The sequence below is a fragment of the Micropterus salmoides genome, unplaced genomic scaffold, assembly GCF_014851395.1.
Source record: "Micropterus salmoides isolate LMB-PRFRI ecotype aquatic unplaced genomic scaffold, ASM1485139v1 Ms_hic_scaffold_9, whole genome shotgun sequence".
In the NCBI taxonomy this organism is placed as follows: Eukaryota; Metazoa; Chordata; class Actinopteri; order Centrarchiformes; family Centrarchidae; genus Micropterus; species Micropterus salmoides.
Genome location: NW_024044681.1, coordinates 28,572,736 through 28,716,914, shown reverse-complemented (window position 1 = coordinate 28,716,914; position 144,179 = coordinate 28,572,736). Strand labels below are relative to the sequence as shown.

General features: G+C 39.4%; 1 protein-coding gene across 2 annotated transcripts; it reads left to right on the top strand.

Annotated features, from left to right (window-relative positions):
• The first annotated feature begins 69,098 nt into the window (after positions 1 to 69,098).
• LOC119895955 (roundabout homolog 2-like) lies at positions 69,099 to 143,703 on the top strand. Of its 2 annotated transcripts, XM_038709388.1 has the most exons (28): positions 69,099 to 69,639; positions 73,242 to 73,568; positions 111,273 to 111,430; positions 111,570 to 111,690; positions 111,844 to 111,982; positions 114,211 to 114,347; positions 115,662 to 115,673; positions 116,179 to 116,303; positions 117,262 to 117,433; positions 120,556 to 120,761; positions 122,441 to 122,522; positions 122,653 to 122,818; positions 123,741 to 123,907; positions 123,986 to 124,107; positions 126,215 to 126,446; positions 131,204 to 131,328; positions 131,433 to 131,604; positions 132,553 to 132,729; positions 133,852 to 133,878; positions 134,042 to 134,081; positions 135,545 to 135,672; positions 136,304 to 136,576; positions 137,370 to 137,532; positions 138,121 to 138,378; positions 139,112 to 139,314; positions 141,110 to 141,271; positions 141,411 to 141,665; positions 142,274 to 143,703. In XM_038709388.1, coding segments are annotated over exons 1-28 (4,206 nt in total). In that variant the 5' UTR covers positions 69,099 to 69,584; the 3' UTR covers positions 142,276 to 143,703. The 2 variants fall into 2 exon arrangements, with proteins under 2 accessions (XP_038565316.1, XP_038565317.1); XM_038709389.1 differs by lacking the exon at positions 115,662 to 115,673.
• Positions 143,704 to 144,179: the final 476 nt, after the last annotated feature.

Sequence of the window (144,179 nt, the reverse complement as noted above, 5' to 3'; positions counted from 1 at the left end):
CTTTAAGAGCAGGAGGTAATGCTGAGGTGGTGACGAGCCATTGGTCGAGCTGGAACAGAGGGGACCAAGAGGGGACTGAAGTCAGCCTGACAGAGCTCCACAGAAACCAGGAAGTAGGCGGGTCTTCATTTCACAGGTAGACCTCTCTTCACCACAACGTCACACAGCCTACTTGGTATAAGTGAGGCAGAATGTGGAAATACAGAGACGACAGCAACAGCCGTGACAATAGACAAACATATTTACACTTAGATTCACATCTGTGAGCAGTTTCCAGTTCAAGTGAGCTGAATGTCTTAAAAATAAATTAGCAAAATTTAAACCTTTTTGCTGTGAACAGTGATTGATTAATGCACTGCACAAAAGTATCCTGGTTATCATCATGGCATTGGAGTAGCTTGGTTATATTTTGCACATGTCAACATGTTATCTTGTTTTCCATGTAAACCCCATATCCCAAATGTTATCAAAAGCAGGATAAGACTCAAAACCAGGATATTCCCACAGTACAGTCGAATTGTCCTTGGGCAAGATTCTGAACCCCAAATCGCTATACCACAGTAATAAATTGTGTGGGTGTATGTGTCTGGGTGAGCTTAGTTTCATCATTAGCGCTTTGGATAGGAAGCACTGTATAGACTGAGCTGTAGAAAGCTATAGACATGACAGCCTCTGCCATCAGTGTATGAATATGTGTGTGAATGGATGAATGTGATAAGTGTCGTCAGACAAGTCCATTTACCATTTAGATATATCATCATATACCGTTATTAGGCAAACAGCAATCCATAATACATATTTTCCATGTATTGTATTGCAATTATACAGTATTTTATTCATTAAGAAATTTACAAACCAGCCACACTTCACAGTTTTACCCTTTCACAATAGTGATATGCCCCTAGTTTCTTTCCCTGTTATTAGCAGCAGGATTTTTCCATAATCATCGCTCCTTCAATTATGTCCTCATTCAAGGCAAACTTTTGTGTTCTTCACTTCACTTTGCATACCACATTTGTGAAAAGTAAAAATCATTTCAGTTCATTCCTTAAACCACTGAACACAGAATAACAGGATCAGGAAACAACCAAGCCCAACCTGTCAGTGATTCTGTGTCTCCATTAAAGGATGATGATCTGTTCTATGATTCATGATGGCCATGCTAGAGAGTCATGTAATTGGAGTGTACGAAAAGCGATGGCTCTCTCTGCAGGATTTCAGCTCTGATATCAGAGCAGTTACTGTTCTAGTGTCACATCTTTTTTCCCTTTCTACTTACACATCATATACACATCAAAGTCATATGCCAGCAGTGCACTGCAGTAATGAGTACCCCACATGGCTACTGCTTAAATTTGATGAAGAGTCCTATTAAAATCTTCCTCTTTAAAAAAATAAAGTTTTTCTTCATGTCCTAATTTCATCTAGTTTCTGATAATTTAAGGTTATTATGATATTATGCCAGCTTTAAGGCTGTATTGCACCTTGTAAAAATATTAACGTATCTAATATTAATTTAGAAGACATGAAATTAAGTAAGGACTGCAAGGCAGTGACAATAATTTACTTGTAGAAATAAGAGCCAAAGAAATAGCCAAAATATGAAGGGAAATAATTATGGTAGCATTTCTGGTAGCAAAAGTTTCCTGCTCATTAGTGACCTACTCAGTGCCGAAATCATCTTCTGTTGCTTCACTTTGGAATGTGCATTATCTATGTATCAAAGCTTATTTCTCTCTCCCAAAACACTTAATTTTGTCAATAAACACACATTGAAACACTTCAATGGCACACATATTGCACTCGTTGACATGCCTGTGCACCATGACGAACATGACTTACTTTGAATCAGTCATACATTCACTGTCCTGCTGCCGTCCCACACATTTATCTTTGAGTGAAGAGTGCTAAAAAACTACAATGCCCACCTGTTTTAGGTAATGACTGAGTCTTTGTTTCAAATGTAACCACATATCCAGTTCTTTAAAATTTACATCTTCTATAGGACCCAAAGGGCATGGGCCTGAGTGCAAGAGACAGGATAGGAAAGTACTGAGATATGGACAAACCCGCTTTTCTTGTTGACAGTAAACATATAGAGAAATGCCAGCCTTATCATGTTAATTCTTGCTCCACTCAAAAAACGTGTTTTGTTTTTTGTTACACTTGACCTTTACTGTGTAGAATGATGTGTGTGCAGAGTTTGACCGTATAAGATTTTCATATTCTTCTGCTGGAGGGAAAAAGTTTTCTCTGTACTCACCTTGAATCTTAGTTTACCATGTTCATGTACAAGATTTGGAATCATGGCCTGATATGCAACTTACACAAGTGTGATGTGGAAACTTTCCACCTCCTTTGCACATACACTGAGAATGAACTTGAAGTGAAGGAGACATATTGCATCCAGAAAATCTTTTGAAATGAACAATATTTGCATATTCATGAATTCTACAATGAGGGAGAAGGAATCCTAATTTGGTAATTAAACTTTTTTGCAGAAAAACCACATCAGAAACAAATTATTACTCCAAGCATAGTATTTCTATGTCTTCAAACATCTCTGGAGGGAGTACAATACAATAATTTACAATAATGTACATGGTTTGAATTTGGCTGTGGCCCCATGGACGAAATGACTCAAAAAAAGATGAGTTCATTTTAATGAACGAGATTTGAAGATTTAAGACTGAGTCATTTATAATACTTATGTTCAGCTTAAAAAGTAAGAATCAGTAATGGAACGGGACACTGAAGACCTGGTCTGATCCGGAGAGACGGCATCCATCCCACTTGGGAAGGAGCAGCTCTCATTTCTAGAAATCTGGCCAAGTTTATTAGTGGACCAAATCCATGACAACCCAGAGTTGAGACCAGGAGGCAGAGTCGCAGTTTAACACACTTCTCTGCCCTTCTAATTATATAAAGAGCAATAGTGCAAACGAATAGGAGAGTTAAATGTGGACTCTTAAACATCAGATCTCTCTCTTCTAAAGGTGTACTAGTAAATGAACTAATATCAGATTATGATATTGATTTATTTTGTCTTACTGAAACCTGGCTGGGTGATGGAGAATATGTTAGCCTAATGAATCCACCCCTCCCAGTCATATTAATACTCACATTCCTCGAGGCACAGGCCGAGGAGGTGGAGTTGCAGCTATCTTTGACTCTAGCCTACTAATCAGCTCTAAACCTAAACTAAACTATAACTCATTTGAAAGCCTTGTTCTTAGTCTTTCACACCCTAGTTGGAAATCACTGCAACCAATTCTCTTCGTTATAGTGTACCGAGCACCTGGCCCGTATTCTGAATTTTTATCTGAATTTGCAGAGTTTTTGTCAACTTTAGTCCTTAAAAGTTATTATTGTAGGCGATTTTAATATTCATGTGGACGTTGAAAATGACAGCTTCAGTACTGCGTTTATCTCTCTGTTAGATTCCATCGGCTTCTCTCAGAGTGTTCATGAACCGACTCACTGTTTTAACCACACCCTCGACCTTGTTTTGGTGTATGGTATTGAAATTGAACATTTAATAGTGTTCCCACAAAATCCCTCTTTGTCCGACCACTGTTTGATAACTTTTGAGTTTGTATTGCTGAACTACACGCCATTGGGCAAAAATTTCTATACAAGATGTCTGTCTGATAGTGCTGTAGCTAAATTTAAGGATGCGATTCCATCAGCTCTAAATTCATTATCAAGTCACAAAGTAACGGAGGACTCCTATGCTAATTTCAGTCCCTCCCAAATCGATCATCTTGTTGATAGTGCTGCAGGCTTGCTGCGACTGACACTGGACTCTGTAGCCCCTCTAAAAAAGAAAATGCTAAAACAAAGACGGTTAGCTCCATGGTATATACTCCATATACTGAAACTTGCAAATTAAAGCAAATATTGCGGAAACTTGAGAGGAATTGGCGTTCCACCAAAGTGGAAAATTCTCGTTTAATTTGGCAAGATAGTCTTAAAACTTATAGGAAGGCCCTCCGTAATGCTAGAGCAGCGTACTACTTGTAATTAATAGAGGAAAATAGGAACAACCCCAGGTTTCTTTTCAGCACTGTAGCCAGGCTGACAGAGAGTCACAGCTCTATTGAGCAAAGTATTCACATAGCTCTCAGTAGTTACGACTTCATGAGCTTCTTTAATGATAAAATTCTAGCTATTAGAGACAAAATTCACCAAGACCTGCCCTCAACTGGCACCAACTTATCTCTTAACTCAGGAACCTTAGAAACAGCTGTAGAACCAGATATATGTTATATGTTATATGACTGTTTTGCTTCCCTCAATCTTTACCAACTAACTTCAATAATTTCTTCATCTAAACCATCAACCTGCCTCTTAGACCCCATCCCGACTAGGTTGCTTAAAGATGTTTTACCCTTAGTCGGCACTTCTATACTCGATATGATCAATCTATCTCTATCAACAGGCTATGTACCACAGTACTTTAAAGTAGCTGTAATTAAACCTCTTCTGAAAAAGCCCAAACTTGATCCGGATGTTTTAGCCAACTATAGACCTATATCTAACCTTCCATTTCTCTCTAAGATCCTGGAGAAAGCAGTTGCTAAACAGCTGTGTGACTTTCTAATAGCAATAGTTTATTTGAGGATTTTCAGTCAGGATTTAGAGCTCATCATAGCACAGAGACAGCACTGGTGAAAATTACTAACAACCTCCTTATTGCATCAGACAAAGGACTTGTCTCTGTACTGGTTTTATTAGATCTTAGTGCTGCATTTGATACCATTGACCATCAGATCCTATTGCAGAGACTGGAACATTTCATTGGCATTAAAGGAACCGCTCTAAGCTGGTTTAAGTCCTATTTATCAGATCGATTTCAGTTTGTACATGTTAACGATGAGTCCTCCATGCATGCCAAAGTTAGTCATGGAGTTCCTCAAGGATCTGTCCTCGGACCAATCCTCTTCACTTTATATATGCTTCCTTTAGGCAATATTATCAGGAAATATTCCATAAGCTTTCATTGTGCATGCAGATGATACTCAGTTATATCTATCGATCAAACCAGATGAAACTCATCAGTTAGCTAAACTTCAAATGTGCCTTCAGGATGTTAAAACCGGGATGACCTGTAATTTTCTAATGTTAAACTCAGATAAAACTGAAGTTATTGTTCTGGGGCCTAAGCACCTCCATCACGCATTATCTAAAGATATAGTTTCCCTTGATGGGATCGCCCTGGCCTCAAGCACCACTGTGCTGAATCTTGGAGTTATCTTTGATCAGGACATGTCGTTTAAGTCTTACATTAAGCAAATTTCAAGGACCGCCTTTTTTCACCTACGTAATATTGCGAAAATCAGGAACATCCTGTCTAAAAATGATGCAGAAAAGCTAGTCCATGCATTTGTTACTTCTAGGCTGGATTACTGCAATTCTTTATGATCAGGCTGCTCGAAAAAGTCCGTTAAGACTCTTCAGCTGATCCAGAATGCTGCAGCACGTGTTCTGACAGGAACCAGGAAAAGAGATCATATTTCTCCTGTCTTAGCTTCTTTGCATTGGCTTCCAGTAAAATCCAGAATAGAATTTAAAATCATTCTTCTTACCTACAAAGCTCTTAATGGTCAGGCACCATCTTATCTTAAAGAACTCATAGTACCTTACTACCCCACCAGAGCACTGCGCTCCCAGAATGCAGGGTTACTTGTGGTTCCTAGAGTCTCCAAAAGTAGACTAGGAGCCAGAGCGTTCAGCTATCAAGCTCCTCTCCTTTGGAACCAGGTTCCATTTTGGGTTCAGGAGGCAGACACCATCTCCACATTTAAGAGTAGGCTTAAGACTTTCCTCTTTGATAAAGCTTATAGTTAGGGCTGGCTCAGGTTAGGCCTGAACCATCCCTTAGTTATGCTGCTATAGGCCTAGACTGCTGGGGGATTTCCTATGATGCACTGAGCTCCTCTCTCCTCTACTTTCTCACCCTCTGTATGCAACCTCATCCCATTATTGCATGTTACTAACACAACTTCTCCCCTTTCTGGTAGTCTTGTGCTTTCTCGTCCCTCTCCTCTCTCCTCACTTCCTGCAGGTGTTTCTGGCTCTGGAGCTGTGGAGTCTGGATCTGTGGCTGCGGGTCACCTGCTGCCCTCGTGTTCCTGCTCGACACCCTCTGCTGCAACAACTATTGTTACTAGTCCTATTATTATTATTGTTATTATAATAATTAACACTACGACTGTTACCATTAACACTACTATAAATATCTGTACCAATTTTTCATTTAGTCTATAGCAACATCACCTTTACTGTCTGTACCTCTGTGTGTGTATATTGTGTAGGCTGCCTCCCTCCCCTCCCTCTCTCCTTCCATCCCTCTCTTTTTCTCTCTGTTCCTCTCCTGCCCTCTCTCTCTCTCTCCCTCTCTCTCCTTCACTCCAACCGGTCGAGGCAGATGGCCGCCCACCCTGAGCCATGGTTCTGCTCGAGGTTTCTGCCTCTTAAAAGTAAGTTTTTCCTTGCCTCTGTCGCTTAGTGCTTGCTCTTGGTGGGAACTGTTGGGCTTCTGTAAATAGCATCATAGAGTATGGTCTAGACCTGCTCTTTTATGAAATGCGCTGTGAGATAACTGTTGTTGTGATTTGGCGCTATATAAATTGAATTGAATTGAAATTGAATGGAAAGAAGTGGATATGACATGGATGGTATTGGGTGATGCATTGGACAAAATAACAAGTTCACTTGCTAATAAAAATAATGATCAAAACTGCAAGCAGAGCTGGACGGGCCTCAAACACCGCAACCCACCCCAACTTCTGCGCACAGTACAGATTGGTATGTTCTGATATATTGATGATCAGGAGGCTATATTTGGTTGTTATCATCATCACTCAGATTAATGGCAGAGTCTTGAGGATTTTCTGCTATAAGGCCTGGAAAATTCTGTGGCCTTGCACCATAAAATGTTTTAGTGTCCATCTATTATTTGTGAAACAGAAAAGAGAAATCACACTTACAAACCATGCTAGTAATGTTAATACCAACACATGTCTATTTTGCCTAGATAGTTATTTGGTTGTCAAGATATTTATTTGTTTTTAAGTTTTTTATTCCGTAAAAACTGTACATTTATGATCTTTTTATTATTGTTTATTATATTATTATATTATTTTGGTATAGCATGATTTCAGCATTATAAAGACATATTTATGAAATTAATTCAACATATATATAATGGAAACACATTATATATATCATGTTAACAATAATGAATGTTCAGAAGTGTTCAATTTCATAGCAAGCAGTCAATTTGTATTACATTAGCTAGTAAATTAGTATTACATTAGCTTAGGCAACCTTTACCATGAAGTGCCAACTCTACCATTTGGTAGAGCATGTTTTTAGAAAATTATTTGACCCATATTAGACTTATTTTTTTTGCATCAAGTTACATAATTCTGTTAAGTAAGTTCTGGAACTATAATATGTCAAAACAATATCCTAACCTTTGAAATTTCCACCAAAAAGAGTCTTCATGTCTGCAATGATTTTGACGATTTCAACTTCCTGTAAGGAGGGTATCCGAAAAGGCATGCTGCTTAAAGAAACAGTGACAACTAGTTGATTTTTTTAGCACAGCATACCTACACCGAAAGGTAGAGATGGCTTAAACAGCTTGAATTAAGTTCAGTACATTTTTCAATGAGATACAGTGACTTAAAATGTGGTCGTCCAAATGGTTGAGATGACGTTAAAGGGTTTAAAAATGATATAATATTCTTTGTGTGGTTCATCAGTGGTGATAAATGATCCCAGATCCCACGAGGTGCAGATATCTCGGCACAATACTGGCAAAACTGAGGCTCCATCTCTTCAGCAAGTGTTCTTCTGCCACTACACACATACACATTACACCCACACATGTGCACTGACTCCCCTTCCTTAAAGGATAGAGATACAATTTTGGATTTATTCATGCACTTTAAAACATTTATTAAAAGCTTCTTTCTTGTCACATTTTTATTTAAAGCATTATATGTAGAAATGTATATTTTAATAGGCAGTAAATTAACTTATTGGGAGAAAAAACACACTGTGAAAATTTCATGTAAATTGTGACTCTTTTCAAACATGTAACATTTGGTACAGATGTGAGCATGTACACTGAAATTACAACATCCTGTTTCATGGTAATTCATGGATTTTTGATGCTACACCCTCTTATTTTGAAATGCTCCATGGGGGAAATGTAGCCTGCAGAGAGCGGAATGAAACGGGCTCATAGAGAGCTGAAGCACACAAAATAACAAATTAGCAGCACGTCACGTCAAAAACATAGGGCAGGCTAAACGTTCGTGTGAGTTGACGAAGGACAAGTTGCGGCACAGCTGCTGCCTGTGTCTGTTCATCTGACGCCATTATGCTACACGTTTTCCTGCAGTTCGTTTGTTGTTGCAAAATGTACACGCCCTGTGCCCGCTCTGATTGGTGACTGGGACTGTAAAAGGAGGCGTATGGTGCTTGTGATTGGTTTGTCACATAAGGATAACAACGGAATGAATCTGTGACTGCACGACTGTTTAAAATGGGTTAGATGCCCTGTATAATTAACCTACATTTTAATCGCCGTCTTCCCAATTAGCTAATTGCGTTCTTTCAAATCGCAATTTTGATTTGAAGACGATTATTTGTTCAGCCCTAGTATGGAGTGTGTAAATGACCAAAAATGATCATTAAATTAAAGCTTTTTTGTAGGTCTGGACATGATACATGTACCACAGAAATTTCGTACGCCTGGGTGAAACCTGTTGCAGGAGCTACTTTTTAGGGGGCACTAGCGAGGCATTTTACTATGCATGAGACCCATATCAAATGTATGTTTTCACTCAGTCTGACGTATATACAACGTTTTGTGAGTTCCCTTTCGCAGGGAACTGAGGTTCGCGTTCAGGGGCGACGCGTACCAGTTCTTCCGTTCGGCCTAGCACTCTCTCCCCGCACGCATCCGCATACTGAATTATATCGACGATCTGGCTTATATTATACAGTCTCGAGATATGGCGGTTTGGCATCGAGATGTTGTCCTTGGCCACATTCAGAGTCTGGGGTTGAGACTTGGCAGGGGTGATTGAAACCATACTTTACATTTACATTACATTTACTCATTTGGCAGATGCTTTTATCCAAAGCGACTTACATTTGAGGAATAACATACAAGCATCAACAGAGCATCAACTACAGATCTACAACTGACAATACATACTAGTAAGAGCAGCAATAAATACTAGTAAGAGCTCACAGTACATATCACATGATTGGGGTAGATACCTAGGGAAGGAATTAAGAGTTAGCAAAAAGTGCAATCAATACAAGATCATTGTAGGGTATAGAAGAAGAAGAGCACAGGAAGTGCATGTTAGAGGTTAGGAGTTAGAGGTGTTATAAGAGGAAGTGTTCTCTGAAGAGATGAGTTTTCAAGAGCTTCTTGAAGTTAGAGAGGGACGCCCCGGCTCTGATGGCGTGTGGTAGCTCGTTCCACCATCGTGGTGTCACAGATGAGAATAGCCGGGACCGGGATTGCTTTGTGTGAAGGGATGGCAGAGCCAGGCGGCGTTCGTTGGAGGAGCGTAGCGGCCGAGTAGATGGGTGCAGACCCAGTAGTCACTCTGTATGCAAGCATTAGTGACTTGAATTTGATTCTGGAGGCCACGGGGAGCCAGTGGAGGTCACTCAGTAATGGAGTGACATGAGTCCTTTTAGGCTGATCAAAAACCAGACGCGCTGCTGCGTTCTGAATCATTTGTAAGGGTTTCACCGCACAAGCTGGGAGACCTGCTAGGAGGGCATTGCAATAGTCGATGCGAGAGATAACCATGGCCTGTACTAGAAGCTGGGTGGCGTACTGAGTGAGGTAGGGCCTGATTTTACTTATGTTGTATAGAGAAAAGCGGCATGACCGAGAGACAGTAGCAACATGGTCTGAAAAGGACAGCTGGTCATCAATCATGACACCCAAGTTTTTCACCACCCTGGTTGGAGTGATGGTTGCGGAGTCAATTTGTAGTTTGATGTTATGGTGGATAGATTGCTTGGCTGGAATGACCAAGAGTTCAGTCTTAGAGAGGTTTAGTTGAAGGTGGCAAGCCTTCATCCATGCAGATATGTCTGATAGACAGTCCGTGATCCGCGCCAAGACAGTGGGATCGCCTGAAGGGAAGGATAGGTAGAGTTGCGTGTCGTCTGCGTAGCAGTGGTAAGAGAAGCCGTGCGAGCGAATGATCGGCCCCAGTGAGGTGGTGTAAATTGAGAAGAGAAGGGGCCCAAGCACTGAGCCTTGGGGTACCCCTGTGGAGAGGCAGTGGGAGGAGGATAATTGTCCTTGCCACAAAACATTGTAGGAACGCCCCGAGAGGGTAGGATTCGAACCACAGGAGTGCTTTACTCGAGATGCCCATTGCTGAGAGAGCGGATAGCAGGATCCTGTGGTTGACTGTGTCAAAGGCAGCTGATAGGTCAAGCAGGATAAGAACTGAGGATTGGGCTGCAGCTTTAGCTGACCTTAGGGCTTCTGTTACAGACAGAAGAGCCGTTTCAGTAGAGTGGGCACTCTTAAAACCAGACTGATATGGATCTAGGAAGTCATTCCCTGAGAGGAATTCTGAGACCTGTTTGAATACTGCCTGTTCAATAGTTTTGGATAAAAAAAGTAGAAGAGACACTGGTCGATAGTTCTCAACTTGAGTTGGGTCAAGTGAGGGCTTTTTGAGCAAGGGTGTAACCCGAGCCCTTTTGAAAGTGGTCGGGAAGGTTCCTGAAGCCAGAGAAGTATTTATCACATGAGTGATTGTCGGGACCACAGTAGGAGATATGGCTTGGAGGAGATTCGTAGGAATCGGGTCCAGTGGGCATGTAGTTGGACGGCTATGGGTCAAGAGTTCTGATACTTCGCTCTCTGTGAGAGGAGTAAACGAGGTGAGTGAACAACCACTGCCCTGGAAGGGCAGGGGAAAAGATGTAGTAGGACTGCTACAATGGTTGAGTTTGAGTGTTTCAAATAATTGGCTAGTTATAGCCTCCACTTTGCCTGTGAAGAAGGCAGCAAAGGTATCAGCAGACAAGTTTGTGGGTGGTGGAGGTGGAGGAGGCTTTAGTAGCGCTTTAAAAGTGGAAAATAATTTCCTTGAGTCAGTGGCACTGTTTATTCTGTCATTATAGAACGCAGTTTTGGCAACACTGATGCTTGTTGAGAAGGAGGATAGGAGCAATTAATAGCCCTTAAGGTCGGCAGGGTCTTTGGTTTTTCACCATTTTCTTTCAGCCGCTCTGAGATCAGTACGGAGCCCACGGATGGTATCAGTTAGCCACAGGTGGGGCTGGTTTGGGCGAGCAGGCTTGGTGGATAGAGGACACAGGCTATCCAGGCACGAGCTTAGTGTAGAGAACAGAGATTGTGTGGTATCATTGACCTCAAGTGAGGAAAATATGTTGAGGGTGGGTAGAGCGGAAGCTACCACTGAGGCAAAGTGAGCAGGAGACAGGTTGCAGAGGTTGCGGCGGTGTGAAACCAATGGTGTTGGAAGAATGGGCTTTTCCTGTAGGCATACCATGAACTGAATGAAATAGTGGTCAGACACATGTAGAGGTGTGACTGTTAGGCACTCTGTGGCACAGTTTCGGACAAGAACGAGGTCAAGTACCTTGCCAGCTTTGTGGGTTGGGGGGCTGAGAACCCGTGTTAGATCAAAGGACTGAATCAGAGACAGGAAGTCTGCTGAGTTTGAATTGTCCAAGTGAATGTTCATGTCACCGAGGACAAGTAGGGGACAGTCATGCTCTGGGATTGAAGACAGCAGTGTGTCTAGCTCCTCTACAAAGCTACCCATTTGTCCTGGTGGACGGTATATGACAATCAAAGAGATCTTTACTGGAGCGGACACAAAGACAGCATGGTATTCGAAGGAGGCATATTGATTCGGGGGTAGCAGCTGTGTGAATTTCCATTTGTTGGAAATTAAGAACCCAGTCCCACCCCCCCTCCCAGACAGCCGGGGGGTGTGGGTGAAAGAGTAATTGGTGGACAGCGCAGCGGGGGTAGCAGAGTTTTCTGATTTGATCCAGGTCTCAGTAAGCGCCAGTAGCCCGAGATATAATGTGTTAGCATAAGCAGTGATGAAGTCAGCTTTGTTGACTGCCGACTGGCAGTTCCATGACCCAACAGACAAGTAGACAGATGTGGGTGGTGCCTGTTTTAAAGGCTTGATACCTCTTGCGTGGACCGGAGACAATAGGAATAGTGTGGTAGCACATGGCCTGAGTGTTGTTGTAGCTGGCAGCTTTAGGTGAGTAGGTGTGCCTCAGAACGGGAAGAAGCTTCTCATGTAGGTCGCCTTGCTCAGTGGACTCGCACAGGTAGACTCGCTGGTCTTTACCCAAGGAGCAGACGCTAACGCTGACACTTCAGAGGTAGGTTTCACTGGAGTACTGTGAGTCTAATTGCACACAGGTGTTGGGCATTAAGAATGATTGCACCCAGCTGAGATCACCCTCCGGATTAACAAGACAAAAGCTTGGTTTCAGTGGGTGGGACACACACCCAGTTGTTTGATCTCGCTCAGCCGGCCTTCAGATTCTAGTGGATTGCTCAGTAAAAGTGCAAAGAAATAGCACCTCAAGAGTAGGAAAGATAGAGTAAAGTATTACCTCACTGCTGCAAACTCTTACTTAGCTCTAGGGCTCCATCCACTAGGTTATTATGTGGCCTCAAGTGGAACATGTTTTCCACTTGGTGTAGGTAACGTGAGTTAGTTCCAGTGAACTGCCCGGTGGCTTCAGAGTTTCTCCAAGATCGGTTCTCTGCGGGTCTCTCCCCGTTCACACTTAAGGTGTACCTGCCAGTCATTGCGGCTTTCCATGCACCGCTGAGCGACGGGCCTTTGGGGAGGCACCGACTGGTCATACATTTTCTCCGTGGTGCGTGGAGGATGAGACCGACGACCCGGTCCAGGGTTCCCTCCTGGGACCTGGCGGTGGTTCTCGAAGGGCTGTCCTTGGCTCCCTTCGAACCCCTTCAGTCGGCTTCGCCCAGGGACCTCACGGTCAAGATGGCGTTCCTCCTGGCCGTTACCTCTATTAAGAGGGTGGGGGATCTTCAAGCCCTGGCAGTGATGCCAGCCTGCTTGGAATTTGCCCCTGGTGGAGTTAAGGCCGTCTTGCATCCGAGACCTGGCTATGTGCCTAAGGTGCCTTTGAGCGTGGCACAGTCCATTGTCCTGCAGGCGTTTCATCCTCCACCTCATGTGTCGGCAGAGGAAGAGCAGCTCCATTTGCTCTGCCCTGTCAGGGTTTTGAGGGTCTATCTTGAGAGGTCCTCTTCCTGGAGGAGGTCGGACCAACTGTTGGTGTACTTTGGGTCACCTAAGAAGGGCCGCCCCGCATCCAAACAGACCATTAGTCATTGGATTGTTCAGGCGATTTCCTCGGCCTACAAGGTGCGCGGTTTGCCCTCACCTTTGGCCGTCAAGGCCCATTCTACTAGGGACATGGCGTCCTCTAGGGCCCTCCACTTGGAAGTGCCCCTCCGGGAGATCTGTGAGGCGGCCGGTTGGGCTACCCCGCACACCTTTATCGGGTTTTATAGTCTGCACCTCCCTAGTACGCCTGCTAGTGCTCGCGTCCTGACTGGGCCCTGAGATCAGTTTCACCCTGGGCTGGTCTTTCGGGGCAAGGCCTAGTGGGCATTCGTTCCCCATAGAGTCGTTTTCAACGACGCAGTGTTGAGTTCCCTGCGAAAGGGAACGTCTCGGGTTTACGTCTGTAACCCTTGTTCCCTGAGGAGGGAAGGAGACACTGTGTCATCTTGCCATGCCCCTTGATGCCCCCGAGCACCTTGCTTCATCGTGAGGCTCCTTGCTTCATCGTGAGGCTGTTGTATGTGTGTGCCGGCGTCCTTTAATGCTTCCGGGTATGCCGTCACATGATGTGCCACAGCACGACACCAATTCTGATTGGAAGAGTTTCATTCATACTTCAGAGGCAGGCGCTCGAGGAGCTTCCCCATAGAGTCGTTTTCAACGACGCAGTGTATTGTTCCCTCCTCAGGGAACAAGGGTTACAGATGTAACCCAAGACGTTTTTGAACATGTTTTCAATGTAGTCAAAAATTTAATTAATTTGCAAAAGAAAAATTATTCCTTCAGTTCCAATAGGGTCCTCACACTTTTGTACCATAATAATTATGCCCCATAACAGGTCACTGCCCTAACACAGTAAAACAAGTGGAGGGAGTGTTAGATAGTACATGCTCCTCACCACAGATGTAGGCTTAAGATAATTAAGCTACCAACAGTGTCATGATGCTGAACCATTAATATGTTATTTTGACTGCTAAGGTCTAGGGCTGGAATGAAGTGAAAAATGTGGCAAAAAACAAAGGCTCAAGCGATGTTGCATGGAAATCTGATGTAACACCCCCAAACATAATAATAACTGTATATAGAAGCACAAATTCCTTGACCATGATGACCTCTTTAGCTTGAGTGTTAATTGAAAGAGGTAAAAAGAGAAATAAGCAAGTATAAATGAGCTGAAGCATGAATATACCTGGAGAGCACTCTGAAGCTCCACATTTAACACTTCTCTTAACTTGTCTGTTAAACCTTTCCAATAGGTCCAGTATAACTGTTTGGTTTATTTCAATATCTGAGCTGAGTTCCTCATGAACCAGTTAGCGTGTAGTCTTTAGTTAAAACATTTAGAGAACAGCTCTCAGACCTCGAGCAATGAATACAGCCTCATTTTATGTCCCTGTCATTTCCATTCAGACACAGTCCGTGACCCTGACAGCATATGATATATAATAGGTCTAAGAGTCTTTTGGTATGATCAAGAGTGAGATCAGCCAGTCATCAGTGGTTTGCTTTAATGCTTATGCTTCACTTCAGTCTGATTGCCACTTAAACGTGGAGTGCCCATGAGTCCCCCTCTTGATTCTGGTATGGGTGCAAAAAAGCTTTACTGACTTTTTCATCTCATATAAAGCAACCATATTTAGAAACGCACGATGAGCTGCTGATGCACATGAATTCATTCCATATTTGCTGGGTGAATTGGCATGTGGGTCCCACAGCAGATAGCATTAGGGGAGTCTGTGTGCCAGGGCCATATTGTGCAATACAATGCAAGCCATAATTATATTTTGCACCATTGCTGCAGTCTATGACTGAGCAGGTCCATAATATTTATTTTTCACTGAAGGGTAATTCCCAAGGTGATAAGGTTGGCGAATAGGGTTACCAAGCCATGGCTTCCGTGAGTAACCTCTGCCCACTAAGGATAAAATAAATGGGATGAAAAGTTGACACTACACACAGGTTTGGAGTTACCAGATGTCAAACCTTATGCTCACCTACAACCTTGAGCCTTATTCCCCAAGCGGCTGCATACAGCAACCAACACCTCACAGAAATGACATCTATATAGTACTAACATAATGCCAATGGGATTACAATTTTATCAAAAGACTGAGGAAATGTTTTTAATAAATATAGGTTGCAAGGTGTTCATACAGGCTGTATTTGCAAAATGTTCACTGACAATACAAAATCCAATACAATTTTCCACTGGTAGCAACTAAAGTACACAGTTATGTTGAGGCAGTGACAGCACTTGGTTAAGCTTACGGAAAAATGTTCTTAAATATTGAAGAAGTCAAAAGTGACTTGAAGCATGAGCTAGGACATTTTTACTTTATTAAGATTTAACTGAAACCACATTTTTGTTTTTGTTTCTTCCTAATCTTAACCACATGAAGGAGTCTAGATGCAAACCCTTGTCTCTGCTACCAAAATCAAAGATTTTGTGCGCCCACCATCTCTGACCTCCTTCCTACAGCTTCCTACAGTGTGTGTGAGAATCCTGAAAACCTTCAAAAAGAGAGACCTTTCTCTAATGTTAAATATATGTGTTTAATATATTACTGGGTCTAGTTACTAAAGCAAGTAGTTTGAAATGTGACTGACATTTCCATGCCATAAAAGGAAATATTTAGTTTAGTATAACCTTACACAAATGTGTTTTAAATAGTCAATAGACAAAAGTTGGATCATTTCCAATGTGTCAAGATCAAGAAGACATAAAATCATACTTGGATGATGCAGGTAGTTGTTATTGTTGTGCACACAGATTTCTTTTGTTACAAGGAATTATTGCCAAAGAAAAGTCATTTATGGTTTTACATCCAAATGATGGTGTTAATCTAATAATCTAGCTAAACCGGCTTGTTTAGAACCTGTCTGATCATTTGACAAGTTACCTGCCCCACATGTTTTAGTGATGTAACCATGTTCATACATCCCAGTGATTACTTTGGTGAGTGTAACATTATCATAGCCATTAGAAATGATAAAAACAGAAACATCACCAATTTGTAATTAACTGGAATTATCAATTAAAACCATACAAAGCTGATAACAATGTAACAAAGACCGTAACATATTGTATGTGGGGCTGTCATTTATATCAGGTTACAATGGGTTTTTTTAAATTATAATTAATAGAATTGATACAATAACAATAAAACTCAACCTGCTATTATGTTGAAATGCTCAGTTGTAGTTACTGCCCCAAATAAAAAAAAGGTAACAAAGGTTTAATAAGGTCTTATAAATATCGTCATCATTGACTTCATCATTATATGATCACAATTTTGGTCCAATGCAAGACTTCAAGTGTGCAGAGAATTTCTTTCCTCAACTTCAAACTTTTAAAAATCTCAACCATATTAAAATGTAAAGATCTGATAAAAAATGCTCACTGTGTGTTTTAGTCACTTAGACCTCATGAAATATTTCCCAGAGTGCAATGAAGCGACCAAATGAGGCGAATGGATGACTTCTTCCAGGCCTGGCCACAGCTTTCACATTAGACAGCCCATCAACAGGCACATTTGCACAGGGGGGAAAACACTGATGGTGTGATTAGGCTGGAAGTGAATCTCAAGGCCTCAGACAGCAGTTTACATCTTGGCATCCAATGACCACAGAAAATGTATTATAGTGTCCAGCTTACTATTAGGCTAGCATAAACATACCGGCGGGAAGTCATTACTTAATTATATACAAATGTCGAAAATTATATTATTTTTATTCCAACATTAGAAACTCAGGAACATTTGCAACCTAAGACTTGCATCTTGAAAGTGGAAAGAAGGCCATATGGCAAATCTTTTAATCCTTCACAATCTGGGCTGCAATGTAAACCATGGACAAAAGGATGGACGAATCCTGGTCTTCCATCTGGGTTCAAAGATCCAGTACAGCTGTAACCACTAAATCCACAACTTGTTCTTCATATTATGACAATAGAACGAGAGAATTATGGTGAGGTATAAAAAAACTATTTTATTTTTGGAAAATGATCTTGTCTTTCAGTGTTACTAGAAAAGATACATTAATTTATTTTATATTGAACTGATTCAGCTGTTTCAGTACCTCTCCAGGTCAGAAATAGGATATATTGCTGAGAATTTACTCATTACCAAGCGAATAACCTGTTTCTCAGTGAACCCGCTGTCAGTTTTTGTCAATTTTAGTGATCTCTGGTTTGATGTAATTCCTAAATACATTTCAAATACTAAAAGAACGTGACAGAAATCATATATGATTAATAGAACAACACATGTACTTTATGATTGGTTACCCAGATTAGTAAATCAATACAAAACATTTTTAAATTTAAGACATTTACTAATTTACTAGACTGTTGGCAAAACAAAACATGCATTTTGGGCTTTGGGCTTTGGTAACTTGTTATAGGTATATTTTGACACTACACAAACATCAACAGAAAAAATAAATCATTAGTCATCATTAGCTAAAAATAATCATTAGTCCCACCCTTACAACTACCATCCTGGCATTCCCAGATTACCAACATCATCACTGCTATTTTTATGTTAGTGTGTTCATTTAAGAGACACGATAGTAATAATGTAACGATAATCGTGAGGTAGTACCAATCACTAGACTGGCTTTGGTAATTCTAATGCAGGATTTTAGCACCATTGTCTAATACTGAGGTCAAAATTTACATCTGTTTTGAAAAGTATTTAATAAAACAATGTTTCTGAAGACATAGGCAAGTCATAATACAGTATTGTGTTCTAAATTATTGAGTGATAAAAGTGAGTTTCAAGATCTAGTGGTACCTTTCATTCCTTGCTGTTATGGTGATATCTTTACTTTTCTTTTGCCGGCATCATTTCCATGTGCAAAAGGCAGGTAGGTTTCCTATTGTTTGAGAATGCACGGTGCAGTGCAAAAGCTGTCGACAGCACTTTCATACAATAATAGCTGCGAGGAAGAGAAGAAATGGATGTGAGGTGCCACACATGCCTTTGTCCATTGTACTCACTTTTCACTCCCCCACAGGCCCTGAACAGTCTCTGCCATGTGGCACACGAAATGCTGGCTGGAGACAGAAACTAACTGAAGGAGAGCACTTTGATGAGAATCCAAATATTCCTAGAGAGGAATCACTTCTTGTATATTGTTTTCCAAACATCTCCTTTCACGTCAAAATGTAATGGGTGATACTGCGTGTTGAGAGCAAATTCTGTAAAAACATGTAACGTCAAAATGTCAGTCAGCCATGTATGGTGCAACAGTGGTCAGTGTTAACAAGCTTGTGATAAGAAATCTGGTCAGGAAACTGATTGAGGAGGGACTTTACCTCTGTTATCCACCATAGCTGAAATGCCAAACAGAGCATTAAACAAGGCATGGAGAAACTGCAGTAGTAGATCTGCTCTGAGGCCAACAAGACAAGGCTAGTCTTTGTACCTGGTAGCTCCCAGCTGTGAGTGTGGGTACACATAGCCTATAACATCCCCCATGGCTGCTGCTGTAAACTGGGATATATTTTTAGCACACATGCCTTGTTAAATCAGGAATAAGAATTGTAGTTTATTGAACACTGCCTCTGCACTGACAATGTAGTCAGTAAAGTTCTACAGTATCATAAAAGTGGATGCCCCTCTGCACTTGAGGCAAATTATTTTTCCTGTGTATGTAAGGCATAATAAGCACACGTTTAGTCAGCAGTCTCAAATTTGGCATAATGGAGAGTGTCACCATCCCAACATCTTGTGCTCAGCAGGAAGCAAGTTGGCTCCCTGGTGCTGGTCTTGTTTAGTTTCTATGTTGGCGTGCTAATAATGAATGATATGCTTGTAGTTTTTCCTTATGAGCAAGTATAAATGGCAAGCATATATTTGTGCAGTGAAATACGTCTACTGAGACTGTGTGGGAGGAAGAAACAGGGAGGGGAAGGGGAGAAGGGGTAATTGTTTGAGAGCTTGTTATATCATCACTGAGTAATAATTGCTGTAATTAGTGAGACTATATATTCATCTCCTTGAGATCAGCTCATGGAAAAAGGGATACATTTGACAATAGGGCAAACAGATTGTTTTGTTGCAAAGATTACTTAGAGTTTAAAATCGTATCAGATGTGGGGCAAATCTCCTCTGTATTCAAGCAGTCAGTGATAAGAGTCTCTGGCGATCCATAATGTTTGTCTGCAGTAATTAACTCGGGGTGAAGATTATGGGAGATTTCTTCTCTAGTGTGTACACATCATGCAGAATTCATATTCTGACCAAAGCCCAAAACAATGGGCCTCATTTATAGCTTCTGCTCCAGCTGATGGAGAATGGGGTTTGACAGCAATCAAAACTGCACACTAATCTACCCAGTTGGCATTTGTCATTGATACGTATTTATGGCAACCGCACGGGGCATTTTAATGCACTTTTACAGTATAAGTAAGAGAACAAAAGGAGAGATTTGTAATGTTAGTTCAAGAAGCAGGTTGACGGAAGGAGTCCATGATATTGACCACCAATATTCAGGTAATAATACTATGTCAGTGTGTCATGGTTGTCACTTCTTCACAAACTGTATGTGGTCTCAGCTGTGGATTTCTCATTGCTTTGTATGGTTTGTCTGACTTACACAAAAATAGATGAAAAAAACCCATGCAGTTCACAGTTTAGTGCTTAAAGCTGTAAATTTCACCAAAATAAAACATAGCATTTGTATTTAAACAACAAACCAAACACAAGAAAAAGCATCTACAAACAGAAAGGTCATTTGTATGTATTTTGTATGGCATTATTGTATAATTCAGAAAAATATCTCCACTGTAACATGTAGTAAATCGCACATTTTTAATTTTCTTTTGTATGCTTCCACATGTGTTCACTTGAGTTGAACCAAAGTGAGTTGGTGCCTGCACAAGTTTTATAGAGATACACAGTGAAGGAGGGATCTCATCTCTGTGGGATTGCCCCCCCCCCCCCCCCCAAAAAAAAGAACTGGCCTGAGAGTCAATTAAAGGTCATGACCTTTAACTGAGCAGTTAATTAACCAGTTCATACAGACGATGAAGGTTAAAGCTGCTAATCTTGATTGTTACCAGCTCTATTTTGCATTGATCTAAAATCCCATTTAAAAAATTGGATAGATATTATCAATCATGCTAATATATCTTTGCATGGGAATTATACGTTTTATTTAATTTGACTGAAGTTGTTTTCAAGTGAACAAATGAGCTTTTGCGTCAGATAATATTGTATATATTACACATACATGCAGTATTGCAGGTAAACATTTTTATCCATTTTGCTGCCATAAACAAAACAGAACTGCGATTGAGGTTATGAGGAAGATTCAACACAGTTCGTTCCTCTTTGAAATTTGCTTAAGCCTTCAATTTAACTGTCAAGAATCAATGTCATTATGCTGTCAGGGTAAACAAATATCCATAGGTTTTTGGAAGGGTTAACTGTAGTGCTTATTGCATCCTTAAAAATAAAGTCTATAAGTCCTGAGGAGACATTGTGATGAACAAATTATCTTGACTTGTGAAAAAGCTTCCCATGTTATTGGTGCTGGGCTGTAAGAGGTGCGCTGAATGCAGAAATGCAATGGTGCTGTTGGCCTTGCATGAATGACACTTGGATTTATATATGGAAAGCCAGGTTCTTTTATGATTGCACATTAGCAGCTTCAAGAACAATTGCAAGCTGCATGTGCCACTTTCTAGTTAATCCATTATACATCCATCACCCATTCTGCAGAAGCCACCTCTTGTGCTCGCTGAGCATTGCCCAAGCCAGGCAAAGGGTTTTGACTGCAGAAGCTCCTGCTATTAACAGAATTAACTCCAGCCAGGAGCACAACTCAGGGAGAACACACCAATTCCATTATCTCAGCTGGACGGAGGCCATTCTCTCTCTGCCACTCTGCATCCAAAGTGCTCCAAGCATGGAGCCCACCAAACCGATTGTACAGAGACACAACATGCACCAACTCTCAAATGCACTCTGTCAAAGCCTTTCTGCTTGAAATATTCATCTAGCTGGAAAACCACATTTGAATCTTTTGAAAAAAATAAAATAAAACTGTACAAATATTTAATTCGTTTTTCCTTTTACAGAGTGAGTTAAGTGAACTACAGTCAACCCAGCAATATTTGTTACACTATTCAGTATACTCTTACCCGGAACATTCTAAAAACAGCTGGCCTTACTGTTAAATAAATATAAGCAGCATAAACACATTTTCCAGTAATTTGAAAAGTGATAAAGAAGAAAATATTGAGGTAAGTAATGGCTCAGTAATAATGCAGCAATGGGGTGTTACAGGTTTAATGAGAATAATAATGAGCATATATTGGCAATTGAACGTTTTATTTTGGGAGAAAACATGAGGATAATACAAGAGAGAGTTAATCGGATTCAGGTGTAAGGTAAAACTGCAAAAATACTGTAATGAGCTCATTACAATGTCAAATGTCATATACGAATCATGTTTTCACAATAGGCATAGGGTTATTTTAGGGTAATACCTTCAGTAAACTATGGGACGACCTACCTCGCACACACTGGGGGAAAAAACTACTGTCTACTACTTTAATTGCTACAAATTGTTCAGTGCATTGCATAAAGTAATTCCTAATAAAGATGTTTATAATCCCTGCGATGGATTGGCGACCTGTCCAGGGTGTACCCCGCCTTTCGCCCGATGTCACCTGGGATTGGCTCCAGCCCCCCGTGACCCTGTACGCAGGATAAGCTGTTGACGATGCATGGATCGATGGATGGATGTTTATAATTGACTGTGTTCAGTGTCTTTCAGGTAAGTTTGTGGGAGGTGGCTGGGCTGCTTTATTCTGCAAAGCATTTCTAAATTACAAATGTTTTAAATCAAACAAAAAAAAAAGCTGAAATTTTCAACAACAAAAAAAAATGAAATCTGACTGGGGTGAAGAAAAAAACTGCTAACTCAACCTTACCAACATATTCATTTTGTTATAAAAAGAGTGAAAATATCTGGCCAGCCAATCAATGAATTCCACTTTAAAGATGCAAGTCTTATGTTGCAAGAATCAATGGATTTTGCCTTCACACTGCATGCGTTCGCAAAAAGGCTGTGGCACAGTCCCAGAAATATTCCTTCAAGACTATGAAAGGGGTCTGTGAGAGCCTATAAACTATTACATAAGGTTAAAACAACATCATTGGTTGTGTATGGTACAATGGGTGCATACCACCTTGGTTAGTGTTTTTTTAATGACAATTGACAATGTGTCAAACAGCAGACGTATCTTGCTCCAGTCATGTCTCCGAGTCTAAATTACAAAAAAATATATTCTTAAAGTAGCAGTTGGTAGGGTTCATGCAGCCCTTACAGACTTTAATTTTCACTCTAGGTTATTACTGAATCGATGGTCTAAGGATAGGTCTGCTACAGATCTGTACAGATTGGACTATATAGAAATAAAATTGATTTGAATACTGATTTCCAAGTTATTGAGCAGTTTATGATGGAAAAGAAAAAATATGAATATATAGATATCATCGGTTGATGGTTCATGTCAGTGAAGTTTAGACTTTACTTAATGCTATAATTGATGTATAGGTGATTTTTGCCATTTGATCATAAAAAGTTAATTTAATGAAGCAGCATTTCTGGATGTTAAATATATCTCTAACGTGCCTCTGTCTGCACTTTATGAATATATTTGAATTGAAATGTTAAAAGTAAAGTAGATGTGTCATGTTGAGAGCAGATATTAAGAAAGTTTATGGACTTTGCTGCTTTTATGTTTGTGGTTGCTAATGTAAGCCCCAACCTGCCCATCTTTTAAAGGTAAGCTATTCAGTCAAAGAGCTTACTTTTGCACTACATATAAACAGTGTGTCCTTAAAAAACATGCAACAGTCCATTAGCATACTTTGATAAGTACTATTAATATTCAATTTATTTTAATATTGAATTCATAGCAAATAAAGACTTGTTTACTTTTCATTCTGGCTGTTGTTAAAACACAAGCAAATGGAGATAGAAAGAATGATAGAGCCTGCAGGCATGGCAGGGAGGAAGGAGAGACCAGGTGAGGAATATGAATCTGGGCTATAATAAAGTATCATCACATATTGTCATATCATTAGTACTGGATGATTGTTTTACACAAATTTGCCTCCTGGCTGTACAGGCTTTTTAAGGAATGTTTGTGTAGTTGCCTTTCCCAACATGGCCTCCTGCATCCATTCACCATTTGCAGAAAACAAAATCCTTTTCGTATACAGCAGCAGAAATGTTTCTGTTGCACTGTGACTTGTTTACAATATCCAGTAATAAGACACATATTTATTACCATTTGTTTGACACATAGCAACTGTTGTTCTTTCTAAAACGAGGTGGAAAAATAAGCATTCTAGAGGATTCTGTGAAAAACCTCCATTCCTCCTAAGCACAAAACAGAACAAATTCACGTCTTACTGTTTTTCAATGCAGGCATCAAAGAGAGCAGCAGACACAACAAGAGTCAGGCAGCAAGAGGAAAGAACAGCTCAGACTGCACACTGTGAACTGCATTGTGATTTCATACAGCACACTCCTGTGACACTTTCTGCAACATACATGGGTAATTCATAGCAAGAGCGAGATCAAAACAATAAAATAAATTGTCGGAGAATCACATTGAGGTTGTCAATACAGGCTTCCCAGGGGAGGCAGAGGAAGATACAGAGAGAAGAAAAAGAGAGAGCATTACAGAGAAGGTAAATGACCTGGTAGCTCATATTATCAAATAGAGCATGTCATTGGTGTTTAAACATTATTTTCTGAAACTTCCTCCCCCAGGCAATCTATTCTGAGTGACAGATAATGTTGTTAGTAATGCAGTCTGATGACAAAATGTATCACTTCCAAATGATTCATATCCGGAAGCGGATGTGTGTATCCACAATGGATTAAAAAACATTGTATTTACACATTGTATTAAATGGACTGACATTCTAACTTTCACCCATGGGCATCTGGTTATCAGATTTTTAGCTCATTTTGATCTAAATTCAAATTAGCTTTATTGGCATGAATGTATAGCAACAATATTGTCAAAGCTATATATAAAGTAAATAAGGACAATTCATTTCATACATTTCATTAGATAAGGAAATAAAACAGAAAAAATTTGTGTGTGTTAATACAAAATAAAATAATAATAAATATATAAAATATTAAAATTACTATTTAGAACAGGTTTGCCTGATATGCAATAACTGTAAATCATAACAGAAATTTTGAATGTGGCAACAAAAATTTATTTAATGACGTATACCTTGCAGTGATTCACAATGGCCAGCAAACAGCCTGCAATTCTCCCTGATATCTTTTAAAATAAATATTGGGTGGTAGTCGTAGACTGTAGTTATACTGAAAACCTGCTTTCTCATGGACCGCTGATTTAAAGGATTCCAAGTTTAAGAATTTAAACTGTAAACTGTTAAAATCTTGCCTGCATGCAACACTGAGTATGTTATAAATTATATGTTTAAGAAGATTTACTTGAGAAAATGCAAAGATTTAAGAATTTTGTGCTATGTGTGAATATTCAGTACTTCTCGTGCCTGTGCCCTCTTTATTTTGTTTATTGATTAATGATAATGATGAAAGTTGCTTTTTCTTTGAAATCCCAGTGACTGGAATTAGAGTGGGAAGATAATTCTTTTAATTCTTTCAAGCTGTGCCACTGCAGTGAAAACACTCACGGCCCATTTGATTCATGATTAATTCCTGTGAATGTGGCTGATCAACCACATTTTTGGGGGCGCAGCCAGACAGAACTGAAGTAATTCCCAAAGGTTGGCTGAAAATAATTGTGTTAGTCCTGAACATTCGTTTTGTGTTAGCAAACTCATCTGCACTCTTCTGTATAGAGTAGGCTATAGTGCAACCACTGGACATAGATCTATTTACAGTTTCAGCTGAGCCATCCAATTTAATATATTATTCAATGACTCATTAATGATTATGCTTTGAGTTGAAATAAAATGTCTGTCCAAAGTGGCATGAAGGCCCCATATTGCTCATATATTACAACAATGAATATATGCTACAATTAAAATGCATGTATATAAATGAAGTACAAAAACAAGAGATTGAAGAGAAAATGCACTGCAAGTAATATATATGTTGTTAATATCTCTGTATTCAAAACTTAAACTTAATCACTAAGACACTGCTCCTGTGATTTTGATTAAAGCAGAAGGGAATGATGAATTTTGGCACTGTGTTCTGGCAATAATGAACATAATGAACACACTTGAGTGCCTGACGGGGACATACAATTTCAAGGTAAAAACAAAATAAAATACCATAACTGAAAATCCCCTTGTTTGACCTAATGGAACCAAGTGGGATAGAGCAATATTATTATAACACAAACCAGCTTTAAATGGTAACAAAGACTGACCAATATTACAGGAAAGAGTGCACAGTATTAACTTGAAAAACAGAGCTGTGGTAGTTGGACACAATATATAATATGCCATTCATACAAATATTCACTATGCTAAAAGTTAACCTTTTGCTGATCGCAACCCCATTCTGTTGAGGTGCAAAATCAGCTGGGCTGTGTAGAGATCACTCAAGGCTTCAATCTCTCCATGACCATGAGGTCGTGAGTTGAAAAGAACCCTCATGCTTTCTCGCGCAACGATTGCAGTGCGATGCATCTGCTGAGCGTGTGGGGGGCTAGCGAGTAGTTGACGGGGAGCCTAATGTATTTGTAGGCTACCCCCTGAGAGGAAAAGCCTAGAAATCCCCTGTTACTGTGTCACCTCGACATGAAATCGGCATCTTTCAGGTCGATGGCGGTGAACCAGTTGCTGGGCTGCCTTGGCTCCAGCAGTTTCTTGATCAGCAGCATGTGGAAACGCCCTTTTGTCCATTATGCTGGTTCAGGTGGCGGAGATCCAGAATGGCTCGGAAGCCTCAGTCTTTTTGGGGACCAAAAAGTACATGGAGCAAGACCTCTGTGGATGTCGTGCGCAGAGATGCCTTAAGACAGCCTGCTTCAGTAGAAGTTGCTGGATCTCGGCGGCCAGGAAGTCCACTTCCTCTTGAGAGGATAGACTAGCTTCTATTATGTCCAGGAAAACTGGTGGTATGCAGCAGAACTGAAGAGAGTAGCCTTGTCTCAGAATACTGTCCACCCAACTTGTCAGCATGCAGCGGCGTTGCCATTCTGCATGAAAATGAACAATGCATCTTCGGCACTCTCATCTTCGGGGGGGACGTGTCCCTGAATGCACCAGGGCCGGTTGCTCCCTGGTGTCTTTGAACGCACCACAGCTTGCTGCTCTGTGGTGTCCTTGAATACCCCACGGTCAGTTGATCCGTGGTGTGCTTCAACGCACCACAGCTCGCTGCTCCAATGACAGTGTCACAGTGAGCACGTCGTCAGTGGAGCAGTCAATATCAACACAGCTGCCGAGTGAAGCCGAGTCAGGACAGGGCATCCTCTTCTTCACTGCAGCGAGTTGCTGCCGGGAGAATGAGCTGCTGTTCACTGTGATAAAGTGCAACGGGCTGCACCGCTGGAAGAGACGTGATGTCTGGTTGCGTCGCTATATCTGACCAAGATTGGTGTTAGCTCGGCTCGTACCGTCACAGCTAGTAAGCTGAATTCTGCGCTGGTTCGGTTGAGCATATGTTGACAATGTGGTTGTGTGTTTTAGGATCATACACATTGGATTGCTGCATTGTGTCTCCGTCATTGCAACAGCCCTTCATTCGACTGCCAGGTGATGTAGGCGACCCGTTGGAGGAAGCCCTGGTCCTACTACCGTCTTGCTCGGATGCCACCAGGAGAGCGACGTGGGACGTGGGCTTCTGTCCCAGTGGTTTGACTAGCGCAGCAAAGACCTCCCACTGTCTCTCTCTCAGCAAGGAGAGCAGTGTGGGCCGTCAGTCACCCGGTGTTGACGTCAGCGTCAAGCTCACAGCTTCCATGTGAAGCAGTGGCAGGGTAGACAGCATCGCCTGCTGCAACAAGGCGCTACGAACCGCTTGTGGAGGAACCGAAAACAATCGAAGCAGCGAGCGATCTCTTTCGTCCCGCTATACTGAGAGAGACCTGACTTTGGCTGTCTCTCTCCGGCTATAGCGGACTAGCCTAGCTGCGCTGTGAACGCTCGATGAAAGAGATGTCGGCAGGGCAGCGTGTCTGTTTATGTAACACGCTTTCACTGTCGGTGAGCTAGCAACGCGCCCATGCAAGTCCTCGTGGGCACCACGGTAAGAACAGCTTGTTTCTGGGCTGACACGGCTAGCTCAATGAGACTGGATGCCTGGACATGGGTCACCTCGCCCCGGGTGCAAAGATAATTTTCTAGAAGTGGCAACTTCATCCGTGGAGGTGGTGAATTCAGTGAGCAGTTTGCCGTTTGCTGAAGAAAAAAGGATGCTGAGGCAGTAGGGACGCTGCTATTTATACGTTACGCACGCATCGGTGGCGACATCCTATTGGTTGGCTACGTGCATGAAAAAATTTCAGTGGGCAAGCGTGTGCGTGGAGGTAGTACCCATAAAGTCCAGTAGAGGGCGGAGCCTATGTGAGATAGAACTGCATACAACCTTAACATACAGTATAAGGTTATTATTACTGCACTCCTTATTATATATATATATATATATATATAATATATATATATAATAATATAATTTATAATTATATATATATATAATATATATATATATATATAAAAATATATATATAATAATATATATTATAATAATACACTGCTCAAAAAAATAAAGGGAACACAATGTAACTCCAAGTCAATCACACTCCTGTGAAATCAAACTGTCCACTTAGGAAGCAACACTGATTGACAATAAATTTCACATGCTGTTGTGCAAATGGAATAGACCGCTACCTCCACCTTTGTGCAAGGAGGAGCAGGAGGAGCACTGCCAGAGCCCTGCAAAATGACCTCCAGCAGGCCACAAATGTGCATGTGTCTGCGGTCAGAAACAGACCCCATGAGGGTGGTATGAGGGCCCGACGTCCACAGGTGGGGGTTGTGCTAACAGCCCAACACCGTGCAGGACGTTTGGCATTTGCCAGAGAACACCAAGATTGGCAAATTCGCCACTGGTGCCCTGTGCTCTTCACAGATGAAAGCAGGTTCACACTGAGCACATGTGACAGACGTGAGAGTCTGGAGATGCCGTGGAGAACGTTCTGCTGCCTGCAACATCCTCCAGCATGACTGGTTTGGCGTTGGGTCAGTAATGGTGTGGGGTGGCATTTCTTTGGGGGGCCGCACAGCCCTCCAAGTGCTCGCCAGAGGTAGCCTGTCTGCCATTAGGTACCAAGATGAGATCTTCAGACCCCTTGTGAGACCATATGCTGGTGCGGTTGGCCACACCTGGAGTGTGTCAGCAGTTCCTGCAAGAGGCATTGATGCTATGGACTGACCCGCCCGTTCCCCAGACCTGAATAATAAGCATCCATAGGTTTATGAATGCGGATGAAACACCGGAACGTGCACACACACTGCAGCACATGCTTTATGGTGAGCATGTGCAAAAGTGTCCTTACAATAAATTTGTTTAACAAAGGAGAAAAAAAAATATCCCCAGGTAGTTGGGATTGATTATACAATCCCCCCAATGGGAGCAGTAGCGGTTCTAGACCAATTTTATTGAGGGGGCCAGACTGGGCCAGTTGTTTTGTCAGAGGAGCACATTCAATCCGGGACAAAAGACTTAACTTACAGTTATTTGTTCCATTAACAGAATCTTTCAGTAACTTAGTTATAGTTTGATGAAATGACAGTATTCAAAAAACTTCCCAAAACATTCCTGTTAACTTTAGCTCAAGTTACAGTACATTCTTTGATGCAACACTTCTTTGTAAGGCTTAATGAACACTAGAAGCTCTAGTGTACTAGATATTCTCTGGATCCCAGTTTGTATCCTGTATCCCACTTACTAAATTTTACTAGGAAACAACAAACGCCTCCATATTCACCCCTGTTATTAATCCTGATGTGAAGTATACACAAAATTAAATACTTGATGGTAGGCCATCATCTGTGCATTATGGAATACATCTTTGGCAGACTGCATGTCCACCCTGGTAGGACCAGGCTACTGTTATTGGATTTTGTGTCTGAAAGTGCTGTTTAAATGCAATGCATTATTTAAATGTTATAATAATTTACCCTTTAAGGAGGGGGACTATTTCCAGCAATATCCAAAGGCTATCCATGCAATGTGTAACATGGATTACAAGGACAAAATATTGTCTACAATGCTGCATTCAGTTTAATGTACTTTTCGAGTCAAGTAGATATAACGTTGAGGCGAGCAATGTATTAAACTGATTAAAGCGAGCTTGATTTTACAGTATTGGCAGTTTACTTGAAAAAGGTGACAGTCTATCTAGATCTAGCTTTCAAACAGTAATATGGATGACGTGATCAACTACGTGGTCAAATATCAGGGATAACTGCCTTGGCACCAGACAGTGGTGGTTTAACGTCCTAAAGGATCCAACTAGTTGAGACACATTTGTTTGCATCAGCGCCATATAGTCGCAAGGAAGATATATTACTATGATTACTGTAGACTTTTTGTAGGGCAGTCAAAGGTCTGTGTAACAGGGGCACTGGCCCCTGTTGGCTCCCCCCCAAAACCACAGAATGGGAGTCCCACTCCTACCGACTGAACTAAACGTACACATAGGCGTCTAAGGACAGGAATAATTTGACTAAGTTTCTGGCCCGCCATGTTACTGCTTGAAAAAAAAAAAAAAATGGCCCGATGCCAGACTTATTTGCAGACTCCTGCTCTATGGTATAAAACTGTCCAATAAAGGCAGAATACAAGACTGACTAGTTCAGGTTATAACATGATATCAATGTTAAGGGTGATAACTGCAGCGCTTTATATAATGCCTTGCATATCATAAATGAAAAGTGCAGTACATCATATATATATATATATATATATATATATATATATATATATACACACACACACACACACACACTTGAGCATTTGAACACTGCAACACTGCATCAGGCTTGTTGATAACCTGCTGCCTGCACTACAGGGAGATCATCTCATCAGACTCATTAAAACCTAGTAATTAAATGTGCCTTATATGCCATCCAAGCAACTCACAAGTGGTAGGTTATAATACACTCCAGCAAGTACAACTTTAAATGATGCGGTAAGTGTTACCCTCATATCCATAATTCTTACATTGCCTCTTCTTTGTATTCAGTATTTAAGTGTTATTCCCTCTTCACAGATACATAAGAGCACATTCCTGTTCTCTTAATCTCTGTCTGAGATTGGAGGCTGCCGTGCACAGTTTTTAGGGTGTATCTTCAGTGTATACAGCTTTATAAATGAGCCCTCAGAGAGCCATGTCTATGATCTGTGATGTCACATTGATGTACAGCCCGAAGCTGTTCTTCTACTTCAATGGATGGGAAACTGACTGGGTGGATTTTTTAACCATTATTTATCCAGTGAACCTGGAGAAGCACACATGCTACTGTTCAGATTGTACTTGATTCCCAAAGTTGTCTATTTCAACCATCGTGGGATACCGTTGACCGATCAACCTCTGCACGTTACCGCTTTGGTGTTTTGAAGCAACAATTTGTCATTGAAATGTTAACAAAATCACCGACCCACTACTGAATGTCAAAAACCTCAGAACCACTCACTCACCAGTCACTTTGTCTGACAGGTCTTTTAATACCAACACAAGACAACAACTGCATCTAAATGATAAATGCCTGATGTTATAGTGATAGTATAGTTAAAGGATTGTTTGCATCAATAATATTGTAAACACTGCAGAAAAAGTTATATTGATACTTGTATGCAGTACATGTCAAACACTTCAATCAGCATGTGAAAATATCTTGAAAATAGTTTATGTTGTCAAAAAGAACTGGGCCTTTTGTGTCTTGTTATGTTGTTTTGTTGTGTATGCAACACTGAACACACTTGTAAGCCATTGGTATTCTTTCCTCAAACATCTCAATCCACCAAGTACCATTTTAAAGTGTGGACAAAGGCAACATAAGTGGGAGGAAGCATTATTTATACATTTCTTTCAGCATGTTCAGCACATGTTGGGATTCAAGCTTAGCAATTTTACAGTCTGCTTTTCCAACTGTAAGCCCATTAAGGCAGAATTTTTACCCTGCTCTTACAAGCTACAACTTCTTTTCAGTCTTATTATCTTTGTGAAATCTGTTCAAACCAGTAAGCCTACCCGTAAACATGAAACATTGTTCTGGTTATGTCACGGTTTCCTTTTCTGTCCCTTTCCAAATCAATTATGCATCAGTGTGGCATCACAGATTTGGGACTAAAACAAACTCTTCTCTGTTGTGTTGTGGCGACACAGGAGGAGACAGTGGTGAGTGTTCACTAATGCTGAATAAATTGTCCAAGGGCAAAGTGACTGCATCTCAGAATTCACAGGTGTTCCCCTGGAACGTCCAAATTTATTCAAATTCACTGGCATGGAGCTAGATTGTGGATGTTTAATAGGCAGCCGAAATCCAATAAGGCTGTGCAGATTCACCTATAAAAGCTAGAAATTATCTGTCCAGAAAGAAAGAGGAATATGCAAGTTAAATGTCACAGAACGATTTCTGCTCTTATGTAGACCAAAAGGTTAAAGGCTTTTCATCCATGAGGAAAAATGCTCTCCCCATGCATTTATTTATACTCTGACTGTTATGGCTTTTTCAAGTGTCCCTACAGGGCTGTCTGCACTTCCAGCACCTCTCCACTCTGACGCACTTCCCTGGTGGGGCTTGACTGCACTGGTGAACATGTAAAGCTCGTCTCAGAGCACTCTTCTTTCTGCCTGGGGAACGACACCCTCAAAAAACACCTACATGAAAATGCAATTAAAAGCTTCTTTCTCTGAATAGTACAGCCTGTTTTAGGGGACAGTAGCAGGAAATGTAGTGTGAGAGCAACATGGTGTGGTATGGACGCGAGGAGGATGAGGGACTGAGGTGGGGAGGAGTATGCCATCTGCATTCTCCATCTAAGCCACTCATCTTACATCCGTCATTTCAGCACTCAGTCTTAATTTAACAGGTTTTATCTGATGAAGCACACATTGCACATGCACCCTACCTATTTTTAGCAGGAGTAAACCAATATTCTTCTGCATCCACTAATATAAAATGTAGCAGTCTTATCTTTAGTACATGTGGATGGAGACATTTTCAATTGACTTCATCCAAAGACTGACCATTACAGTGCATGACAGCTTAACAATATATTTTATAAGATACATTTGAACTTACTGGTTGTAATCCTTAGATTTAAATCAGTTTTTTAAGTCATCTTAAAGGTGTAGATATTGGTTTACATGAGTAAGTCCTTCCTTTGAGAACATTCAGTGAGTGCAAGGTGGCAAGGGAAAGCAGCGTATGTGAGCCAAATATTTAATTGCACAAATGTTTCTGTTAAGGATTAGTCTGTCTCTTAAGAATTCTTGGAAGGACATTTCAACCATGTGCATTTCAACCTGTGCTGTAGTTATGGAAATATCTAACTCTTTCCCCGGAGCTCTTGGCTTTTAAATATCATACATTTACAGTGCTTCTCCATTAATCCTGCTGTTAATAAGCTAACCAATCAAACACCCCATACCTATCACCCCGTAACCTTTGTAAGTAAAGACAATGATTAAGTTGCTTCCCACCATCATTATGTCAGCTGTCGCTGTCTCCCGTGTGAATGCATGTGGTTGTTCAGGCCTCTGCAATAAGAGCATAATCTGGGTGAAAAAAAGGTTTATTTAGTGACAAGGCACCAAGCAGTACATTGTTCTCCTAGCATGTGTCCTTGTAATAGTGTGTGAAGATGTGGAATACCTTTGTGGCATATAGTGTAGAACCCACCAGATACAGTACAGCATTCAGTAGTGAAATGCTGCAGGTAAAGTCATCTCAGGAGAGTCTTGGGACAGAATGGTCCTATACTGTAGTCCTCTATGCACGCCACTTGCATATCCAGGAGGAATCCTTTAATTGGCAATAAATAGGGTACACAGAAACAACGTACTCTAACCAGCACAAGCGTTTTTGCGTCAGTGATGCCTCAGATAGATTGAGAGTGGATATCACTCGTATTCTTTGTGTTCGGTGTGTTAAAAAGAATTAAATATCTTCATGTGCTGTCTGTCTGGTCCCCAAGCATTTGATTTTAACATTGAGGCAGTGATGTAGAGATGAAATTTGTAGCTCGGAAGGCTGTTGGATTGAGGGGGCAAATGACTTTAGGCCCAAGACCCATCTAAGGTGCTGTACCAGCATTTTAACAAGGGCTCTGAAGCTGGTTAAGAAAACGCAGCGTTGTTGTAGTAACAGCTAGGTCACTTATCAAGTGTTATCTGCTCTGTTAAAGGAAAGGGATTCACATTTTCTTAAATCCGTGTTTCTGTCATGTTTTGCTTGTTGAATCAAAACAAAACAATACTCATTTTGTTGGTTTGCTATGGACTATTTGTGCACTGCAGGAAGGCCATCAAAAAAGTAATTATCGTGAAACAACATGAAATTTAGTTGTTTTTAGATTGCAGTGTGGAAAACCATGAACAAAGTTATAATTATTTGGAGATTATCATTACTGAAATCTATCCCTCTCATGGATGTATATGAAGACACCAGAAGTGGTGTGGGTGCTTGATTGTATATGTCATTAAGCACTTCATGCATTCGGTATCACTGTGTAGTGAATTCATTCATTGCAGATATGTCTAACCATTATATATAACTAAAAACAAGCCCCATGTAGTAACTTTATGTGAAATGTGCAACACGGGGAGCTTTTGAGTATTGCTATGAAATGTGTAAGTGTGGGTTGCTTTAGTTTAGTCTTTTTTCTTTCCTGCTGTGTGCACATTGCGAACAGTACCCACAAGTGAATATAGTCTTATTTGCACGGTGTGATTTGAGTGAAGGCTAAGTACACACTTTGAACCCCATTATGCTTCCAAAACAATGTCAAAGAAAATGAAAATGCTGTTAATACACAATGAGCAATAAAATCTAAAGTGTGGTGGAAATCTAGGTTTTGACCCACTAGTGCATACAATTCGTAACATTTCCCAGACACACAGAGTGCCAAATTGTAAAAGATTATTAAATGTTATTTTTCAGTGGTTCTCTTCTTTAGCACAAATGAATTGTTGTGTTCTTGGTTGCATGTCTGCATCGAGTGCGATGCAAGCATTCCACTGCACAGTATGCTTTACCCTAGGTTCAAATTGCCTGTGCTGAAAATTACCATGGGCTTCTTCTCTACTCTAATTGCTTAAGATGCTAATTGGACTGTGGAAACAACCTGAGTTTCATCAGGGATTTCCACAATCTAAATTCAAATATAAAAAGCTAAAAGGTTTTCCAATTGCCACAAGACATCTGGCATCTGCCCTGAAAGCATATTCATAATTAATACACAAAGTCTGGTTGAAGGTGGCTTTTTTTTTGACTGAAAGGTCTTTCTGCATTACCCCAGCTAAATATGAAAAGAAGATGCAAACTTGACATGCAAGAATATTCCATTTGAATTATAGCATGCAGCTCTAATTAAATTTAAAGTATAAAGGCCAGATGTAATTCTTCTGTTCACAGCCTTGTCACTGAATGTAAAGGACTAAAAGTCCTCATTACAAATTATAAACCTCATTACAAACATCAGGTTTTCTCAGACTCTCTCAAGTATCCATGGGGATGCATCTCACACCACAATTTACTCCATACTGTTTAAACCTTTTACTAAAACTAAAATGTTTACATCTTTCTATCACCTTAACATTAAGCCTACTGGAATAGGATAATGTGTCTAGTTCACATTGCAAATGTTAAGGTTTAAATTCAGAAACCATAGACAAATCAACACAACGTATTTCTTGTGTGGTTGAAGTCATTGTTGAAATTGTAAAGAATGAGCAAAGAAGGAAGGAATGGATCAGTGGTGCATTTGTTTGTGGCAAGTGGTGTAGCATCAGACATAAAGGTCATATAGTGTTGTGCTGCCATTGTTAGGTTTTGAAAAGTGTGGCAGACTGAAAGCAGTGGCTGTCTTGAATGACTATGTTACAGAAAAGGCAGTGCAGCTAATGGAGACAAGCTCTTTCCATTACAATTCCATCTGTTCCACTGAACAGTACTGCTGGCAGCTGCACACATGTTGGAGCGAGACCTAGAAACCAGACAGAAAGGTCTGAATCCCTGTGCTCTGTGACGACCTGACTGAGCCAGATATTTTATGACAAAGATCTAATTAGCTAAACTGATCAGTGGAAGTCCTTTGAATCTTCTGCATGATGTGTTTTCTGACCCTCAAAGATGATTAGCTTTTTAGATGCCCTAGTGTTGAATTGAATTGAAGGTGAGTTAACAAAGGCAGCACACATCAATTATATTGGAGCATTAATATTAGTTCTACTATAAGGATGTGATTAATCAAAGTATATGGATGATTTTAATTAAATATATCACAGATGTGGTAAAACTTGGACTAATCTAATCTCACAGTGTGCTTTAATGTGCGCGTGTGTGTGTTTGTGTGTGTGTGTGTGTGTGTGGGGGGGGGGGGTCCATACAGTGCGTTTTTGTCATTGACATACTATAAAATACATGAAAGCAATAAAATGTGGCTGTTGATTTGGTCAGAGGGATTCACCGGGAAGCCATCCTTCTATATGAAACATTTATTTCTCCTAATTCTCCTTGCAGAACCTTTGAGTGGTAATAACATGTTTCTTTCCGCTTGGCCGTGCCAGACGAGCGACAGGAAGACTGTAGGCCATAATTATCCTGTTTGTTCAGAGGCCCAGTGCTTTTTATTATTTAAATCTCCTAGGGCTGTGAAAGTGCTGAGAGGCAATTCTTTCTCCCATTTTTTTGCCATGCTGTGTTAGGCAGTGTTAATACCGCTCTGTAATTTTTTGATGTTATGTTTGCTCAGTGTTCATCAAGAATGTGAAAGATGCCTTAACCAAGGAAAAGAAGTGGCATGACAGTGTAAACAAATAACTTGGAACAAATTGCTTTATGCAGACATAAGTAGTGATGACAAAAGACATCAAATACCGGTATTATTATTAGGAATCAACTTTTCCACTGGATGTACAATGAACTGATTCCCTTCAACAGTGCAAACACTAAGGGCTTACAGAGGTAGTAGGGAGGTCTAGGCATGTTCTAATATAAATATTTCATATGTTGGCAAAACAATAATTAAACTTTTCTTTATACATTTTCTTAATCATTGAATTAAGATGAACATCGTCACACAGCATTATAACACTGTAAAGACTAATTTCACTGTGCATGGTGAGAGGTGTCATTATTTAAATTGTACACGGCATTTGGTGGCCACACTTGACATTTTCAACAGATCCTAATGATTTTCTGTCTTATATTGAACATACGTTCTGTCATTCTGTTTCAGTTAGTTGACATCATCCACAAATTGCCACGATAACAGGTATTCACTAAACTAAAACGCTCAACAAGTCCTCCAAAATTAATGTGATAATAAGTTCTTTGTCCATGCTTCTCTAGAATCACATATGGAAGTGTCTTCCGATCTGACACCCCTATCGGCAGATGAAAAAAATTAAATAGATCACTTTTATGACAACACTATGGTTAAGATTTGTTAACGTTAAGGGAAATTATTATTTGACAGCTATAGTTAGTTACTTTTCAAATTACATTTTTACATTAAAAGAAAAAAGACACATGAGCATATAAAATAAATACAAATCGTAAAGATTAAACTGGTGGTTTCCAATCGTTTTGTCGTATAGGACCCCTTACAAAAAATGTTTAGTTGGAGTCCCTTGTCACTGGATTTAGATGTCTGAGTTTTTAGCAGTTCCACCAAAACACTCCCCTTTAAAGATGTCAAGGCGCAAAGAGGTAAAATCGTTTATTATATCACAAAAAAGAATAGAGAACATTTTCAAAATATGTATACATACATAGTAGTATTTAACTCTACCAGTAAACACATATACACTGATACATTAATGTTGATGATCTCATAATGTAACTGTACTCGCACTGTACTGATGCTAAGAAGAGTCGTTTTTGCTTTTTTTAAATTCCCCATATTTTAATTACAATATTTACTATACATCACACACGCGCACACACATACAGGCTTTCTATGAAAATTAATTCAGAGCTGGGCAGTCACTCTTAGCACACAAGCCCATACAAGACAAGTGTACACAAAACAATTGGAAGAGAAAGAAGCCGGAGCCTGGGAGAGCAGAGATATTTGAGCTAGTCTGAAGAAGCCTCTGTGTTTGGAATGAGACCCCAGCAGGGCAGTACTGTATCCTCTGTTAACTCAAGTGTGTACCAGTAAGGGAGTAGGCAGTAAAAGGTGCTTTGGTTAAGCTCTCGCTGTCATTTGAAGTCATGTGTGTCTTCCTATAACTCTGAGCAGTTTTAGTCCCCTCCAGAGGACTAAGTTCTTAACAAACTGATTTCAGCACTTGTTTGACCATGAAAGGAATCTATGTTTCGTTGCCTCTCATTAAGGGCTGTTCTACTCTAGCCATTTTAATGTCAGGATCTGACCAATATCCAGTGTTGGGCAAGTAGAAAAAATTGTTCTTATTACTAGTTACTTATTACTCCTTAAAAAACTTTACTTATTACTGGGTGATAAAAGTAAGTAGTTACGTTACTAGTTATGTTACTATATTACTTTCCAGTGTTTCCAATGTGAGGGGTGGGCAGGTTTGTGCAGCGGTGTTCACGAAATAGAGAGAAAGAGAGAGAGAGAAAGATGGAGCGAGCCAGGAGGTGCTGCAGGAATATATACTCCTCAATACAGCTCCTCAATCAAAAATGATTTAAAATATGCCTAGTAAACATTTTGACACAATAATGGTAGTAGCTACTTACAGCTGTGGAAAGAACTCCTCTCCCCCTCGTTCTCCTTTCTTCATTTAGTTTTTGGCTATCAGCGACATTAACAACAAAGTCTGGTGGTGGTGAGCTGCCGCACAGTCGTGGATTTACGTCAAGGATGATGCGTTCAGTAACGAGTAACGCAGTGTTACTTGCCTTAGTAAATAGTAGCTTAATAATATTACCGTTTTAGAAAAGTAATTAGTTACACTACTTAGTTACTGGGAAAAGTAATATTAATACCGTAAGTTTCTAACCCTAACCCTAACCCTAGTAATGGCCTACTAGTAACGTGTTACTGCCCCACACTGCCAATATCGGGCTTTTAGTGTGATTTAGTGTTGCCAAGGTTCCTTAGAATATGAAAATAATAAAACCTGTAATTATTGTGGTCCCATCTAACTGTGGAAAGTTTGGAGATAAAATGCAGTTTCGGCTAATGTGGCAACAGCCACTAATTTGAGATTTTGTGTTCAGCAAACAGATTTTTTTGGTTTTGTTTTTACTTTTGGGATTTAGACGTTATTTTATTTAAGTTGCATTTACAATTTTTTCTTTTTCTTTTGTGAAATACACATTTTAACATGAAGCCTAAAAATCCTGCTTGCCCTGCTATCTAGTGCTTGCGCCGTGCAGCATTTGTCGCAACACAACTGTAGAACACCCACGTTGGGTTTGGTCACGTGTAAAATAGCAGTATGGTTGGTTATGGTATCTCACGTTTTTTCTTCAGCATGATTAGATATTAATAGCATATTTTTCAGTAGCCTTTAGGGCAGGAAATACAGGCTCAATTACTATAGCAAACCAAGAACCGAGAATCTGAAGTTAATGAATGGACTAACTCGGAATCCTCTTCTCAACAGAGGATGCCTTCTTGTCTTTTCTTCACCTGCTCCATGAAGCTGTCTCCAATATGATACCAGCCTGATATTTACAACCCTTAAAAGCCATTTGACAGCCAAGCTATAAATTAATGAGACATGTTTATTAGCAGTACCAGGCCATATCAGGCATTTTAAAGAAACAATCATCAATAGATACAGTAATCTTACATATTGAAGACTGCAGTGTCTTGATAATTGCCATCAAATAGTATGCCTTCAAACTGGAAACAATAAAAAAATATATATATATTTCAGTTTTGTTACTATTCTTCCTTCTTTGTACTATGACTCCCATGCAAATATAGTAAAATACAATTAAGCAATATTGGCATTCATATTTTCACATAACAAAGACACTGTCATGGAGCTGAAGGTTGATGTGACAATTGTGTTACTGAGATCAGTAGCAGCATTTTTCTTTACTCCTAAGACACTAACTTACAGTATGACATTAAGTATAAGACCTAAGGGTGGCACTGTCCTTTGGTAAATGCTGAGCAGGCACAATAACATCTCCTTGCTTGTTTACAGTAGACTGGGTAACAGAGTTTGGGATTTATAGGCAGTTGTGATATGAACGAGCACAAAGACATGAAAATGTCACAGTTTGCCAAATGGCTTGTGACCTGAACATAAGAGCACTGTTTACAAAGCAGCACTGTTTACAAAGCAGTGGGTCTGTACAGTGTACACTATAACATGCATGACCGTGACTAATGATTACCCCTGTATGTGAACGTGCTTTAACATAATATTTTGAAAGCTCATACACAAAGTAAATGTTGGTCTATCTTGTTCATATTCTTTATAGTTGTTATAATTAAGAATGATACACCAACATTTGCTTGGTGGATGAAGATACAGTAAAAGAATCGACAACCACCTGCACACAAGCCTTTCCTTCCAAAGTCTTTAGCGTAATTATAACTAAATGTATTGCAAGATTCGTAATTCTGCAAGACAACAGGAACACCATTTAGTCAACTGCATGCAGTGGCCATGTAAATAACCACTCGCACGAACTCCTTCACATGTAAATCATTTCTTTCATGCAAATTACTTTAATTGGGTGTCTGTGGGTGTGTGTAGATGTCATCCATTCATTTAACGGTTTACAGTATCGACATAAAAATAAAAAAACAATGATTTTGAGCAATTTGCATATGGGGTAAATACCCAATCATTATGTTCTTTGTTGCTAATGGCATATAATACATAGTTTATTCTCTCAAACGTCAATAATAGGGGCTGTGAAAGATTTCATTGTTGTTAATGTATGTCAGTAGCTGATTATATGTTTTGATGTGGGTTTAGAACCTAAATGGAAGTTCTTTGTCCACAGGTGGCCATTGCAGTAGGGAGGGCCTTCTTAATCTTCCATATTTCTGATTGTGAAATCCTGTTTCCTAATCTCTATCTGTGCAGCATGTACCTTTAAAGACCTTGTGATCACTTGACTTTCCTTGGGCCAGAGTCGGTGGAATTTGTTTTTGCAACAGCATGTTAATTAGGTTCAGCTCAGTGTCTGCAACATTGCACAGAGGCAGACACCACTGTAACATGATGGCACATTCAACATGATTCATGGGTTGATGCCTAAAGCTGCCTGTTCAATAAAGCATTGCATATAAGTGCAAAGGTATATTTCTGCAATTACTAAGATGCAGAGTTCAGGAAAGAAACTGTTGGATGTTGCAGAGACATTTGATAGAGTCCTCTTTGACTAAAAGTGTGCAACCCAACCTTTTTCTTAACGTTGCCCACAACAGAGAAAATGTTTTTACACAGTTAACAATTATAGAAAATAACATTCATATGACTAACCGTCTTAATTTCAACAATTTTATTTTAAAAACCCATAATTAAGCAAATTTTAATTTAACTGATAACTTCACATTGGTGTCATCAGTGTTCTGGCACATTTCTTAATTTTCTTGTTGTGATCCAATATTGTTAATGAATCTTGCTGAGTGGGCTGTGGGCCTTAATGACAACCAGCTGTGCAAATCTTTGGTTTTAATAGCTGATTGTTCAGATGATGGTTGGCTGACTTTGAAACATGTTGTTATTGTTGTAATTTTTGTGGTGCAAACATTCAATTAAACCATTTCTTTAACTGATTTTAATTCAATTAAATAAATGTTGGTTAAGTTGCATGTTAGATCCTAGATCATTATATACAGGGTGTGACAAGGACTTCCCTTGCAAAGTAACAATCTGAAGTACTAAACACTGCAGCAAATGTGGATCTGATTAGGTTGCATGCCAATTGGCAACATTTGTCAACTATAAAAGAGGACTGCCAAACAGCACTTTGATTTACATTTTACAACTGATAGAGCCCCAAAGAAGCTAAGCCATCTGTGGCCAACTGCAAGAATATTGGTTCACCTGTAGTGCTTAAATGAAGTATTTACGTCATTTTGTCTAATTCTGTTATTTTTATTATTTGGGTAACATTTTCTAATAGGGTTGTATTTTCAGTTGTCAGTCTGAATTGCTTTCCTCCCCCATCCCCTCATCCTTACATCCAAACCAATTACCTTATGTGACCCACATGGGTTTAAAGGCAATTAAACATCAAGAATTGTACACAAAACAACAATCAACCTCCTAGTTATGAACGGTGCACTGAAGCAAACTCCCTGTGCATTTTTTCCTGTATTCATTCCTGCTTGTCAACAGCCTTAACCAAACTCTCCTGCATTAAACAGCATTAAAGGTAAAAGCTATAGGACTGTCTAATAAGTACACAAATCCAAAGTCTCTCTCGTAGACACTGCAATATTCATTACACCCTACAATACAAAATGTTTGGATTGAATCTAACATGTTAGTGGCAGCTGGTTTGGGCTGCGTTGAATAAATATCAAGAGCTTAGCTCTACACTGATTTATTGTTACACTCAAGATAAATAATACGCACTTTAAATTTCACTAACATATCTGGAAACTGTGTTTAAGCATTTGGGTCAGCTGTATCTCAATGGACATGCTTTGCAAGGTCAGTGAGTGCACGGCAAGAAGAGTTCTATGGGCAGCAGAGGTGTTTTGTGAGGCCTTGTTGTATTTATTATGAAGGATTCTATTTATTTATTTATTTATTGAGGCTGTTTTTTCTCTTACCATGTAAATGTATCCCTACAGGTTCATCTTAAAATGTAACCTGCTAAATTTGGGAATGTATATTTTTTAGAATGCAGTTTGGCGTTCCTGATTTATAGTAATCTAGTAATCAACTTATGTAAGGATTTGGAGGTACATTTATTATTGTTAGTATGCAGAATGTTTTACTTTTCTTTCTCCATGCGTGTTATTGGAGATTGTAATATAGTAAATTGATGTTTAGTATTTATGCCTTCCTATTGCAGGTGAGGAATGTGATTGACTTGCAGACTCACTGCCACTCCCTATTTAAGATGGCTTCTCATTGTCACAAACCATTTGCCTGATTAAGGCCTATCACCGAAACGTTATATACATACATGTGGTATTACAAGTTAGATAATGTGCGGGAGATTATTTGCAACTTTTAGCAGCAGAAGTGTAAAATCAGTGTGCAAAGCTCAAAGTAGCAATGCTGCAAGGGTTGGCATCATAGCTCTGTTTAGAGTAAAACAATGAGTATAGTAACTCATTACAGCCACTTGAGCATAAGATGATCAAAATGAACAATGAGTTGGTAAAAATGCATTCATTTTCAGAAGTTTTGCCTAACAGTATGGATTTGGATGTTTGGTACAATTTTATTTTTCCAAGCAAAGTGAATTGTATTAAATGTGGCATAATGTAAAGACACATTGTAACCAGGAGATGGCAGCAGAACAAAATTATCTCTGGTGTGGGTCTGAAATGGCAGCGTGGTCTCCCCATTGTTTATCAATTTAGTGCATATTCTAAATAAAAAGTCAGTAATGACATGTTGATTGAGGATGTCTTTATAGTGACAGACAGTATTTGCATAGAAAAATGTTCAATTTTCACAGTTTACCGACAGTACAAATGATGAGTGCCTCATCATTAATTCCTTAAACTGTACTCAGACATCCCTCCACTGTAGTGTTACTTACCTCAGTACCTTTGTGACTTATCTGTTCCTACCAAATGCACACAATAAACATACAAATGAAGTCATATTCAAGCAAATCTTCATAATTTTTTTCTCTGTCCTGGTGGATCATTTCACCAACCCTTTCATGCAGGTTCAAGCTAAAAGCCTGAAAGTATGTGGCTGCTGTGCATACTGGAAGAATAACATGCTGTGAAGAATAAGACATGTATTTAGTCACGTGGAGTGACACTAATCCCAAACAACAGGATACTGCTTTTCACCACTTGATGGCAGTGTAACTGTGGGCATCTGCATTTGCTCTAATGATAAAAGTAAATCTGTTTGCTGTGGAAAATGTTACCCATGTTATAACATCAGTGAAAGTTATTTATTTAAAAATATATGAAGGGGGATACACACACACTGTATTCAGTGCACAGATGAGATAGTGCCACAAACATCATCTCAAGGGGCTGCTAAAATGTTTACTAAAACCAATTTTTTTTAAAAAGATGAAAAATGAAAAGACAACACATACAAAGTACCAGGCCCCTTGTATCTGTATCTGTGTCTTTGCCACTGTGTCATTTCATGTGTTTGTCAAGTATTCGTAGCTTAATTTGTTTCAAATCAGTGTGTCAAACAAAAAGACTTTGCTTTAAAAATGTCAGATGCTAAATTGTGTCTCTTTTCAAGCGCTCAGAATACTGTAGGACATTCAGTTTGAGTGTCTTTTCTTATACAGTAGAGCAAGAGAAGTCCAGCAGACAGCACTGTTGGAAATGGTAAACAGCATGTTGTAAGACAGTCACCATCAGTGTTATGAAGACTGGAGGCAGCCTGCTGGCCAAGTTTTAACGTTAAACAGAGCACTGTGTGTACTGTGCTAAGATGAATATTTCATTATGAATGTCATAGCATGCAGTGAGATGACCCCCCCACTGTATAAAATGACCAGCAACCTGCTACTATCTGTGCAGTGCTTTGGCAGGAATAATTACATGAATCTGTGCCCTGAAGATGTCAGGCTGTTCTGAGGTCAAAGGGGTGTCCAGTCTGGTGCAAATTAAGTGTAATATAATGTAATTATGTTCGAGTATACTACTCAGTGAATGTTTTTAGCTGTTGACATCTCTAAGTGGGCAACCCCTGGGCATCTTAAGGCCACTACCTTTTCTTCTCATGAGTAAATGTTGCTTCTCTTAGCAGGATCCCCACGCTGTGCCAGAATACATGTTATTTTGGCCTTATTTTTCATCAGTTTTTAGAGGAATAGAAATACAATGACTAAGCATAAACAATTCTCCCCAAATGGTTATCTGATATTTTTGCAAATCCAAATACTGAACCTTTTTTTTTATTCCAGACATCCCTGATTTCAATTTCGTCAAAATTTCTGCAGGTGATCTTTTCTCAAGCCCTCTGTGTCAGCTCAAGTTAGACACTATGGCGCTCATTCAGTGGGGAACATGGTGAAGTTGTACAAGGTGTGTCAGCGAGATACAGCAGCGTCAAAAGCCCAGGGCACAGTGTGTATTAAGGTTAATTTGAACTGATTAGATTAAGCAGTGGGGCTGTTGCTGTGGGGAGCAGGACCGTTGCGGTGTGTCCTGCCGTGAAGGGTACGTAGTGTGCTTTATCTCGTGCTTCTAAGTGAGCTTGTGAGGGTGCTACTTCCTCCTTTGGGATAGCAAGTCGCATGAGTTCAACTCTTTGATAGCATATATCCTGCAGCTTGTCATGCTTGATGGGAGTGAACAAGTGAAGCACTTTAGAGGAGGTGAATGCTGTTTTTTATTAATAGTACAATCCTCTTATTTTCCTATTACTGTTGTACTTGATGTTTATTATATTGAGTAGTGTTTGATATGATGTGGCCCTGCGATGGACTGGCGACCTGTCCAGCGTGTACCCCGCCTTGCGCCCGATGTCAGCTTGTCCTGTACGCAGGATAAGCAGTTGATGGATGGATGGATGGATGATATGATGTGTTCTGTCCCAGAAGAAATTGTAATTTTCCCTGTTCTCTGCCCTTTCTTATTCCCAGGTACCTATAATGCTGCCTGAGACATCACAAAGCTAAAAGCTTTGGCTATCTGCATGTACATTACAGTCACGTATGTTTGTTTTTCCTCTGTGTGATTTCTTCTCATCAGAAGCTTCAAAACGTCCTTTTTTCAAGCAAGGTCCTTCCAGTGTTCTTTGTCGTTTCTCCCTGAGCCATTTGGAAGCCCATTTTTTTCCCCACTGTACAGGATTTGTACTCTGGTACTCATGGTGGTACCAGTGGAAAAGCGTGCTGCAAGCATGGCTAAAATGTTTAGAATCCTAATACAACTGCTATTTCCACAGATGGCTTAAAATTGACCAAAAAATAAATTTCTCATCTTCCAGCCATGAGTTACTGTACTAGTGAGTAAGTGTTAGATCTGCCATATTACCCATAATAATTGTTTTATTGCACACTGGAGGAGCAAATAGGGCAAGAATGAATGAAACACTGTAACAACTCTGATGAGAATGGCTTATGATTGCTTTTCATAAAATACACATAGATGTGACTTAACTCACTTAAAGACTCATGTGTATTTTCTAACACATCGAGAGGCAAACCGTAAATAAATAAAATAAGGACATTGAAAATAAATCAAAAACTGGTTCAGAAAGTGAAATCTGCAGGAAGCTGAGAAATGAGAGAGACTGTCTACCTGGTTTACGCAGAGATACTTAAAGAAAATGATTAGCAGCTTGGTTAAGCTGACAGGTCTTAAATCTGTCTGTGCTTGGATATGCAGATTCGCTGGCTCTGAGGATGTGACAAAAACCATAGCTGATAAGAAGGATGTAAACAGCTGGTGTTAGATAAAGGAGTGACAATTAAGACACAACTAGATGTGATGCAACCGTTAAAAACGTGAGTCTGAAACTACCTGGAAATTTCAAATTGGACAAAATAATTACAAATCCTACCACTTTGCTTAGGGTTAAAATGAAAAGATTATGAATGTGCTTATTTTCCCTTTGTATTGAACCATTTGTTTAGGTGGCCTCAGTCCATGGCAGGATTAAGTTGTGCCAAGACTGTTTTAGGTGCCAGTAGTAGCGTAACTACCCAATGAACCAATCACTACAAAGTGAGCAGATGAAAGCAAGGTCTTTTAGATATTCAATGCTGGCACATGACAGAACATGCTATTGACTAGACCCACTTGAAAAGATAAAGAACTCTATAAGAACAGGACATAACTTCACATGCTCAATTTAACTTCATTTCCTGTAACTATGATTGAATTTTCTTTTCTGCCAGTGGATTGCTCATCTGCAGATTCATGGGCTGTGTGTTATTCAGTGCCGACTTCAATGTGAATTCAAATATGTATCACCTAGAGAAAGTGAAATCTCATGAAGACATGACTGGATATGGATGGTACACTTGCATTAATGTTAACATTGTTTAAAATGACATCAGCCAGGAATTAAAGTGTCTACATCTCCTTTCCAATTAAGCTCCCTTTACTACATATTAAGTGCTCAACTTAAGCTGCGGGCAGCAGAGGATGCATTTCAACACAGCTGGATTTCCTTTCATTCAGTCTAGCATACAGTATCTGTGAGGAAATTACTAAGCCTCACAAGATTTAAGTTTTTGGAGAAAAAATTACTGCAGCCAAAATGAGACTCTCTTCATCTGTAAGCTGCTTTAAGCCTCACTAACGGCTTAGCTTCCCCTTATTAGTATTGGCTGCTGTTTAGATTCAACAGACTACCCCCTTCCCCTCTCTTTGCCACCCATCTATTTACCTTTTATGCAACCATGTGCACTGATCACTTCAAGTAGACTCCTTAATCACCTTTCCTCCATCATAGACTTGCATGTTAAGAACAAAAGAGGGGTGGTTTCATGCAAGTAGATCTTACTGATTGTTTGTCCAGCATGTATGCTCTTTAAACAGCTTTCCTTCTCAAAGTCTACCTGAAAGTGCATTGAAGCAGTATGTGTTTATCCAAATTAAAACTATATGGAGCTGTCAGCTCAAGAAAGAATAATAGCAATTTTATTCCATAGATTTTTTTCATCAGAGTCTATCTTCTTCCTGAGGAACACCACATTTTATGTATATAAAAGGCACTTCTTTTTTTCTGAATAATATAAGAATAAGATGATTTTCCAGCTAGATGTGCAGTGAATAGCACCTCTCCTGGGAACTAATGCAAATGTCTTGGATGTATTCCTTTGTATCTTTGCAGTCTTGAGAGTGCCATCTATTGTATATTATGTATCGGCTTTTCTCCTGTCTGTTTGACAGCCAAAACAACAGCACTGAATGAACAAGTGCCTAGAGACTGCTGGAGATGGCTTCTGTCATTTTTACTTTTGTATACTGTTTGGAATCGAATGGATCATTTTCATGGAAATGGAAAGATATGTCTGAAATCTTTATATTATATTTAGAAACTGCAAACAAAGTCCACAAAATATTTAGTACAACTTTTTGAACACTGGGGATGAAGAAGCAACATATGTGTTTGTTTTGAGAAACAGATGTCTTTCCCACCTACTGCATTTATTTAAAAAGGCTGTCAAATTTCTCATACATGGTTTGTTTATCACAGCCCATAAGTAGGGGGCAGCAGTGTAGTACAGTTAGATGTTGTTAATTGCTGCATTAGAAAGGAGATTATCAAAACTGCAGAGGCATTCAAGGCAGATGCTTGTGGCAGAGGTCGGATAAACATACTGGAATGTTTACTATTCTGTGCAACTTAAAACTGTGAATAGTTCATAAATGTGCCAGTAGATTAACTGACTCACCATCATATTCAAAACTGGCCTTCAGAGGAAATGCTGAGCTTTGATTATAAATATGTGCCACTTTAGAAATCTAGAGGCAAGTAAAAACTATGATTTGTTCTGAACACAAAGCTGTAAAAAATACAGTAAGCCAGTGGTGACCACAAATATTTAAGTACAAACACTGCTCAGCATCCACAACTGTGACGTTCTCTTTGATGACCTCCTTGTGCATCACACAAACGTGCTTCCAGTGTTATAAACATACAGTAGCGCTTAGTAATTTATTCACGCATACTGTTTGCCAGACAGAATGAAAGGAAATCCAGCTCTGTTGAAATGCATCCTCTGCTGCCTGCAACTTAAGTTGAGCCTTTAATATGTAGTAAAGAGAGCTTAATTGGAAAGGAGATGTAGGTACTTTCATTCCTGGCTGGGGGTACCTATTGTGCTCTAAGCTATAAACATACAGTAGATAAAGAAACTGAAAACCATACAAACATATTCTCACTTTAACCAACTACGTAGTATATTAATGATGCAGGACAGCATGCTGACCATGTGCTGAACAAGATTTAGAGATGAGATCCTGAAAGCTTTTTTTTCCATGAATACATCATTAATACACTCAACTAGTGTTGTAGTACTTGAGATCGGTCGGAAGTTCTCTCAGTCTCGTCTCGGAATCGACCGCATTTCTACTTGGTCTTGTCACAGGCTCAAACATAGAGGACTCAGGATTTTATTTCAACACAACTGTGGAGATAATAATTAATAATAATTGGCTTTGCATTTGTTTGTTTGATTTGTTTGTTAAGATCGTAACTTTGATTGGATGTATGTACTGCTTCTAATGCAACCAATAACACTATTGCTATTTCAACATTTTTGTTACTGTTAACGGCTGTCACCCATCCCTGTCCCCATTCGCACGAACTCCAACAAGGTGAATGCAGTAGACAGAAGAAGTTGTGGTTGTCTGGGAGCGGGACAAAATGTCAGCAACATCTTTGTGATAAATTTGGCTACCTAAACCATAAAAAATTAATCTGTAAAACAACATCATGATAAAAACACACAGCAATCTGTCACTTCTGCAGTGCAATTCTCATGGAATCTGCTGGGACCACGTTAAAATTTTATTGCCAATCAAAAGAAAGCATAAAGAAATGTAAGCAAATGTGCAAGTGAAGTTGCTTACCTTTGTATATACTCAGGGCACTAGTTTCAGTTGCTTGCCAGCTATTTGTTAACATATTGAGGGAAGTAGTGTTACCTTTGTGAGAGATCGGGGGAAAGGGCATGTGGTGAGAACTTGTTCCTAAGTTATATTTTTGGTTGTGATAAACAATGATGAGACAGGCCACATAAAGATATGTAGCTAGCTGCATACAGCTCCTGACGTTACAGCTATGCACCGTAGTACTGCTACCTCATTTGGGTGAGGGAGCTAGCCTAGAGATGTGACAGCATAGAGTGGTGAGAGTGTTATGCACCTCCACTTATAAGAATGATTTACATATTAAATAGGTTACACTGCATGGCCATAGGCACATGGCACATTACTGCTATTTTGGAGTTTGAATAAACAGCTGCAGATCAAATATGAAGGCATAAGGAAGACAAGGGACAATGACAAACAAAAAAACAAATTGTATTGTGTTAGGTGGATGCAGTGGCGTATAGAACATTTTTACTGGGGTGGCCAAGATGGCACACAAGGCTAGTGAGGGGTGGCGATACCAGGAGAACCTTTATGAACAGCACATGATCAAAGTGTGTGAACATCACATTGCTTTGCTTCAACATTGAAACATATGTACATTACAGTTTCTAGGAGCCTCTGGTAATTTTAACATAACTTCCATTTTTAAATCAGTAGTTGTTTAGGAAAAGTTAGTTACACATTTGAGAGACATTCTCATTGGAGAGAATAAATCAATATATAACATCAGGAATGCTGCATAATCATAAAAAAAACACATGTCAAAAGTAATAATTAATATGACAATTTATTTAAATAAATAATAACAATATAAATTAGAACTGCAAGCAGTTGTAAGCGGGGTCCAAGCCTCCCAGCGCAAGCCGCCCCCCCTGGCCCCGCGGAGGGCACACGAGTCGGGCCGGGCGCCCCACCGTCGTGCCGCATAAGGTCCCCATGTTTAGTGTTGATGGGCCATTCCAAATAGAGGCAAAACATCGTGCCTTTGAAAATGCCATAGGAATTAATGGGATTTAGTGAGAGATTTCAGCTGTGCGTTTAGCGCCACCTGTTGGCCGAATTGCACCAAAATTTTCAGGTGTGATCAGGGACCCATGGGGAACAATTGCCCCAAATTTGGTATCAATCGGAGTTGTGGTTGTGGAGATGTAAAATGCATGTAAGTTTATGGGATTTTTTTGAATAGCGCCAGCTAGGGGCTAACTGTACCAAATTGTGCACAGCCCCTCAGGGGAGCATGCCACACAAAGTCGTCAAGTTTGTGTTGATCGGCCTTTCCATGCCTGAGATATGTCATACTTATGTTTTTAGCATTTTAGCAAATATTTGTGAGCTTGTAAATGGGACATTTTTTTGTCGGATCAAAATTCCCTCTACAAAATTTCTTCGGCTTGGTCCAGAGATGGTCTGTGCCAAGTTTTGTGTCGATCAGACTTGCGGCTTCGGAGGAGTTAATTAAAATAGGTTTTCAAGTTATCGCGATTTGGCAAAATGAAAACGTCATCGCACAGAGGCGTGTCCTATACCATTGGAATCAGAAGCATCCCCCAAATACGTAGACATAAGATTTATCAATGTGCAATGTAGTGAGCCGTAGTTATCCTGCAAAATGTTCTTTGGTTGAAAATCCCATTGAAATGAATGGGGTGTTCGATTATAGCGCCACCTTTTGGCCGAAGTGCACCAAATTTTTCAGGTGTCATCAGGGTCCCATGGGGAACAATTGACCCAAATTTGGTGTGAATGGGACTTGTGGTTATGGAGATATAAAATGCATGTAAGTCAATGGGATTTTTTTTGACATCTTTAATCTGCAACAACAGCGCTACCTATAGGTATATTTGGGTCAAATTTGGTGCATGTAGTAAGGGTAGCATGCTGAAGAATTCGGCACTGGTTTCATGTGAGTGTGACCTGTGGTTATAGAACAATGGAACAATTTTCTTGGATTAAATAGCGCCACCTAGGGGCGAGTTGCACCAAATTTTGCACAGGCCCTCAGGGGGGGCGTCCAAATTTGGTGTCGATCGGCCATTCTAAAGCTCATCATCATTTGCTGTTAGTAGCGTTTTTCGCAAACGTTTGCTAGCACATAGTTGGGACATTTTTTTGTCAGATCCAGATTTCCTCTACAAACTTTCATGAGCTTGGTCCAGAGATTATCCGTTAGGAGTTAATTAAAATAGGTTTTTCGGTTTTCGCGATGTAGCAAAAAAAAGTGGCCTATACCACTTTTCAGGGCGATCCCCCGAACGCATGGATATAAGGTTTTTGATATCCGCCTAGGTGGGAGTTCCAAGCCCAAACCTGTTGACCTTGCTTATAGGGCCCCCTAGAGGTGTGCGGATTTTTGTGTCTGAGTTACTTGCAGGGGCTTGTACCTACCCTATGAGTTTCGCGTCCCTAGCAGTTACCGTCTAGGCTGCAGTAGTGGAATTAGCGACGGAAGAATAAAAAAATAAAATAAAATAATAAAAACGAGAACGATTACAATAGGGTTCCGCTGGTACTGGGAACCGCGATGCCTTGTTTTCACGGGTTCCTAGCCCCATTCGGGCTTGGACCCCTAATGAAAAACAACCAACTGAGGCTTACAGTCCAAAACAGTGTCACAGGCCAAACATAAATTAAGGGTTAAATTGATTCATTCTATAAATAAAATTATGTAACTGTAAACAATTGTAACATAAACTAAACACACGTTACCTGCAAGTAAGTATTTACTGTCAATTGATGTGAGGTAATCTAACGGTAGGCAGAACCTTGGCTGTGAGAATATTCAAGCCATGGATACTGTTTATACCTGCCACTCTGGAAGCACCACTTCCTCTTACTTTGCAATGTCGGAGGAAATACTTTCAGATGAGGCTGTGTTTGACCTGCTCCTCTGGACTGTAAAATATCTGTAAATAGTAATCAAAATCAGTCCATCACTGTGAAGCTAATTGTTGCAACGTATCAGTGCATTGTTGCATCATTTTATAAGGTATGTCATATGAGCAAGAATGTTACATTACACATAAATAGCTAACTTTACTCATGTTAATACTTAAGGTACAGTCACAGAACAAATGCCCCCCTCTTCCATTTCACATACACAGGTTAGCCATATATATAACTTTAACTATTTAACATACACCTGTCAAACGCTAACCTCTGTCATTAAATCAGAAAACATGGCATTTCATATTTCATGTCTAGGCTATATAAAGATAACAATTGGCTGCTGTAGGGTCTATTAGCTTGTTCTTTAAGCTAACTGCTGTTAACATGCTACATGACAGTTCTCACATTCAGATGGAAATTCAGGATAAATTAAACATTAGATGACCATACCTCTCTATTACCAGCTTTCAGTTTCTGACTACAAATTGACATCGTTAACTCGTGGGAGAAAGACTGTAGCCAGACAGCTTCGTGCTTCTGGCCATTCTACTCCAGACCTGGCAAAGCGCCCGCTGGCCACGACTGGCCGCCCACCCTCTGTTAACCAAATATCAGCTCACATAGCATCAGCCCCACCACTACTATAATGGTCAGTAAATATTCTCTTGCTTCTTGTGTTGAACTTGATGAACTTAGGTGGCCACCGGCTGGCCAATGAGATTTCAGGGGTGGCTGAGGCCCAGGAGTGTTGAATAAAAATAGTTAAGCTCTTAAGTGATTGTGTCACATAGTGTGGGGCACTGGTCTTGATCTTGATCAACCCCTGAAAGTCTTGGTCTTGTCTTAGTCTCAATACATTCTGGTCTTGGTAATGACTTGGTCTTGGTTTGGGTGGTCTTGACTACTACACTACATGGTCTCTATTTTCTGCAATTAAGAAATTATTGGGTTTGCCGGGTTGTACTACTCAGTTGGCAATGGCAATACCATCTACCTTTCACCCACATTTATACCAAATACCAGCAACACCACCAGTATAGCTACAGCAGCATGGTTGCATGCACAAACACATGTAGATAAAGGTCAGCTGCTTCAGCTGCAAAATGTTTGTCTTTTAAATGGGTTTTGTTTTCTAAAACACCATGCACCATTATAGTACAAAACATACTTCTCACGTGTTGGTCTACAGTTAGCAAAGTACGCTAACACAGACAGAAAACAAAAACTGAAATCAGACACCACAGCACACCATGATAGGTCACCACCTTTCTATTACACATTTCCATCAAATGATCCTCACAATTAATTAATAAATATGAGGAATCTGGCCCACATTTCATTGAATTTGGACACTTCACCTCAGAATCTTTCAGTTTGGCTAGCATTAACTCGGAAGAGGCTATACCCTTAACGAGTTCGATCCAGTCCTTTTAACAAGGTGTGCTTATATTTTTCCAGTCCCTTAGTATAATCCTGGCACATGCAAGAGCTAAACCCAAAATGGGGACCCAAGTGTGTTCGGGGCGGTCCCACATGGTTGCGGACATTGCCATTTAGGGCTAACAGAATATTATTTACTTATTACAAAGTTGATAATATTCTGTTCTGCATAATTGGTGTTTGATGTCTTTCAGCAACTGAGTAGGCAAACCATTTATGATACAAATGATGGGTATCATCACGATTTTAATGATACTACTACTCTAATCGGTGCAGTCCTTTATCAGTACTCTTACTGATTTTTCACTAATAAAAATGCTGTTAAAAATATTATCTTTAAAAATAATACATAAAGAACAGGATTAAATATTTTAAATATAACTTTTATTTCTAAAGCAGCAACAGTACACATGTTTACAACAGCAATGTCACTGTATGCTATATTTGCATTGTACAGGTTTACATGTTTGTGCTTGTTGAACATATGCATTGATGAAATATTTTACAAAGGTTTTATTGCACTTACAGTAACTAGGGATGTGATTTTTCTGACCTGAAAATGTGACCCACGTGAATCATGCAGATCTGCAGCCTTTTATTGTGGCCAGCCTAAGGCACACCTGTGCAATACCCATGCTGTCTGATCAGCATCTTGATATGCCACACCTGTGAGGTGGAGGGATTATCTTGACAAAGGAGGAGGAGGAGAAGTGCTCACTAACACAGATTTTGACAGATTTGTGAACAATATTTGAGAAAAATAGGCCTTTTGTGTACATAGAGAAAGTCTTAGGTCTTGGAGTTCAGCTCATGATGAATGGGAGCAAAAACAAAAGTGTTGCATTTATAATTTTGTTCAGTGTAATTGTTTGTGTTTATGAAGTATTACTGTCACTGTACATGAGTCAAGAACTTGACTCAATTAATTAATTGGTTATCAATTTTTGGAATTTGTTGTGACTTAAATTCTGATATTTAGTATAAATATTGGTTATCGCTATAATTGGTTACTTTTTAGTCATGTTTCAAACTCTTTTAAAAAGGGGTTGTCGTGAATAAAAAACCCTCTATCCTGTTACACAAATTACACAATGGTAATATTTGGCTTCATTTATTGTACATTGACTACTTTCTGTGCCTACCGCAGAAATGCCAGCCATGTGACTTGTGATGTTATCAATCACTGTTTTAAAATGAAATAAAAAATGTAAGCGTATTCCTCAGAGTTAGCCATTGTCATTTATACCAAGCACTGTGGTTGCTTTGTTTTTCTGGTAGCTTTGCATTATCTGAATTTAACTATTAATTAGGCATAATGATAACAGCAGAACTAATCCACCTGCCAGCTCATATCATTGTCATCCCTCACAAATATATAGCTACAAATATATCATTCAGCATACAAATCAACAGTTAAGGGGAAAAAGTAATACATTCTCATTCATTACAGGAATTCACTGCCATGCCAATATTTAATCCTGTGTACAGTAATAGGGATGACATGTAACATTAATAATACTTGACAACGTTCTCTATCACCAACGCCGCCTGCCTCTGCCATTCACTTCATGCTTCTTATGACATCAGTGGATAGTGCAAGAACTATAGTTTGGATGATTTACTGGAGTGACACCTGGGGTCATCACTACAGCTAAGTCTCCTATTAGAGTTGACAAATGAAGTTATAACATTAACTAAGTTCAGAAACAAAGATATACATCACAGATTCAGTTTCCCATACCAACAGAGGTATGCATAGGTTACTGCTGTTCTGTTAAACGTCGCACATTCATGTGTATGTTCTCAGTCAAACAGCCTCACAATTACCTTTTTTTCTAAACCTAATTACTCATCGGCCAATCTAAGTTTATTATCTAATTTAGCCACAAATAGTGAGCTTCTCCTTAGACACTGATCTCTTTAATGCAGATCTACCAAGACATGTCTAATTCTTTTCAATTGTCCACAACCTTCGGGCTGTATCACAGCCTTCCTGGTTGATCTACTAGACTCCTGCCGTTTCTTCAGTTTTGGTCTCTGCTCTTTCAACCACCATGCATTTTGTATAAACTGCAAGGATCCTTTTGATGTCAGGCGCCATGGACCAGCAGGCATAGGTTAACTTTTAAATACAAGCTAGTGTTGCAAGCTTTTTTATGTTTTTTTATCCAGTGTGGTGGGGGCCAGGAGTGATGAGCTCAGTTACACTGCGGTAGAAGCTGATACATCATATCTGAGAGCTTGTAATTATAGAATTACAAGCCATCCATAAGTTAACTCATATTCAACGCGGTTTTGAATTTTAATCCATCTGAGGCTACACCACAAAATGAACATGGATTCTCCTAAAAATGTATACTAAATTCACATTTTAAAACATTGCATCCATTATGTTGTGGATCAGACTGACCCCAAACATAATGGAAGGGTTAACTGTGCTGTTTATCTATTTAAAAATGCTATACAATGTAATGAGTGACTTAAATCAGTCCTGAGATCAGATCACATAAATTAACAGGTTGTCTGACAATGTGGAGTTAGGTTATCATTATTAATAATTATTCTTTCCAAGTTTAATTATATTTTACAGTCAATGGCTTCTTTCACTTATTAGAATTTTCCTTGTGAAAAAATGAAGGTTACGATATGGTAACCCTAATTCTATAAGCACAGGCGGAGCCCTCTACTGGACTCTATGGGTTCTACCTCCTCCAATCACACACACGCACTTGCCCACTGAAATTTTATTGTGCACATAGCCGACCAATAGGACATCGCTACCGATACATGCGTGACGTATAAATAGCAGTGTCCCTACTTCCTCAGCATCCGACCGCCTCTTCAGCAGATGCCGTCGGAGCGGCAGGGCTCATTGGTAGAGGGCCTGTGCTTATTGAACTAGGGTTACCACATTGTAACCTTTGTTCTATCTCACACAGGCTCCGCCCTCTACTAGACTCTATGGGTACAGTGGGTGGAGCCCGATGACTGTCCACAAATGTGATCACACTCTGGACATCACACTTGCACATAAATGCCATTGCAAACTTTTAACCCTTGGAAGTGACATTCACCATCACCTTCTAGATTAGTTTATTTAGTGACAGAACCCCAAGTGTGCCAAGTGGACAAAAAGAGTGTTGCACTTTCTGTGCTTAATGCTCTTTTCTGCTTCTTCAACCAATTTAAATTTCAATATCCACCAGCTGAATTGTACTGTTGGGCCTGTTTCATGGGATATGAATCATTGCTGCATTAGCATAATGAGGCATATCATCATCCCCAGTTCTCTTGGAACCCAATCATTTTTGTTAAAACTAATGGTGAGATCAGAAATGACTGGGTTCAATGTTGTGGCAACATGAGTGTCTGAGTAATGTTGGGGTAGTGTAGATTTAAAAGGCTTTGTGTGAGTATAGGTCTGTTCTGCTGCCATTTGTCTCTCAGACAGCAACAATGCACAACACAGTGTCCTTGGCTGTGTAGTACACAATTTTTTCCAAGGTTGAGAGTTAGGAGTATTGAATTTTTACGCTAGGTGAGTCACCTGCAAACTAAGCTAATCTTCTATGTTCCTGTCATCACTAGGGAGATGATCAACTCTAATATATTTGCTTCACTTACAGTAATATCAGGGCTTACTGTATCTGTTGCACCAACATGCTATCTTAAAAAGACTAGCTTGAACTCAAGATTTAAAACAAATATTTGCTGATAGGTAGTATAGTGTAAGTATTCTTACATACACATATGCAGTGTTTTTAAATAAAGTTTTTTGTATAGTTTATTCTCAATTTTCTTTTAGATGCATAGAATAGTGTATTGGTATTGTGTCCTGGGTTTGCATAACAGCATAAACTTAATGAGGAAACATTAAAAGGGATGACAAATCCAAACATCTGAATTTCAACATTATTTATTTAGAACAATTTGTTGTAATACACCACAAAATAAAACACCTCCCTATACCTCCCTTTCCCCTCCAAAGAGATTGAGGGAGTTCAATCTCACTTCAATCTCATTTGTCCCTCATGGTCAAGATGGTGGCGAAGATAACAAAAAGAAGGATATGAAAGGCCAAAATGCGGCCTGCAACATACTACACTATCAAAAACAAAAAAGTGAAAAAACAGAAATATTCTGGCAGCTGGGGCGCCAGAAAAATACCGTTACATAACAGTAAATAACCAACTCGTAAAAGAACGGAAGTATTCCAGCAGCTGGGGCGCCAGAAAAATACTGTAAAATAACAGTAAATAACCCACTTGTAAAAATACGGTAATATTCCATAATGAAAAGTCTGTAACTTTAATTTTACATATAATCTTGTGCAATTTTTGGGGCTTTTATTGTTTAATTAAGAGAAAAAACAATTAATTACATTACCTTTAAATATAGTTGAACACTGCTATAATACAAATAATCAGGCTTAAAATTTATAGTAGAGTTTTATTATATAATTTCACATAAAAATCTTGTTAATGTAATCAATATATATTGAAAAAAGAATGATACAACACCTGCAAATACTAGATTTTCCTTTAATAAAAACATCAAAATACTGTACTATATACTAAAACTGGTAATCCGCTGTGTGTGTGTTCATTGGACTTTTGGACCATTCTTCTAGAAGAGCATTTATGAGGTCAGGGACAGATGTTGGATGAGAAGGCCTGGCTCGCACTCTCCGCTCTAATTCATCCCAAAGGTGTTCTATCGGGTTGGGGTCAGGACTGTGCAGACCAGTCTAGTTCTCCACACCAAACTCGCTTATCCATCTCTTTATGGACCTTGGTTTGTGCACTGGTGCGCAGTTATATTGGAACAGGAAGGGGCCATTCCCAAACTGTTTCCACAAAGCTGGGAGCATGAAATTGTCAAAAATGTTTTGGTATGCTGAAGCATTAACAGTTCCTTTCACTGGAACTAAGGGGCCAAGCCCAACCCCTGAAAAACACCCCCACACCAAACTTTACACACTTGGCACAATGCAGTCAGGCCAATACCATTCTCTTGGCAACCGCCAAACCCAGACTTATCCATCAGATTGCCAGACAGAGAAGCGTGATTCGTCACTCCAGAGAACACGTCTCCACTGCACTAGTGTTTAGTGGCGGGGTGCTTTTCTCCATGAATCTGACGCTTTGCATTGCACTTGGTGATGTAAGGCTTGCTGCTCGACCATGGAAACCCATTCCATGAAGCTCTCTACGCACTGTTCTAGAGCTATCTGAAGGCAACACGACGTTTGGAGGTCTGTAGCTCTTGATTCTGCAGAAAGTTGGCAGCTTCTACAGATGCGCCGACACCGCTCTGTGATTTTATGTGGCCTACCCATTCAAGGCTGAGTTTCTGTTGTTCCAAATCGCTTCCACTTAGTTATAATAACACTAACAGTTGACCTTGGAATATTTAGTAGTAAGGAAATTTCACAAATGGACTTATTGCACAGGTACCAAGCTTGAATTCACTGAGCTCCTGAGAGCGACCCATTCTTTCACAAATATTTGTAGAAGCAGTCCACGTGCCTAGGTCCTTGATTTTATACACCTGTGGCCATGGAAGTGATTGGAACATCTGAATTCAATGATTCGGAAGGGGTGTCCCAATACTTTTGCAATATAGTGTATACCGTCAGATCACACAGTACTATTTCTCAATGCAGTTATATTGTAAATCAAACGCTGTCAAGCTTTTTGGATGTAAGGAACGGCAAGCTAGTGTAGATCATCTGCCTTTTGCTTATTGCTCACACTTAATGGAAGAGCTGGTGGTGGAGGGGGAGTGGTCTGCTCTGTCATTTGTGCAGCCATGTAGCCACCAGACTTGAATTCTTCCCCAATTCTGTGGAGAGGGCTATGGACTAACACATCTCCAGAATGTGGTCACCATACCAATTATTAAGGGAAACTTACTTAATGTCTTGCAGACCTTGGATATATATACTGTTGATTTTGTTTGCTGTTGTTTATGTTTTCCAATTGAGCTAAGAACCCAAGTGGTTTCTTTAGGTCATCCAGAGGTTTTGTTGTGCAAAGTCAGTCGAATCTGAAAATGTACTTTTGGCTTGCATACCAAAAACTTGCAAACAAATAGATTCATTTGGACTGCCAAGAAAAACTTCACATTTGCACTTGTCTTTCTACTTGCATATATTTGCATCTTTTTTATATACCAACTTAATTTAGAAATTTTGGACTTCCCCAACTCCCGTTCACACAGTTGTGCACTGCCTTGCAAGGCCAGGTGGACCTAATTCAGCAATCAGCTGTAGCACTCCTGGGGCAGAACTAGAGGACAGAAAAGGAACAAGGATGCACAACACAGAGAAACACATACAGCCGTAACAACATTTACCAGATACAAAAACTGGCTTTAGAAAGTCATAAGATATCATATTGAAACCAGGGAAGAAGTCTTTGGATTGAGCATTAAGTTCACTGTATGTAAAACCACCATTTCCCCCTCTCCTTTGCCTTTCATGTCTCTGTACAGTCCCATCAAAGCAAAATGCCAGAAATATTTTCCAATTACTTTACAATCAGATTGCACTTTAATCTTGGAGCTGTGTCTAACAATATCCAAAATATTTTTTATGTTGACCCAATTAGGTTTCTAATGAATAGATCTAGAAATGTCGTCAATAAGGTATATAAAAACTAAACTACTTTTTTTTCAGGAGAACAATTCTTTACACTGAAATGTTTGACTTGTGTGGCTTATTTGTTGTGAGCATGGAACTGAATATATGGTCTATAAATAGTATCAGATGTGGGAATTTGTATTATGGTGGTACTCTAAAAGGCCTTTGGTGTGAGAGAACTTGTGTTCAATCCCCGACTGTGACCCATCCACATGTGATCTCAACTATAAGTTGCTTTAGATAAAAGCATCAGCCAAATGAATAAATGTTTGAGTTTGCTCAAATTAAGTACATTTAAGGAAGTCTGAAACTGTCATAAATAACCCTAGTACCAGATTACTCAAAATGGGTTTCTGGTCTCTATTATAGGATAAATGGATATATGTAAAATAATGTGAACATGTGGTAATTTTTAATTATGAAAAAACAGGATTTAAATATGTTTACTTTAGGTTTTGATAATACACCTATAGTAAGACTCTTCAATCAAGTATCTGTAAAATGGCATTCAAATTAATTTTTCATCACAAACCTGTAATTTTACAGGAAGTTTTCTTTTTTAACCCCATTAAAAGGTGTGAACGCCTGTCATTTAACAATAAATTAAATATTACCTTTCTGTAATTTTACCACTTTGGGGCAATTATATACTATGTTAATCTAACTTGTTATCTAAGAATTATAATAAAAGTCAAAAGCTGTGAAATTACAGTAATTATGGCTGTTTTCAATGATCAAAACTGTGTTTCGACCGTTTAACAATCCTTGTAGACACTATATATTGATTAAAATAACATTTATTCAATGTTTTTATTTTCCAAATATCCATAATTAAAGGAGATATTTGTCAATTAACAAGAAAATCTATGTCAAGTTACAGAACAAATGTTTTTTGTTACGGTTAACTGTTACTAATTGTACCAAGTTTAAGAAATGTTTTTACAGTATTAAACAGTTTTTTCTTTTAAATAAAAATAATATTTGTGAAAATACGGGAAATTCATGAATGTATTTTAACAGTTTGCTCACGTCAAAAAACCCCAATATTTTCTTTAAAATAACAGAAATGTTATGGTTAATCACAGCTACAGGTTTTTCATGTTATTTTACATTAGACATTCACAGTTTATTTTTGCAATTTTTGGATAAAAAAAAAACTGTGAAATAAAAAGAAATAAAACTTTAAAATTACAGATTTTTTTTACAGTGTAACTTTGTTTTTAAGCTAGCATATTTCTGGAAATGCCTTTTGCTGTGTCTTAATGTATGTCTTAATGGCGAATACTGCTGAAAAGACAATAGTTTAAGCTTTACAGTAGGCTCAGTCAACATAAATTGTGAATCACCACAACCAGGAGAGGTCTTAAAAGTGCACAAAAATATTGGGCTGTTAGGTCCAGTAGTATTAATGGGAAAAATAGTAAACTTTATTTTTAGAGCACTTATCAAACAAAGTACCAAAGTGCTTCACAGAGAGATCACAGTGAGTGATAATAATGGTCAGAATAAATTAACAATAAGATTGAGAAATAATAATATACAATATTAAATTATGCTAGATACAAAATAAACAGACAGCTCTGATAAAATCAAGATAAACTTTCCGATAAAAGTGCGTTTTTTGACATTTTAGACACTCACTCAGACAACGTAATTTCCTCAGGCAGATCATTCCAGAGCCTCGGGGACCTGATGGCAAAAGCGCTGTCCCCTTTAGTTTTCAACCTGGGCTCAAGCTAACAAAAATGTGTGGAGTTAAAGAGTTCAAATATAACCTGGAGCCAGGTCATGGAGAACCGTAAAAAGTAATCAATAACATCTTAAAATCAATCCTAAAACAAACAGGGAGCCAGTGCAAAAAGGCTAAAACAGGTGTGACATATCATCGTACGCAAGATTAACTTCGGTCAGATACACACATGCACACACGACCAAACGTATGATCTCTATCCAGGCTTACGCTTGGTGGACATAATAAGAATTCAGACTCAGATAAAGAAATAACTTTTTAGGACAGAAAAAACACTACATTTCCTACTGGGTTTGGAGATGCAAATAACAAGCAACACCAATACTAAGGTCCTTGTGGATCACTAAATACCTCACACTGTCACGCAGAGTGAAGCCATAAACCCTCTGTCACTTGTATCCACAATCTTGTTCTTTCGGTCACTAACCAGAAACCTCATGAACATCAGGGACAGGTCAGGAGACACAAAGTGATGCACAAAATCAATGGTCAAACTCTCTGTCCCCCTTACTTTAACTCACTGACACTCCTGAGTTCTTCTGCTTGGATCACAGGACCCTGTTAAAGAAGCAGTTCACCATTTATCCACAAAAAAACAATGCCTGACAGTAGTCTAAAATAAATGTATTATTCCTCACAGAAATGCAAATGTAGGCAGCAGAAGTCCTCCAAAATCTAATCAGATCATCTACCATAGCGGAGTGCACGACATGTTTCTAAGGGAAACCTTCGGTGTATGCTTTAGGTTTCTGGCATGTATTATTCTTGAGTTAATATGTTCTCAAGAGTGTGCCTACACATACAGATGCCTGATGGCATAAAATCCCACTACTCGGTAGTATGTGTATCACAAATTATAAGAACATCACTGTTAGGAATCAAAGAAAAACAATGGTGCTGATAAAATGTTACAAATTGCCATCATTCACTTCAGGTATCATTCAAAACATTTGTTTTGTCTAAATGTGGAAATGGAGGATGGATGTTCTTCATTGAAATTCAGTAAAACTATATCAACATAAACTCTCCATAATACTCCTCTAGCCTCAGTATGAGGATGTAGGTTTGGTTGATGTGCTAAGTAATATTACAATATATTATTTGATTTCAAAATGCAATTTCAATTCAAAATGACCAGATACTTGACCTTAGATGAATTAAAATGAATTATCTATTTATAATGTTCATAAAAAAAAGTAGGGCAAGCTGCTGCTTAGCATATATCCTGGTTCACATTTTTTATAAAGTCTGTGCTCCTTTGATTTTTATGTTAAAGAGTTGGATACCGGTATTACTATCAACTGTTTAGAATATAATGGGATGGAAAGTATCAGAAGCAAGGTTACAGCAACATCACAAAATATTGCAATCCAGTTGTTAGAAGAGATGCTGTGCATACATTTAGATTATTTTAATTCTGGATTTGTAGTTATATATAAAATTATGTTTACGTATAAAGATAAGATCATACTTCTTGTTTCATCTTCATAATATAGTACAAGTAACTCCATACTGTAGGTGAATTTCTTACAGTGAAACTATAGTAAATATGTTCAAATTGATTGAAAGTACCTTACTGGTGGAAGCAGTATTCAAATTGGCAACACTGACACATGCTTGCTTTTAGACTCCTTCTTAATTTTTTTCCTATTTCCTTTTAAAACCAGAGTACCAATACCATTTTAGAAACATCTAACAAGATTAAGAGTCAAGTGCCACATAACTCTCTCACCCATGACTACCCGTTTGAGACACAGAAAGAGGCCATTTCTATGGAAATGCAATGTTTACACGCATGGGAGAAGTCTATTATCTGCCATTTTGAAAATGTTAAGAGCACAGTTCTTCCCGGGTTTTCTCCCTCATATTGCTTTTAGCATTTTCTTCCTTGTTATTCTATTTTTTTTACCCTTGTGCTCATCCAGAGGAAAAACAAATGGTGTAAATGTCCTTGCGCCTGATTAAATACAAACCATTTCTTTCTCCTTCACATCTGTATCGCTAGGGATATATCTCACCAGTTTCCTCCAAAGTGCCTCTTCCACTCCAGAAGCTGAATGGGGCCTTTTTCACCTTGAAAGCATTTAAATGGAGTTGGTAGGATTGGGCCCTTCTCTCTCCACTCTAGCAAGGTTTGTCAAAAGTTCATGGTGTTTTGTGGAGCGTGAAGGTATACAGAGGAAGCAATGTGCCCACTGCAAGAGAATAAAGTGATAGTAACACATTGACAACACCACTCATCTTCAAGAAAGAAAACTACATCTCTTGAGAAGAGACACCTTGTTATGTCTAGCTTTGATTTCCAGAGTCCTTTGCACATTACTTCAAAAGTGTCTCAAGGGCTATGATGCAGTTCTTTTGTTTTTTTTTTGAGATTTTAAAGAACAGTCTCTATCCGGAAACCGTAGTAACAGTAAGAGCTCAGAGGAACCTATATTGTAGAGATAATTATTAGCATCACTATATATTTTATTTGATATAAGGCTTCACGTTAATCGCTTCCAAATACAAAACTCCCTTGCTCCCTTACTGCCATGTGATCATCAGTTTTTATGACTTGGTTCTATGTCTACTGTGTAGTTTTGTGTTGGGACTATTCAAAAAGGAAATCACCCATAGGGATTTGCTCCTTGAGCAGTCAGCTGGACCTCCGCTACCTTCACAATCAGCTTGCACTAGAGCCCGACCGATTCATCGGCCGATGTGAGCTGATTGCATTTATATCGGCATCAGCCCCCAAAAACCCAAACTGGTCAGGCTCTAGCTTGCATTACCTCTCTTTAGTTAGCCCCTGACTAACTCATGTTGCATTTGTAAGGAAGCATCGAACATGTTTCCCAAACAAACATGATCACCGTTTCCATTTTTTTCAATGGAAACGGTGGTCCCCTGAACACCCTGTCGTGTATGCAAGCGCACTGAGTCATGTAAACTTGGTATAAATGTCTTGGCAGGAGGTGGGCCTCGTAATGAAGCTCCGCCTCCAACTCTCTCTCTGTTTCTCTGCCAGTGTTAAGAGCTTCTGGGGTGTTGATTAATTGGTACTATAGATAGATAGATATATAGTGCTCACTGGACCTTATGGTCACAGTGGAACAATGTACCACGTTTCTCCTCTGCCCCGTATTTGATGTCTTTCTTCATTGAAACTAGCCTACCGTAAAACTTTGAATAATAGCCCAGGCTTTTATTTGCTAAAATCACTAGCATTGGGACAGGCCTTTAATTCCTTTTGCACAAAACTGAAACTGACCCCACGGGGTTTAAAAGGTTTCATACATACAAAGAACTTCTATAAAATCCCAGACCGGGCGTTTAATGGGGCCCTGCGTTTATTTGTCAAAATGTGTTCCCACACCAGGCCACTAAAGGAGATAGGTGGCTATTTGGGACTTGGCTATTAATTGTTTTATATAAAAATATAAATTTTTAGTATAAAAATGCACCTTTTCTCAATAAGGCAAAACTTCAAAAATATATTGTTTGATTGGATGTCTTCTACTGTGTGTCATAACATGGAAATCTGACTAGCAAGGCGAAAAATTAGCATCAAAGTTTCTATTAAAAGGTAAATGGATTATACTTTTGGATGGATTACACTTTTCTTGTCTTCCGACCACTCAAAGAGCTGTACACTTCATGTGAAAATCCCCCCGTTCGCACACATTCATACCTTGGGGTTCAACAAGGACACTTCAACGTGCAGAATGGAGGAGCCGAGAATCCAAACACCAACCTTATGACCTGCTCAACCTCCTGAGCCACAGCTGCCCTATTACACTGTTAATGCATTGTACATTAACTAAATGCAGTGCAATCATCTTGTAACTGAACCTCAAAAACTGGTTCAACAACCCGTACAGCAAAAAGCTGTACACATTGCATTATAATGTTTGGAGATAAGCCCAACCACAACAACAGTGTTCAAATATTCTAATGCTGCAATTTAAAATGCTGGATGATACAGTATAGCTTTGACAGAAGCCGTGAATACTGTTCACTGTGGCTTTTAAAATTTTTCTAGTTGTACATAACATGAAACTACTCAAATCATTGGTGTAAATTACAAGGCACTGTAAAAGGCATCCACTGGACTGAACACCCTAAGTTGTTAGACAGACGCTTGTCACTTGTATACAGGTTTGGGCTTTGTGGTCAGGACACATGTCTACTCTGTCTACTCTCACTAGGGCTGAGCATGCCTGGTGTTGAACACACTGTCACACACACCATCTGTTACCTCCAACACTCCTGGCTTGGACAAACACGGTTATGAGTAGGTAATGGTGGGGACAAAATTTGTGACCTTGACACTGTCTCCTATGTGTGATCAACAGAGAGAGAGAGAAGTAGATTAATGAGAGCCAGTAGCCGTTTTGATTTTGGTTTGTGAGAGAAAGACAGCAGAAGCCCACGTTGCCTGGAAACATGTCGGTCCCTGTGTGTGATGATGAGAGATGGAGTCTTTCGCTGCCTCTCTTATCTTATTCAACTTCAAAGATAAACATCAAATCACCTCACTCACTAAACCTACATTCTCTTGTTTTGACCTCATGCTAGACATCAAATGCCAATATGCAATTACTTATGCCACATGCCATTTTCTCCTGGATTTCTCCATTTTAATACCATTTTCTATCTCTCAGCTATATATATGAAGGTACTTTCCCCAGATGTTTCATATCTATTCTTAGAGGATGTGCTAATTTGCATCTTCTTGCCAAAAGTGAGGTAAGACTGGTTTGGTCAAAGATGCTCGTTAGTGTAACTCAGGTTCTGTGATGTATGTTATTTATTCAGAGTATTATGTTTTCCAAACCATTGTGATTTTATACATAATATTGGTGTTATGATTTCATACAATGTAAATGCAGCAAGAGAGCAAGGAGTGCTTGACAATATTTCAAATAAATTTGATTTATGCATTTTTCCTTAAGGAATGTGTGGCTTCTAAGTGGACCTTTGTGTAAGCCATTTAGAGTGTTTTATCAGCAAGACAACATTAAAACAAAATCTATGCATAATATACAATGTATTTAATGTGGTGACAAAAAGTGGAGATGTCCTCTAATCTCAACACAGTACCACCCAGTTGTGCAGATTTGAAACAATGGGTGGTCAATTGTTCAATAAATCATATATATTAAATCGCAAGTATCAGATTAAACAACAACCTGCTATATAATCACCTCTAGGCTGTCACTAAGTTAAAATGTACTGGCCTGACAGATGTAACCAAATCCTGTGTCATGTTAATGCTTTACTCTAAAACCTCTCATTTTTGTTATTTACAGTAGATGTAGTGTGTGTTGATACAATACTAGTAATAACTACCAATATCTGAGTAATTTCAGTTGAATATCGGGATTTCATGTGTTTTACCACACGCAGTACTGTTCAGACTCTCTTGAATTTCATGTCTAAAGCTCTTAACTATGTCACTGGATGATGTTCATTAATCATCACATTTTTAAACAGAATATTTGTATATTTCTCTTGCATTTAAGCATTGCATTTTACCATTTTGGCTTTCGCTCTACTGCAGTTTTCCATTATGTCTATTACGCTCTCTCCCAATTCTCTGTGGGAAGAGATATGAGATTGATTCTGAACAGTAAGTGCTTATGATGAATAGCTTAATGTGTATGAATTCATTTGGTACAATTAGCAACATGTTCTTGAATGTTTCCTTCTCAGATCATTAAAGTCCACCTTGAGTGATTTTGTGAGGGTATTAATTTCTTGAAAAGCCTATTTATGTTGTCCTTGCACTTCTGAAAGACAGGACGTGCAATGGGTCAGCCTCTGCATAAAATCTGAAAAATAAAAGTGCATTGTGTTTTTTTAGGAATGTTTTTTTCCAGCGATAATTCAGCAATTCAATTTTGTTCCTTTTTTGCAAGAGGTCTTCACAGCACCATGAACTGAGCTGAGCAGCCATCAGAACAATTTGACAGGAAAACTCTATTGACAACATAATTCTCAAATGGATGACATCTATCCAATTTAAATGATTGTCTTCACTTTACACAACCTTCATAGAGGCTCTATTGAACCAGCGTCCACAATTGTTATTCGATCTACTGCTGTGAACACAGTGCTAAAAATGGTTTAATTTCACCCTCCGGATCAATAGCACCTGATACCCATCTCATTTTAGTCTCATGGTGAGGCACTGCATTTATAATGTTATTGTCAATATTGAGCAGTATTGATGACAAGGCAGGATAAGCACCTCAGGCAGTGGGCAGTAATGAAGTGCCATTTCTTTACAGTGTTACACTTTTGTAATCTCTTTTTCACCCATGAACATGAAAATACAGTGCCAGTTAGTAAAACTGGGGGGCTATATTTGAATTCTTTGACCTTGGCACATTGTATCTTTTTGGCAGGATATTGTAGATGCATGTTTAGAATTGAAAGCATTAGGAGAAAAATACATAAATAATAATGCATCAGTTGTGTGGGATCAGATCTGCAAGACAGAGGGTGTGTTTGTTAGAGAAACAAAATGGCTCCAGTGACAAATCTACTGTATCTCAAGTTACCAAATGTTGCATACCAGAGCATTTAGCTTGGGGATGTTTCTTTTCTTTTAATTGGAATGCCATGATGTCTAAATGTGTAAAAGTAAACCTGGTAGACTGTCCTGCAGGTGTGCACACAACACAGTGTCTTGCTGCAGCATATTTAATGTTAGGAAACAAAACACAAAAACAAAAGAGGATAATTAATGATTTTTTTTGTTACTTGTAAACTGATAAGGACAGCCATGCATTTCAATACAATTAAACAATAATTACAAAAATCTAAATCCACCGGAGGCAATTGGAAAGTATTATCTTTCCAAGAAATAACTGAACAATAGGACAAATCCTGACCATTAAAATGTCTAAAGCAGCATACTTTCATTTAAATGCTGCAAAGACTGGTGAATTTATCAGCTGTGTGTGTTAAACTGTCTCCCAGGGGGGGAAAAGGGACAGAAACAGTAATGAGCATCTTTATCAGCATCAAACTGTCCAGAATCTAGAGTGCTACTGAGTTTGAGTGTTCACATCTATTGTGTATGATATATTCGCCGGTTAGTTTCTCCCAGGGCAGCGGAGTGGAGAGGAGGGGCTGTGCTGTGCTGCACCGTGCAGCTACTCACCTCTGACAGAATCCCATCTCCACCTTTCTTCTCTCAACTTGTCCCGCGTGAGGATGAATGCGTATCCCTGCGGTCGGGCCCGGTAAAGTGTCAGAAATATGCGGTCGAACGGTCGGGGAAACCATCGGTAACTGGCGTGTCTTTGGGCGTCAGTGATGTTTGCAATTGGTGACTGCAGAAATTTCCAACGTGTCGGCGAGTCGACAGACCACTGCTTACTGGTGCGCTCTTGGAGAGGAAGAATGGACATGCGAATGAGAATGATTTCTTTCCGCGGCTGAAATAACAGTTTTCTGGTTGTTTCAGCTCACTAACTTGGAGCAGCAAATTGCCACAAAGTCGCACAAGTGAAAACAGGATTGATTGATTAATTGACTGGGTTTTTTTTGCTTGAGGAGGAATTCATGTGCCGATAGCTTACGTGGCCAATATGCCAGAATGGGTCCTCTACAATGTTTATTTCTCTGTGGACTTCTGTACACCCAAACCGACGGTAAGTTTATGAATAAATCTATTACTAAATGTTATGGTTGAAATTATGTCTTGGCTCACATGTCGCTATAGGAAACACACTGAGCTGTGACCCGAAGCCTATTCGACCCATGGCCTTGACAGTTCACACAAGTGCATCAGGAAGAAAGCGAGTATGTTATCACACATCTGAATTTGTTGTTGTTCCTCTTCAGTTTGTGTTTAAAAAGATCAATGCACCACGCCAATGGCCATATCATAGTTGATTCATGCAGTCTTGATGTATGATATTCTGCCAGGGCAGTGGGTTAGGTAGACGATAGTTGCTCATTTATTTATAAGCTGCCATAATTGAACACATTTGTTAGGCTACTTGAGTACAGTGTTTGGTAACTCTAAAATTGTCTGTATTGTCGCAAGTATTGTGGTTTTAAATGTGTGTTGGCATGAAAAAAACGAGTCCACACTGAACTTTTTCTATATTCACAAAGAAATTATGCGTTTATCAATTATTTTTAATCAGTTTAACTCTCTACATATCATATGTTGTTGTCTTGCGCTTGTAAAGTCCTTCAAAAGTGTCTTCAAATTTGTTAGACTGACACTTGGGTTATATTCTGTGGCCTAATGCAAAAGGTTGTTCAGGCAGATGACGGAGCTAACTGTAATGCTGAAATTAAAGCTGAAATGTCCAATATGGTATAGTGAAGATGCTTACTCATATGGTCTGGAGATTCAACCCTGAGTGTTTGTGTTACTCATACAATACATGGACACACTGCAAATATATATAAATGCAGCTGCACCTGAGACATATCTAAGATTCTTAACAGGTAGTGTTGTCCTTATGATGAAGGGTTCATACTAACTTGCCCCTGTAGCCCATTGAACATAAATCTGTGTCAGTGGAGTAAATGAAGTGCAGGTGTGATCAAGTGGGTGTGGATTTGGGTGGTTCCAGGACATTTGAATTAATGTGTTGCCAGGTTATTTGATAAAGAGCAACCAAGCGAAAAGCAATGTGATGCAATGGTTCTGCAATTAATCTTACAGTATCTTTAAAGTAAAGTTAATAGTGATCCATTTTTTCAGGGAGGTGTTGATTGAACTCTAAGGTGATTTGGAAGGCTGTAGTTTTGTATTTGACTGCTGCTGAAAGGTGTTCCCATTGTTTTGATTAAAACCCCATTTCACATAAATGGGGGTTTAATCAAAACATCTCTGATAGTCTCAAAAAAAAAAAAAAACAAGCCTCACAAAAATAGAATTAACTGCAGGGCCATTGCAGTGGCTTGTAATCAATTCTGCAGGTAATAAACAGGTAACTCAGTGTACATTTCAGTCTTTTCGATTTAGTATTGAAACATCTGTGAAAAGGATGGACAAGTTATTGATGGTGTCTGACTATGCCCGGGGCAAAACTGTGGGTAATATGTGATTATGTTTGTCTGTCTCTTCTAGTCTTCAACAGTATTACTGATTTGAATTGGCAGGGCTCAGAGACAGAATTTGTGGTAGTGACACCTCAAACTTAATGTTCCATTGACAGAAAGAAGACAGGTGCTCTTTGCTTGACAATCAAAGGAATCTCTTATAAGCTTAAATTGAGTTCCTCCGAACTGTATTGGTGGACAGATGTCACCTCAAAGTGACTTTTATTAGAGTGGTCCCTGCTTACAAGCCTCAATGTATTCCTTTCCAGCTTTTTTACTGCAAGACCTTGAGTTTCAGCTTCAGCACCATGGATAGATCCCCATAAACAGTCCCACTGGTGGGGAAAAAAGACCTGGGTGGACACAAAGATTGAGGCTTAAGATAATCCACACTTTGGTCAAAAGGGTATTCTAAATGTATCTTTACTAAGGATCATTATTTTAAGACTCCAGCCGAATTATCATTGAATTTATAACCTGAGCAGTTATTAATGCAGGACTATTCAGCTGTTAAAATGCCAACATTTAATTCAAGCAGTCACGTAAAATAATCCATCCATCTATTCATTTTCTAACCACACTTATTCATATTCAGGGTCATGGGGTGCTGGAGCATGCACTGAGCAGAAAGCAGGCAAAACCCCTGGACGGGTTGCCAGTCCAGAGCTAACAGACTGACAGGACCCCGCAGGACCTTCTTGCTGTTAGATGACAGTACCAACCACTGACCCACTGAGCCACCCACAACTTAAATCATCTAATTTCAATTCTCTTGTCTGACAGCACAAGCCTCAAACTCTACATTAGCCACAGTGGAGAGTGGTTAATGGGACAACCAATTAAAAAAAAAGACAGTATTCCACAAAATGTGTGTTTATTTGTGTGCAGTTGTGAATCCACACAAATATTACTTACCCAAGTTACATATGTATAGGGTTTTAAAAGCATGTTACAAACGTATCGCCATGGTTTGGTGCATTGGCGCCAGCTAATGGAATGCTTTTTGTCAAAAAACCTCTTAACATTATAGACTGTCACATCAATTTTACTCACATTTGCAGCTTTATTTCGGTTGCTGTGTAGCTGCCAATCCTCATGGTTGCCTGTGCAATTTGTAAGATTTGTTACCATCGGAGGCAAAAAGACAAGAGACCGTATAACATCATTTTAATTTATTTATATCTTATTTATTTATTCGCCTTATGACAGACCAAAAAGTAAATTTTAGCGACTCAAAAATCACACTCTAGGTTTGTTTGCATGCACACAACATAAAAAGGAAGACCTTTTAACACAGATATTATAATGTGCTTATACACCATGAAAAAGATGAGAGTTGTGTTGCTGTCATGTCCGTAAACAAACACAGTGGTGCTACATTTGGGTCATTCCTCTGTGACATTTAGAAGTGGAATTTAAGAAACAGCGCTGATTTGAGCTAAGGTGTTCATAGAGCCAAATAAATGAAAAGAATTAGCAGAGTAAGGGTTGTTACGGTTACACACATAATGACGTTATTCTTATCAGGATAGTCAGGATTAGGCATTCTCTTGACATCAAAAACTCACGTTAAAATCTAAATATTATGCATGTTAATATGATAATGTAGCATTTAAGGAGGAAAGAGAATTGGAAATTTTGCATATCCACACTATTACAATACAAAGTGAAAAATCCAATGCAGCAGTCACTGTTCTACACCCACTGAGACAACATGTTTGATGATGTCAGTGTTTGATGGAACGTGTTAATGAAAAAGCTAATGAGATGTAATGACTCCTCAGCTCCTGTCTGTGAAAGTAAATATGGGAGCCTGAGTGTAGTAACACAGCATATAGTGCAGCCAGTAAGAACCTGACACTAATCAACTTTCCTTTCAAGAACCTTAAGGAAATTATTCTTAGTTTTATCCAACCAATCACATTTATAAATATGCCTACATTTATTGTGTTGTTTTTAAAAAACAGTGAAAATATAATGTTAGTGTGAGACGAAAACTATATAGACCATTTATTCAAGTTTTCTCCACATTTCTATCTGTTATGGTACAGATTATGGTAACTAGTTAACTGCATTAATCCCAAAAATACTCCCATTCTACTGCCGCAAAATTAAAATGTATTTTTTATGTAAATGTGAATATTATGACTATTTCTTTAATGGGACCTTTTACTCTCTTGTTTCTGTCTAGGGTCTCGTCTCCGCCAGGAAGACTCCCCTCCCCGCATTGTGGAGCACCCCTCTGACCTCATTGTGTCCAAAGGGGAACCAGCCACTCTCAACTGTAAGGCGGAGGGCCGTCCGACGCCCACGGTGGAATGGTATAAAGATGGGGAACGCGTTGAGACTGACCGCGACAACCCCCGCTCCCACCGTATGCTGCTGCCCAGCGGGTCCCTCTTCTTCCTACGCATCGTCCACGGACGACGGAGCAAGCCCGACGATGGCAGCTACGTGTGTGTGGCCCGAAACTACCTAGGAGAGGCCACAAGCCGGAACGCATCTCTAGAAGTAGCATGTAAGTCTGAGTTTTCATCATGTCCATCTTGGTACACAGGTAATGCCCTGGTCAAAGGAATGCCAGTGTTGCATGAGAGAAAAATAAAAAAAATGTTATGCAGTATTGAGGTTGGTAACCTTTTGTGGTGTATATGAAAATGTGACATTGTGTTAATGTTGAATCTGAAAAAGGTAGAGTTTATGTTAAATTAAGCATAACATGTTGGGGCTGTTGCGCTAAAGTTCCACATATAAAATATTATCGGTCATAATATGAGAAACGTCACCTATCCACTGAACCTACAAGTGTGTGTTTGTGTGTGTGTATGCTTAGCCGTGTGCATAGCATGTGTGCGCATATGTGTGTGAATATGTTTCCAGACTGCTAGTGAGACCTGTTTGGATGACCTGTCTGAGTAATGTATGGGTAGAGCTGTGAATCGCTCCAGGAAGGGAGAGAAAAAGGGGGCATGATTTTAACCTAGCTAACTCCCTTTCACTGTTTGGATTTGGAAAGATGCAGCCTGCTCCCAGCCAGTTCTCTCCCTGTGTGGGAGAGAGGCGCTCTGGGCTATTCACATTTCCATTATGTGCTAAACTGAGCTGATTTCTTGCCATGAACAAGATGCACACACGCTCGGACGCACACACAGATATACATGTATGCACACACAAACACCCACACTGTCTCTCCTGCTCTTCGTTTCTCACTCTCATAGAGATGTAGTACACAAACAAGAAACAAACAGGGAATTCCAGGCAAACACTATATTACAATTTGACTTTAAATTTACAAACATCTAAATGCCCACTGATGAAAGTCCTTTGAATCATACAATTGTTGATTTAATTGGACCTTATAAGTTGACTATGATGTATACTATAGTTTGTTGTAATATGAATTGGGAGAGACACTCCCTATCTGAATTATGGTATTTACTTGTGCTGATTTATCACCCACTCTGAATCTGTGTTTGGCTTTAAGGGGAAATCATAGAATAGGGGAAAAAAACTGAGACAAGAGCCCTGAACCTAATAGTGATTTAGTTGAGACATTATCTGAGATCTTTGTGTCTTTTTGCGCACAACATCCTCTCTTTGTCTTATCGCCTGTTCCACATCAAACACTTGTATTTGTATTGTATTATTTTACTGATGCAGTTTCCTCTCCTTTTCCTCCCAAATCAATAGTGGTGAACTGTCCTGGACATACTAATGCTTAAGGAGATGCTGGGTATGAGAGGACACAAATCTGCCTTTTAATAGGAATGTGTGTGTGTCTGTGTGTGTCCTGTTACAGGACACAGCATTGGCTTTTACATATAAAATGAGACATTGTGGTGTTTGATATTCTAGGTGATTACTATCTAGTGCTGAGGCTACTATAACAATATCCCTGTCTCACTGTAATCAGTGTGTTATACATCACATTTACATTGCACATCTTGAACAGTACACTTGAATTTGAAGATGAATAATTCTCTCTCATAAAGAAACTAGAGACCCAAAACTGTCGTTACAGTGTCAAGAGACAAATGTTATAGCTGCTCCACTGATTCCCTTGACTGAATAGAGGCCGACTTTATGAACACAATGACTGTGTCAGAGTGATTTTGTGGGGATTTTCTGGTCCTCCTTAAATACAATAAAGCTCATTTGTATTTTGCAGCTCAAACAGCCATTATGAATTCATTTTTCTGAGTTCATTTTGTCACATTTATTGTAAGTGTAAGAGCTGCAATTATTATTGACAAATAATTTTTTTCTATTGTTGGAAGAGAGGTACACTACTTATGCATTTGCAACAAATATGGAAGGCCAAATAACACAGTAGTGTTGCAAACATCAAGTACCAAACATAGAGAAGCAATATCTAAATAAGAAAGTAAATGGGGAATATACTTTTTAGAGCAGCTATAATGTTTGTTGAAATGCTATCATATGAGTCTTGGATGATGTATTGTAGAATATCCGCTTATTCTTGAAGCCTTGTATAGATCTATGTGAATTTTTATGTATTTTGCTATAGGTATGGCTGCACTTAAAAAAGTCTCTGTGTTCCTTATCTGCTATATGACCATGCAGACCACCCATTGGACCTAAATACGCCCATTTCCAATGTACATCAAATGTTAAGTACCTGCTGTTGGACTACTGTGAGACTCTAGGGGATAGTCAGTTGCCTAATTGTTAAGTCATCTGGATGGCAACATAATGACTGTGTAGGCTCTGGAATTTAGTTGCTTCAAATTTTAATCCTCTTTGCATTGTTTTTTTCCTTATATCTAGTGTAGAAGCTACATCCAGATATCTTGCCCACATCTTCACCCGCAAATGAAGTTATTTCAGTCTTGTTTGCCAGTTGAAATAACAGACAATAACCTATTTTGTTCTGTGTGTGTCTCCTGTTGTGCAGACAGTGTCAATAGGTTGTGTTTTCTGGAGCTTCTCTTACATAAAAGACAGTATGACCAAGGCAGCCTCTAGTCTTCTTTGTGTAATTCAGAATATCATGGCTACAGGGATGCATAATCGCATGACTCCTTCAGGGACTGCAGGATCCTGCCAGTATTGCTGCAGCCAAAGTTGTCATGCAATGCTGCGGGTGGGGGCAAGCGGGTAGATGAAAGTGCTGTGGGGATGCTCTGACAGTAAGCCTAGCTCAAAATGGTCTGTTTCCTTAGAGTCCACACACATTCTCAAATTTTCTAGAGGGCTCTAGCATTGAATCTCAACCAGTGGCTTAAAAATGTAACTAACTAGGGGGATGCTGTTCCCTTGGGTACATTTTTTGCTGTACAAGCTCAATTTTGGTGGTTTATTGTGCATTTTATGATTTTCAGTCCGACTTATTCCATGTGATTCAGCTGTTTAAGATGGTAGCAAAGCTTAAAATATGTAAATTATGCCGATATGCCAGACACAGCTGCCAGCCTGACAAAAACAAATAATATACCTCGTAACATTTGTTCGTCTTATAAATTAACCAAGCCTTAAAACCCCCCCACTTATTTCTACACAGTTGTTTTTCCCTGCATGTTGCACAGTAGCGCTCATGACAAAGAATCAATAGACAGTAGCCGAGCAAAATCATATTATATGTCTTGGGTTGGTAGTGATCTTCTAAACTGACTGTAGGTACGATGGCAAATAAGTGAAATATGTCAATATGTCAGGCAAAATACACCCCAAATAGCAGTTTTCCTTAAATTTGAAGAAATAAGTATGTTTACCACACCATGTATTGAAGCTTTTGCCTTTTTGAAGTTCTGTCTTACATTTGCTCTTGTTCTTCTTGTGCATAATCTCACTTCAGGCTCACTCCAGTAGAACCGTGATGTCCTTTAAGACAGTTGTACAGTTTTTGTTCTATCTGCATGGTTATTTCATCTTTTCTAGATCTTACAGAAGTGTGGATTGGGACATGGTTTACATTGCACAGTTTTGGTTGGAAATGACTGAACCCAACCTACGTAAGATTTCTCAGCCATGTTTTTCTCAGACTGGCAATACAAAAAACAAAAGAAAGACACTGAGGAGAAGCAAATTTGATCCAGTAGTGGAACATGTCATGTATTAGCTGAGAGACCATCACTTGGCACACATTTGGAGTATTTTCACCCTTGTTGAAATTCTATTTCCTCTATAGTCTTGTTGGGTGCATATTTGACACAAATGATAACATCAGCCATTTCACAGAGAAATGAGGCCGTGTCTATTTATTATTAGAAGGTCTTGTATTTTTGTTTGATAAACAAGAGTCACTGTGTTTCTCTTACTGTTGCAACATGTCACTTGTTTCTCACATCCAAGTATGTAATTTTAATAATCAACAATCACCTGCTGTCAGCGTGTACAATCACACATGGCCAACCACCGAGCCAGCTTTTCACATCTTCAGTCTGTTTATTCAGACGCTGCAGCTGAGCACTACTTCAGAGCAACATCAACAAACAACTGTGCGACCTCTAGGCCACCAGTGGACTGGCACTAATCATCAGAGTGAGTGGCCGTTGCTGGAATTAGAACAGCTCCCTCAAACTATTAAGAAGGGACAGATAGACATGAACAGTGATATGTCGAAGGGAGGTGTGGGCGGAGGGGCGGTGTTCAAGGGTGTTCATTAGTACGAAACTCAAGAGCAAGATGAGTCCCCCTCTGTTTAACTGTGCTAAGTGAATTAGAAGTATAGTCACTCAGCCAGACAATCATCAATTAAATCATCCCAGTTATAGGCAGCCAACAAACTAGGCAGCCACAATGCTATATAAATCTAGCGCCTGGATTCTGTTTTTTAGTGCACTATTGTAATTATTTTGTCGAGAGATTTAACACACTGGACATTTATTTGACATTTTAGTAGAATGAGTAGAATTAATGGTTGAGATAAATTCTTTGAGGTACAGTTGTGGATTCTAACCCAAGAACTACAATAAGGAGCACGTCATAAATAACACATCACTTGAGAATTTTTAACAAAGGCAGGTGTAGACGCTGGGAATGGTGTATAATTGCAGGTATAATTTTACAATGTTCTCCATCTGAGTTTAATATATTATTATATTATTTTTGTATATTATATAGACAAAGTACATCTGTAGCTGATGGCTAGTCATTAGTTTTACAGGTATGCACAAATTAAAGCCATGATGGCACAAGGTGGATGTCTGTATCTGTAGCTATTTCACAGGATAAGTAAAAACAAAAAAAGGTCAGTAATAATGAATGTCTATCATTGCAATACATGTATTAGTTGTTGCACTGCCATCCATAGAGTCATGCCACTAGCAAGCATATACAAAAGGTTTGTTTTTGTTTTTTGTAATTTGGGTGAACTAATCCTTTAAAAGGGTTCTGATTACTGAAATTGATGCAATCAGCTAAATCGTTTCATAAGAGATAAATACTCTGTTGACAACCAATCTTTTACCAGCTTGCCTAGAGTTTCATTTTGACCTTTGGCCAAGTTACTAACAAAATTAATGTTATTTAGCACAGCTGATATATTCTGCTACCAGCAACATTTGTCACTTCAGTTGGCAAAGCTGCTACCTGCTATTTTGTGCATTCTTGATTGCCAATAAAAAATAGCAAGTGAACATAAAAACAGAAATGATTAACTAATTAGATGAGTTATCATTAGCAGAAGCAAATCAGGTATTTTGCCCCTTAGACCAGGGGCCTGTTTCTCCAAATTTGCAGCATGCAAGCTATGATTGGCAAGATGAGCTTGTTTCCTCTTTCTCATTTTCACACGTTTCACTAATCAAAACAAACAGCATAATTACAACCCATGCATGAGCATGAGGGAGTCCTGTAGCACTCACAGATGTATCTGTAATTTGCGAGACAGTCATTTGTGATCTCTGGGAAGAATTGCTCACAAATCCCTTTTGTGAAATGGGCCACGGAACCTACAGCTGATCTATCATGCCCACACATATGAGCATCTCAGAGTCACCAATCCATGTCTTTTGAAATGTGAGATGTGAGAACATTTTTGCACATAAGGATAACCTGTGCTTAAAAACTGTCCATAGAAAGGGGCGGGATTGCCATTGTTACATCTGTCCCATGCTTATCTAGTCTTTCTAACTTTAGGAAGACTGTATTAGCTCTTAAGCCTAGATACATGTATCTTGTGTACTGCAAAATACCCGTGTGAAGAAGCGAAACCTGAATATATAGTGTTGTTATTAACATCATTCAATTTAGGCCAGAAAACGTTGCCAGAAAAGTATTTAAATTTGACATCAGTGTCGCTTCCCTGTTGAGAAATCATCCTCATCCTCTGCTTCCTTCATGTGTTCCCTTCAGTGATGGCTATTCCTTTTAGCTGTTCAGAACTGTAGAGTGTGCAGTAAACAGTAGCCTAATCTGCATAATTTGGGAGTCAAAGCCATGCTTACTCCAGGCATGAGATAGTGTTCTTTCTCAAAGTGCATGGAAGGAATCATTTATTCACCCCATCCATATTTCTGCTTTACAACTGGCACACACCTTGTGGCCAGTGGATTAGAAAGTATTTGTGTTTGGTCAAGCATCCAGTAGATCCAGGGCTGGGTTTTGGGAGGGATTTTTTATTTATTTATATCAGAAATGAGGTTATCAGCCATTAATATTGTCAAGCAGCTAGTCAATACGAGTGGTGAGATTCTGAAAATGTAGTACACCACTTACAGTAGGTTCAGTAGTATTTCTATTGGGAGGCACTCTGCTGTTTTGGAAAGTGGAAAGTTGCCATTAATCATGCATTTCACTCTTACCCATTGACAAAATCCAAAGTTAGTGCCTGCCAGCCCTGTGTGTTCCCAGGCAGACTGTCAATGTTTTCTGTGAGTAGATAGGTTGGCCACATTGCACCATCTGTTGCCAACAGTCCAACAGCCCTCCTGTGTACTTATCCCCTGTTTGCCTTCCTCTGCCTTGCTCTCGTTAAGCTGGTACAGAGTACCATAGTTTTGTGAACCCAGATGATTAGAACTGATCCTTCTCAGCTGTTGAAGATAAGTTTGTGTTCTGTCATTACTATGCCTTCACTTTCATTTTCTAATATTGTGAAATTATATGATATATAAAGTGATTGACTTAAGTTAAACATTTAAATTAAAAATAATTAGATATTGTCTTGGGCTTCTGCTCTGGTCAGTGTGTTCTGATGAATGAAATTATTCACTAAAAGCTAAATAATGGTGATACTGTGCGTCCCCTTGGGCCAAATAAGTGAAATTTTAGAGATGCTGCAATAAAAATACTTTGATGTTTATTCCATGTATTTTCATTTCATATTCTTTGAATGATGGGTATCTTGTTGAAGGCTGTCAATATACCTGCTCTACAAGAGCATTATTCTTTAAAAGCCTTAAGTGGTGATCACTCTGAAAAAAGTGAGGCACTTTGCAATCCTTTCTACCCCTATATCTCTGATCCCAATCACATTGAGGCCTTTTTTTGAAGGAGGAGCATTTTGCTGTAGTTAGGCAGCGCGTAAGCAGCTTTCAATTTCTTGATTTGCCAGCGAGCTACACATAACTATTTAAGGCAGCTATGTTAAGGCAATCAAAAACACAGCAGTAACTGAAACACAAATCTAAAATTTTACCCGGAAGGTTCAAGAGCCCCACTAATGTTCCTGTAAGCTTGATGTGTGTTGTTTATGTCATGGCAAGTTTTGTCCGTTTAATCAGATACTGTAGCTCCGGGTGGTCAGTAATAAGCACTACTAGCCCTTTTCTCAATTTCTGTTGTTGACAGTGCTGTCGGGAAGGACAACCCCTGAGCTCTTTTGATTGGGCAGCAGAGAAAAAGCTGCCGTGCCCCAGAGTGATGCTCAGAGTTGAATGTTTTCCCAATAAGGTCACTCAGAGCCTTCGTTGTGTATCACACAGAATTCATAAGACACACACAAAATGCTTTTAACACTTTGGAATTAATTAGAAAAATTCCAGCGCTAATAATATGTCTGATGTAACTGCTGTTATAAGGTTCTTGCTTTCAATGTGGTCACACAGGAAGTCAAATATATGTATAATACTAATAATGTATAGTTGATCTGTCATCTGTGTTCTCACTCTAGTTAGATAAGTAAAACATCCATGGACTATTTGCATGCTATGCATACTTGCTGTCCAGTGCAGAGGTTGATTAAAATAAAATGTTTGCCTGTAATACTTATGATGAAATGGCCCCACAACCTTTTAAATAACATGTCTCATCGTGTTTTATTTGGTCTTTGTGTCAGTGTAAGAAAATAATAAAACAATGCCATTGGGTTTCATACAGCTTTAAAGCCATACAGCAGATTTATTTGTTTCTATTTAATGTGGTCTAATGCTTATAACAGTGCAAATACAGAGGTGGTCAAAGCAGGCAAGAGGAACTAATTTATGCATATTTTTTGGCTGAAGACAGTGAGATAAGGGGCTAGCATCTGGTGCTAACTGGACCATGCTCACTCCTTGGAGGTCTGTGCATTATGAGGTTCGGTAAGTTAGCTAAGGGCTAGCATCTGGTGTTAATTGGACCATGCAAACACCTTTAAGAGCTTTGGTGCACTTTCTTACAGTTGGTTGAAAGAAACATATGCCTGGTGTGAAGAAGCATACTAACTGGATTTAATGTGTTGAAGCTTGTTGTAACTTTCTAATTCTTTTAAGAAGCAAATGTATGTATGTATATGGCCACTTTATATACTTTATACTTTATATGTTCAGTCTAATGCAATCCAATACAAATGTTCTGCCATAGAGTCTACTTTTATGATACCTATAATGTTCAGGTTTTTTTGACATGGTCATTAAAGTGTTAAATTATATGTTTTAGCAATGAGGTTATTGGTGGTGGTGTACTGGACTGCATTATACTGAGGGGTGTTTCTAATATTCTGACCCACTCATGTATGTAAATGGAAAGGACAAAAAATCACACATTTCTGACAACGTCTCCAAAAACAATAACATTGCTTTTTAAAGACAGATGTTGGTGGGACTTTTGAGTTTTTTCATTTGCTCTCATACAGTAAATGATTAAAGCTTCAAATACTGTTTTATTGAATACATCTTCAAGTTTAGGGCTATTTGGTTTTCTTCAAAAGACCTAGTACCTTGCTGCATGAGCTCATGAATTAGTACATCCTGACAACATTAATTCAAATGGCTAAAACTACACCAGGCTGTATTCACTGCAAGGCGCAGTCTAATGACAGCAGCAGTCAGTGCCATCCATTAGTATAACAGTGGTTGTGTTTAGGATGTCAGTGGAAAAACTCTGGTTAAGGTCATATTAGGTCAAGCTGCTCTATGACAGCCTGTGACTGAGGATCCCTGTTATGAATAAACCAAACATTCCTGTCTGCCTGAGGTGTCCTGGCCACAGATTGAAAATCCTCCAGCAAAACAGTGTGGAAGGGCACAGATGCCAGCTACCTATCTGACAGTGCTTCTCATACAGTGAGAAAAAAAAGATATTTACTGTCAAAGTAGCCTTGAGTCTTAATGTTAAAGTTGCACTAGAAAAGACTGAGTGAATATATATAAATAAGGATAAGCGGTTGACGATGGATGGATGGATATTCAACCATGTTATACTGTTATACATATAGAGACATTTGATCATTTGTTTGTCATTTGTATCATATTTGGGCTAGAACACACACAATCCACACAATCCATTTTCAATATGACAGATCACAAAATGATTCATTACATGCCACTGTCTGCCTTTCAAGGTAGTATATTGCGATACCATACAAAGTACATTATTGGCTATAATTTACTGCAGTCGTGTTTCAACATTTGAATATGAAATATGGCTATACATCTCCTTTTAGATGAGTTGGCGCAGGCTTAAGCTACTCCATTAGCAGACCTTGAATGAGGCCTTCACACTATTACAGATACAGCTGTAACTTATTGCTGCTGTCATCTACTGAAGCTGCAGCTGGGTGTAGCCTTCTGTTTTGTGAAAGCTACATTCAGACATGTTTCATAACCATTATATGAAGTCAGTTATCAATATTAGGATGGACAGAAGGGATTATGGTCCAACAGAAATTTAAAATCACATATTAATAATAGTAATGCTCAAACTGACCTCTAGCATGCCCATGTGCTCATATTACATATATATGTGTGCCAGTGCGTGGGCATGAGTGCCTTTACTCCTGTGTGATTGTGTGTGCATCTGAGTGTGACAAAGCTAAGTCATGTGTCTCTCAGCAAAATGATAATGGTTCATAATCGTTGCTGTGCAGTAATTGATGTGCAATCTCTGCATGAAGACTTGCCTTGGTATGTGGAAAAGCAGGCATCTTCAGGCAGATTTGTTACTAATGAAAAAACGAAAACACCCAAGGACACTGGCACATTCACAAGCAGTAGTATTATGAAGTAGGATTTTTATTATTTTCTGGTATATCATGTGGGATTGTAAGCCAGTCATTGAAGTTGTTTAAATATCTTGTCATGCCACTAATTTGAGTGAGCTTATCCACTCCTGTCAGTGGTCTCGAGCCTGGCTGCAGTGATGAGAGTAAAGAACATCACCAGCCAACCAGAGGGGCACTGCAGTTGGTTTATTATTCATGTAGCCTACCCAACATTCCACCAATCTAGGCCAAAGCGCTGTTAAAACCGCTAAGTGTCACGTTCCAGACTTCCTTTTGCCCGTTCATTCACCTCCAACACATCCGTTTGCCAAGAAATCATCAACAACTCCACCCGTCATATCCTCTGATTCACAAAAAGTGGAGAGTGCCAGGGCCAGGGCAGCATTAAGATGACATCAGACTTCCCAGTATACACCTCAGTGAGTAAAAAGGAAAGGGAATATCCGGAAGCTTGATTAATTCATGAAATCCATCGAACGTACTGTCTTTCTTTTATTCAAGCCCACACACACAAGCAAATAGGTCCTCGTGCTTTTTACCTGGGTTAGGTTATTCCATAAATAAATGTTCTATTCAAGACAGAGTGGGCACCGTTTTATGGCCTGTCACTGCCTTTTATACCAACAAATCCTGTTGGTAGTGCTGCACCCAATGTGTGTCAATTCTCAATTCTCAATTCATTCTCCACTGTTGTGCAGGATGTAATTGCAACAAGGCAGCAAATAAGATTCCATCCCATCTGACATGTGTCTGTTTGTGTAAAGCATGAAGTAGTTACTGTTTATGTTGCAAGGGCAAAGGGGTGGACTGGGTGGTTTTGGGTGATTTAGAGCCAGTGTACCAGGGGTCTAAGAGGTGGATCGGCTAATGAAACAGCTGCAATCCTGGACCGCATGCCTTTTAAACAGAACGTCACTATGCTTTACTTTCTGTCCTTATAGTGATGGAAGACTGTTTTGGTCTCTCCTTCACTTACATAGTCCTGCATTTTCTGGCTTAACAATCTTCTCAATTTACACTTTACACACTTCCCTCCCTACATTAGTGCATCATCTCCAACATCCAAAACATCATGTCATTTAGTGTCCTTGATTTTCTCAATCCACAAACCAATTGATCTGTAATTCTTTAGCTTAGATATTTAGTGCTTTACAAAACCATTTAGTTTCTAGGTTGTTAGTATGGATCTTGTGCCTTCCACTTCATGGAACTGTGTGTACTGCTGTCCCATTTATTGTATGCTGTAAGGACTCTTAAGTCCTTCACTACAGCTGTAAAAATCCCATATCGGAATTAAAAGTGATAGGAAGCACATGACGTGAGCTACAGGACCTATACTGGCTTAACTTCATACTTAAAGACACTAGTTCACAATGAATGAATTTGTTGTAGAACTGAATTTTCTTTTTGCAAAAGACATTTGAGAACATCTCTCTTTCGTTTACAACCAGTGTTTTTTAGTCTTTAGACTGACCTAGCTGCTATATGCAGTAAGAAAATGGTTATTTTTGGCGGAACTGAGAGTAATGTTTAATAGACTCGACAAGGCTAAGTGAATGTAGTGGCATTCAGTAGATAGGAGCCAGTACACTTTGCTATTTCCTCTTTTTATCTTTTCCTCGCAACAACCCTTTATACCCCAGGCTGAGTACTGGGAAAGGAAAGATGACTCAAGACAGCACAAATGCAAGGACCAATTTCATATGCATCCTGAGGAAAATCATAGCAGCAAGATCTAAACACTACACTGGAGAATGAGTCACTGTTATTGAACCAGGCTATCGGAAAAAGTATACAGGTAACATCCGTTTAATTATGCAGAAGGAAACAATGTGGAAAAGCACCCATGCTCCTGTGTAGAGGATGATGCTCTCATGGTTAGTGGGTTAGCTTGGTCTCATGCTCCAGTAGTTAATGTGCACTAGTCCATTGCTGCAGATGTTGTCCGCATGGGGACTGGAACTGAGGAGTGACCAACAGAGCTCAGCATGGGGAGGGATGGACAGTGTGTTCCAGAGCAGATGTTTCCAGCCTTTGTGCGTTTGTCATTTGGGCTTTAATCTGGTCAGTGAAGGGCATTAGAGTACATGCTGCATGCATGGGGACCCCAGCTGTCTGCACCCTTCATAAGACGACTCCCCCACCCCCATCCTAAATCCACTCCCACATCTAAGCTCCTCCCACTCAAATCCATACCCATGTACACATGCAAAACAACCAAATGGCACACGCTTAATTGGCTCAGAATTAGGGCACATGGTGTATTGTTGAACCTGTGGAGATTATGCATTATGCTTGAATCTGTGGAGATTATGCAGCGCTAGGATATTATGCCTCCATTTTCTCTGATTGCCTCTGTATTATTTCCCAGCTTGTGCTATGGTGAATAGCCCACTCATTTCATTTCCTTATTTCCTCCCCAATATTGTACCTCATTCTCTTTTCACATTCTTCTGAATTCTCTTCTGTTGTTCTGCAGCCTTTATTCCTCTCCCTCTACCATTCTCTTTTATTCGCTCCTCTTCACTCTGCCCCCTCCTCTCCATGTCTCCTCCTTCGAGCCTCTGGCTGTCTCCCCACAAGTGATGTTCTCCTGGCCAGATGATGCATGCATATCTCTTGTGTCTTCTTGATGCTAACCCACGTCGACATTTGCACGGCATTGTGGGATTATGCTCTCGGTCATATTTCATGTAATGATGAAAATGATGATGGTGATGAGGATTCAGGGAGGGGCAAGGGGGGGACGCTTCTATTTTCTGCCCTTGTCTTTTCTTCAATATCAATCAGTGCAGTGAGATAAGATGGAATATAATGAGTGTCCACAGATAGGGTAGAAGAAATAACAAGTTTTGGTTTGAGTTTGGATGGGTTCATTTTCACTTCCCATATCTCATGAGCAACACCCAGTCTGCTGCACAAACAACCAACTTTCATTACTGGTGTTAAACTGCAGCACTTTCACAGCTACAAATCCCTGGGTGGTCTGTTTCTTTCTTATATTGGATTTTTTTTTTGTTCAACTCATGGGCAACCATGTTTACATGAACACCATGTTCCAATGAAGAGGCAGGAAGTGAAAATCATCCTTAATAGAATAGCATTTTCCTTGCAAGTGCGCTAACAAGGGGAAATGTCTTCTAAGCATAAACAGAATGAGAAGGAAACAGGGAGGATAAACACATTCAGGGAAAGAGGGAGGGGTATGATTATTGGACTAACCCTGAAGGAGAGAAAGGATGGGTGGGGGCCATGGCAGAATTTTTGCCCTCCAACAGTATTTCCTCTGTGTGTGTGCAGTATGTTTGCGTGTGTCTATGAGAGAGTTAGAGCGAGATGCGGGTGGTAGTGTGCACATTTCAGGGACTTGCTGGTATGCAAAGCTGTGTCAGTGGATATAGCATCTATGGAAGAGAGATTTCTTCACAGTCTTCGCTACACCCTAATTAATCTGCTTAAACCTGTTAGGCCTGTCTCCAGCACTCTTACACATCAGAAAAGCCAGGCAGTTTTGAATCCAACCAGGATTTTCTCCATGGATGCCGGTGGAAAATCACTCCAGCCTCGCAGCTGACAGCTTTCTGTCAGAGTGTGCGGAAATGCATATAAAGTAGAGAGATACATACACCTAATAATTTTCCCTGATGGATGTTGGGTGGGAAGGAAACTGTCATAAGGGGTCATGAAACCCCTGAAACAATCAGGTTGTTGGTTCGTATTGCCTGTTTGCATCCTCTGCCTATTGGGCAAGAGACACTTGAAGCAATTTATGGTCAGAAGTGTTCTTTAAACCTTGCCCTAGGCTGTGGCTGAGATCCGGACCTTTCGCAAATACCAATGACAAAAGGGTAACAGTAATTTTTTTGTCCCTTTCACTCACTGTATCATTAGAGCTGTTGTAAACAACACTCCTGGACATAACTAATGGAGTAAATTCAAACCATACAGTGTGAAATTTAACTTAAATCCAACTTACTCACCTAACTTAACTCAGGTCTTAAAGGGTTTTTGCATAGCACAATTTCTTCAGCTGCTAATGATAGACTGCAGCGAATGGATAGAGGCTGCTGATAGCACTATAGCGCATCACTTGCAGCTGCTATCTGCCCTGTCTCTAGGTTTGATTCACAAAAGATATTGTGCTAATGATATTTCTGCGCAAACATGCCTGTAAAGTTTTGCTCCCCCTCATGCTTCTGGGTGCATGCAGAGTGGTTTTCTCTACTCTGCTCTGTGCTGGACTGTTACAGTGTTTAACCATCATCTCCGCTTCTCACAGCAGTAGATTTTGTGTTGTTTTCCAGTTTCATTCCCATTCATGTTAAATGTCAGGTATTATATTGTCTGTGTGCACATGGTGTACAGTGATGTGCTATTGCTTTGCCTGGCTATAATCACCTCTGCCATGATCATTGGAAAGTCTGGGCGTGACACCTGTTATAAATGCACTACAGTTACCATCAAATCTCTGAAGACGCTAAAAATTTCAAGCTATCTGTGTGTGGCTATTAGCAATGGTGTTTGTGAATTAAACTCCTTTTGCAGTGGGGCTCATTTGCATAGAAAAGGGCCGATGTTGCCTTGATTTATTGTGATTAAGTAAGGTTGAATTAATGAATTAAGTATATAAAACCTTTTGTGGTGATTCTGCGAATGTGGACTGTGAGTAAGAGCTTCCTGAAGGACAATAAATACGAATAGAATGTAAGTGTTTTGGATAGCAGACCTGTTCCTTTTCAATCGTAAGACAGGAATTAATCTCTTTTGACTTTTTCTGTAGTATTATACATATACATTATGGAAAATACATTTCCATTATGTATATAACTCCACTGATTTGTACACTACTTGACTACTCCTGCACTGCCCTCTACCACTTTGAGTTTACTGCACCTGGCTCCCATCTGGAATACCTAAAGCTACCCCACACATACTACCATACTACTTCACTATACAATACAATTCTACAATTTACTGTTGTCCTGCACTGCACTATTGTATCTACTGTATGCCATGTATGCTGTACCACAACTGAGAGACCAGCAGATAAGCTTTTCGTTATGCAGAATACCTGATTAACAGTATAATGATAATAAAGTTTAATTTAATTTATTTATTTGAGGCAGTTCACTTGAGCTTGCTAATCTTATATTCAGAAGAAAGAGTGGAGAGTATTTATTGAAAGGAAGAAGTTATCAACCATGTATAGAAGCAGTTTTTGCAAGTTTATATATGGAAGGAAAACAGGCATACAGTCCTTTGGGGTTTTTGACGTGATTCATTTGTATTTTAAGGTGTGCTACTAGTTGAGTGAAAAATGGATAAGAAGATTGAAAAAATGAATCCATTCATGTAATTTGCTAAGCCAAAAAGCAGTGTCTGTGTGGGTTAAAGGGATGTGTTTAGTAACCTGCTTGCTCATTGTGTTGGGAAATGCCAATAGCTAAAGGGAAGGGACAAGGACAATAAATAGTCTGAAGATGATTTTCAGGATGGGGACATGTTTCTGCTTTTGAATTTATGTCTGTGACTTGCAAGATAAATCAAATATTACTATGTCTGTGAAGAAATGGATGTGCATCTCTAAGCTTTTATGTTCAGTCAGTTGAAAATGTGCCAACATTTCCACAATTACTATATATTGTATTTCAGTAGTTTTCTATATTTTTACTAAAGGGCACAAAGCCTGTGTTTGCCAAAGTATTCGCTTGATTTGGAAGTAAGCTACCAGTTTGTTCCACATAAAACTGTGATGGGAAAGCCTCTGCTAGCTAAAATTACATGATAGACAAAATTTAATCAAGATAAGTGTGCAGTTCTCTTACTTTACATCAGGGCTAATCAAAGCTCTTCATTTTTTTAAGTTTAACAGTCCTTATTTTTCTAGGCCACCAATGTGCAAAATTGCTCTTTAGAGAGTCAAGCACATTGTGTTTTTAGTCACTAAGAACAATGGATTCCATCATTGTTTGATCAGAAATCATTTAGAGGCAATACAGCTGTATGCTGAAGTGGAAAAATAAGCTCTTGCTCAGACACTGAAGATACTCATCATCATGGTAACAATAACAAACATGTGCTTAACATGGCGAAACAGTCGCAGTTTGGTTGGATTTAGGCACCAAAACTACTTGGTTAAGTTTAGGAAAATATCATGGTTAGGGTTACGTTTGTTATGTAGGAGTGTTAAACAGCTGCAGTTAAACAGCTACAACTGCATAGGGCTTCTCGGCATAATGATTTACAACATCTGTTACAATATAAAACTCTGATGTAGGGAGAGAGGTAGGGAGACAGATAAGTGGCGATTATTTTTTATTCATCTAATTTAATGGTCACCCGCCATGTTTTAGACTTTATTTTAAGACACAAACTGAAAATGCAAATGAAACGTTTTTACGTCTGTTCGCTGCTAAATACAGCCGAGAGCCGTCATGAATCCTTACTTTCCCTTCTGTTCTGTTCGAAAAAAAAATAGATTCAACAGATAATCATGACACATCCCCATCATCAAAGAAACATTACTTTTTAAAACATAAAACATTCCATATTTATAGCCCACTGATGCATTGACATGACTCGTATAAAAAAAGCTTAGAATGTCCAGAAAAAAATGGTGAGGCTGGATTAAGTGGTAAAGATAGTATTAATCTCTTCCAGCTTGGTTCAGATTGCCTCAGATAACCAGCCTCTGTCACAACTACAAGTATATCCTTGTGCAGTCATCCACACAGGATGTTTTTCAACATCAAATATGAATTCTTTCTTGTCTGTTTTGCATATTTTATTGAATTAATTCATGTTGTCATTACATATTTAAATTTATTAAATATTGTACTTAGTTGAATGCCATGTGCCACACTGCCACAAGAAGAGAAAAGTTTGTAAATATTTAGTTCTGTTCTTAAAATTGATTCATTTATAATCTTTGTAGGCTCAGCAGGACAAGGGACAATGATAAATAACCAAAATAATTCTTATCGCTTGACATATTTAGGCGTGCTTAAATTTATTATCTCCAAAGTAAAGTGGATTATTAAGATAATTTGTGTCATTTGGTGTGACCTGAATTTACTAATAATTTCAAGGCTTTGCTAGATCAGAATAGTAGCTATTTGAACAGCCTATCAAAGCAGTCTCACTTCATCAGGCACAGCTCTCTTGTCCATTCTGAAGCCTGAAGACTAGAGGTAGAACAGGTCTTTGCCATCAGTATCCTTAAAAGAATACCTCACCTGAGGCCACTTACATGTCAGTGTTAGTTATCCTTACTTTAACCTACAAAAATATATTTTTATTTAATGTGTTAGCATCATTTTAAGTCTTATTTTTGATCTTGGAACCTTTGATTATTATTGTTACATATATTTTGGAAAGTAGCTTTGTTCATTGTCTGTTTGTTGCTACTATTCTACTCTCAGTTAATACCGTACAACGACACCTCACATAACAAGACCTAATGAACAGTGTGAAAAACAAACAAACAACATGATTCTTGACCTTGGAAAAGGCCGCTGACAAAGCAATCTCAACTGAAGGTCTACCTACATGTTTGTCTTGAAACACAGTCCTCATCAACAGTTTATGTTTTTTCAGTTCCACTAAACTGTAGAATGATGATAGAGATATAAGGCATATATGCCGTACTTTGTGTAGTACAACCATACACATGCAAACATACACATATATGCACACGTGTGCTGACAAATGCACACACAGTTACAGTGAGCAATCAATGAAATGATGTTTTAATTGGACTTAGGACGAATGATAGCAAAACAATTCCAAAACCGCCCTTCTCCTTCTGTGTTAGCTCAATTAATCCCTGATTGGCGCTAATTGCTTGTGCAAAGTCTATCTGAAACAACAGTGGATCTGAAGTAGGCTGAGAATGCTTGGCTGTGTCTCTTTAATGCAGTCTTCCTGCCAAACAAACCAAATATTTGATGTCTAATTGCCTCCTTTCTGTCCCACTTATTCTCTCCCTGCCTTTGATTAACAAGCATGGACAGGTGCATTCTATGTTGATGTGTATGGGGTTTGGATTTACATTCACACGCCGTGGTTTATACATTAACTCTGCAATAGATGTTCTCAATCACTAATTCACCATCGACCAGTCCAGTAGACGGACTCGCTGTTCTCCAACCATTAGAACACTTTGGTCTGGCTTCACTCAGGCTATTAGCAGCTGTTAAGCAGGCTGAATAAACTGTGAGCTAATGATTAGAATGCATCTGCGAAATCTGAACTCTATAGCACCACATTTAGCAACACTTAATTAATCTTAATGGATTCTGAAATAAGCAAGCCAAAAACATATCTTATCCATAAATTACTTTTCTCTGTTCCGTACAGCACATTGCCACAAAGCACTCCCCAGGGACGTTTTAACTCTTGCACATATGTGCGTGTGGTGTATATGTGTGAAAGCAGAAACACTTACAGTAGGCACCAACTTAAATAAACATCCTCTCCCCCAGAAAAGAAGTTTTTGCCACAATAATAGCTCCTTAAATCTAACTCTGTCTCATTTTTCCGTTTTGCATCATCTTCATCCCGCTCTTTGATTTTTCTAATACCATGATTCTATGTCTGTTTCCTTATGCTGCGAGGCAACAGAAATAGTTAGGTATTGCAGTAGTGCAAGCTCAGTTATTTGAAGGGATGCCATTTAAATTTAGTTTTGATGTTGAATGAATGGTTTCAGCAAGTGGTATTTGCAGGAGCATGTTTATTTGTTTGCATGTATGTGTTTGTGTGCTTGTGTGTGTGTAGTGCCTGCCACAGAGTCCTTATCACCTCCTCACACACCTGCTTCCCTCGAAGACTGAGCCTCCCCTCTTCTCATGCCTCCTCATCAAAGCCAGATCCAGCCACAGTTGTCGCTTCCCTTTCCCTGTATGCGTTCCCCTCCCCCTGTCTAGCTGGTCTGGCTCTCGTTCAACAGCCACCACTCCCCTTGTATCACTGTGTTGTCCAGACAGTAAGACCTTGCTGGTATCATACCATCCCTGGGAGGAAAATGGATGCGGCTTGGTGGATGTAAGTAGAGGTGCTGAAACTCTTGGAAGGACTATTAAAAATTTGAAAGGACTACAAACTGCTAAAAGTGCAAAGCCTAAAGTTGGTGACACTGGAAGAAAGGACATTTTCATGCAAACTACAGGTGCAAATCTGATGTTTCAGAAAGTCATTGCAAATGAATGTGCAATACCTCCTTTAAAGAACAATTAAACAAATTGACAAACTGACTGAAGTAAAAGCACATACTTTTAGAAGGATAGCCCCTATTCATTGGCTTGGGGCTTACTCTAAATTCTAGCTATACCGAGCCATCATGTGATTGTGATAAAATTTATTACCCTTGTAGGGATTACAGTACATTTACACTCCATATTATACATTATCCGTTATATCCAATTCATTATTCAATATAAAATTCATCTGTGTAGGTGACAACAATTTAAATTGTTTTCTAGCTAAACTTTGTCCTCTATACTAAACAGATTTCCTCACAAATAACAATACAGTTTGAAGGAACTTAAATTAAAGGTACAAATCTAAGGCAAACCTACAATGAGAAGAAAATCATCTCAACCAGTAAATGGCATAAATGTAAAAATGTCGAATTTTCCGCATAAAAAACAACAAAAAAGTTTTATGTGCTGAAGCCTGTCAGCCCAAACAAAAGTCAGATCGATGTCGAAAACACGGTCAGCATCGGAAAGGTGTTTCAGTCATGAGGAGACCGCTGCTTTGTTTTGGATATAAAAAAGTTGGCTTTCATGCTATTGAACTAACATTACTGCAAAGCATGTACAATATATTGTGATTTTGTGCTTTAGTGGTCTTAAGTTAGATAACATTAGCTTGCTAACACCGGCGAGTTGCTAACGTTATCCGTTGCAAAATTCTGTAGGTGTATGGCTTGGCACATTACTTAATCAGCTAATACTCGTACAAGTGTTATGTCAGTGTTTATTTTATCCTGCAAGAAATGATGTAACGGTGCAAAGCAAATGGGGAACAATTTGTTTGTAAAACCAATAGTGCTGCAAGTAAAGGCCAGTCAGCTAGATTAGCAAGGAATCTGACGTTATTTGCTTTGTACCGTTCAATTAAAATTTTTTATTTAATTTAATTAATTAGTTGCTTTTTTAACTTTGGAATAAAGCCTCTCTGGTGAAAGATACACAACATTGATGTGTCATGTCGGCTAAATGTCAATGTAATGTTATCATGCAACAAGCATGGATTAGTTGTACATCAAACAGATAAAAATATTAGTGTAGCGTTGCAGTGGGAGTTTATCTGAGTTTCCAGCATTTTGTGTGATGTTCTCTCCGGTGTGTTGGTCTCTGTTGACTCGCTCATTAGTTCAAGCATGCACAAGAGCACACGCTTAGGATGGTAGTGGTTGCAATCCAGAACCGCACCACTAGAGGCCCCGGAAAACTACTGACTACCAGTCCTAGAAAACAGGCTAATATTGAAAAATGTGAAGGTGGAACCAGACAATCTTTGGCATTTTCACTTGAAAATTACATAAATGACAGATCAATTATCAAAATTGTTGCAGATTTTCTGTAAATGACTAATCAATCGTTTCAGCTATAGTGTCCAAGTAGAGATCATTCAAGGGCACTGCAAAGAATTCACCAGTTTGCACACAGACACAGCCTGAATGTAGTCACGCAGTTAGGCTAGCAATATTTTCCTCTGCCAAGCCTTTTATTTTGCTTTGACACAGCTCGTAGTTCATTTGCCTGATTAATCTCAGTTCTGTAAAATGGCAACATGTACGCATTTTGCATAAACGTAGTTATTTTTATAGCTCTGCGTCGTCTTTCACAGAACTGACAATCTTTCAATCAACCGACCACTTAACATCTTGTAATTGCCTTCCTGTCCGCCATTACTCCACAACTCTCCATTAATTTCCCTTCTTTTTCCCTCTCATTCACTCTTTCTTTCTATAAGCTCTTCATAGTAGCGGTAAAGTATGCACATTTTTAATTAACTTTGCCAAAAGAAGAAATGCCTTTGGATTTCTAATTAACAGGGACTAAGGTTTAAGTATATTGGAAAAGTAAAATGAGAATCTCCATTTCTTTATCTCCCTTGAGGCTAGGATTTTAAGAGCAATTTTGTTATGTCTCATCGCGCATCTTGTGCAGGTTTCTCGTATCTGGTCGCTCACCATTTTCCTGATTGGTTTGCTAATAATGTGTCTGTTAAAGGATTACTTAATGCTGGGTGCTGTTTGTATCTCTTTTCGTAGTGGATGTGCATTTGTGCAATTCCTCACCTAACAGGAGCAGCATTTTTCTAGTAATTGAAATAATGCAAACCTCATCCATGCATGTAACATCAACAATCCTACCTCAGAGATTCTATGCCAGCATCTGTATGTGTGGTGTGCGTCTCTGCCTCACTGCCTGCTCTGTCCTCCCAAGAGAGCTGCAGCATTAATAACTGTAAGTGGATAATGCTCCAGCTCGAATTCCGATCAAGGTTTAATAAGAGCATGATTCAGTCAGGCCACTGGCGGCAGGAGGCACTTTGTGTGTGTGCGTGTGGGTGTGTTTGCAGGCAAATATGTTTGTGTGCCTCAACGTAAAGTCTAAGTGCATTACTGCTTCCAAGGGTTTCTGACCTTTTGCCTCACATTAACACAAATGTGGGACCTAAATGTGCATCACATGTCTCTTTTGGTGGCAGGGTCAAACTGTGGTCAGTAAAAATTAACAAGAGGATATCATCATCATCAGTGGTAATGTAATCAAGAGGGTAGAGGTAGGTTTCTGCTTATTCACCTGTCATCTTTGTAGTTACAAACAACTGCAAGGCCTTCACTCTTCATTCTGGGTAATTTTGTCACGGCTTTTTCTTGTGATTACACATTGGCTTCATGCTTGCGACTGTACATGGGGCATCTCTGTGACACTGTCGAACACCATGTACAATCAGGGCTTCATGCATAGTTTCCAGTTGTATAAATGCAGTTGTATAAATTGGAGCTTCTATATGAGCAAGCTTTCAACAGCCAGCATCTAATACAAACAGATGGGTAGGCACTGCAACACTGAATAACATAATACATAACAGCAAGAAGAACAGGGTTGTTAAAATGTACAGCAACGTCACATTAAAACAGTTAAGAATTATTAATGTTTCAATGTATTATGTAATACTAAGTTCCCTGTGGAAGCTAAAGGACAACACAGAGGGAGCATTATTCATGTTGAGAAGATGTGTGTTTTGCTGACAGTCAGAGCCATTAAACATGCTATCTGTTCTTTGCCATTAGCTCCAAATACTCAGAGAGCAAACCTGACTTTGACATCTAATCCTCTTACTCGGAAGAGTACTAATGCACGCAGAGTATGCAGTGCATCCAACAGTAATTTTTTATGTGCATATGTTGAATGGCACAGTATCGATGAGTCTTATTTTTGATGTCTCCCCAATTTCTTTTGACTCCCCGTCTCTTTCCCTGTCCCCCGCTTCCTCCATCCAACCAGATGGCCTCCCTCTAACAGAGCATTGACACCAGATGTGCAGTTCCAGTGTCGACTCAGGGACCAGCTGGGCTGAGTGTGCCAGTGGTTCTGTTAATGAAAATGGCTCTTCTCTGTGTGTGTGTGTGTGTGTGTGTGTGTGTGTGTGTGTGTGTGTGTGTGTGTGTGTGTGTGTGTGTGTGTGTGTGTGTGTGTGTGTGTGTGTGTGAGTGTTATTTACTGTGGTTCAGTGGCATGTGACAGTTGGGGAACTCTCTGCGGGTGATGGTTTCGAGAGTGAGCCACAGCGAGTTGCACTGCAGCTCAACTCAGCCATGCAGTGCTCAACAGCAAGGTTGGAACTATACAGCCACCCATCCAGAATAAACACTTTCTCTCTCTACATTGTATCCTCCTCATCATCTTGCTGTCTGGCGTTCATCTGTAGAGCTGTCTTTCACAACCCCCATCTTCCCTCATACATAATCATATATTCTTTCCTCTAACCTATTTAGCAGCAAGGGGATCGCTGGTCTTATCATTAATTCATACATACTCCTCAAACAAAGAAGTAAGAGTACAAACAGTCTAAGGTAGAATTTGTCCAGCTGAAATTGCTTACAAAGGAATATGTTATGTGCTAATTTTGATATTTCCATCGCAGATAGCAACGTGAATGCAAGGTAACACTATAATGAACGTTTCATTCTGATAAAACCTCAAGCCCCAGCTAATGAAGATGTTACTACATGCTGCGCTATGTAATTTAAGAATTTGCTCATTATTACAGATTGTTCTGCAGATCAATTAAATGATAAGGAAACAAAGAAATCCTGTTTGCTTGGCAATAACTCTGGAAGCTTCCATAGGATGAAGACAAATTAGCAAAGTGAAAATTTTCTAGTGAAAAAAGTGTTTTAAAATTGTAAAATGTAATGCAAAAATTATAGATATGGAAGCCTACACCTCTGTGATAGCCTAGTTATCTGAGCTGATTATGTTTTCCCCCTATCTCCCAGCACAGAGATTATGGGGGGGTAGTTTAATACCTACACCAAATGGCTGACGAGGTGGATGAGATTCCTCAACCTCTTATGCATGCTCTGAAAGAAGATTTTCACACTTACAGGATAAATCATAGCCTTTTGAAATGTTTGAAGGGAATGTGAAGTCCACTCACCTTTATACTGTAATATTTTTAGCATTTGTTGAGCCAGAAGTGGTGCAGTAGAGTGACACAGGAGTGAAGGCTCCCAAAGGCTTCAGTCCATTAAGCCAATGGGGGCAGAGATGTGATTCCAGATACTGAAGACTTTAAAGCTCCATAGTAATCTATCTGGCTGAACCCCAGCATGTCCATGAATAGTTCTCATCTGACTTTTACTGATAACGTTTCCTCAATTTCCGGATGCCCTGTTCATTTTCAAAGGACATTTCAAACATTGTCACCCTATAAATTAAAGCGTGATGTTTATGTGTCAACAGCCGAAGTTTCATTCCAGTACCAGTCGCATTATGACAAACAGCATAAATACAGCATACATATGTACATACAGTATATATATTAGACACATTATGTATAGTGTGACATTGATTTTCCCACATTCAGACTACCTAACTAAAATGTTTCTGCAGTCAGCTGCAGGTAAAATTGACAACAAGCTTTAAGTAACTGTTGGGACTAGCTACTGTAGGTTACATAAACCTTACCTAATCTTATTAATGATTCTCTGTGGTAACATATTGATGAAGGCTTATGGCAGTTATCTGAATCACCTGAAAACACTTTGAAATCATCTTTAACAAGAAGTATGACAACAGTTTACAGCCATACTAGTAGCTATGTGAAGCTGTATTTGGGCACAGCCTTGTACTAAATGCTTACGTCAACATGTTAACATGCTCACAATGAAAATATAAACATGCTGATGTTTAGTAGGTATGTTCACCATCTTATTTAAGAGTGTTTGCATTTTCTCATTAGCACAAAACACACAACTGAATAGGGGTGTGACGAGATCTCGCGGCGCGACGAGAATTCTCTTTAGCTAAAAAGCTGTTTCGCGAGACTCACACAAATTACATTTTTCACACGCTGTCAAGCCACACATTAATATTCTCACACAGTGAAATACAAATGGATAACTGATAAGATATACTCATGGAGCGAATAAACTCCGCCCAGCTGATTGACACCAGCGTACGCCGTGATAATAATCAACCGCACCGCTCGTGCTGTGAGTATAGACCTTTTTATATACAGTCAGTGGTCCAGGCAGCTATGACGAGTGTTAACGTAGCTGGTAGAGTTTTGCAACAGTAATGTCTAAAAAGTGAAGCGCAACTTTGCTCTGTTTGGAACTGTGAGCAGCACTTTATCAGAGCTGCTGCTGGTGAGATTTCTGCCTGATCAGAGGTTTTTCATTCGTGGGGGGGCATGATAGTCTTTCCAATAGATCCTTGAGATATTTGACCTAAAAACTAAAAAATGTATTGTATAATGTATAATGTAAGTGTCTACCTCATGGTGGCACTAGATAAAAAGTCAAGGGGTCACCATAATTAGTTGGGTTCATCCACTGGAGACCATTAATATTTGTACTATTCACTACACTAGTCAGTATACCCTAACCCTAATCCATCCAGCTAGTTAGAGATATTTCACTCTGGAGCAAAGTGGTGGACCAAAAGAAAGACAGACTGACATTGCTATCCCTAAAAGCCATATGCAGTCCAATAATGTAATAAGTGGTATTAGCAGGACAAACATAATGTGAAAGTGGCCTGCGTAGTTTGGTCTCCTACTATTAAAATTGTTCCTTTGACTGTAACTTACTGTGGTCAGAGTAAGAGGATAGAGTATTTCCCAGCACACATTGGGTGAGAGGCAGAGTTAACTCTGGACAGTTAGTCAGTCTTTCACAGGGCTAACACACATATGGACTGACAAACACATTCACACCTTCTGGCAATTTAGAGTTTACAATTCACCTAACCTGCATGTCTTTGGACCGAAGGAGGACCAGAGCACCCAGAGGAGACCTTCACAGGTACAGAGAGAACACGCAAACTTAATTCTAACCCAGGACATTCTTGCTGTTTGGTGACAATGTTAACACTTGTCTGTGCTGCCACAAAACAAAGTACACTTTCTGTGGATTTCATTCTGACATAAACTTCAATATGCATAGGTAGTTCAATATGAAATTGTTTATCTATATGTAGCCTTGTATTCAGAGAATGTGGGAAAAAAAATCATTAGTGATGCGTGTTGGCTCAAGACTTAGTGTGTCAGTCTAAAGGATGATTCCACTGCTGCAGTGTTGATAAGGTTATCTACTGAACACTTTGAATACAGCTGTGTTTACAAACATTACTGCTGCCAGGAAGAGTGAAACGTTGACATGCACATACATTTACACATGTTAATCTTCACTCCGGAAATGTTAATTATTACTTTGACTGGGAAATGAGGCACAATTTGATGTTTTTATACAAAATGAAAACAAAGGTTTTATTTTTGGCACTGACTGATTGTTCAACATATATGATGCATAGTGTATTATGACAGTATGTTATGTTATAGTGATGCATCAAATAGCATGAAAACAGCATCCAGGTAGACTCCACACATACTGTACGCCAAGTAATAAATTGCAGTGGGACTGGATGCTCCAGTGGGTGTGTTGTTCCACGGTGTCTCATCAATTACATTCCCTGAGAGAAAACACCCGGCTGTTTTCTGTTTTTTCCAATGCTGAGGTTAATGGTGCCTTTCTTCAGTGCCTCTGCCAGCCAGTAATTTGGAGCAACTTAACAATCATAAGTGCAGTCTTTATAGTGCAGGAAGCACATGATGCATACAACTTTATTAAGTATAAAAAGCCAACTTTTATTGATTGACCCCTTCTTCGATCCTCCATTTCTTTCTCGTTTCTGATCTCCTAGCATCTCGATTTTTTTCCTTCAACACCATCAACCATCTTAGTAGTAGAAAATCATCTCACATTCTAGTCCCTTTCAAGATGCCTTTGAACACATTTGGGTGCTTATTTAGACGATTAGAATATTTAACAATCAGCAATGAAAGAAAGAAAAGAATAACAAGTTGTTAATTTGCTTTGGCATTTCTAGAACTTTATGTTTTTTTTGTTGTGGTTTTTTTAAAAGTCAATTAAATAAGTGATCTAGGCCTAACTCATTTAGGCATTTTGCTGCCTGCACATAACAAGTAAGTTTGTCTAAGGCCAGCAGTGGTTTAATTAATGTCATCCCATTTTTATATGTCCATACAATTATCTGCTCATTGGCATGCACCTAACTCATACATACAGGACATACTGTAGTGTGCAGGAATTTCCTTTTTTAAGTTTTGATGCCATAATTAAAAAAAAACAATAGTTTCAATTTAATGAAGGATTTTTGAATTTCAGTGGTGAGTTGAAAGAGGACAAGCTGTGGAAGACAACTGGGTTTGTTTTGTTTGCACTATTTGTTTGTATGCTGTGGTTGATTTTCTTTATCCGGAAGATTAAGACAGGATTGTCAGTTTCCTTACGCCTTGTACCTAGAGAATATGTGTTGGCAGCCATGTCTGTGCTTGCATCTGTCTTACACTTCTGACCTTTCTTCTTACTGATACGTGACACAGATGTTGTCTTGTCTCTTTTCCTTTCTTGTTCATCTGACATGGCCATGGTACATGGCATCGTATGCAGATCAGACAGTAAAGTCAATGCAGACTGGCTCCATGTGTGTCAGCAACAGAGAAGTGCGGCACTTCATACTGCAGACTCAGCCTCTCTCAGCAGTCATTTTAGCTTGATTTAAAGGGTTATTCCAATGCATGCAGGAAAAAGAACCATGCATGTGTCGGGCACTGCGTCACTCATCACTCTGTGGTGAGTGATAGCATATCAGGTAGAGCTCTGATTGACAGGTTATGAAAACATCAATAAATATGATTTGATTTTGAGAAAATCTGATAAATCATGGGATTAGAAAATGAAATGGGTCAGATCCTTCTTTATATAGAGAGCATCTGAGCAAACTCTATTGATACATGTAGTGTGTTTGCTTGCAGAGCTGTGTACTCTTTCTGTCCGTCTTAAAACATTTTTTTATGTAATCTCAATATAAAGAGGCAAAGAAAGAGACAAAGAAAACCAGCTGAAAAATCATAGCAGTAGTTTACTTATATACTAGCAACTGCTCAGTTCTGTGCTGATGCTATGCACACATTTTAAGGTAATTAAAAATAGGCAAAATATAAACAGTATGTGTTTGCACCAACATTTTGTGCCTCAAAAAAGAAAAATAAAACAATGTACAGTATCTCATCTGTAGTTCTGCTAAATCATTGCCTTTCCTCTCTGGTTCCAACAAAACACTAAATGTGTGTTATTTTAATGAATGAAATTGCCTCCTCTGTGAGTGTGTTGCTTTCATCAGCCAGCCCTATTTTTTTTTACTAGTTTCCTGTCAGGTCAGCTGAATATAACAGATGTGATAAAAGAATTAAGTAAAAAATACATTTCAGAGTTTTGGTGTGAGATTGCAGCAGAATCAGTCGTGTTTTGTCAAAAGGCTGTATGATGTAACACAAAGACAGTGCTGTTTGGAGCTGCCCTCCAGGACCCACAGATTCACAGCTTATCATGTCTAAAAGTAAGCGTCAGGCCAGTCTGCTGCCTTTAGCCCACTTGGCAGCCTGGTGGCTATTGCTCATCTGTCCCCAAGCCAGTGTGAGCACATCACCGATCTGGACCAGGATTAAAGGACCTAATACTAACAGCTGTGCTGAGATTAGCCATGTCAGTATTTACAGTTATTTTGTCAACCGGTGCACCACACACTCTGCTCAAATAGTGAACTGCTATATTTGAATTCTTTGTCTGTTTTGCTTTACTTGGATGTTGGCTTGAAATTCACTCTGAAAAGTATTGCATACATTTTTGTCTTTAAGGAGAGATGCATGGACAGATGCAGGGGACATAGTGTCGTGGACATAGATAAGGTAGATTGTTATGGAGGAGAAGCATGTTTGGGACTTAGGTGTGTGGATAAACAGAACTCTGCAGAGTAGAAGGAAGCCACTTTCTTTGTTTCACAAAAGGTACTATAAAGGGGAGATGTTGGTTATATAATAAAATAGAGAGTATACTGACAGAGGATGAAGAGAGAGATGATTAACTTGAAACGTGAATGTCTGCAGCATAGACATGTTGAGAGATTGATCAGTTTTATCTTCTCTTTGTGTGCGAGAGAGAGAGAGATGTTGTAGGTGATTCTGTTTGCACACGTACTCCCTCTGTGTGTGTCAGTGTGTTCCTTCACCAGCAAGAGCATGAATATGCATGTGTGTGTTCACACAACGAACAACGTGCTGTCTCAGTGGAGAGTGATCACCCCATGATGGGTGATCACTGGAAGATTTTCCATACCTGTCTGGTATGGAAATAGCATATATAAAAGATGGATGCCATTTTCTGAAGTGGCACTGCAGTCTTTCTCCTGATGGATAGTGCATTTTAATCTGCTTAAATGTTCTGTGTGATGGAAGAGGTAGATATAGATCCTGAGAAGGTGTTGGAGAGCAGCAGGTCAGCGGCAGCCACCAACAGCTGCTCGCTGTGTACATACAGAATATGTGTTGGCTGGCCTTGGGTTTACCATGGGGTGTGCATAGATGTGATTAACAGAGATTTGGGGTGAATAATCTTCTAAGCTGCTCAGTGGAGCATTGGCGATGGGGGCTGTGGTGGAAGTGGGAGGAGCTTAGGGTGAGACATATATCTGGAACTCCATCCTTCCCCGCGGAAGGTGACTTATGGCTTTTAAATGCGGACCCCACAGATACATCAGCATCAAGGATAGCTGATCTTTACATATAGTGAGAAATAAATAATTATAATGTAGAAATTTATATTAAGACGTTTGAAACTGTCACTAGAGAACACTGACAATTTTGTTTTTCAACTGTAAAAGCGCGTCAAAACAAAATTTAAGGAATCCCTATAAAAAAATGTTTGTGTTTATCGGCCAATATATGATAATAAGATTTGTTAAACTTGCAAACATCAACATCCTATCTGTATTCTTAAAAGTCCAGTAGTTGTCAGACACCACTTAATTTCAGTCCAGTGTGTAACATGGTGGATAGGTGAGGTTGGTGGGGGATTATGTATGTGCCCATGCATAGCATCACCTCCAGGTTACATGAACTTTGTGTACTACACTCATATTTGATTATTTCAGTTCATTAACTCATTTAGAGAGCAAAGGTCAAATCGGTGCAATCAAAACTAGAAAGCGCACCATATTTTATCAGTTAATGTGGTAGCATGACATTACCATATTAATTAGTTTTCTTTTGTGACGAATGCCAGTAGTGGGGGTGCAGTGCCCTGCTTCATAGCACCAAGCATTTATTCAAATGCGTACATATCTATATACTATCCAAACATGCACATATTGTGGCCCATCTGTATGTACCCATACAAAGAAAGATATAACCAGGATGCGGTGCCATCTCTGGTGGCCGTCATGAGATGTGTTTGATCATGCTGCATGGTGTAGGCGCACAGATTATAGCTGACAATTTCTGCTCTCTCTAACATAATTTCTTTTCCATTAGATCCCACAAAAGTCAAGGTAATAGGAAAATCTGATATAGCTTACTATAGTGTATGTACAGTGAAAATTTCCCATAGATCATCACCAGAGGAAGAGCAAAAGTGGTTGCTGGCATTATGGGAAAGGTGTAGAAAACAGGTTAAGGTTTTTAAATCTTTAAAGGGCTGTGAGAGAATGCATTTAGCTTTTGTTTATTCATTTCATTCCATTGTGATGAGGACAACAATCATGACTGTGAAACACAGAATATTTTCAGTTGATGGAGACAGTTGCATGTAAGACAGCTCCATCTCCCTGGGTGACCGCTGCTTTAGTGAAGCAAGGCGGATAAAAAGCTATATTCTGATCCCTGACTCATTTTCCTGCTCATGTTGTCCATCTCCACAATATTGCTTTAAGGGTCTATGATACCCATGGTCTTTGAGACAAAAAAAAGTGATCGTATTTTTCAGCATTTTGCTTTCTTTCATGTTTTCTCTCTATATGCTTCACATTTCTCAGAGTTTATGAACACGGGTCATATTGAACCTTCCAGCACCATCCGATTTGGAAACATTATAATTAACAAGGATGAATTAAGCACCCTGAAATGCAAAATCATGTACTCAGTTCATGTGCAAATGTTTGCATAATGCCGTGCACACAAATGTGTGTCCAGATATACAGGTGTAAGTAGATGAGATAGTCTGGGGAGCAGGCAAGAGCAGATTTACGTAGGTTAGACTGGGAGATAGAGGAATGTGTTCTACTGAAGAAATGCTTGGAGACAGGAGTAATTAATTATAGATGTGGAAATGTGGTCTGAGGGAATGCTGTTACTGTAACTAGTGGCATGGCAAGTGAGAGATGAGGGAATAGAGACATGGGGGATGAAAGAACACTCTTTCTATACCATACATTACACAACAAGAGAATAGATGTTAATTAAACATGACAGTGGCTGGGCGTTAATCATTAACCCTTGATGGTGGCTCCTAACTCAAATGCCAGAGAATGCATAACAAATATATTTTAGTATACCCCAAAGTGTAAACTCACATTTAAATATCTCATAGGAGGAGGGGTTTTAATTAAAGTTAAATGGGTAAAATGGACCCTACGGTTGTGCGTAGTACACATTTGGGTGAATGGAAAAAGTTGAATGCCATTTTTATGTTTAACAACACAGCATTCAACATTAAATTCTGCCTCTGTTAGCTTGAATCATCCCCAGTTTATAGAAACTAAATTTCATCTTAACTCTGCTAAATTTTGTGTTGCCACAGGCGTGCTCACTTTTCACCGTGCATCTATTTCTAACCTTCATATTGATGCTAATTGGACTCGACACTAATGAGGCCAAAAAAGCAAAGCAAAGCGGTGCTAGGTTTTCTAGCTGCCTGCTTATAATTTTGGAGACTGCTGACTTCGGGTTACCATGGGCCTCCCTGTCTCACGCTACCTTTGAGATTAGATTTTATGTCGGGTTTCAAAAATGGAAATGAACTGGGGTCATTTGCTCGATATGTTGTACTAATCCCTGGTAAATATGTTTTTTTACACACAGACACACAAACACACACACACACACTCGAGCAGTGGCCAATAATACAAATTAAAGGTGGAAATTATGTCATACAGCCAGTGAGTTATTATAATGAGACTTAAAGTACTGTAATGATTCATTTTACCCAACATGACAAACCAATGCTGACTTGTGCTTTGTGCTCTTATGGTATTCTCTATAAGTACATTGGATATATGGACATCATGTCCTAAATACATGCCTACAATTAAGAAGTTTTCTATATGCGGGGTACTATATTCTAAGTGGGCCCTGATTTACTCATGTTGTGTCATGCTGTTGTGAGGGTAGAATCGTAATAGGTAATGTACGTCTGTGCGAGGCTCATAGCCTTGGGGGACATTGTGTAAACGCTCCTCATGTCCCTGCTGATCGTAGTCCTGACTGATTGCTGATGACTTTTTTAGGGCACAGACATGTTAAGTTGTTTATTTATTCAAACAATCCCCAATGAAAATAGCCCTCTCCACTCTACATCCACCACCCCACCCCCACCCCACCCCAGATTGTGTGTCGGCATATCTGTCTTGGTTTGTGTCTGCCTCTTCAACAGCAATGATATGTCGTGGTCATCAGCAAATGTTGTTATATAGGAACAGGCCAGCTGTTTTGTTTTTTTGTTTATGCGTGTGTGTGCGTGTGTGTGTGTGTGTGTGTGTGTGTGTGTGTGTGTATGCATCAGTGTGCATTTTATGCATGTGACAGATATGGGACATCCTTGACTGCCGTTGAGAAAGTGACACTCCCCTACAGGCTATCGTGTTCAAAAAGAATCTTCAGCAAACTCCAAACCACAGTTTAGCAGACCACTGTCATAAGAAATCACTGCTGTTGTAATACATTTTCTGACACTGCATCACTAACTGTATAGAACTTTACAACAATATTATAGCTACATTGGCAACACAATACCTGACAATAGGCTCAGGCGCATTGTGTATGTAGAAGTACAGTTCCGTATTAACATTTTCTATGAAAGAACACCACCTGACTGTAGTTTAAACCTGCTACGTGGCGAGCTTAGTCCACATGCAGCACATCACTTTCTTAATTGCATCTGCGATTCCCGAATGGAAATACCGCCATCTGTTACACGCAACAACTCGCAAGGTGTTAGTGTGTTTGTCTTTACTCTCTACTCATGTACTATTCTGTTTCTTTTTGCCTCTGCAGTATTGCCATATTACTTCCACGGGGTTGTTGAAAGGTGTGAGGTTATATATTCCCCCGCTAGACCACCAATCTGCTTGCACTGGCACACAAACACACAAAGGAACACACAAGCATGCACAAGCAAACAAGCCCATCACTTCAAAGTGAACAAAATGCTGCACAAGTTAATTGAGTTGTAATTTCGTCACCCATCACCATCTGTCTGTCACACCTTGTTTATTTACCATTTTGTATTATGAAGCGAATGTCTTTTTCAATTAATTAATCATCTGAACTGACTCAATTATTGCTAAATGAATAGGTCAAAAATGATTAAAAATGCAACTCCTCAGCTGCATTAGGGTTTGCATTTCCCTACTTCCCCCGTTTCTTTCATAAATGCATGCACATTAATAAACTGGGAAAAATAACTCATTTCCTATTTGTATTTTGTGTTTTTACTTTACATTTAAAATTTTATTCTAGTGACAGATCTACATGCTATAGGGCAAGCAGGTCGTCCAGGCCTACTTGGCCATATTGTATGGACTATATTGATGCATTTTATTGATTATTTTACATCAATGCACTGATACAATACCAATGCATTCTAATGGCCACTTACATTCCGGTGAGGTATGTGCATTATACACCAGACAACAAACTGTGCAAGGAAATTATAATATGGTGACAATTTCCTATGAATAACATAACCAGAAACCTGGTTGTTGTTGAACTTCAAATTGATGTCAATGAACCCCAAACAGTCACACTTAGCTGCTCACAATAAATCAGACAACGCTTGTCTACAGACCGCTAAATAGCTCTTAAGTAATGTCACTAAAAACAAACAAAAAAAACAAATCAACCTCATGGAAAGAGGAAAAGTTAGGGGATCACCAAGTAGTCAGTAGGATTCCCCCTCTGGGGTCCATGCATGGTTGTAGAGATATTAAGTAAAGTGGAGGACCGACATTGACATGCGAGAGCCATGCCACTAGTGTGGCTTAAAACAAAGATATAGTGGGTGACTGAGTGAGATATAGAGTGCCCATGACGGTCAACCAAATTTCAAATTTGTTGAATCATTTGGGGAGCTTTGCGAGCCGAGCAACATGTACCAAGATCTCAAGTGGGATCTTCATGGATTCGATGTGGTGAAATGGTGAAATGAAATTCAGTTATGGAGTGCTGCTGTAGCTGAAGAAGGTCTCAAGGAATCATGATGCTAAGATGGAATATCTAAAAATTTACAACACCCTCCTGTTAATCATATAATTTGTCTCTGTACAGTTATTTATATTCAGATACTGCCACCTTGTCACATATTTTTACCACCCATTGTGCCACGAAATGAATCCCATTTACAAATCATTCTCCTTCTGATTTGATAAACGAAACTGGTGAATGAGTGAGTACCCTGAATGGCTTTTTTGAATAATTGAGCAGTAATCAATCAGACAACATTAGGCAGTGGTGGCGGCCCCACCATCTCAAATAATTACCACCCAACAACAGACTACACATGGGCACTGCCTCCACAGGGACTCCACATTTGAGACCACTGGGTTAGAACAACGACCAACCCCCAACATATCAAATGCCTTTATGAACACACCTATAGAATCCTGCAGAGGCGAAGACAGGAAAGAAATAAGGGTACCCTCAGCAGTGGGGGGTGAGGGATAGCTGTCATTGCAGTGGGGTAATGCATACTGCCAGGACTGAACAAATTACAACCACAGAACCACCAGTGTTTATGTATTTGAACAAAGACAATATCCCTTTTCAAATCTGATGTGATACAGTGTGTCTCATAATGCAATCAGACCATCCATCAAAACCTTTTCATTTCAAAATCTGAAACATTATTAAATTCCCGTTTATTTAGACATGATTTCTTGTATACATAATCCACCATAAAACGAATGAAAACCTTTTTTTTGTGTAATTTCGCGGTGATATGCAATTCGGAAGTATCTCTGGAATTGAGACAATAAGTAACATGTACAAGAGAAATAAAGAATTTGGGAACTTAAATATAATTGCTAATTAAAATTGAGTTTTGTAAATTAGTCAAATAAATATAATTTTATACTAGTACCTGTAGCAGACAACATATTATTATTTGCCTCTTTTGCTAGTAAAGGGTTTTTAGATTAGTGTCACAGTTACTGTACATAAACTCTGTTGTACAGTTAAACTATCAGCGCCATTTAATATGAAACAACACCCATTATCTGCTTTACTTTCGCGTAATTGGGTTTTCACGTCATGTCTTGAATTATCCAGTTTTCCTGTTCTTCCTGTGTGTGTCTGAGTTTCACAGTGTCCTGAGACAAGCTTTGCTGCATCTTTAATGTGACAGTGCAGGAACAGGAAGGTAGTTGTGTGTCTGGATGAGTGGAGTGTTTTGTCTATAGAGTGCCACTAAGAGTACAGTAGCATGTGACAGCCAGCCAGGCATATGTCTGTGCCAAGGTAATGTCTGCTACTGAGACTCCAGCACAGACTAGATGTGATTGACAGCTGAGCCAAAGGGCCTTTGGCACCTTACAGATTTTCTTTTTCACTAGAGGTGTCCCATGGGACTTGGAATTCATGCAACAGTATATTAGCTTATGGTTGTAATGAGGATGAAAAGCAAACTGAACACCAAGCCAGCTTTTCTTATTTTTTTTTTTTAATTTATTTTACAGTAATAGATTAGATACGATAGTTTTACAAACGATCATTTAGTTTTATCATTTGATATACATTGGACATTTCTTGGAAAACCAGTCACACCACTGACAACATTTTATTAGCTGGTGTATATAAATAGGATAAATGAGAAGGTAAAATTCTATTAATTTAGCTGATGTTATCTACATTCAGGAAATTGTGAATTATAATTAGGTTCACCATTTTCTTTATTAATTAGTCAGTCATTATACCTGAAATCAGAAATGACATTTAGCAGCCAATTTTCAATTTGTATTTCTTTACAACCATTTTCTCTTATTTTCACTCGCTTGATTGTCACACAAGGTGCGTTATTATTTAAAATTGGACTACAGTAAGGCTTTGAACAAAAACAACATGTCATGATGTATTAATACAAAGTTACCGCATCTTATTGCAGGATTCGAATCATGATCTCTATTTTTAACTGTAATTCCAGTAATGGCTTACTGTAAAGTCCTGTAGCTACTTACAGCAGTAGCTTTTGAATTGTTGTGACAGGATTAGGAAGTTTTGAAGCTGTAACCTTTTAACTTAGCAGCAGCTCATACCTCTGTTCAAAATGCACGAGTATAGCTTTTACGGGCATTGCTTGAAAATTCTTGATGTTCTCTCTCCTTTGAACACACAAACTCAAGTACAGACATCCCTGCCGTGGATAAATTAAAATTATTGTCCAACTGTGGAATAATGCAGAGTACACTGCTCATAAATAGAATTCTTCTGAAGTAAAGGTGTGTGCGTTCAAGACAAAAAAATAATTTTAGCATATTTCACTAACCATATTTAAAGGTCCAGTGTGTAATATTTAGGAGGATCTATTGACAGAAATGCAATATAATAATATCCAAGAATATAAATAATAAATCATTTTTATTGTTTTAGAATGAGCCATTTCTATCTACATAACCGCGGGTCCGCTTACATGGAGATAAAGTGTCATACTTCAAGGCACTTTTTTTTATATTTTAGAGTTGTTGCCCCTCTTCTGGCTACAGTATTGATTAGTATCAAATAAAGAATGGCGGGTTTTCAAGATATTTTATAAAGCTAACACTGTAACTCAGGAACTTAGTGACATTTGCTGCTGTTAATGAGATGTTTTGAAACCATTTTACTCCTGGTCTTAAATGAGTTTTCTAGTAATTTCATGAAGCTTATATAAATGAGTGTTTGATTCAGACAATAGCCATGGTCATTGGTGCTTTGTCTACCTAGCTGTACATGTAGCCGTGCAGCCTCTTTTCAAGTAACCAAGGACTGACCCTGTTCAAAATGGAAGCCCATCTTCAAACCAAGGTTTCAGAATAAATCTGTCTCAGCCAAAACGGTACTTTTTATTTGTCATAGCTTTGAAAATTGGAGTCTGCACATTGACCATTATTTGCCTTTTATTTGCAGATGTCCACTAAATGTATGATTTTTTTAGAGGCCACAGTAAAGCCCATACTAATCCGATCTTACCTTTGCAATAAAATGTTTTCAGTTACCATAAGTGACATTTCTTTGTCATTGCAGAGATTACTTGCAGGGTTCTTCACTTTTATGGCTCAAAAGTACATTTAGTATTATTCATAACTGGAAAAAAAAAACATCTTTAGCATTATTAGGCTGATCTCAAACAGTTATACTCCCACCAGAAAACTCAGATACCTATACTGAGTCTAGAGTCGCTATGTTGTATTGCATTTATAGTATCCTGTTCAAAAATTTGCTGGGGCTATTCTGGGACACAGAGGATGAATTTGAATGATGATGTTGATGGACAGTAGGTATTGGCTCTATCCAACACTATTCCATGGGGAACTTTGTGTTAACAAGCCACTATAGGGCTGTAGAAACGTAGTGCTGTTTGAATTTTAATGCACAATATTAGTTCTAGACATCCCTTTTTGTGTTGTTTCTAAAGTTTTACTTAGTGTCGTTCCCATGTATATTGTACTGGTAATCCTACCTGTCTTTACACACTTACATTTAGCTACTGAGATTAAAGAAGAGCCCATAACCCCTCAGGGGGACAGCTGTATTATTAAAGACTGAGAGATTGCTGAGGTTCCTGTGAGTCTGCTTGATAAAATTGTCTTTGGACTTTCACATTAGAAAAAAGTTGAAGAGGTCAGTAAACCCAAGACAGCTCAGTCTCAGAGCAACCTTTTGGTTCACATAATGGAATCTGATGAAACTTAAAACAAATCAACTGAATGAGCAACCGTTGCAAATAAGAGTAACAACCCCTACTCCCTTTACTTTGTCTCACAGTGTTACGCGATGACTTCAGACAGAACCCACAGGATGTGGTGGTAGCAGTTGGGGAGACTGCGAGTCTCGAGTGTCAGCCTCCACGCGGGCATCCTGAACCCACCACCTTCTGGAGGAAAGATAAAGCTCGTCTTGACCTCAAAGATGACAGGATCACGGTGGGTTACTTCTCAGGGAGCACTCTTCTGCCTTTTGCATGACTCTCATACCGTGAATCACATACTCAATGATTCATCATTTACTGGAACTGTTACAATGTAAAGCATTTGAACTGTAATTACATGCATTTTTTGTCAGATTCGTGGAGCAAAGCTGACCATCTCAAATACCAAGAAGAGCGATGCAGGAATATATGTGTGCGTGGCGGCCAACATGGTTGGAGAGAGGGAAAGTGAAAAAGCTCAGCTCTCAGTGTTTGGTAAGAAGTCTGACAGACACTCTTTGCAGGGCTCAAAATGGAATAAAGCATGCCTTTTTACTCAGGTATTTACTGCATGCTAGCACAAACAGTGTTTACCACTCTTTCAAAAGTATATTTAGCAACTATGTTGTTTGTATTGCCCACATCCAGAAAGACCAGTGTTTGTGCAACGGCCTGTGAACCAGGTGGTCTTAGTTGACGAGAGTGTAGAGTTCAGGTGTCAGGTTCATGGTGACCCACCGCCTACACTGCGCTGGAAAAAGGAGGACATGGATATTCCGCGTGGCAGGTGAGGGATGTGTGTGAATGTATGTAGTGCTCATGTCTATGAATCCAAGCCTGTTTGCATGTGTAAATTTATAAAATATAAAGCATCATGGATAAATGTTGAAGCACAGCTATTAAATCCCACTAGGAAAAAGAAAAGATATAACATATTACAGAAGACTTTCATCAATGTGGCAAAGAATATTTATTAGCTGCAGGGAATCTCATTATTCATTGTTTTAAACTACTGTGCTAGCAGGAAATGAAAGTCTCCACAACCGTACGTTATACATGTACTTAAGACACTAAAAGGTCCACAGATCATCATGTATAACATAAAGCAATCCAATACAGTAGCCCTGGAAGGAATAGTACCTATGTGAAGTTTATAATGTTCAGTCAAGCCGAAAGGTGTTGACTGTTGGTTCATTTCGGCGGGCAGTTTAAAAAAATATGTTGTGGTAGTGTGATGCTGTTGCATTGAATTGCATCATATTGTAAGGTGTTCCTATGGTTTGGTTCACCCTTGTGTATCCACGTCATAAGCACATATTAATTGCACTGCAATCCCATTAGAATACCTACTTCTAAAGTCATTATGGGCCTGCCATGTGGGTCTTAATAGTTACTGCTCAGTGCTTTATATGTTTAATTACAGTGTGTCTCATAATGCAATCAGACCATCCATCAAAACCTTTTCATTTCTTTGCTGCTTCTAAGTAGTACTTATATTTGATATTTCAGAAATCTGAAACAGTGCATTTCCATATACGTTTATAATCTGTTTTTTAAAAGTTTTTTTTTCATGACTCTGAACTTTTCTCCTCCTTTGGATTAAGGGACATTTGAAAGGTGAAACTAATTCTAGACTATGTTGTATTTGTGGATATGTATTCAATTACAACTGGAATTGCTGTCAAGTAAATTAAGCATCAGTTAAATCAAATACAGTGTTTAAAACAGATTACATTTATGGAGACAACAATCAACAATCTTAAACTATTTTTATTAAGCTTTGAATAGGACTACTAAAAAATGTCTACCCTAAAGTTTGACTAACACCTGTTACAAACTATTACTGTGATATAAAAACAGAATTTATTGTGAGGAAGACTACAATAACTTCCTGTCTCTGTGTCTGCCAGGCTACCTGCATTTTGCCTTCTACCTCAGTACACCTTGACTCTAGAAACATGTCCTACTTTCAGACTTGCCTCACCTCACTTCCCTCCCTCCACTTCTTTCATTCTTCTCCTAAACCCGTCAGTCTCCTGGGAAGTCTGTATCTGGGTCAGAGATGTGCTGTGAATGGAGTCCTCACCACACTCTGGACAGACCCCACAACCCCCATCGATATTCTGCCCACACCCTTTGGAACATCTATTTCCAATGTGACTTTTTCTCACCCCTTGTGCCATTTCTCTGCCTGACTTGTCGCCCATCTCTGAATCAGTATGGCTGGCTAGACAATTTCACAGGATCTCTCACGCCAAAAGGGACCCCAGAGAGGGAGAGCCCTACTCCTTGCTTCTCTACTCATACTGTCTGTAGCTTCTCTGAGGTGCTTATCTAAACTCTAGTAGATGAGATGTTTCTCTCAGTCTAGCTGCACCACTGCCGCCTTACAGTATGCTGCACTGGTGAATACACACTGATGCATGGAACACATCTATGAATTAGTCATTTCTTACTGCTTGGCTCATTCATCAAATTCAGATTGTCAGACTGAGCCACTCCCTTACTCTCAGACTGTCTATATCTCCCTCTGTCTCTGTCTTCCTCTCTTTTGCTTGCTCTCTCCCAGACAGACACAGACACAGACACACACACACACACACACACACACATATAGCATACTGCACAGCCCACACCACAGTGGGTGGCTCGTCTTTATAAATATTGAAATAGTGGAACAGCTAGGGTTCCAGCTGAAAGCACCTTTCATTTTGCCATGCCTTCATCTCAGCATAATTGCTCCCCTTTTTCTGCCTCTGTAGCAGAGTGTGTGCTGCAGGGAGTCTTAATTGCTTTAGAAAGTCTGTCTTTATTCTATCAAAAATGACACAACCTTTATAAAAGCTTCCATCTTAAACATCACACAAGTTTAGACAACCTTGATTCAATTTCAGTGTTTGTTGATTGTATTTACTTTAATAAAACAAACATTTTAATATGCATATTTGTCACTGAGCTTCCAGTTTTGTGAGATCAACCTGAGATGTCACTGTCACTGTTTCTCTCTGACGCCAGGTATGACATCAGATATGAAAAAGAGGACTTCCTCCTGAGGATAAAGAAAGCATCAGTCAGTGATCAGGGAACCTTCGCCTGCCTAGCAGAGAACCGTGTGGGTAAAGTGGAGGCCTCTGCCTACCTGACTATAAGAGGTGGGTAACTACTTGTGGACTCACTCGTGGCAAAGCTCATAACCCATCCCTGATATTTTTTGTATCTCCCAAAGCAGGCCACAAGACAATCAGTCCTTTATTGCCCACTTTAAGAGTGTTATTGCCCCCCTGCTGAAAGGCTGCTCCTGGCCTCAGCATTTCTTTCATATAGCGGGCTGATGCAGTTGATTGTTTCAGATCTCCAGCCAGGCTCCAGATATGAACAATCCAACCAAGTGAACTGTTATGACTTCTCCTGGGGGGCTCATTCTCCAACCAGCCCGCTCACTCCATATTTACACCATATCAATGGTTGGAAGCTATTTCATAGTAAGGGTTGATGTTGTAAAAAAAAAAAAATTTCTATTTGGCAAGTTAGATCCCGTCTGCTCTCTACTCTCTACATTGTCATTATAATTGGAGTGTGAAAACAGTGTTCCTACACCTTGAGATAACACTTGACAATGTATTCTTAATACTTGAATTTATTATAGTATATAGTATATCATACATCATCATACATTCTGTACATCACAGCTATCATAACATTCATAACACTTCATTCCTTTTTTATTAAATACTTTAAACATCGGATTCTAATTATTGTTCTTTTTACTCATGCATGAATTTAAAGATGTCATGCCCCAATCTTGAGATTGGTGTTGGAGCCCAACAAAGTCTATTTTGAGCAATATATCCCTTATGTTAAGCCAGATTTGTGCTTAAAATATTTTAAGACATATAAAGCGAGTTAACATAGATCCCTAATATAAAACCTACACTGAAGCAGTAAACACTGGAGAATTTAAAAAAAAATTGAATGATCAATTAAAAGCAAGAACCGGGCCTTACCTAAATCTATTCCTGGGCTGATGCCAACAAGAAGTACATGACAGTCACCCAGATGTCAATGAATTTTGCCATAATTATAATTTGCTATTTAATCTATTTCATTGAATCTCTTCTAAACCTACCCTTGTCAAAGATCTGAGACACATGCAGACAGATCTGTTAACTGTGTGAATGTGTTACCTTAATGTGTTACACATACATTGTTCAGCCAGTGGTTTTGGGCATTTGTTACCCTCCCCCCTAATGTTGCCAAGGTATCATTTGCTTGAGGCCCATGCCATCACCGGCTTTTGGTGACTGAGCTCCACCCTCCTCCCTCCTGAACTTCATGGATGGAAACCCAACTCCACCTCATTCATTTCTGATTTTCATTCTTTTTTTCTGTCCCTCTGTTCTACTCCTCTGCTTTCCTTCTCTCTGTGTTGTGTGTTAATCTCACCCACACCATTGTTGTGTCACCAGCTCGCCCCGTTGGTAAGTAAGAGCTGATCCCATTGTGCATGAGTTGCTTTCTTTCTGTTCTTTTGATCACACACGTATGCATGTACTGTTGTGACATTTCACAAACAAATTCATCGAACTGACATTGGACATGCATATCTACATTATAACTATCAACCCCTGACTTCCCCTGGCAGTGGATTTACCACCTCACGTCTTTTTAAATGGGGGTCCAGATACAGTATGGTTGATATGCCTTAGTTCAAAAACTAGAAATGATAAGGGCGTTATGGCACCCTGCTAATTAGCTGATTACATTCATTCTGATGTTCTGGCAGCTGAATGAATGGTTTGTGTGATTGACATAGTCAAGAAATTGTTCTTAAACAAATAGCCTAATGCATGAACCTTTGAGCTTGCAGTTGGGCCTTGAGCCCAAACATTTTTCTTTTAAACTAGTGTCCGTGTAGTACGCTCTTTGGCAGTCTATGCAAATGTTTTGCTTTTGTGTTATGGTTTATTCTACCTTTAACCTCAGAGGCGCCCCAGTTTGTGGTGCGACCCCGTGACCAGATTGTGGCGCAAGGACGAACAGCCACCTTTCCCTGCGAGACCAGGGGCAAACCTCAGCCCACTGTCTTCTGGCAACGAGAGGGTAGCCAGGTGAGAATACTGATTTTGACAAAATATACTTGTTTACGAGTGTCTTTAGGTATGTGTGCATGATGGAGAATTAATGGTTTCTCTGTCAGGCCCACCTTATTATACAGACATAAATTCTGCAGAAGCATCCAGAGTAAAGTATCTAAAATATAAAAAAATACACGTCCAAAGATCTGACTAAAAGGATCAAACCAGGGGACAGAGTGTGGTTCTGTTCCGCATACTAATAATGAAGTGGTCATTTATCATCGATCTGCACCAGTCTGACCAGCCAATTCACTGAGCAAGAAACAATGTCATGTGCTGCATTAGAGTCATTAGACATAATGAATGCAAGCTAATGTCCTTTCCTGCCCATCAGTTTGTCTGCTTGGGCTGCAGAAACGGACTACGCTGATGCCTCAGTTTTATGACCATGACTGCAGGTTATCACAGCAGCATTATCACACTGGGGATAAAGATCTCGTAGGAAAGAGGCATTGACCCACTTTTCTAACTGAATTGTACAAAACTGTAAGAATGTGCACATATACATTGACAGTATATCTTGAACATAGCAGTGCTTTCTTTGAAGTCAGATGTATTGACCAAATATGTAAAGATAAAATACATAAAATACTCAGTCATTCCCAATTGAGAAAATATCAACGCAATCAATACTTAATTTGGCAGTTATTTTTTAGAATAGTCTAAGTCATTATCATATTCAAAAAAACTCAATGCGGAAGTCATAGTGTGAACAGTGTTCAGGTCACTGTTTGAGAGAACAGCTGGAAATGAAGGCAGTTAATTTCTCACATTCAGATGGGAAATGTTCTTGTTAATAAGAATGAAAAGACAAATACGACAAGTTAATCCTTAAAGGTGATTCCAGTTCCTAGATTTTAAACCTCTGGGCTATCAGATAAGTATGCCATCCCATTTTATTTACATTACTTTCCATTTTCATGCCGTGTAGGATCTTCTGTTTCCCAACCAGCCGACACAGGGAGATAGCCGTGTCTCTGTGTCCATGAATGGAGAGTTGACCATTTCAGCTGTGCAACGCTCTGATGCAGGGTATTATATCTGCCAGGCCCTCACTGTAGCAGGCAGCATCATGGCCAAGGCCCAGCTTGAGGTGGCAGACGGTAAGGCTGGACACACACACCCAGAGAGAAAATGTCTGTTCTATTCTACGAGACCTACTTGTATTTTTTAGTTAAATGGAGCACCAACATGTGCTGATAACATTGTATTCCTACAATCAGGGAAGTACATGCACAGTATTATGGTCAATACACAGGTCATTTCACCAGAATAAAACCATAACTTTTATCCGCACAATATCATCTGGAGAGATTTCTCCATACAACTGATAGATAACAGAAACACCACTGCTTTATGTAATGATTTCAAAGTATGGACAAACCATGCGTATCCTTTTAACCACTGGTGTGCAATCACACCAGTTTGTTATTACAATGTATAAGCATTGTATAACTTAATTTGATAAGTAAATGGTGCAATTTCTTTATCATGTTCCATTCATGACAGTACTCTGATTTTAGGCTGTGGCGCAATTAAATATATTTTACTTAGCTTCCTGAAGTCACAGGTTTGTTTTAACAATGTTGTTGGGGACATGTACTTACAATAATAAAGGCAAAGTAAATCAATAACCAAATAATAAAAACATGCATTATAATTGAATTGTCTTGTCAATAGTATTCTGTATTTGTTTTTGATGTATTTTTAATGTGATGCATACTTTGCTTTAAAATCACACAAAAAACACACACATGCTTGCAGCATTGTCTAGACGTAATTAAACATTAAAGGCTATTTGTCTGCCTACGCCTATATCGGCAAAGATGCATCTGTATGTCCTAAATGCCAGTCACCAACACTCATCCTTTTCATTATCACCTCACTGTGGTAAATGTGAATGGTCTGAAAAAACTGAAACTGTGTAAAATAAAACTGTCTCCTTGATGGAGAGACACTTTACACTTTTTCTGACAAAGCTTTAATGTCAGCATTAAGTGCCGAGCCGCTGCCAACTGGGAGCTGTTTATGCCCTTCTCTCCATTTGTTTCTTGGCCTTTTCTCCCACACATTATTAAATTAACATCTGTTGAAGTGTTTTGGAGGGGAAATGACTCCCGTTCTGTCACTCAGAGTAGATGGATCAATATCAGAATGTTTGGTGTAGAGCACAAGAGATGGGAGAAATGTAGTTGATTGATGGCTGTAAACAGAGAGTTGATACTAAGTGGAGTTTTGGAAGCTCGTACAGGACTGTTTCTAGCATTACTTTAGATTAAGCGTGTCCAAAGAGGGTCATTCACTGGATGAAAACTTTCTCAAGGTCCAGATATGGACTAGTGTTCCATCCTGGGCGTTGCCTGGGATGAGTCACTGAAAGGTTTATGGCGTTAGACTTGAGAGAAGTCGAGTAAAGTGCTCCAACTTAAAGATGAAGCTGTGGTGATTCTTGTGTATAATTAGCAAGTCCAGGGCAGTTCTCCTGACCACTGTAAGAACATGATTCGTGCCCTCCAATGCACACACACCAAGAAAGGCTGTACATTTGGAACCTACTTAGCATACAGATAGACAGTTGAGATGCTGCAGAAGTGGTTTGGCAATTGTGTGTGTTGATGTGAAACTGGGTCCCATTAGAGTTCAATGTAACTGCTGGGAATCCTAGCTGACCATGGCTGCTGCCCTCCACGTCGGAGCAAGCTACACTTTTTTCAAAGCGATATACCAAGCCTGCAGGGGATGGGTGTTTGGTACTAGATACATTTTTGGTGTAGTGTAGCTTCAACCTGTCTGACTGATTCCTACAGACACTGAGGATGCCTGGAGGCTTAAGTATGATGCTTGATGAAAGAGTACAAATCAAGACCTGGAGAGCTACCTTTCAACTCTTGTCTTGGGCAGTGGTGTAGTACTGTTTGTAGAAATAGATGCATGGTTTAGATACACTCATCTAATAAATGTTTTAATAATCAGTATTCATGCAGTAGCAGGTATACAACTAGTAATTAGGTCTCCCAACATCCCTCTATCTGCAAATCTACTTCACTTTAATTTTGCAGCCTGAGTAGGCTCTGTCAATGATAATAATCTAACAAGATAACTATCTCGAAAAACAGCATTTTATTTATTTACCTTTGCAACAAAACCTGGAGTGTGTTATTTCATTTCTTACAGGGCTACAGCTTGTTCATGGCTCGCTAATCATTGTATAGTAGATGTAATGTTTTACTGAAAATGCAATGCTACACTTACCTTCTTTAGCTAATATAAAGACTAATCTGGTCAACTTGAGTGCCCCATGAAATACTGATTGGTGAAGCATTTACTTCATGTTCAAAACACTTTCACATATCAGTTACAATAAATGCTTATCCACAACACAACGTAGGTGATGTTCTTATTGCCATATAAATGCAAACAATTCAGCCTCGATAACAAATGGCACTCACTGTCCCTGCACCTGGAGTTGTACCTGATTTCTCTGGCTATTCTGCTTGAGTTGCTGTGTTCCTCATTGTGCTGAAGAAGTTGTGATGAAAGATAAGGCAGGGGGAACCTGCTGTAAACACTTGTGCGAATGGAGACAGAACTGATAACAGTGGAGAGCAGCAGTGAGGAAATTGGAAGCAGGGGGTAGTTACAAGGCCTAGAGAGCTTCAGCACTCCAGAAATTACTGTTGCAGAGCGCAGAGGCTGTTTTCTGGATGATATAACATTAAAAAGCTTTAAACGCAATGAATTGTTGTTCTACTTGGCATGTAATACAGGGGGTGGGGGCGGGAGGAGGAGCAGCCATGAGTCAGAGTAGGAAAAGAGAGGACAGGCATGAAAGTGTTGAGAGGTGTTATAAAGAAGGTATGGTAATTAGCACCACGGGTGAAGCATCGTTAATCCTCACCTAGTAATTAAAGCTCAAAGGTGTGATGCAGTGCCATGAGCGAACTGCCCTACTGTGGAAAAGGCTCACAAAACAGTCACTTCCTCTCACAACAAATCCAACTGATTGAACCCCAACATCTTGGGCCTGCAACCACTAATGCAATTACTGCAATCACAAATTAACACCTTGTGATAAGGTCATGTATTGTTTTTTTATCACAAATCAGGCAACCTCTAACCAGTGAGAACAGAGAGTCACCGTTTCATGCAAAGACAATGAAATCAAAATTACAGTGCCAGAAATGTATTCAAAGAATAACGCCTGTTCCTTGATTGTTACTCTCAGCCCTGAAGGATCGCCCACCACCCATCATCCGGCAGGGCCCATCCAACCAAACGCAGGTGCTGGGAGGTGTGGCCCTACTTAGGTGTCAAGCGTCAGGGGACCCAGAACCTACGGTCACCTGGCGAAAGAATGGGGCCAGTCTGCTTGGAAAGGACCCGCGGTTTTCCCTGCTGGAGCATGGCAGCCTTCAGATCCAGAGTACCCGGGTGGGTAATAGTGAAATACAGAGAGACGCATATATACATGAGTTGGCATGTGATATTGTACATGTAGCTTTATATGGCACAATGTCCTACTATGATAACATTGCACCCACCAAAGTAATGGTCGAGATCTGGACACGCTTCAACATTGCTATTTTGAAGTCAGATTCAGAAAGTAGTGCGTAGTCAGAAGATCAGACAGGTTATCAACAAGCCTGTGTGTTTTAAATCTGACAGCTCATGTTTATTGCTTTATCAGATTACTTTTTAAGTGATGCTACTGCACAGATCTCAGCAATGATCTTTCCATTTTGGCCAAAACCACAAAAATTATGCCATTGTAATAAACCAGAATTATCTGTTAAGCTAACTGATCTTTGGGTTAAACTGCATGATAACAAGCATCCTGGTGAGAAACATAATCTTTGATCAAGATTCACTGCCATTTTGATGTACGTGAAGTGGTACAGTACAACTAGTTAAAGCAATCAAGTTTCTCCTCAAATCTTTAAGTGTAAAAGTTTTACCCCCAAATCAAAATTGAGTTGTTTTTGACTCCACTATATCAGTTGAGTCTCCTGTAGATGTGTGCTTGCAAATAATTATACTGTGCACATATTCACATTATACTTACCTGTCAGTTATACATATATATAGTGTAATGTTATTTTTTTTCTTCAATGGGAAGGACTCCTTATTCTATGTCTGTGTTTCATTAGTTTGATTACCTACTTTAACGGCACGGTCAATAAAAATGTAATTAAAATTAGGATCTACATGTGTTCTACATACAAAAAATTCACTGGTGTTTATTGGGTTTTTATTTTATTTATTGTGAGAGTACCCCACATCCTTGCACATAATAGACGAAAGAGAACTTCTCTCATCTCCCAGCTAATGCCATCTGAATGTAATTCAAATGGACAAGTGCAGTCAGGCTGCTTTTAAAAAATGAATGGCGAGTATTGATTTTTATAAGTTGTTAAATGTTGCTGTTCAGTCTGAATCTCTGAGGCAGCAGTTAGACTCAAGGACAGGGACCTATAAGAGGAGTCCAAAAGGGCTAATATAATGGAGGAGCTGCAATATACAGTGTCCTGTCACAGCGTCAAAGTGCTCTCCCTGTGTCACACTCTCTCTTCTACTTTCTCTTGAGAGATAGCATAGTTGTCATTGGCTCCTAAGGCATTGCCAATATAAAATAGATTGTCATATCACTTTCTTCTTGTGTCAGCACTGATGATGATAATGTTGATGGGAATGGGGCTAGACTATTATTGGATGAAATCAATTAAGAAAATTAATGTAAGCTCTTACAGGGCTCTTTTTTTCATTGGCCGGTGTTAAAGTTTCCTCTCATCCACTCACCGACTTTTCTCGAGCCAAATGCAGGCCAGTGAAGGTTAATGCATTTTTACTGTACTACTAGCTGTGAACCTCCTTCAAAAGCCCAGACTGACGTAAGAGCTTGTAGAGACCATCTGGGATCAGAGTTACAAAGACTATTGGATCCAGCCGAACACAGCAACTATATTTTTGGTGATTTAGATGAGCAGAGATCTAATACTTTGGTTTTTAATGTTGCTTTTGTTACAACTCAATCAGCCCAGTTACACTTGTGCTGTAGATTAAATAGGAGCTCGTTTAACCTCAATGATAATCTCATGATTTGTCTTCCTTAGCTGTCTGACTTGGGTTTATACACCTGTGTTGCTACCAGCTCCAGTGGAGAAACATCTTGGAGTGCCTACTTGGATGTCAGAGGTCTGCTTCGGGAGAAATAATACAAAATGGAACATGAATACAATTTTATGAATATCAAGCATAACATTGCTTGATATACTTTGCTTTTGGAGGTATTAATTTTGTCTCTCTACGTTTCCTCCTTTTTCAGACTCCACTGACCTCTTAGACTTCATGTCTCACAATACAACGGCCCTCCCAGGGCCACCCTCCAAGCCAGAGGTCACTGATGTTACCAAGAGCAGTATCTCGTTGTCATGGGAACCTGGGCCAGAGGCGGGCTCCCCAGTGTCCTCCTATGTCATCGAGGCCTTTGGGTATGTGTGACCTATGGCCTCAAGCTACATTTAGTGACCTCAAATTTTCATGGCAGTAACAGATATGGGTGTGTCTGTAGGGCATTCAATCAAGCCAGGAGAGTTTCAAGCTGAATATTCTGAATTTATGATCTCTTATAGTTTTCCAATCCATTTTATAAAAACGAAACATGTTCTGGTATTTAAACATGAATGCAATTACTTGGCAAATAAAAGCTTACTTCAAGCAGAAAATGATTGGCACATGAAAATTTGCTCTTTTTTTTCTCCAAATAGTTGACTAAAAGAAAGGACTACAAAGGCGTAGCATGTTTCATGATTGTTACCCTGAATACTCTAAGTGAGTATGACAGGCCATTACCGTGTGACATGTGGTTTTTGCTACTAGTCTCTAGGAGCACAGCCCACCAGTGTTGCCCTAAATAAACTGCAGATCAGGGGTTTTGCAGTCTAAGACAGTGGGCCCCTAAAAAAACAAAGCTTGGATAAAGGTGTCCCCTCACACAATTCCTGGATACCTCTGGGATCATGATTACGTAATTTGATCTCATAGACACTTTAACATAATATAACAGTATAATAGACAATATAACCTAATATTGCTGTTTGACATAATTTCAGACTACACCAAATACATGAAAAAGGTCTGTCCCATGGCATTTATTAGTTTCTGGCTCTGGGAAAGGGGAAAAACAGTAAACCTCCCCATAACTGCTGTATCTCTTTAAGTAAATCACACACAGATAGGCTATTCTAAATGATCTTCTTTCGATTAGTAATGTAATATTTTTTCACTTCCATTCACTGAGCCCCGCCCCGGGGAGGCCCGCCGCCCACTTTGAAAACCTCTGGTCTAGATGACTTCTGTAGTATAGTAATATTCTTCCTAATCAATTAGATTTTAATCATGTTATTTCTACAGCCAGTCGGTGAGTAATAGCTGGCAGACAGTGGCAGACCACGTGAAGACCACCGAGTTCACAGTAAAAGACCTACGATCCAATACTGTCTACCTGTTCATCATCAGGGCAGTCAATGCTCAAGGGCTCGGGGACCCAAGCCCCATGTCTGAGCCTGTCCGGACTCAAGGTACAGAAATAAGAATGAAATATTGAATTCTTAGTGATAAGTTCCACTCTACATGCCTGTATTCTTTCTCTCTCACAGACATAAGTCCCACAGCACAGGGAGTAGACCATCGTCGCGTGCAGAAGGAGTTGGGGGAAGTGGTGGTCAGCATGCATAACCCTGTGGTTCTTAGCTCCACTTCAGTGCAGGTCACATGGACTGTGAGTACTTATAACATTTGAAAAAGTGACAGTGGTTTATAGTAGTTGTGCAACATCTACTTTCAGAACAGCAAAAACAAATTTTGCCAAAGCTTGTTTGAGAACTTTATACTTGGCATGTCACTATGTTTTGAATTTGTTGGCGCACACACAGAGTAAACAGTGTGGGATTCATAGTCTGAACAGCTGGTGCTCCATCAATTTCGTATGGTTTGAGGTGATGCAGGAATCAAGACTAATGTTTCTGTTCAGGACAAATACATCACCATTAGGTGCTACATGTGTCACTTCTGGAGGTAGTTTGCAGTCAGCCCTTTATCTGGGAAATGTTATTTCTGTCTGTTGGCAAGGTGTCCCTACTGCCTGCTGCTGTAGGTTAATGACACACCTAGGATGGGCTTATAGTAGTCTGCTATTTCATGCTTGTCAGTATGACACCATGTACTGTAATGCTGCTTGCAGGCTGACACAGTGACAGGATAAGACTGTGTTTGTGGTCGATCTGCAGCCTGCAGTCACAGATGACCAGGCTACATTTGCTCTTTTATTACCCATTGTCAAAGTTTCTTTATTAAAATGGTTTGTGCGCACTGTTTGATTTCATCTATTTCCCTGCACATGTTCTCTAGGAGCCATTGCATTTCATATTTCAGTAAACTCTGATTGGACAATCACTCAAGATCAATGTCAGGTGATGAAACAGAGAAGATCAACAAAGTGTCATTCGCCTAGTTGTTTAGTTGTAAACGTAACTCTCATGCCAGACTTCATCTTAAACCCAAACTTAATCTTAGCCCATACACTCAATATGTACAGCCTACTTCTCAGACTTTATTTACTTGGGGGTAACTGTTAAGTATGCTATTGTAAGCATTTCCTTCAAGGCAACAAAAAAGGCTTAGGGTCCTCAAAATGCAACATAAACGAGGTAACCTGAAATGGACTTTGTCACTCTTTATACTACGTCACCTGACTTTATAAGGCTTTCTGGCAGAAAGGCTTGAGGGCAAACTTCTCGCATTTGCACCCAGGTTTTTGGGTAGAGCTTGTTAACAAACCAAGTTACTGAAGGAGGGAGTGATGTCCTAACTGAAGACCCGCCTTGATGAGAAGTCAGAGAGATTGCATTTTTGTTTTCATTTTGACACCAGAAGAGTGTGGTGAAATGTAAATGCAATAGACTGGGGATGCTTATTGCATTTGAATACAATATTCTATCTTTGAAAAGTCTTTGAAAATGAAATGTCCTTTTCATATTGTTAGAACATTTTATTTAAATTGTATTGGTGACTTAAATAATGCTTGTTTATACTGCATTTTAATCTTTCAAAAGCCTTTCCATTTTAATTTTAATTTGTTCATAGAATGCCCATAAAAGCATGCGAAAATGAAAATGCAAAATGGATTAATGCATTTTCATTTAAATTTTTACTCAAATAACACATGCTCATGTGGAAAATTATAATACTTTTGTGGAATTACATTTTAATTTTCAAGATTACATTATTATTTTAATATAGTCCCTTATAGGTTTTCATACTATTTGTACAAGTAACATAAAAGGAACAAAAAAGTCTACATCTTGTGTTAAAAGGCTGTTAGAGTCACAAGTTTTTTTTATTAACATGCGGACTGTGGCTAAAAAAAGAAAGAGGGGGAAAGAGATCCATCCTAATATATTTGTTCTGGTCTGATGATAAACAGATGCTTTATGTATCACTTCACTATCACAAAAGTCCTTGTTAACAAGACATTACTATGAGTTGGATCTGTTACATATTTTACTTTTGCCCTGAAGTGTACCAGCAAAAACGAAGAAAAACAGAAAAGAAAAACTATATTGATCCAATATTTTGAGTCCAAATTGTGCTGATGGTCTCAGGGTTGCTGCTCAGTTTTGACAAAAACACTACAACTGTCTTCTTGTGGTTACTCTGCTGCTTATTAAACTATATGTGATTAACTAAGCATGCATTGTCTCTGACAGAGCACACAAGCTGAATGCTACAGCTCCAAAACAGTTTACACACAGATATATGACACCTCCCACAGTATTACCACACAGCATGTCTTCATCCCACTCTCTCTTCTTTTCCTCTCCTCCAAGGTGGAGAATCCATCCCAGTTTATTCAAGGCTACCGTGTTCTGTACCGGCAGACGTCAGGGCTACCCTCCCCAGGGCCATGGCAGATACAAGACTTGAAGGTTGCCTCAGAGAGGGACATAACTCTCTCTGAGCTGAAGAAAGGCATAGTCTATGAGATTAAAGTGCGGCCATACTTCAATGAGTTCCAGGGTGCAGACAGTGAATCCATGACAGCACGCACCATGGAAGAAGGTAAGCAACAAATTAATGATTTAGTTACTTACGCATGAGCAGATGCTCTTGTGAATTCTACCTATTTTTATATGTAGTTGCCACTAGTAAAGGCTTAATGGCTAGATTGTAATGGATAATGGCATTTCAAGTACACCCACCCACACACGCATACTGCTGCAGTGCCATGTCCCCTGGGTGTGAAAACAGGTCTCCCAGACAGCTCAGTGGGGGGCTCTGACAAGCCTGGGCTTCTGTGGGTTAGTGGGCATAGAGGGAGGGCAGAACCTGTCTCTTTTGACATAAGCTCAACTCTCTCTTTGCCCCTCTGTGGACCCCTGCTGCACACTAACCAGACCTGCTTTACCAACACACACACAGTCTCTCTATTTCCAGTGAGCTACAGTATATTGGTGATAACACTTCTTGGCGTTCTCCTTGTCCCCCTGTTGTGCAAGTCAATTGATATGCTACTGATTCTTCATAGGTTAACTGTTTGTGACACAAATGAGTGTAACATAACATAAATGATTTTTTTAATTTTTAAAATGGTAAACTGGCTTTGTTTCATTAATTACAGCCTTAACCCCTTTTCACTGCGTGTCGCAGTTTGCTCTCCTTCTTTTCTGAGTCATAGTTCAATCAAATCTGAACACACATACATGATACACATATTTTTGCATTCAGTAGGACATACGCTTCCCGAGAATATCATTATTGCCGATGAATAAATTTCACACAGTCTTTATCAGCGGATATATTTTGCTTAACACTCATTGGCATGGATGTGTCGACATGCCAGATAAGTACCTGTTCCTTAACATTCTTTGGATGCCTTGTATGTATGCCTGTATGATTGGCTGCTAAATTTATCATGGTAGTTCATTCTTGACCTTGGAAATAGTAGTTTAACAATTGTACCTCAAGGTCCACTTACTAGATTTACTTGGAAGTCCTTACTCACTTATTCCCAAAGTCCCAAAAGATTAATCTCCATAAAAACTGATCAAACTCCATCCACTGATGAAAGCCATGTGAAAAAGTTGAAAAAAAAACGTGGCCTATGAGTTGGGATTATTTTGTCTAACTACTATTTCCAAGGTCAAGAATGAACTGGTAATCCTCAGTTGCAAAAGTTGTGCTTGCTGGCTGAGCAGCAAGACCTCTTCATGTAGTTTGTTGCATTGAGATGCTGCATCAGCTGGACTGGATGGAACATAAGGCCATTAGTGCATCTTTCTCTCAGTTGGAGGATAAGAATACAGGGATACAGCCGGCAGAGAAAGAGAAACTCACCTCACTGTAGCCCAATTAAAAATGGCCACACAGGATCACAAGAGGTTTTTGCTCTAGTAACCTGGGATCCTGGAAATAAGGCATCACAGTACAGGAAACATTGCTTGATCTACTGTACAAATGATTTAGAGCCTGGAAATGTGCTGCTCTGCAGAATTATGAGAAAAACACTCGATATCCATCAAAGGCAGATGGGAATTTTTTACTGACTTTGTGAAACCCTAGCAGAGGGCATCTTAAGGGTCTCTGAGGTCAAAACAGCGGATGTCTCCTACTGCATACACGGGGAAATTGTGTATCAAGATTAATGATCTTGACAACCCTTCCCTTCCAAGAGTTGTTGGTGGGAGCAGTGTGGCCAGAGGAAGTAGGCTCTGTGACGTCACTGTCGTCGCTGTTATCCATGGGACCTTCAGGCTTTCCACTACTGCTGATGGCAAATCAAGGAAAATACTATTGTGTCAAAGTACCAGGCAGGTGCAGCTGTTAAGAAGAGGACCATTATGATACCAGGGCAGGAGGTTCAGTGAAGAGAAAAGACAAGGCCATCCTTTGTAGAATAGAGCTCCCTAAACATATTAGATAGAGTTTATTTTACATTACACGTGGGTTGTATGGGGACAGGTATGTTGACATAGAAATGTTTGCTAATTCTTGAATTAATTAGCTTAATTGATGCACCAATTTGCATAACAGGTTATGCTCACCACTTTATATCCTCTATAGCAGGACATTAAGCAGCTTAAGTGCCTTTTGTTTAATTGCACAGCTGTGAGTAAAAACTGAAATGTTCCCACAGACATTGGGAGCATTAATTGCTTTAAATGACTCTCTAGCTGCCGTGGTCATCAGTCTTAATATCAGTATTAGTCACATTATTAAAAACATCCTCTTTGACCTTTTCTACCGTTGTGGCCATTTATTGTAATGCTATCCTGAGTCATTACTGGTATTGTAGCCATTATTCATCCTCAGGGATTGTTCTCGTACATACGGAAATTGCAGAACTAAGCTTAATGGTTCCTGTCTTCTCCTAATGTAAAACTTTGACTGACTGGGCAAGCTCCATCAGTTTGCTGAAACAGCAACACTGAAATGACATGTGGAAAACCGGAGCTTACTTGCTTGATAGTGCACTCACATTAGCTAACCAAAAGTATGTATTTATAGGTTTAAGTTACATTTCCTCTTTGGCATGATTGTAGTGTGAAAGACTATGTGAAACTGAATGAATGCATACTTTAGTGGTCACTGTAGTCACTGTACAAGATTTCTTCTTCCCCATGCTGCTGCCCTCCTATTTTTCATTGTTCACTCTACTCATTTCCACATACAATATGTAACAGTTGCTGATATTCTATGTTTACTGCTGTCTGGTGGGAATTGTATGAAGCAGCTAGCATATGAGGCAACAGTCTTAGTCTAGTACTTGTACTGCTTTCTTGCTTAAACTGTTTGCAGCAGCAAGCAATATTCAAGATGTAATACGGTATTGTTTACTAGAACATTTGATATAATCAGTTAAATTCAATATAACCACAAATACTGCTTTGTACCCATATCATATAACTGTTCTTGACTGTTTGGTAAACTCGAGAATACTCCTGATGGTGTTTTGCACTCTATCTAATGTTTGTTTTCTCCTCAATAGATTTATGAGTATGAAATTTGGCCAAGAAATATATTAGATAGCCTTAAAAATTAGAAAGGTTTTTTTTTTCAGAATGCTGATGCTTCAATTAATTTCTGAAGGCTGACTTCCTTCCATTACAGCCCACTTACATTAATACTGGTTAATGTTTGTTTTAAGAGTTAAGGTTATTTGTGTCCATGCCAGGTGGTATCTCAGCTTAAATATATCAAGAGGATTCACTTCAGTTCAATTCAGTGTAATTCTTATTACACTGAATTCTGATTCTTTTAGGATCATTTCTTGAGTTTTATATTCATCTGGCCCATCATTAAATAAGTCCTTTTCCTTTCTGAATAATAGAGTCATCACTATATTGGCACAGTACATCTGCACAAGTTGGTTTAATAGTAATAGCTTCAGAAAGTACAGACCAAATGGCTGAATATAGATATCTTCCAACTGGGTTGAGTCACATGAAGTACAAATATTCTGTATCTCATATGGCAGATTTAATTCCTTTGTACTGCCAGGCTGTCAAATATTTTGCCGCCATGCTATATCTGTTTAGAACCTCTCTTTTAAGCACTTGTTAAATTATTCAGGGAGGTTTGTTTCATCCTCAGCTAAGAAAAAACTATTGTTCTTCTGTTATTTATGAATTAACTGAGACAGATGCTTTCCAAATGTCAGAAGACTGGCAGAGGTCAGTCTCAGGACTGGCACTCTTTCTTATACTCCTGATATGGCCCCGCTTTATTTCTCTGATACTGATACTACCAATACACCAAGCATTGCTTGCTGTTGCCTCACTGAGATACAGTGTTTATTGCATCTCTCTCCAGCCATTTATAGAACCAATCCCAACTGGGGTCACAGTGACCATGTTGCTCTCTGGCCAGGTGGCAAACAAGACAATCCCTCCATGGCCCACCTGCTTTGCTTTCTCTGCTGTGGCATTCAGTGCCTTACTTACATGGCTCCACTGCAAATAGCATTATTATTTCCAGCTCCTTAATTGGGTTCAGAGTGGTTATTTCATCCAAACATAAGGATAGTTTTAATGGGAATCATGAGAAACTATGTGCCCAGAGCAGTTGTGTAGTCAGTTCGGTGTGAGATGATGATTTGCTCAGTTGCATAGACATGGTGTTTGCCTCCCGCTGCCTGCAGTCTCTTTAAATTGCCGATCTGTCCATGGAGGATATCAGGCCAGTTTGGTACATTTAAAATGACCCATTAAAGAGAGATTTTGAGTTTGGCACCATGTAGCATAGTGTCACATTTCTGTTGACTAACAATCTCAGAATCCTCATTATAGGACATGGAGATTGACCATTTTCATTTGAGTAAAATTGAAAACAGCTACTTTGGAAGCGTTTGCATGTGTTCGTAATGGTTGGAATACATTATGGAAGTGGCGCTAGCTACTGGGCTTAGCCTTTTTTTCCTTGGAAGAGGAAATTCTAGCCATATCTAAACTTGCTGGTGTGCTTGGAATGGTTATCATTTGTGCAATTAATAAAGCACAATTTGGACCTCAAATGCTTGGTGTGTATAACTTATGATGCCAGCTGGATAATAAAATCTTAAACTCAGTATAATGGCGGAATGGTGTATTTTTTTAGGTCCCAGTACATTCCAGTTATGCAAAAAAATCCTACCATTAAGATATGAAATTGAGATGTGCTGTGGTAACCATCTGCCACACTGGCTTAGAAAATACCTTGTTGTACGGCTTGCTGTAAGAATATGAACTGAGGTACAAATCCTTCTGTGATATGATGAAAAACAGGAGTCATTCTTTTTTTTCTGTGTATTTCCTTTGTTTCTTTTAAAACGAACCGATCAGCACCTGGTGCGCCTCCGCAGCAAGTGACAGTGTTGACAGTAGGGAGCCATAACAGCACGTCCATCAGTGTGTCATGGGACCCTCCTCCGTCCGACCAACAGAACGGCATCATCCAGGAATACAAGGTATATCAAACTCTGCACCTGATACACTGTAGCAAACTGAATATTTTAGTAATGTACTCTAGAACCTTACAATGAATTCACTCTGGCGTGTCTGTTTTTGTCAGATCTGGTGTTTGGCCAACGAAACCCGCTTTCATGTCAATAAGTCTGTGGATGCAACCATCCGTTCAGTGGTAGTTGGGGGGCTGCAGGCTGGAGTGCAGTACCGTGTGGAGGTGGCTGCAGGCACCAGTGCAGGGGTGGGGGTCAAAAGCAAACCCCAGCTCATCATTTTAGGTAATCCACTCACACACACCGAACCTGGAGTCAAATGGCATGACCTCATAATGGGGGACCTAGGTCTCCATCACAGATTGGGGGTCTGGAAAAATTATTTATCAATTTATTGTATTTGAAGAAAGAAGATTGCGCTTTACAACGCAGACGTCTACTGAGAAATCAATAGCGTTTCATTAAGTGTAGTGTCTGGTAACACTGTGCCAAGTACTGTTAGCCATATCAATAATCCTCTTCAATATGTGGGCAGCTGGCGCTAACAATGTAGACAGTGTTTTTGTAGGAGCTTATCAGACTATCACATCTTATCAAATAGCTAAAGGACGCCCACAGTATATAAGCCTGGAATCAATATCAGAGCCCAGGCCAGATGCTCCTCATCTGTGACTTTTGACTGATATATAATAACACCCTTAACGCGCAGGAAAAAGGGAAACACAGGCCTGTGGACTGAAGCTTAATGATGGGGGGGGGTTTCCTGCTGGAGACTGTGAATCTAATTTCACAGCACAGTAGCCGCAACAGAAAATCAAACTCTGTCAGCGCTGCTCTGTCAATCTCGTGTCTTGCAGCTCAAGTTGATAAGTGCACTGCTGAATTGATTTACTCTGCCTACATATTGGATGCACTGATGCTGGGGGGTTTTGTTTTGTTTTTGATTTTTTTTCACAGTTGCCCTCTCATCTATGTGTCATGATGTTTAATATATGCTGTCTTGATTTTCCATACACCAATAATTAGACCAATAAAACTGATTTTTTTGGACATCTGAGAGATGTTTTAGACCTCAATAGAAATGGAATGGATATTTTGCCTTTCTTTAAATTTCATCCCAAATGAAACGATTCTCAACTACTGAAACATAACATTTGTTCATTCACGTGTCGTTAAATTGACATTTAACATTTAACTGTATTTTTCTCGTTACTGTGTGTACGGTACACCCAGGTGCAGAACTGAGGGACATAATGACGGGATCAGAGGGCAACAATAGCATCTCAGACGTGGTGAAGCAGCCAGCTTTTATTGCTGGTTTGGGAGGGGCCTGCTGGATTGTCCTCATGGGCTTCAGTGCCTGGCTGTACTGGAGGAGAAAAAAGAGGAAGGGACTCAGCAACTATGCAGGTAAAAAATCAATTTACATGGTTCTGCATCAACACAGAATCTCAAAGCACACTAGCGTCTCTGTCTCCAATGAAAGCTGATGTCATCATAGATGCAACTCCATTTGAGCTGGCTAAAATGCAGAACAAAGGAAATATATTCAGCATACATGGAAATAGGCCCTATTGACTTTAATTCACTGTGCACTGATGTGCATCAACTGTGCTGAGTTCCATCAGCACTGCACCTCAACACTCTAATACATTCATGTGAGATAAGTAATTTAACATCCCCTTCCATTATCAGACCATGGCTGGTGTTATTTGCACATTAACACGAGACGCGTCTAGGTTTACGTATGAAATATTCTTATCCCTCTGTGAGTCAAGCATATAGTTGTGTATCATTATCATAATGTGTATTGCAGCTTTCATTGTAGTGACTTGGGGAGAGAGATTGATGTGATTTCCTAATTCAATGGGGATTTACATGATTGAGTGCTGCATCTCTGATCCTCTCTCAAAACAAATTGAGGACTTTAATTCCAAAACAACACATTTCAATTTTGGAAAAAAATAGTACAACTTTTTACAGTGATGGTTAAAAATATAAAATAGTATATATTTTTTTAATGTTTGAATAATTAATTCAATTATATTAATATTAAATATTTGGATGCAGCATTAATTGCTTTTTTTTTTTGTTGTTGTGTTCTGAGGTCCCCCATTTGTCAAATAATAAAATATTTAATTTTATAACTAAACTTCTTGTTCCTCTCTCTTTTTCATATAGCCTCCAAGCTCCAATTTGTATTTTGGAGGAAATGAATAAATAAAATGATAATGATGCAGGCAAAAGGGGTCAAATAGGTCACCTTCATTTGACCTTCATCCCTCAGGGCAATCAGTGTAATTCAGAAAAAGCTGGAATGAAGTGGTTAGATGCTTTGTTGCCCAGAGTTTCATCAAAATATGATCAGTGCTAACAGACCATCAGTGATAAATGAATAAACAGAGTTTAGCTGGAAGGACTTGATTCCACACCTGATTTCATGAATTGTTTGCATCTTTTTTTATTTTAATTTATGTGAAGAATGACACTCTATTTACCTTTTAAACACCCTCTCTGTCTTTTGAATTGCAGTTCAGTCCTTCACCTTCACTCGTGCAGGTATTTCTTCATATTGTATTAAATTATATTATACATAATATATCACAGGAATTTATCTGCGCACAGTCTTGACAGCAAGAATTTATCAGTCATTCAAATTGTTCATCTTTTAGACACTGTAGTTTAATTATTTTTTCTCTGCCCCCTTTCTTTTCTCTACTAGTGACATTCCAAAGGGACAGAGGCCTGATCAGAAATGGAAGGTGAGAATTTAAATGAACTTCAGAATTTCAGTGCCACGCAGTGCAATGCTCAGTGTGCCTCCTCAATGACAACAGTCCATTGTACTACCTGTGATGAAGAGTTCTTTCATGATGAATGGAATTAGCATACATGTTCCAATATTCCCCCTGCTTACTCATATCAGCGTATGATTTGCACTGATGAAATCATTAATCAGTCCTTTGAAGTGAGTGCTACCAATTAATGCAGGTGGGCCGCTCTTTTGTTCACTAACTCACTCTCTGTTCATATGAGGTTGTTGGCTGAGTGAGAGGTCGTGGGAGGAGGGGAGAGGTGATGAATGTGCTGTTTAAAAAGCTTGGCGTATAGGGACACCGCGATGGGTCCAATGTGGGGATGGAACAACAAAGTGTTGGATCTTGAGACTCCACTCTGTGGCCATGAGAATTTCCTGCTGGCTCAAAATGCCCAAAGTGAAGTCTACCTTTGTATCCACTGACTGAAAGCATGAAGGTCCTCTTCATTTTTATTCCTCCCTGTTCACTCTTTCTTTTTTGTCACACCTAAGCAAGCAGATAAGCCCAGAGCTAGAACAAATGTTGCAAATAATGGACTAAAAATAAACTGTTTATTGCCTAACCCTTTTGTGTGCGTGTGTGCATGAGTGTGCTTCTTCACACTTTATGGCATGTGGTTCTAAATAAATGTATGTAAATGTATGTGTATAGTTGTGTATTTTGAAATGGAAATTATTGACTTCCTTGTGTGAACACCTTTGAGCCATCACCAAGTCAGCTGTGAACAATTCCCTTGGCACACTTGGCAAATCAGACTCAGTGGAAAAACACTGTGTAGCTGCATATTAAGTAAACATATGTGATCAGGATGCATGAAGCAAGTAAATGTTTTACCGTTTTACAGAAGCTGATACGAAGTGGTTGTTAAAGGACTTTTTTTGTTCCTGAATTGCTGCCCACAACTTTCCTACCTTCAAGTCTAAGCCTGTATTCACGACCATTGTATTTCACTAAAACAAAATGACACGGTAGCTTTCCTAAACCACCTAATGGGCTTCTGCTGTCTCTGTTGCTATGGAGACAGTGCACCAGTGTAGCTGATCTGCCAGAGGCTGTCCTTGATTCTCAATTTAAAATGTAAATTTCTGTTGTGCTAAGGCTCTAAAGTGGATTTAGTGTGTATTTAGGACTGTCTTCTATCTCCAGGGAGAGTTAGGGGTGGTGGAGTTAAGGGGAGGCAGAAGTCTGATTTATAGACTTGCCATTTTATGTCTCTCTGTTGTTTATTGTTGCCTGTGCGCTGTGCTGCTCCACAGGCGAGAATATGCTGAATGAGTTTTCACATCAATTTGTTGTTGATGCAGCAGGAAGAAAATGAGTAATACTGTTACATTGCTTGCTGGAAATTTAACATTTAATGTCACCGGTTCTCCTCTCTTTGTCTGTCTACAAACATCCTCCCACAGCCGTCCAGGGCTGTTGAAAGCGGGTGACCCGGGCCTCCCCTGGTTGGCTGACTCCTGGCCCTCCACGAGCCTCCCAGCTAACGGGGGCTTAGGCAGTCCGAAGGGCGGCAGCAACTTTGGCAGAGGAGGTAAGAAACATAAACAGGCCGGGGTGGTGGAAAGTACAGTTTTAGCAATGCCTGGTCCGACAGTTTTGATGTTCATCCATTGGGAAGCACAGTGACAGGACATCACACATAAGCATGCACACACAAACAAACACACACACAAATTAAAATAGCCTTTGAGGGCTATACTTTACTAATGTGATTTGACAAGCCTGTTATTTGGCTTAAGTTTGCATATACTTTTTGCCTCTCATTCGTTTTCATGTCCTGCTATTTTGTATTTTTCGAGGTGGTATGAGAGTGATAGTTCAAGTATATGTGTTTGCATTGTGCTCTCAGCCCATTGGAACCCTGGTAAGCTACAGGCTTCATGTGTGCTAAACAGTAGAGCTGAAGGTTAGCACTGTTTGAATATCCCTCTCGTGAACACTCCAAGCGGGCTCCCACAGCGTGTTGCATGCTAATTATGGTTGTAGATAATCACTTTCATTTATATCAAGTCCATTTGAGACCTGTATTTAACTAATGCAGAGTGCCAGAGCAGCAGGGAGTGTTAATGACCTTAAAGATCGTTAACTTCATGTCAACTTATCTCTCCATGAGCCCATCTCCCTCTCACTCCTCGTTTTGTCACCCTTCTCTTTTGTCTCAGATGTTTTACCGTCTGCAGCGGTGGAGAAGACGGGCACCATGCTGTCTGATGGTGCCATCTACAGCAGTATTGACTTCATGGGGAAGGCAGGCTACAGCAGCCCAGCGAGAGGCAGTCAGCCCACCCCCTATGCCACCACTCAGATACTGCAGTCCAACAGCTTCCACGAGCTGGCTGTGGATAGGCCAGATCCCCGCTGGAAGGCTTCTCTTCAAGCCCAGCAGGAAATAGCAAACCTGGGCTACTCGCTAACTGACAGACGCCCTGGCAGTGGTAAGAGCCGTGATGAAGATATAGCTCAAATCTGTTTGTTTTTTTAATGATTTTTATGATGATTGTATTGTGGGTTTCTGTGGACTGTAGCAGTGCTTGAATGCCAATAAAAACATTTCACAACATTTCGCCATAAAATGACTGGTAGGAGAGTCTTTTCTGGGGAAATTACTACAAGGGAGTTTGCAAACTAAGCTAGAGAAAGAGCAAAATGAAAAGGAGGGAAATTATTTACATATTCACTGAAAAAGGACCCTTAGGATAATGTTCCTAATTACTCCTCTGTCTCATCACAATTCTACCCCGGGAGCTTATCAAGCCCAGAAATGTCACACAATCATGACACATTACTTTGGGTTAGCTTGATTAGTGGTGGCGTGTTGTTAGTTTATTTATGCAGTGTATATACATTTAGTAAAGTCATGGAGGCGTTTCTGTCTTTTGCACAACAGGCTGTATGCTCAGCTAAATGTCAGGCTTACCAGAGATAAAGTAGAGCAAGCATATGGAAGCAACTTAAAGTGGCTCGCCGCAGGTTTTGATGCCTCTTTAGAAAATGTCAACATTTAGAAAAAGTCCTAATGCGCTTTCAGCACACAAAAAAAGAGAACAAATGAACACTGGGTGGGGGACGTGATAGTGGAGAAAGATAGAAGATAGCTTTCAGGACACTGATATGTGTGTTAGAGTGTGCGAATGCTGTGTAGAATAAAATCTGTGTATAGAATGAACAAGAACTTCTTCGTATTGCATAGAGAAGACTAAACTTTCTTCCCTCTGTATCTACCCGCAGGTTCAAAGGTTGGGAAGAAAAAGAAGGTGAAGGGTGGAACAAAGGCCTCTAAATCAAATGGGACATGCTGGGCTAACATTCCCCTGCCTCCACCACCCATGCACCCTCTCCCCGGTACCGAGGTTGACCTTGACCGCTACCCCCAGGAAAACCACGGAGGAGGGTAAGATACATTCATATCTCATCAATCTCTGCCCTGGAAAAGATGCACACAAGCACAAAAACACATGTGGACAGAAGAAATGCACGCAACCACAGAGGTCACAATATCCTGCACCTGTGCCCAGATTGTGTGCGTGTATGGTTTTCCATCAGAGAGTCACACAGTTCATACAATGCTTAGATAAACCTTTAGCTGACCATTTTCCTAATATAGAAAAACAAACAAAATCGGTTTGTATCAAGCTGTTGTTCATGTTTAACATAATGAACAATTTTGGATCAGTTGAGTGCATGCTCATGGTGGGAATTTTTGGATCTCTATAAATAATATTACAGAAAGTATGGTCTATATAAAAAGTCCAGTAAGATAACTTCTATTATGAATTGGCACTATGTAAATAACAATTGAATTGATTTGAAGTGAATAAGGACAGATTTATCTTAAGATGGTGACTTACTGTAAGTGGTGAGAATGTTTTTGTGTAAAATATATATATATTTCCTGGTCTCTTCAACATAAATATGCAATCAGCTGTTCAGCAAAGTCAGTGTGATAATTAATACAGAAAACATTCTGTCCCCATGCCAGATATGAAAGCAACAGTTGGACCCCGCCCATGTCCGTCCAGACCTACCGCCACCAGAATTTGGACAATGAGGTAGAGGAGGAAAGAGGTCCCACGCCTCCCCTGAGAGGAAGATCATCCTCGCCGGCAGGAGCTCCCTTCAGCCAGCCCTCATCTTCCTCTCTCAGCTCTGCCCACCATGAGGAAATGCAGTCGATTTTGCAGGCCCACTTGGATGAGCTGACCAGAGCTTACCAGTATGAGGTGGCCAAGCAGGCATGGTAAGGAGTCTTTTTAAATTTACATTTTGAGAATACTTAAAAAGTTAGATATTTGAAAGCATTATACTGTATATGCATCACAGTTGTGTTGAAATATGTGTGCTTTGCACAGTTGGACAGATACCTGTAATTTTATTCATTTTATTCTGTTGATAGTTTGGGTTTTGCATATCAATAGCCAATTTCTGAGCGTCTTATAATGCTGGTATTTACATGTGTCAGCCCGAACCTGCGGTCTATGTTTCTTGCGAGCGATAAAAACAGCTCTCCATTGATTACACCTTTGATGGAGCATTGGAAAACTTGACAAGTCAGTGGTGGCACGTGTTGTAGGGTAATGACTGGGTTTAGTCTAACATGCTGTTCTGACATCAGTAAATAGAGTTGGTAATTATGCATGCATCTCCTCTATGGCGGGATGTGAGCCATCATGGAGGACAGCTGTGGGGGAGATAACAGGCATGTTGGTGACAGCCCTGCCCATCCAGATATCCTTTATCCAGTCCAATTACAACTCCATTGTGTTAGCACAACACACACCAGCACTGAGAAAGTAATCAGTGAAATCACTGCAAGCATTCAGTCTCTGCATCGCTACCTTTCTGAATACTGAACTGAATCTGCATTCTGAAACTTGTTTTGCAGTATTTTCCCTGCTCATTATCTGACCTCCATTGCTTTTTTAAAATGTATTTTGGTCACTGATATACAGTATTTTCCCACAATTAATTAGGCACATGAAGAGCAGTCCAAACGTGTCCAACACCTCCATCCCTCCAATGGACTTCATGTCCAGTACACTGGGCTCTGATTTGGGAGCCACACTCCTTTCTGAAGAAGACGAGGATGAGGAGGAAAGATACGCTGTGGTGTCAAAGAATTTGTGTGGCTTTGAATACACGCCTGGTCACAGCGTGGATAACCTCGAGGGCTCAGGTATGATTTACATGTGGTAAAAGTGGTAAAAAAATTTGTCTGAAGTCACGAGTAGACCACCGGGTCACTGCCGTTAAAAATAGGCAGGCCCACAACTGACTGGCATCATCAACACATCATTCACTTGAGAAACTTTCCAATGCAGTTGCAGATTGATTTAAATAAGTAAGAATTCCATAGATAACATGGAGCAAGAATATCAGATGTATAAATGTATTGTGTATGAATACATGCCAATAAATTTCAACAATAGAACATATTCACTATGAATGAATGGAAGTATGGAAGATTTTGGGTTATGGATGATTACAATTTTAAGTGAAATAGCTTCTCATTATCACTAAGAAATTGACCTCTGACATATATAGCTATTGTAAGTCGCTTTGGATAAAAGCGTCAGATAAATGTAATATATATGTTATGCAGTGAACAACAAAAACAAAGGAACTTCTCTTACCGTTCCAATACTTTTTTTATATATATATATTTTTTTTTTTCATGCAGATGTGTAAAATACAGTAGCTGTGGACAAATCATATAAAAAGTGTAGCTTTTTCCCTCCCACATGGAAGATGTGTGTTCACACTCACTTTAGCAAGGCAAAAAGTGATTGTGTGGAGGTCAGGGTAGTGGATGCATGTGCGTTTTTTCAGCCATGACTACATGGTTTCCCTCATCCAATATCTTTAACCTGCAAGATGCAGTCTGTTCTATGCAGCATGTCTGTAGGTGATAGTTCAGCCAGCCAACAAAGACCAAGGCAAACAATAGCCCATTTAGTCACACACATACAAGCCCTCACACACATGGACAGTGATTGAAGGTAATGTAGAAAGCATAGCTGATGTAAAGTAAATCTCGGGTAAATCTCATGGGAGCACTTTTTCCACTGCAAGTATTCTTTGTCAAAGAGATATTCAGACTGTCTGTTAAAAGTTACATGAAGTCATTCTTGCATAGACGTCAAAACCATAACATAGAATATTTTAAAAACTTTAGTAGCGCTGTACTGAAAAGTCACGCATCTAACATTTAAGATTTGATGCATTTATAAATAGGATTCTCTCTGAAAACGTTTCTTTAGAGAGAAACTTGAAGGCTTCTCCCTCAGGCACAGATCTGGACCATTTTTAGACTCTGTTGTTTGATAGGTTAAGAGATTGACTTGTGTATTGAGAATATGTGTTTTCAACACTTTTAATAACCCATTGCAGGGCAAAATGCAGGTCAGTGTGACTAAAGATATTTACAAACAATTAGCAATGCAAACATTTTATCGTCTCGTGTTTTGCTGTCACATATTATAAGTCCATGTATTAGAAGTGCATTCTGGTTGAGTAAGAAAAGATCTTAAGCCCAGTGAAACATGAACAAAGCCAGTGTGGTGGCAGTATTTCCACTGGGGGTGCCATGTTGCAGTTGTGGATTGATGCTTTAAATGGCACGATTGTTAATACGTACTCGCATGACGTTATTTAAATAAAACACTCAAATGCTATTCTAGGTTTTGTACTTCATACATCTGGTTGTTTATATTGATGCAAAAAGAAAAAGAGTTTTGTGAAGTTATAGTTCATTTCCAAGAATATTTAATTTGATCTTTGACCTTTCAAAACATCACACATTTAACACAGGTTTGACACAATATCAAGTAATGAATTTGATCTCCTCTGTTCTTCTGAGCACATCACACTTCACTGTCTAGGTGGATCCACTGTGTGTGAGACACATAACCTGTTCAGGCACGCCAAATCTTCATTAACTCTCTATCTCTCCGCTCCTCATGGTACTGTAGGTAAAAACTCGCAGCAGTGTCGGTCAGACAGCTCTGGCGCAGCAGACCAGGGTGCACAGGGCACACATAGCCTTGGCCACAAGAGGGCACCACTGACTAGCCTCAAACCACAGCCAGACAAGGTCGGTACTCTGCCCAGACGAAGAGACACCAACACAGACGGTAAGTTAATCTCTCAGGCATTATTTATCAAAGAATCCTCTTTTATAGTAAATTCAACGAGGAGTGCCTCTATCATGATCTCCATCATGTCTCATTTGTATCCTTTGCCAAATACCCTTGTCTACAATCCACTCCACAGCCCACACACCGGTCATGAAGTCACTGCACAGCGTGGGTTCCCGCATGCACAGCTCGTGGGCAGCTGCAGCCTCAGACCCCTCTGAGGAGTGCATGGTGACCGTGTCGACGCTGGAGCGGCAGCATATGGCTTCCTGGAGTGGCACAACAACATCCAACAGGGCCACCCTGAGCAGGGGTTCCCACAAGAGACCTGGCACAGATCCCACCCACAACGGGCATCCTCCCACTAACAGCACAGAGAAAAGGGAGCACTGTAAGTGTCAATCCTCATGAGGATCTGTGTGCACATTACACATAGTGGATGCAATCCAGTGCAAGCAAGTACTACCTATAACTGCAGAGAGAAATAGTATGAAGGTTTTACTGAAACATTTTTATGAATCCATGGTATAGTTTTATTTTGATTTACCCTGACTGACAAATAATAACAGAGAAGCCATGTAACTGAATAATTGCAGAGCACATAAAAGCTTAATTTTCACCAAAAACAGCATACTGCACAAAGTGAAATCTCCTCTATAAATTGTGGCTGTCACTTCTTTAACAATTCGTAAAGAAAGAAAAGAGAACTCAGATTTGCCTCTTCTCGTCTGTTTTGACAGCCTCACAATACCGTACGAGTGTATACTTCTCAATAGAGATAAATGCAATGAAATAACCAGGACAATCAAAATATTAGATTAGTAAGATTTATGCTCCACCATTTTCAATTAGAAAGAAAGTTGTAGAATTCCATTAATTTCTATCTTCCATCCAAACTGAGAAACATCCTAGGATTGTGATGTAGATAATGAGGGTGAAGTATCCGCCACCCAGATTTTACATTGTTGTTTTTGATGTGTCTACTTGCCTGTCTTTCAGAGTCTTTGTGAAGCATCATTCCCCTGCAGTTGCTGCCTGTCCCAGGACACCTTGTTTGTAAGCGCTATGAGATTTTCTCTCTGCGAGTGACACAGAATGATGTTTGGAAGATGGAGAGGAGACAGAATGGAAACTAAGACGACAGAGTGCAAAATAAAATGCAGAGCTGTAAATGTCATGTACAGACACAGACACCAGTCTCACAGTGTTATTTTCATCCCCCTCTTCAAAAGAGTAAACAGTATGTTATATGTCCGCTTCTATTTTCTGTCACATGGTGTACAAAGGTTCACACAGTGGAGATGAAGAAGAAAAATCACAACAAAATGACTAAATGAAATGATAAAGGACTTGCATAATTTGTAAATATATTTTTAATGTTTTTGTCTTTCTTTTGCTTTGCTATGCAAGCCAAACCCAATGTTGTCTCTTTTGTGATTTATTACTGTGAATCATTTTTCATTAATGCTCAAACTGTTAGCTTATTTTGATGAAGCTACTGTATTGTTGTACTTTGCACAGAGCGTTTTGGTAAAAATAAGCACAAACCCATTGTCAGCTGAGCTGAAGAGGAGAATCATAATGGCAAAGAGGGACGTCTATGTTAAACAGAACCTTAACAGAAGATATATGCTTGGCTGTGCTGTAATTGTTTTGAAAAATACTCATATATTGAGAGTTTCAAGGGAAGAAACACAGTTTAATACTTGGAAATGATATGCCAATATAACAGTGTTTTGTACTACTTGATGGGAATCCTATTATGCATTATACTAACAATGGTTCTCAGCCAATGGTTACCAGAACAGTTTTTATGGTAGCAGAGCTACATATTAGTTGTGATATCCAAAGCAAAGACTTAGAAAAAAGGTATGTGTCACTTCTCTGCCATTCCCAAAAAGAGTATGTTAATAAAAAATATCTATATATTTGTTTTGGTAATTCTTTTAAATGACATTCAGTGGCATAATGACAGTGCAATATTAAAAGGACAATGTGACAGAAAAAAAGAAATATTGGAGGAAGCCACATGTCAAACTGTCCTGATGTCACCTGGTGACAAATGAGATGCAGAGTTTAACAACAACTATATATGATTATGTATGTACTACACTGTTGAATGGTTATGCATTTACACTATCACTGTACAAAGATGTATAGTCTTGAACAACTGCCAAATTTGAAGGTCTTTTGAAAACACTTTCCAGTTTAAAATGCAGCCAATTAGCATTTTCTGCCAATGAGATTCACGATGCGATGTCTTTACACTTGTTTGGATGGTTTCATTCTGATCGTTGTTCTGGTAGTGGCTCTCCCTTTGAAGAATCTTTGCCTGCCAGATTGGTTTGCCCTCAGGAATACACAGCCACATACAGTAGGGCCGTTTTTCAATCCTTTGATGCAAAATAAAATGTGTATGTGAAAAATAACCCGGATTTCTCCCAATGCCTGTGTGTCTGACACACTGTTTGAATTTACCCACCTAAGTCCATTTTGGAATTTTTTAATTCCTTTTATACACTTGTCAAGCTAGTTGAGATCATATTTTTTTTTAGATTGGACAATGTTTTTAACTACAATGTTCGCGTCTTTACATCTTTTCTGATCCTATATGACATCATTTCTAGAAACAGATACATAGCTAAAAGCAATAAAATAATATAATACTCGTATAGTTAAGTAAAATATTGTCACCTGTTCCTAAACCGTTATCTTCATTTTATTCAAATCCTCCAGGGATTCTATAAATCAGTGTTAAAAGCCACCAGAAAGATATGCAGTTTTTGTCTCACACAGGTGCTACAGAGTTAAAAGATGGATTATTTTGCTTGGTTGTTCTGACTTTATGGATTTAATGTGATTCTATTTCTCAAAGGCAGTTTATGGCAAAAGTTGCACAGAGTGC

Coding starts and splice junctions, on each gene's coding strand:
- LOC119895955 (XM_038709388.1), top strand. CDS start 69,585: ATGGGTCCTCTACAATGTTTATTTCTCTGTGGACTTCTGTACACCCAA. Junction 116,304..117,261: donor GGCAACGAGAGGGTAGCCAG/GTGAGAATACTG, acceptor CATGCCGTGTAG/GATCTTCTGTTTCCCAACCA. Junction 120,762..122,440: donor TTCAGATCCAGAGTACCCGG/GTGGGTAATAGT, acceptor TGTCTTCCTTAG/CTGTCTGACTTGGGTTTATA.